The 137,853-nt window shown below is 38.0% G+C and overlaps 2 protein-coding genes, 1 non-coding gene and 1 pseudogene across 10 annotated transcripts; 3 read left to right on the top strand and 1 right to left on the bottom strand.

The window, feature by feature from the left end:
• Positions 1–560: 560 nt before the first annotated feature.
• Positions 561–1,207, top strand: LOC136131192 (large ribosomal subunit protein uL1 pseudogene; annotated as a pseudogene).
• Positions 1,208–9,181: 7,974 nt separating this feature from the next.
• On the top strand, positions 9,182–9,288 carry LOC136131691 (U6 spliceosomal RNA). The gene has a single exon (XR_010656420.1). It is a non-coding gene; the product is annotated as a U6 spliceosomal RNA (small nuclear RNA).
• Positions 9,289–18,792: 9,504 nt separating this feature from the next.
• Positions 18,793–79,744, top strand: DNM1L (dynamin 1 like). 8 transcript variants are annotated; one of them, XM_065887620.1, is made up of 21 exons: positions 18,880–19,052; positions 47,841–47,988; positions 51,773–51,811; positions 53,282–53,328; positions 53,742–53,813; positions 55,048–55,134; positions 60,895–61,057; positions 63,505–63,625; positions 64,994–65,125; positions 66,053–66,259; positions 69,766–69,886; positions 70,119–70,274; positions 70,521–70,610; positions 71,957–72,049; positions 74,725–74,781; positions 75,457–75,534; positions 75,835–75,867; positions 78,006–78,182; positions 78,341–78,450; positions 78,577–78,736; positions 79,031–79,744. In XM_065887620.1, the coding sequence occupies exons 1-21, from the start codon at positions 18,951–18,953 to the stop codon at positions 79,085–79,087; spliced, it is 2,250 nt and encodes a 749-aa protein (XP_065743692.1). In that variant the 5' UTR covers positions 18,880–18,950; the 3' UTR covers positions 79,088–79,744. The 8 variants fall into 8 exon arrangements, with proteins under 8 accessions (XP_065743691.1, XP_065743696.1, XP_065743692.1 ...); XM_065887625.1 differs by lacking the exons at positions 51,773–51,811; positions 60,895–61,057 and adding an exon at positions 58,903–58,915 and having other exon boundaries at positions 18,893–19,052; positions 79,031–79,283; XM_065887626.1 differs by lacking the exon at positions 75,835–75,867 and having other exon boundaries at positions 18,945–19,052; positions 79,031–79,087.
• Positions 79,745–82,109: 2,365 nt separating this feature from the next.
• YARS2 (tyrosyl-tRNA synthetase 2) lies at positions 82,110–90,605 on the bottom strand. Its single transcript, XM_065887979.1, has 5 exons — positions 89,824–90,605; positions 88,806–88,973; positions 83,357–83,512; positions 82,876–83,046; positions 82,110–82,269 (listed from the first exon to the last, which is right to left on the bottom strand). The coding sequence occupies exons 1-5, from the start codon at positions 90,603–90,605 to the stop codon at positions 82,110–82,112; spliced, it is 1,437 nt and encodes a 478-aa protein (XP_065744051.1).
• Between the last annotated feature and the right edge of the window lie 47,248 nt (positions 90,606–137,853).

Raw genomic sequence — 137,853 nt, 5'->3', positions numbered from 1 at the left:
TTTCAGGGTAAAAATGCATCATGTCTGCAACTTACTGTCAAATGGTTCAGAGATTAAAGAGGGAGAGAGAATAATCAAGCTAATGAAGTAAAATGTTAATAGAGAAACTAGACAAGGGTAAACTAGAGTTTTTGTAATATATTTCTAACTTTTGTTTAGGTCTACATGTACATCTGTGCTCCCAATGAAACGGGCACTGGTTCCATTCCTGGTGGGGGAACTAAGATTCCTGCATGCCGCTCAGCATGGCCGAGAAAAACAAAACAAACAAAACCCACAAAACTTGTACAGGTATTTCAAATAAAATTTTTTAATGTTTTTGTGGAGTTTAACCCAGCTATTTTCCTGAGATGTTTTGTAAGCCAATTGCAACTTTCCTTTACTTCATCTCTCTTCATACAAATAAAAATTATTTCATAAAAATATATAAAGAAAAGCAACTTAAATTGTCCCAGGAAAAAACAATAGTATAAAGAAATAGTTTGTCTTGAGTCATTCACTCATTCAACATTTAAATATTGAGTGTTGCTTTTTTTCCGGTTATCGTGGCACAAGGCACCATGAGCAGCAAAGTCTCCCACGACACCCTCTACGAGGCAGTGCTGGAAGTCCTGTACGGGAACCAGTGCAAGCGCCGGAAGGTTTTGGAGCCAGTGGCCCTTCAAATCAGCCTGAAGAACTGTGACTCTCAGTAAGAGGAACGCTTCTCAGGGACTGTCAGGCTTAAGTCCACTCCCTGCCCCAAGTTCTCTGTATGTGTTCTGCGGGACCAACAGTATTGTGATGAGGCCAAGGCTGTGGATATGCCCCGCATGGACATCGAGGCGCTGAAGAAACTCAACAAGTATAAGAAACTGGTCAAGAAGCTGGCAAAGAAGTACGATGCCTCTTTGGCTTCAGAGTCTCTGATGGAGCAGATCCCATGAATACTGGGCCCAGGCCTGAATAAGGCTGGCAAGTTCCTTTCCTTGCTGACCCACAATGAGAACATGGTGGTCAAAGTTGATGAAGTCCATGATCAAGCTCCAGATGAAGGAGGTGCTGTGTCTGGCAGTGGCTGTTGGCCACGTGAAGATGACATATGAGCTTGTGTACAGCATCCACTTAGTTGTCAACTTCCTGGTGTCATTGCTCAAGAAAAATTTGGCGGAACATCCAGGCTTTGTACATTAAGAGCACCATGGGCAAGCCCCAGTACCTTTACTAAGGAACAGCTTAATAAGCCATACTCCCACCATTAAAATAAATAAATAAATAAATATTGAGTGTTTCCTATATGCTGGTTGCTTATTGTATCAATATTTAAGGTCTACGATTACTTTGAATATACTGACAGTAGGTTTCTTTCTTTTTTTGAAAATTGTAAAGCACTACAGCATTTATTTATTTATTTTTAACATCTTTATTGGAATATAATTGCTTTACAATGTTGTGTTAGTTTCTGTTGTATAACAAAGTGAATCAGCTATACGTATACATATATCCCCATATCCCCGCCCTCATGTCTCCCTCCCACCCTCCCTATCCCACCCCTCAAGGTAGTCACAAAGCACGGAGCTGATCTCCCTGTGCTATGAGGCTGCTTCCCACTAGCTATGTCAATGCCACCATCTCACTTCATCCCAGGTTTTATTCCTGTCCTGCCCCTAGGTTCTTTAGAACCGTTTTTTTTTGTTTGTTTGTTTTTTAGATTCCATATATATGTGTTAGCATACAATATTTGTTTTTCTCTTTCTTACTTCAGTCTGTATGACAGACTCTAAGTCCATCCACCTCACTACAAATAACGCAATTTCATTTCCTTTTATGGCTGAGTAATATTCCATTGTATGTATGTGCCACATCTTCTTTATCCATTCATCTGTCGATGGACACTTAGGTTGCTTCCATGTCCTGGCTATTGTAAATAGAGCTGCACTGAACATTGTGGTATATGTCTCTTTTTGAATTATGGTTTTCACGGGGTATATGCCCAGTAGTGGGATTGCTGGGTCGTATGGTAGTTCTATTTTTAGTTTTTTAAGGAACCTCCATACTGTTCTCCATAGTGGCTATATCAATTTACATTCCCACCAATAGTGCGAGAGGGTTTCCTCTTCTCCACACCCTCTCCAGCATTTATTGTTTGTAGATTTTTTGATGACAACCATTCTGACTGGTGTGAGGTGATACCTCATTGTAGTTTTGATTTGCATTTCTCTAACAATTAGTAATGTTGAACATCCTTTCATGTGTTTGTTGGCAGTCTGTATATCTTCTTTGGAGAAATGTCTATTTAGGTCTTTTGCCCATTTTTGGATTGGGTTTTTTGTTCTTTTGACATTGAGCTGCATGAGCTTCTTGTGTATTTTGGAGATTAATCCTTTGTCAGTTGCTTCATTTATTTTCTCCCATTCTGAGGGTTGTCTTTTTGTCTTGTTTATGGTTTCCTTTGCTGTGCAAAAACTTTTAAGTTTCATAAGGTCCCATTTGTTTATTTTTGTTTTTATTTCCATTTCTCTAGGAGGTGGGTCATAAAGGATCTTGCTGTGATTTATGTCACAGAGTGTTTTGCCTATGTTTTCCTCTAAGAGTTTTATAGTGTCTGGCCTTTCATTTAGGTCTTTAATCCATTTTGATTTTATTTTTGTGTATGGTGTTAGGGAGTGTTCTAATTTCATTCTGTTACATGTAGCTGTCCAGTTTTCCCAGCACCACTTATTGAAGAGGCTGTCTTTTCTCCATTGTATATTTTTGCCTCCTTTATCAAAGATAAGGTGACCATATGTGCGTAGGTTTATCTCTGGGCTTTCTCCCCTCTTCCCTTCATCTATATTTCTGTTCCTATGCCAGTACCATACTGTCTTGATTACTGTAGCTTTGTAGTATAGTCTGAAGTCAGGGAGCCTGATTCCTCCAGCTCCATCTTTCTTTCTCAAGATTGCTTTGGCTATTCGGGGTCTTTTGTGTTTCCATACAAATTGTGAAATTTTTTGTTCTAGTTCTGTGAAAAATGCCATTGGTAATTTGATAGGGATTGCAATGAATCTGTAGATTGCTTTGCATAATATAGTCATTTCCACAATGTTGATTATTGCAATCCAAGAACGTGGTATATCTCTCCATCTGTTTGTATCATCTTTGATGTTTTCATCAGTGTCTTATAGTTTTCTGCATACAGGTCTTTTGTCTCCTTAGGTAGGTTTATTCCTAGGTATTTTATTCTTTTTGTTGCAATGGTAAATGGAAGTGTTTCCTTAATTTCTCTCTCAGATTTTTCATCATTAGTGTATAGGAATGCAAGATATTTCTGTGCATTAATTTTGTATCCTGCTACTCTACCAAATTCACTGATTAGCTCTAGTAGTTTTCTGGTAGCATCTTTAGGATTCTCTATATATAGTATCACGTCATCTGCAAACAGTGACAGTTTTACTTCTTTTCCTATTTAGATTCCTTTTATTTCTTTTTCTTCTCTGATTGCTGTGGCTAAAACTTCCAAAACTATGTTGAATAATAGTGGTGAGGGTGAACAACCTTGTTTTGTTCCTGATCTTAGTGGAAATGGTTTCAGTTTTTCACTATTGAGAATGACATTGGCTGTGGGTTTGTCATATATGGCCTTTATTATGTTGAGGTAAGTTCCCTCTATGCCTACTTTCTAGAGGGTTTTTATCATAAATGAGTGTAAAAAGCTTTTTCTGCATCTATTGAGATTATCATTTGGTTTTTATCCTTCAATCTGTTAATGTGGTGTATCACATTGATTGATTTGCATATATTGAAGAATCCTTGCATTCCTGGGATAAACCCCACATGATCCTTTTAATGTGCTGTTGGATTCTGTTTGCTAGTATTTTGTTGAGGATTTTTGCATCTGCGTTCATCAGTGATATTGGCCTGTAGTTTTCTTTTTTTGTGACATCTTTGTCTGGTTTTGGTATCAGGGTATATATGCTAGTTGATTATTGTATCAATATTTAAGGTCTAGGATTACTTTGAATATGCTGACAGTAGGTTTCCTTTTAAATTTCTTTTAAAATTTCTCTTAGCGTACAAATAATTCTATCCCCATATTTTGTCATTCTCTAATCAGAAGATATGTTCTTTGTAAACAAAATACTCTCGATATTTTTAAATATATTAGCCATACTGTCACAAAATATGTGTATGTCAACATTCACGAGGAAAATTTCTGACCCATCCCACACTTGTCATCTGTGATTCAACCTAATGTAAGATTTATAAAATGAAATAAAAACAGGAGAAGCATCCTATTTTAATCAGAGTGGAAATTTGAACAAATCAATATCTAAAACGTTTTAAAGTTACACATTGTTTCAAACTTATTAAAGGAATTATGATTGTTCCTAGTTGTTTTGATATTTGTTTTGATTGGTTTATTTAACAGATCCAAGAAATGCTAATGGAATTCGAGTAGGAAAAAATCATGTGAGAATAAAAGAGATAACAAGCTGATAAAATCTCTCACCTTTCCAACTTCCAGAGCTCCTTCATGCATTTGGTGTTCTCACAGAGAGACCAAGGGCTGCATCAGTGACCTTCACTAATGTATTTTCATTTATTTTATTATTATTATTTTTTAATTTATATATTTTTAATTTATTTTTGGCTGTTTTGGGTCTTTCTCTAGTTGCGGCAAGCAGGGTCTAGCCTTCATTGCGGTACGCGGGCTTCTCTTTGCAGTGGCTTCTCTTGTTGCAGAGCATGGGCTCTAGGTGCGCGGGGCTCCGTAGTGGTAGCTCACGGGCTCTAGCGCACAGGCTCAGTAGTTGTGGTGCACAGGCTTAGTTGATCCACAGCATGTGGGATCTTCCCGGACCAGAGCTCGATCCCATGTCCCCTTCATTGGCAGGTGGATTCTTAATCACTGCACCACCAGGGAAGACCTTCATTTATTTTAAAAGTCCTAAATTCCACAGAGGACCTGAGCTACTGTTTTCAAGCAACAATAGAAAAGGTGCAATAGAACAAGTTATACATTTCACAATTCAGAACCCAAAGCAAGAAAACCATGAAACCAGTATGAGATTAGAGCAGAAAATCAGACTTCAAGCAGCCAAAGCAAAGATCAATGTCTGAAATTTAAAAATAAAATGGAATCCTGGGTGATTTTTTTCCTAACTTTTCTTCTCTGTATTTTCCATTTTTTTCTGGAGCCTAAAAAATATATTTAGAAGTTAAGAAGAAACATGCCATTATTAAGGAGCTACTGACATTCACCACCTGCCATCATTTACTAGTCGTGGCGGCAGCTCGGCAGATTCAAACTTCCTCTTAGCTGCGGGGTATTATCTGGCAGTTAAGCTTGGCTCCACACAGAAGAGAGCATCCCCAGCTCCTGCATTTTGCATCACTATTTGTCACCTGGGCCCCAATTATACAACATAGGCGGCTTAGATCTTAGAATTCAAAAGTTTCCTTGGCCAACATAACAACCAGCTTACAACAAAGAAAAATTCTTCCAATTTCTGCCAATAATCCTGATCTTTATGAGCTCTGAAGGAGGCCAGGGATGAGGGCACAATGGGATATACAGGTTCCCAGGTACAGTAATAATTTCGTGCCTCTTAAAATTAGTGCTACTGAAATGCTTGTTTAACATTTACTTAGAGAAGGAAGAACTGAGTAATAAGACTTTTGGGGCAGCTGGCAAACTCTTCTACTGTATTCTGGGTTCTTCTATTTTGGCAAGAGAGTTGTATATATTGGGTTGGCCAGAAAGTTCGTTCAGGTTTTTCGTAACATCTTACAGAAAACCCGAACAAACTTTCTGGCCAACCCAATACTTACTATTCACAAAATAAAAAGATGGAAATCAGCTGGACCCAGTTTCACTAAAAGCAGCTTAGAGACCATGTACTGTTGTTAAAGAGTGCCCCCTGGGGGTTTCGAACTATGACAAGTGATTTTAACCACATTCTGTTCCTAAGAGGAATTCTGGTAAATACAATTTTCTCCATATCACTGTTTTCCACCACAACAGTGCTCACTGATACCTCAGTATCCCCTACAATGGCAACATGGACAGCTCCCCTGCTGGTCCACCCCTTAACCCAGCTCTGCTGGGAATAACAGTTGACAGTGCAGCTGCTCTATGGTCCTCCCAGTTGCCTTTGCCCCCTCAATTCTGTCCCCTTATTCTCCTTCCCTTAAAAACACCAGAGTAAATTCCTCAAATACGTCCACCCTGAATCCAAGGTATAGACCTTCACAGCTCACTCTTGATCCCCAAATTATAGGTATCTGTTTATAAAATAGGGACCCACTGTTTGTAGTCTGGGGTTTTATTAGTTTCATTTAACATCATGCTCTAAGCACTGGCATATATGGCTGAGTAATTTTCCATTATCTATATCATACCACACCTTCTTTACCCATTCACTTATCAGTGGGCACTTAGGTTGCTTCCATATTTTGGCTATAATAAATCATGTTGCAATGAACATAGGGGTGCCTATATCTTTTCAAATTAGTGTTTTCATCATTTTTCACTAGTTTGAATAATGCTTCAAAAAAATCTTTAACTTGTTATTGAGGGCTACACCTCAATAGGTTAAATATCACAGAAAACTTCTTTTTTTTATATATATACAACAGGCTCTTATTAGTCCTCAATTTTATACACATCAGTGTATACATGTCAATCTCAATCGCCCAATTCATCACCCCCCCACCCCCACCCCCCCCCGCTACTTTCCCCGCTTGGTGTCCATACGTTTGTTCTCTACATCTGTGTCTCTATTTCTGCCCTGCAAACTGGTTCATCTGTATCATTTTAAATAAAATTTAAAATTTAAATAAATTCAATAAAATTATTTTTTAAATACAAATTTAAAATATGGTATTTGTTTTTCTCTTTCTGACTTACTTCAATCTGTATGACAGTCTCTAGATCCATCCATGTCTCAACAAATGACCCAATTTCGTTCCTTTTTATGGCTGAGTAATATTCGATTGTATATATGTACCACATCTTCTTTATCCATTCGTCTATCACAGAAAACCTCTTAGGCAGGTAGTTCAACTGGAAGGAGAGAGTGGGAGGAAGTAACACCTGACTGTTACTCTGTGTGGAGTTGAAAACATGCATACCTATCCCACACCTTGCTGCAATTTTGATGTGCCTGATGCTACATGCCGGCAGGTGGACAAGGATGTATAATTTTCACCCAAATGATTCTAATTCTTCCCTTTCTTCCTGTACCTGCCCACCCCCCTTTTATGAACCACTGTAACCGTCAAAACTGAGGGAAGAACATTAGTCTTCAGTGTTGTGCTCAGGCCAGACACCACAAGCCCTGTCTAGAGGAGGCCTCTGTCTCTGGGCTGCTCCCATGACCTCACACCCTCCTGCTCTCCTCTCAGCTGCAGACTTCACCAAGTGTCTCTAGGGTATGTCTTCAGCCTGTCCTAGGGTGACTAGAATGAAAACAGAAACAGCTATCCAGTTGGAAGAGAGAAAGGAATTAAGGTATCCATAAAAAGCCTTTCCAAAGCAGCAAAATATTTGTAAAGGAGAAAGGAAATTGGGGGGTGGCCAGAGTGTATTCCTATTCTTTGCCTCCACACACTCCAGAACAGTGGTTCTCAACCTGGTTTTTTATCTCCTTTCTCTTCCCTCCCCAGGGACATTTGGCAAAGTCTGGAGACATTTTGTCACAACTGGGATGGAGATAGTGTTACTGGCATCAAGACTTTTTTGGATAGATTTTTAATCAAACACATAAAGAAGAGGAAATTTCCGTGTTTTTTTTTTAACATCTTTATTGGAGTATAACTGCTTTACAATGGTATGTTAGTTTTTGCTTTATAACAAAGTGAATCAGCTATACATAAACATATATCCCCATATCTCCTCCCTCTTGTGTCTCCTTCCCACCCTCCCTATCCCAACCCTCTATGTGGAAACAAAGCACCAAGATGATCTCCCTGTGCTATGTGGCTGCTTCCCAATAGCTCTCTATTTTACATTTGGTAGTGTATATATGTCAATGCCATTCTCTCACTTCGTCCCAGCTTACCCTTCCCCCTCCCCGTGTCCTCAAGTCCATTCTCTACATCTGCATCTTTATTCCTGTCCTGCCCCTAGGTTCTTCAGAACCTTTTAATTTTATTTTTTTAGATTCCATATATATGTGTTAGCATATGGTATTTGTTTTTCTCTTTCTGACTCACTTCACTCTGTATGACAGTCTCTAGGTCCATCCACCTCACTACAAATAACTCAATTTCGTTTCTTTTTATGGCTGAGTAATATTCCATTGTATATATGTGCCACATCTTCTTTGGTTGTTTGGTTTTTTGATATTGAGCTACATGAGCTGCCTGTATATTTTGGAAATTAATCCTTTTTAACCTGATTAAATTAGCAAAAGTAAAATTATTGATACTACCCAAGGGTGGGTATGAGGAAATGGGTACTCCTACATACTTAAACTAGCACACAATATCTATTTAGATTTTAAAGATGCATAGCCTTTGACTTAGCAATTTCATTTCTAGGAGTCCACTTTGCAGAAATATTAACATAATTATGAATACACAAATGTATAGGGATATTTTCTGCAACATTGTCCATAATAAAAATTTCTAAGTGATCTATCATCTACCAAGAGAAAAACTGTTAAATAAATTATAATATTCCTTATAAGAGACTACTATGCAGCCATTGGGAAGAATATTTTGATATTTTTATGCACTGGTATGGAAAACATCTGTAATACAGTAATAAGTGAAGAAAAACTATAATAAAAGGAACTTTTTCACTCTAAGTGAAAAAATAGAACTGTATGTATAGTATGATCTAATTTATATTATATGTTTGCATCTGGACAGTGAAAAGTATGAACAGAAAGAAGCTATTAACTGTGGTTCTCATCTGGAGAGTACGTTCTGCAGTGAGCTTTTTTATATTTTATATCATTCATTTAATGACATTATTATGGGCTGAACTGTGCCTCCTCTAAATTCATATATTGAAACCCTAACCCCCAGTGTGACTGTAATTGGAGATAGGGCCTATAAAGAGTTGATTAAAGTTAAATGGTCATACTTGTGGGGCCCTTATCCGATAGGACCGGTATCCTTATAAGAAGAGGAAGGGACACCAGAGAGCTCTCTCTTTCCACATGTGTACAGAGGAAAGGCTACGTGAGAACACACTGAGAAAACAGCTATTGTGCTCACTTTGGCAGTACATATACTAAAATTGGAATGATACAGAGAAGATTAGCCTGGCCCCTGCACAAGGATAACACACAAATATGTGAAACGTTGCATGTTTTTTAAAACAAGATCAACACTTAAACACACACACAAAAAGACGACGAAGAAGACAGCTATCGGGCTTCCCTGGTGGCGCAGTGGTTGAGAGTCCGCCTGCAGATGCAGGGGACACAGGTTCGTGCCCCGGTCCGGGAAGATCCCACATGCCGCAGAGCGGCTGGGCCTGTGAGCCATGGCCGCTGAGCCTGCGCGTCCGGAGCCTGTGCTCCGCAACGGGAGAGGCCACAACAGTGAGAGGCCCGCGTACTGCAAAAAAAAAAAAAAAAAAAAAAAAAAAAAGAAGACAGCTATCTGCAAGGTAGAAAGAGGGGTCTTACCAGAAACCAGCTCAAGCTGCTATAACAAGATACCACAGACTGGTTGGGTTGAGCAACAGACATTTATTTTCTCACAGTTCTGGAGGCAAGAATTCCATGTTCAGGGTACCAGCTCAGAAGAAATACACAACACCTCTGCTCATAGTTATTGCAGAACTAGTCACGTGACCCCAACCAAGTTGCAAAGGAAGCTGGGAACTATGAGAACTACATGAACATTTAAAGAATACCAAATATTTCTGTCATACTCCTTGTTATGGATTGAACGATATTCCACCAGTACCTCAGAAAATAATTTTATTTGGAAATTGAATGTTTACAGAGGTAGTCAAGTTAAAAATGCCTTCAAGTTAAAATCCTTCTTCTCTCTCCTCTTAAAATGAGGGCATTAGAGCGCGCCCTAATTCAATAAGACTGGTACTTTTTCTTTTTTAAAAATAAGTTTATTTATTTATTTATTTTTGGCTGCGTTGGGTCTTTGTTGCTGCGCGTGGGCTTTCTCTAGTTGCAGTGAGTGGGGGCTACTCTTCGTTGTGGTGCACGGGCTTTTCATTGCAGTGGCTTCTCTTGTTGCGGAGCATGGGCTCTAGGTGTGCGGGATTCAGTAGTTGTGGCATGTGGGCTCAGTAGTTGTGGCGCACAGGCTTAGTTGCTCCACGGCATGTGGGATCTTCCTGGACTAGGGCTTGAACCCGTGTCCCCTGCATTGGCAGGCGGATTCTTAACCACTGTGCCACCAGAGAAACCCAAGGCTGGTGCTTTTATAAAAGGAGGACATTTGGACACAGACAGACATGCACAGAAGGGAGATGATGTGAACACATGCAGGGAGCAGATTACCATGTGAAGATGGAGGCAGAGATTGGAGTTATGCTGCCACAAAACAAGAAATGCTTCAGGTCGCTAAAAGCTAGTGGAGAGGCATGGAACAGATTCTCCCTCACAACCCTTACAAGAGACCAATCCTGCTATCTTGATTTTGGACTCTCGCTTCCAGAACTGTGAGACAATAAATTTCTGTTGTCATAAAGCAACCAGTTTGTGGTACTTTGCCACAACAGCCCTAGGGAATGAATACACTTATCTATCAAATTGATACAGAAAGAGACTTAATACATGGAATTAGACGCTTAAGAATCTGTTAGAATGACTGGAAAAACAGGCTCTAGTCTAGACATCCAGGAATTACTCCCAGAACAATTGGGACACCTAGGGTTACTGATATATGTACCACAATCAGGAGCTGGCTCTCAGGATCTCTTCACTTCAGCCAGTATCTGAGAATCAGGAAAGCATTATCAGAACCATCAGCTCCGGAGCCATGTCATGCTTCCCAGGATCTGCACAAGCAAAATGGATGCCGTATGTAACTCCATCCTCTCACAATTTAGTTCAGAATTTAAGCCGTGAGTGAATACATCTGTTTTATGGGACTAAAATTAATCTGGAGCACTTTGTTGCAAATATATTGGGAAATGTAGCCTTTAGTTTTTAGCTTCTGAAGCAAAAGAAAAAAATTAAAGAAAAAGCCCATGAGAAAGAAGTTGAAATACATTTTGAACAAGCTATTCTCTTTTCCTTTTCCTTTTATCTTTTTGGTCACTATTTTATGATTTATTTCTTTAATATCCTTCTTCTGTCTCCTCTTAAATAATACTATTGCCCATTCTGCCCTTGGTAGTTTTTCTTCTTCTTTATGTTCTCTGGACAAGTGCATCTATTCTACATTTGTTCAGGTGTCTCCATCTCCATCATTACCACCCTAGGATATATTACGATCATCTCTGACTTGAATTACTGCAGTACTCCCTATGTGGTTTCCTGTTCTCCCTTACTTCATCCCAACTCAGTGGGATGGGGGTGATCTTTGTAAAATTCATAAGATTATGTCTCTCTTTGGTCACTCTTCTGATTTTCTTCATTACCTTCAGGATACATCTCTAGCTCCTCACTCTTAAGAGTTCACCTCGGTCTGACTGGCTATTAGCCTTGTCACTCACCATTTCCTCACAGACCTCATGCCCTATACTTAGACACACGAAACTGTTTAAAGCATCCAGAATTTCTCATGTCCTTTCCTTTCTCTTCACTTTTGCACAGGCTGCTCCCTCTGTCTGTTCTGGACGTTCTTTCCCTTCTTTTTGACAGGTCAACTCCTATTCATCCTTTAATCTAGGAAGCCCAGGCTAGGTTCATCTCCTATGTGCTGACTTCCATATTAATTCTGGTTACTTGATGATTTTCTTCTTGAGAGGAAAGAATGAGAAGGGAATAGATTTGAGGAGTTTTGAAGAATGCCAATGAATGTGTTTTGTTTACCTTTCTATCTTTAGTATTTAATATAGTAATTAATTCTTTTGTTTTCATTTTTGTTCTGTTTGCTTTTGTTTTTGCCAGTGGTGTGAACAGAGGCACACATTTAAGACTGCTGTAGGGATTTGGATGTATATAATTTTCTACCTTTGCATTAGTTTACTAGTACTGCTAGTGCTGCTTAAAAACTTACTTTTGTTTTGGTAGTAGGTCACATCCTTAGTAGTTATGTTACTATTCCTATTTCATAGATTGAAGTTGGGAGTAAGGTCACAGCTTCTTAAAGAGGATAATTAATTCAGAACTTCTTCCCTCATGTTATACTAAGTCTAAAACAACACTTCTTGGTTCCTGAGTAGCCCAGATGAAGTATATTTAATATGCAAAACATTTATTCATTCATTCATTCATACATACATTTATCCATTTAGTCAAACATTCAGTAACTGAAGAGGAATGAGAATAAATAAAAGCCATCAGAAAGAAACAAAAAGTCAACTGTTGGATAAACCTTTATACATATTATATATAATATACTTAGTACTTTATGATATGCTGCCTTATTCACTAATTTTGCTGTGTCATTGATGAGTAAGTCTTATCATCCATCACAACTGTATAGCATTTCTAGAAAACTGGTTCTTTTTTGTTGCTGTTGTTGTTTTTTGCGGTACGCGGGCCTCTCACTGTTGTGGCCTCTCCCGTTGCGGAGCACAGGCTCCAGACGCGCAGGCTCAGCGGTCACGGCTCACGGGCCTAGCCGCTCCTCGGCATGTGGGATCTTCCCAGACCAGGGCACGAACCCGTGTCCCCTGCATTAGCAGGAGGACTCTCAACAACTGCGCCACCAGGGAAGCCTCAAAACTGGTTCTTAAAACTCAAAATGACTCATGCTGCCCACTACTGGTTAGATGGACTGGTTGGGAATTAGAAAGGAGAGATGTTCAAAGTCTCTCCTAGGCCTGGCTGCTGAAGGAAGAAATCCTGAATAGGTGTCCCTTCTGTTTACCACAGTGTACCAGTGAGCCTTTGGATATGCAAAGGCAGCTAACCAAGGGCTGAAAAGCTATATTTCTCTTCGTCATAAAGTGTGGGCTCTGAGCTGGTATAGGGGAGATGAAAAGGAATCCTGAAAAACAGAGGAGAAAGGAGGTTTGAAGAGTTTCTAAGAATGCCAAACAACATTTTGGGAACCTGAAGTGCACATGTAAAAGAGGCTAATGAGAAATTCCCAGAGACAGGGTAGGTGAAGTATTTAAGAACAGGGATATGCCTAACATGTACTATTTTGTTGTTGGCATTACTGTGATGTAAAATCACTCTATTATCTCAAACAGTTAGTAAAATATGCCACATGCTTTGGGGGTGGGAGGATTAAAGGAAGGGCTAAGTTCCACTGGTGTGTGGGTGTGGAGTAAAGGGAAGAAAACAGTATAGGAAGAAGAAACAAGACTTTACTATTAATTGTGTTGTCACACTGCCCTCTAACGGGCTGTCAGTATCTTGCCAGATTCAACTGCTGGCTTCTGAACCAACGCCATCTGCCGACAGTTTCCCCGCACTTGTTGACAAAGTTTGTCTTAAGCTTGAGGCCTGGGGAATGGCGCAAATTGATTAAAGCTGCTTACCTTATTGTCTTTGCAAAATATGGACAGTTTCCAAAATATGACAAAGAGGCTTCCCCATCAGAGTTGTGTATTTTATATTAACATTAGATCTGCACATTCCACTATGATTTGAAGGCGCTAATGATGGCAGCTTTGCTATGACTGATGATCAAAATGTTGGCATAAAATGATATTGGATGCTTATGCTATTAAAAATAGTTTGAATTTTTGCAAGAACTATTAAAATAATTTCCAGTTATTAATTTAATTCAAAATAAACTCTCTCATTAGGGATTTTATAAGTTAGAGCAAAGCCAGCCTGCTCCCTAGCAAAGTAACTTGGCAGCTATTATGATGAGGAGTCCTATGCCAGGCCAGCTTCATTATGTTTTTGTTGGGTTTGACTGCAAATCCTAATTGCAATTATACCTATTCAGAGCTGGTTAAATCCTTGCTATTCCAGCTTTTCCAAGTAAAAGAAAAGGAAACTCCAAGTCCACTAGAGCGGTACAAGATGAGATGTAACAAGCATCAGACTAGGTTGTAGAGATAACTAGCTAAATAAGACACCACTACTACCTTCAGTGAGCTCAGTGTTGGCTAAGGGGGAAAGGCATGTTACTGTCATGTCCACAGTACCCCCTCCCTTTAGCAAATAGAGTGTCTGGCTAAGATCCATATGCCTAATGGTACTTGATGAATATGTGTTGAATAAATGAGGGAATGAATGAACAAACATATGTGTATAGGTTAAGAATTTGCCAAATAGCCTGTTTTGATCCCCGCTCTGCCACATACTAGCTATGCAAATGTACTACTTTACTTAAACCCCTTGAGCCTTAGTTTCTACATCATAAAATGCTTAGCACAGTGCCTCCCATACAGCAAGTACTCAATAAATAATAGTTTAATAATATCGTGTGAAAAGGGCAACAAGGAAAAGAGGGAGTGATTAACTATGGAGATTAGAATCTAAGATTATGTACTATATATGTACATTTAGAAGTACGGAACAATTGTTGGATTTGGGGAATTTTTTTATGCTGAATGAGGATTCTACTTTATTCTCTAAAACCAAGTGGTAGGAAAAATGATCTCTGGAGTCAGTGACTCACATACTTACAGTTCCATAACCAGAGAGAGAGAAAATTATCTGGCTAACTCAAGTTAAAAAATTCTGGGGCTTCCCTGGTGGTGCAGTGGTTGAGAGTCCGCCTGCCGATGCAGGGGACACGGGTTCGTGCCCCGGTCCGGGAGGATCCCACATGCCACGGAGCGGCTGGGCCCGTGAGCCATGGCCGCTGAGCCTGCGCGTCCGGAGCCTGTGCTCCGCAACGGGAGAGGCCACAACAGTGAGAGGCCCGCGTACCGCAAAAAAAAAAAAAAAAAAAAATTCTCAGAGAAGGCCCCCTTTGGGTCAGGTCAAAGGCCCTATTTGGGTCAGATCCATCCCTAGACCAATCATCTTAATGTGGTGTGGCAGGCAGAATAATGGCCCCTCAGACATGTCCATGTCCTAATCCCTGGAACCTGTGAATTTTACATGGCAAAAGATAGGATTTGTAGATAGGACTAAAGGTACAGACCTTGCTATGGGGAGACTGTCCTGGGTTATCCAGGTGGGACAATCTAATCATGAGTCCTTAAAAAGCAGAGAACCTATCTTTGCTGTGGTTAGAGAGACATTTGATGACCAGAGGAAGGGTCAGGGTCAAAGAGATGTGACATTGTTAGCTTTGAAGATGTCGGTAGGGGGTCAAGAGCTACAAGAGCTAGGAATGTGAGAGGTCTGAAATCTGGAAAGGGCAAGGGTATTGACTCTTCCATAGAGGCTCCAGAAAGGAATGCAACCCTGATGATACTATGATTTTAGCCCAGTGAGATCCATGTTGGACTTCTGACCTACAGAGATGTAAGATAATACATTTTTGTTGTTTTAAGCCACTAAGTTTGTGGTAATTTGTTAAAACAACAATAGGAAACTCCTATGCCAGGGAAATAGGGTGGAAACTTAGTTTCAGTTCCTCCCCAGATTCCCTCAACCTCATCTGCCCTGAGGAAGCTTGCTCAGTGAGATCTCCCAACAGCCTCACCCACTGCCCAACCTCCTCATTCACAAGAATACAGGGGTTTGAGATAATGAGGTAGATGATGCAGAGAGAAGCAGAGATAAGAGGTAGAGAGTTCTGATGCTAACTGAGCCCCTGGTTCCAGTTATTTTTTGAGGCCAAGGCCATGTCAGCACTATGGTTATACAAGTTAGTTAATTCCTCTTTTTGAGTTAAATTAGTTAGTTTGAGTTAAATTTCTGTGACTGGAAACCAAACTGTCTTTCCTAAATCATAAACCTAAAGTGAGGGAGGGATGGCTGAAGGAGAAGAATTTTTTTAAAAAGCCTTTGGAGGGATTTCCCTGGTGGCACAGTGGATAAGACTCTGTGCTCCCAATGCAGGGGACTCAGGTTCAATCCCTGGTCACAGAACTAGACCCCACATGCATGCCGCAACTAAGAGTTCACATGCCACAACTAAGGAGCCCGCGTGCCACAACTAAGACCCAGTGCAACCAAACAAATAAAAAGACTTTGGAGACAGACTCTGATAACAGCTTAACGCGATTTCATAGCAACCCACTCAAAAACACATTATTCTACTTTAGATGAGGAAAGACCTACTAATTGGCTAAGTGGCTTTCCCACAAGCAAGAGTGTTCTGAAATTAAAATGTGAAAATCCAAATAGGTTTGCTTTGTTTGCTTCCAATGAACACATTGCACTTAGTGTGTCCTGTCTTATGTTAAAAAAAGTCATCAAATTAGAGACACTCTTTTTCAAGGCCTCGCCGTTTCCTGTTTCTGCAGCCTCAAACACTTTTCTTTCCTCTGTGAGTGATGAACTCAATGCTCTAGAGTCTAGACAAGTACTGGACAATCCTGCTTTAACCTAAGTGATGGTGGGGGTGACAGGAGGACTTTTGAGCACTGGCCATTTGATCATTCTTCCTTCTCCTAAAAAAAGAGAATTAAAAAGCAGTCCCTATTGTTCCTAAGGCATGTTAATACAAGGCTTTGTATGTTCCATCCCAACAGATATTTTATAATTTAAATGGAAATATATAATGCCATCCAAAATTCATGACATTTCGCTTTTTGAAATATATGTATGCTTGCTCTTTAAACGTTGCCATTAGCAAATTAAAAAAAGACTATGTCCTTTGGTGCCACAAATAAAGGAAAAGCAGTTGCATCGTTGTTGCCCCAGGGCACCTTGCCCCTATGAAGCAGTTACTGGTTATGCCCATGGAGCCTCACTGTGAACCCACCCTCTCCTTTTGTCTGCCTTTTCTTCTTGGAAGGAATATAGACTGCTAGAGAAAAAGAAGAGAACGAAAGTTCCAGCAATGGAGGGCTGAGAAACAAAGTGGGTAACATCTGACTGTTATATAATATTATCTTTGGTAGAAAATAAAAGGACTTGGAATAAATCTCTTTGGTCTGCTTTCTGTTTTTGGACTTCTGAAGTTCTTGTCTCATTTTTGTCTCTCAAATTAAAACAAACGAACAAAAGAATTAGAGAGAATGAAATGTTCATAAAACTTGATGCCAAAACACCACTAGTGGACCTTCAGGTCTTAGCTTAGATGACATTTAATTCATGTGTTCAAAAGTATTTATTGAGGGACTCCCCTGGTGGCTCAGTGGTTAGGAATCCACCTGCCAATGCAGGGGACACAGGTTCAATCCCTGGTCTGGGAAGATCTCACATGCCACGGAGAAGCTAAGCCCGTGTGCCACAACTACTGAGCCCATGTGCCACAACTACTGAAGCCCGCACACCTAGAACCCGTGCTCCGCAACAAGAGAAGCCACCGCAGTGAGAAGCCCGCACACTGCAACGAAGAGTAGCCCCTGCTCACCACAACTAGAGAAAGCCCGTGCACAGCAACAAAGACCCAAAACAGTCAAAAATAAATAAATAAAATAAATAAAATTTTTAAAAAAGTATTTATTGAGTGTCTATCATGTGTTCTGTTGAACAAATCAAGCATATTCCCCAGGGCCACTGTGTATGGCTGTGCAGGTTAATGGTACCCAGTGAAGTTGTGCAGGGCACAACTTCCACTACTGGAGGTAGTCCTCACTCTCAAGGAGATTATATCTAGTGACTTCTAGGAAGTCTTGCTTGAACTTTCACTCCCCTCTCAGACTAGAAAAAGCACTCCATAATAAACCCAGTCATAGCACTTTATCCATTTGTCTATAATGGTGTCATCCTCTGTTAGATTGTAAACTCAGAGGGTACTGAGTTTGAGACTATCTTGTTTGTCCCTTTCCAGGGGCTAGGGATGCATCAGTGAATTAAACAGTCAAAAAATCCCTGGCATGTAGGAGCTGATAATCTAGAAGAGAGAGAGAGTAAACAAGTTCAGTATATAGCATGTTAGATGGAGATATACACTATGGAAAAAAAACAAGTAGGGAAGGGGTCTTTCTCCTCCCTTACTTTGGATCTTTGCTCAGATGTCACCTTTTTTTATTTTGAGAGAGGAAACCTTTGGAGGTTCACAGTAGAGGAGAGATACTATCTGTCTAAAAAGAAAAACATTTAGGAATAGAACAGTAAGCACACTTAGCAAACAGCTAGTAAGGCAGTTATCAGCTCTCCACTTTGCCAGGAATCAGGCCACAGTGAATAAAGACTTATATAGAATATAGAGAATGAGGGCCCAGCCCTTCCCCTCTAAAACTCTGACACTTTCAGATTCTTTCTAAACACATTTTAAACAAATATCCTGGAGAACCCTCGTGTTCTAACCTGAGCTGGTTTTGCATTGTTGCAAAACAGCACCTCACATCTTTTAGTATCAGCCTACAGACCTTTCGTACGTGCCTAGGGTGTCTGAGGCTATGGAGCTCTTCTTTAAGCCTTTCTAACCCACCCTACTTGAGAAAGTGTCCTTATCAGGAAATGACGTCCTGGATACCAAGAGACTCCGTTATACTTAACACATATTCCTATCCGGAATTTTCACACTGGTTTTGCCTCGAGGATAGGCATAAATGTATCTCTTCCTTCCGACTCTCTGGGCTTCGCTCCCTAATCTTTTGACAGGAGCCAAGGAAGCATCCTCGCCCCAAGAACCCCTCTCTCCTCATAGGCCACTCGCCCGCGCCGCGCAGTCTTCTGGAAGCTGTAGGTCCCAGAGGTCCTCCGCGTCAGAACTACAACTCCCGGCAGACTTTGTTTCCCCACACCTCCCTCTTGGCGCATGGCCTGTCGGGAGGGGGCAGGTAGCGGGGGGGCGGAGTCCAATGGGTGCTGGCTCCCGAGGAGAGGGCGGAGGAGAGGAGGAAGGAGGCGGGCTCTGGGCCGCGGCCCCATTCATTGCCGCGGCCGGCCGGGCGGGGGTTCGGTATTTTCCGAGTTATGGAGGCGCTAATTCCTGTAATCAACAAGCTCCAGGACGTATTCAACACGGTGGGCGCCGACATCATCCAGTTGCCTCAGATCGTGGTGGTGGGAACGCAGGTGAGAGACGAGGGTGGCTTCCGTCCAGGCCAGAGCCCGGGGCGCGGGCCTGGACGGGACTGCGGCAGCGCTTGCTTCCAGACTGGCCGTCGCGGCCTGTGGAAGGAGGGCGCTGTTGCGCCTGGGCGCCCGGGGCTGCGTTCCACTGGGGCTGGGAGTCCAGGGCCCGGCCCGGAGGCGAGGGGCGGAGCCGGCGCGGCGGTCCGGCGGGTCCCGGGGGCGGGACGGACGGGCGGGCGGGCCTAACTGGAGTCCGTCGGGACCGGGCGCGGCTTCGACCGCGGGCCGCTGCTTCCAAGGGCGCCTGGGGGACGCGCGGGGCACTTGGGGCCGCACTGGGCTCGCGGGGCGGGTAGCCCCTTCTTGATTGGTTTCAGGGCGGCGGGGTGTTTTATTCCCCTCGTTGCCTTGCTCAGGGGCTGCGGAGTCAGTTTTGGAACTGCGGAGTCGGGGCCGAGAAGGCCGCTACTTTGTGCACCTGAGTGTTTTCCTGCAGTGTAATCCAGGTTTCGAGAACGCCGAAGCAGTTAAAAAAAAACACAAAAAACCAAACCAACTTGTACTTGGAGTTTGTGGGTGTTAGGAGGGGTATCCAGTTTTTCTGCGTAGGCTGTGGTTTTTGTCGTCCATCTAAATTGGGCATCAAGGGTCTCTGATCCTTTCATGTTGGCATTTCTTATAGATAACACATTTTTATATGCGGAAATATTGAAGAAATAAATGTTATTTCTAGAAGTGACAGAGAAGTATAAGTTTCATTTTTTCTGCCTGCTGCTTTTCTTGGTTGAAGAGTAATCAACCATAGGCCTTTTTTTTATTAGAGTTCAGAGAAACGCATTTTAGAGATTACTTAGTATATTGCTTTTAGGTGCTTTCCTTTTTTAATGATGTTTTCTGTTGGAAAGGGGACGGTTTCCTCACTTTCCACGAGGTTCATCGCTACATCTTGCTACAAAATTGATGTGTAGGGTGTAACTGTTTTGAGAGGGAACTTAATGTTAAAAATATAATAGAGTATGTACAGACACTGGAAACCTTGGAAACCATAGATATCCTAAGGTGGGCGGGAGGGACTTTTCAATAGTTAAAGCAATAGAAATTATTTCAGAAACACATTTCCTTTGTTGGCCATGGGATTGGTATAGCTTCTGCCCAATCCTCCCTTAATATTTGTAATGACTAGAGACTCTGGATCATCAACATAATAAATTATGGGAAATATATTTTTTGAGTATATTTTGTTTACTGCTGTGTTCCTATTCCTAGCTCTTGGAACAGTCTGGGGTATGTAGGAGATGCTCCATAAATACTTTGAACGAGTTACTAGATAGTATTTTTAAAACCCTGGGGCTTTTATCATCAAAACCGATCTGTTTTTGTAAATAAAATTAGGGGAGATGATATAAATTAAATCTTCTTGGGTAGTAATTTGGAAGTGTTTCCTAGCTGTAGACCAGAAACTTTCCATATACTTTTAAGAGAGTCTTAATGCTTTTTAAGCATGAAGCAGTAAAAGAATCAGAGCTATAGTGTGTCAGTATAAATAGTTTAAAATCAAGAAGGTTTTTTCTTACATGAAATTGAATTTATTTCAGTGAGTACACCTGTTCGCAAAATTGGGGAGGTGACAGGGTAGAAAAGTAAAGATTTCACCATTGTGAAAGCCATTAACATATGCCAGCAAAAACCATCCTAGTAGTGATAATTATATGCCACTTTTGCATGTTGATGTTTGGAATTACTCTGAAGGGAAATATTCAGTTTTTAGACTTGATTTAATGAGGGTTATCTCCATTCGTGTCCTTATTAGCTGAAATTCAGTCCTTTATTATTCAGGTACAGAAGAAATAAATAAGAATAGAAGCAATGTCTTTTCTCCCATAGTTTCCTCAATATGTTGGGAAAAAACCTCTTCTTGATTTGAATACAAGTACACCACTACTTTGTCATCTAGGCTAGTTAATGTTGTGTAACATGTATATATACAGCACCTCACATTCATATTTAATGGAGTAGTGTACAGTGAGTGAGTTCCAGATGTAGTAAATGTTCTGTACGTAGTTCAACTGGTAAATTTCTCAGTGGCAGTGATCATGTCTCTGTCTTACACTTTACCTGTACTTTAAATGGCTACAGGTCGCATTTTTGGGAACTTTTTATAACAGTGATTCTCAAACTTGGGTGTATATAAGAATTACTTTGAAAATAAGTTTCCTGGACCCCATCCGCAAAGATTTTGATTTTATAAGTCTGGGGTGCTCCAGGCACCATAGCCGATTCTGATGCAGATGGTTCATAGATGTATATAGTATATTAGTGAGTCTTTGATTTTATAGCGCATGAAACTGGAAAAAGCAGGGGAGTCTAAGGGCATACTGCTGTTAAGTAGTAGGTTGGTTTTGGTGGCATTCTTGCTCCAAAGTATCAACTTCCAGGCAACCTTTGCTGACCCCTAAATATTTTAAACTTTGATTTCTTAAATTGCCCAAATAATACTGTTTTGGGGCCCAGAGAGTTGGAGTAGTTGAGGAGACAGATGTTTACAGCTGTCGATCATTCACAGTTTTTATGATTTAGCTGAATAAATTGCTTTCCTTTTTCTCTAGCCGAGATCCTCTGTGTGGAAAGAACAGAAAATGGGGAGAGAGAAGGTTGATACTTTTAGACCTTGGTGTACTTTGCAGGTGGAGAAGGAGATAAGATTTCAATGACATTTGTGACTCAACTTGGGAAATTTAATCACTGTTTCTTAAGTTGAGAATTGGAAGGGGGAGCCCTCCAGGTATGTAATCCAAACCACAACCTAATATAGGAATCTCAATACAGATGACATTAACCTGAGACTCTGGCTCAGTGCTGCTAGTATTGTGCTTTTTTTTTTTTAATTTGTTTATTTTATTTATTTTATTTTTGGCTGCACTGGGTCTTTGTTGCTGTGCGCGGGCTTTTCTCTATTTGAGGTAAGTGGGGGCTACTCTTCGTTGTGGTGCTTGGGCTTCTCATTGCAGTGGCTTCTCTTGTTGCAGAGCACAGGCTCTAGGCGTGCGGGCTCAGTAGTTGTGGCTTGCGGGCTCTAGAGCTCAGCCTCAGTAGTTGTGGCGCACGGGCTTAGTTGCTCCATGGCATGTGGGATCTTCCCAGACTAGGGCTTGAACCTGTGTCCCCTGCATTGGCAGGCAGATTCTTAACCACTGTGCCACCAGGGAAGCCCTGTGCTTTTCACTTTGCCTTTTATTTTGGTAATTTCAGCACTCTACTTTCAGTAATTCAGACAAATACAGAAGGAAAAGGAATCTTGGATTTTAAATGACCAATCTGCAAACCAACTGTTCAAATTTAACATTTAAAAAATTAAAATATAATTAATATAACATAAACCCTAACATTATAAAGTGTTCAATTCAGTGGTTTTTAGTATATTCACAAGGTTATGCAACCATTGCCACTATCTAATTCCAGAGCATTTTCATTACCCCAAAAAGAAACTCTGTATCCATTAGAAGTCACTCCCCATTTTATGCCCCCCCCGCCAGCGCTCCTCTCGCCTGGCAACCACTGATTTCTGTCTCTATGGATTTGCCTATTCTGGACATTTCATATAAATGGAATCATACAATATGTGGCCTTTTGTGTCTGGCTACTTTTGCTCTGTTTTTTAGGATCATCCATGTTGTAGCATGTATTAATACTTCATTACTTTTTATGGATGAATAATATTCCCTTGTATAGATATGCCACAGTTTGTTTATCCATTCATTAGTTGATGGACATTTGGGTTATTTCCACTTTTTAGCTATATTGAATGATGCTGTCATGTACATTCGTTAACAAGTTTTTGTGTGAACATATGTTTTCAATTCTCTTGGATATGTATAGTTGACACTTGAGCAACATAGGTTTGAACTGCGCAGGTCCACTTACATGCAGATTTTTTTTTACGTGCAGATACTACAGTACTACCCACTTATATGAAGATTGTTTTCAATGAATACTGCACTACTACATGATCTGGTTGGTTGAATCTGTGGATGTGGAACTGTGGCTCCAGAGGGCCAACTGTATAATTATATGCAGATTTTTGACCACCCTGGAGTCAGTGCCTCTAACCACCTGTGCTGTTCAGGGGTCATCTGTACCTAGGAGTAGAATTGCTGGTTCATTTGGTAACTCTTATTTAACTTTTTAAAGAACTGCACACTTTTCCACAGTGGCTGCACCATTTTACAAACCTTTATCTGGTATATGAGGGTTTCAGTTTCTATACACCCTCACCAACTCTTGTTATTGTCTTTTTTAGAAAGTGCTAAATCATTCTGGAATTCTTTATTTTAAAAAAAGCCCCCCCCCACCCCCTCCTCCTGCATTCTGCAGCACTGTTATCTACATTTTATTAGCTCCTTCTGAAATCTTGCTCTCTCCTGCCTGATATGCCTACATTTGTCTTGTGTTTGTAGAGGTGATGGCTTCATTAAGTTTAGTAATTTGGTGCCAAATATTGATCTTAGTTTCATTCCTTCAGTGTTTTCTTGGGAGTACTCTTAAGTAAACTTATGTTTTTCCCTTTCCTTTTCTTTTTTACTAGTTTTCTCTGTGTAGACCATGTGCTTCTTACTTAAAAAAAAATTTTTTTTAAAGCATTGAAGTGAAACTTATATAACATAAAAATTAGTCATTTTAAAGGGTACAATTCCGTGGCATTTAGTACATTCATAATGTTGTGCAACCACCACCTCTTTCTAGGTCCAAAACATTTTCATCACCCCAAAAGAAAACTCTGTATCCATTAAGCAGTCACTTTGTAATTCTCCTTTCCCCCCCCAGTCCCTGGCAACCACCAATCTTCTTTCCTTCTTTATAGATTTACCTATTCTGGATATTTTACAGAAACAGAATCATACAGTATGTGGCCATTTATGTTTGACTTCTTTCACTTAGTATAACATGGTTCATTCATATTGTAGCATGTATCAGTACTTCCTTTTAATTGCTGACTAATATTCTATTGTATATACATACCATGTTTTATCATTCATCTATTGATGGATATTTGGATTGTTTCTATATTTTGGTTGTTGTGCTGCTGTGAATATTTGTGTACAAGTATTTGAATACCTCTTTTCAGTTCTTTCGGGTATATACCTACAAGTAAAATGCTGGGTCATATGGTAATTCTATGTTTAACTTTTTGAGGAACCACCAAACTTTTTCACAGTGGCTGTACCATTTTACATTCCCCCAGCAACATACTAGGGCTCCAGTTCTTTATATCCTTGTCAAAACTTGTCATTGTGTCTTTTATTATAGCTATCCTGATGAGAGTGTGAAGTGGTATCTCATTATGATTTTGATTTGTATTTTCCTAATGACTAATGATGTGAATACCTTTTTAGGTGCTTGTTGGGGTTATTTGTCTTCTAATTGTTGAGTTGTAAGAGTTTTTTATATATTTTGGATACCAGACCATTATCAGTATATGATTTGCACATATTTTCTCCCATTCTGTAGGTTGTCTTTTTACTTTCATGATCATGTCCTTTGATGCACAAAAGTTTTAAATTTTGATAAAGTCCAATTTATCTTTTTTTCTTTTGTTGCTTGTGATTTTAGTATCATATCTAACACATTATCAAATCCAAGGTCATGAAAATTTATTATTATTTTGTGTTTTCTTCTAGTTTCAGCTCTTACATTTAGGGTTTTGATCCATTTTGAGTAAATTTTTGTCTTTGGTGTGAAGTAGGGGTTCACCTTCATTCTTTTCCATGTGCCTGTGCAGTTGATCCAGGACTATTTGTTGGAGACTATTCTTTCCCCCATTGAATGGTCTTGGCTCTATTGTTGAAAATCAGTTGACTATAGATGTATAGGTTTATTTCTGGACTCTCAGTTACTTTCCATTGGTCTATAGGTCTGTTATTATGCCAGTACCACACATAGTTTTGATTATTGTAGCTTTGTAGTATATTTTGAAACCAGAAAGTATGAGTCTCCCCACTTTGTTCTTTTTTTTCAAGATTGTTTTTGCAGTTAGGAGTCCCCTGCCATTCATTCCATAGCAGTTTTTTTTTTTTTTATTAATTAATTTATTTTTGGCTGTGTTGGGTTTTCATTGCTCTGCATGGACTTTAGTGGCGGCAAGTGGAGGCTACATTGTGGTACGCGGGCTTCTCATTGCCGTGGCTTCTCTTGTTGTGGAGCATGGGCTCTATAGGCATGTGGGCTTCAGTAGTTGTGGCTCGCGGGCTCCAGGGCACAGGCTCTGTAGTTGTGGTGCACGCGCCTAGCTGCTCGGAGGCATGTGGGATCATCCCGGACCAGGGCTGGAACCCGCGTCCCCTGCACCGGCAGGCGGACTCCCCACCACTGTGCCACCAGGGAAGGCCCCTCCATAGCAGTTTTAATTGGTATTTCCATTTCTGCAAATGAGGTTGTTGGGATTTTGGTAGGGATTGTATTGAATCTGTACATTGCTTTGGGGAGTATTGCCATCTAAATATTAAATCAGATCTAGAATTCTTGGTTGATAGGTTTTTTCCTTTCCGATCTTTAAATAAGTCATGCTATTGCCTCTGGCTTCCAAGATTTCTGGTGAGAAATCTATTGTGTTATTATTGGTCTTATTGAGGATCTGTTGTATTTGAATTGATTCTCTACTTCTCCCTTGCTGCTTTCAGTGTTTGTGTTTGTCTTTTAACAGTTTGATTATTATTTGTCTCCATGTGGATCTCTTTGTGTTTATCCTGCATTGTGGAGTTAAGTTCTTTAATATGTAGATTCATGTCACTTTCCCCATGTTTTCCTGCTTTTATGGAAAAAGTGGGAATTTTTATGGATATTACGTTTGCTTTTCAGTTATCCAGATCTCACTCTTTTAATTTATGTTCCAGATAGAACTGGGCCTGTATTTTTTTTTTTTTTTTTTTTTTTTTTGCGTTACGCGGGCCTCTCAATGCTGTGGCCTCTCCCGCCGCGGAGCACAGGCTCCGGACGCGCAGGCCCAGCGGCCATGGCTCACGGGCCCAGCCGCTCCGCGGCATGTGGGATCTTCCCGGACCGGGGCACGAACCCGCGTCCCCTGCATTGGCAGGCAGACTCTCAACCACTGCGCCACCAGGGAAGCCCGGCCTGTATTTTATAACCAAGAAAAAAATTCCTCCCTAAGGACTGTTAGGTCTCTAGCATTTTAGCAAGTTTCGATCCTAGATAATTGAAGTGGTTTAAATTTTAGATTTATATTTTGCCAATAGGTGGAGTGTTTGAGCTCTGCAGTAAAAACTTGTTAGTTTATTTATTTAAGATACCATTAAGTTAATATTTCTAAGGATACTCAGAAATATTTTATTTAAAATAAATAAGACAGGGACTTCCTGGTGGCACAGTGGTTAAGAATCTGCCTGCCAATACACACAAATTTTTAGCCCCTTAATATACAGGGGACATGGGTTCGATCCCTGGTCTGGGAAGATCCCACATGCCGCGGAGCAGCTAAGCCTGTGCACCACAACTACTGAGCCTGCGCTCTAGAGCCCGCATGCCACAACTACTGAGCCCATGTGCCTAGAGCCTGTGCTCCCCAACAAGAGAAGCCACCACAGTGAGAAGCCCACACACCACAACGAAGAGTAGCCCCTGCTCGCTGCAACTAGAGAAAACCCATGTGCAGCAGAAAAGACCCAAAGCAGCCAAAAATAAATAAATTAAATAAATTTTAAAAAAGACAAATATTAAAGAAACCGTAAATCTAAAACTACTTCAAAATTAAAAGTTAAAAAATTAGGAAATGTACATATTTATCTGTTATATTAATATCAAATAAATAATTGAGAGGTCTGCTTTATACAATGAAAAGTAAAAATTTAGAAGTGAAAAACTGAATCAGCCTTGGTTAATGTGGCATCCATGAATATTTACAATGATCCCATTTTCAATTGCATCGAAAGAATACAACTCCCTGCTCCCAGTTGATGTTAGGTATCACAAAGAGCTAAAAATATGACAAAACATTAAGGCTCCATCTCAAAATATAAATTCAAAACACTATAAATCTCAGTACAGTGCAATTTGGAAGAAACTAAAAGATGACACTGAAAGCATACACACAAATTTTTAGCCCCTAAATATACAGGATATTGAATTGATTTGGGGAGTATGTAGAGATGAAAAAAACAGAAGACATTGCAGTGCCAAGAGAGCCCTATTTTCAGAGCATGCCAGCTGTGACTTTTGCCACTTTGGAACTGCTGTAGCCACTCACCTTCCTGGAAAGAGTGCAGACATGGAATGTTTAAGTCACCAGGGAGAAACAAGCACTGATCTAAACAATTGTTGAAGAAACCTATGGCCATTTAGAATACTGAGGTGAAAATTGGGAGTGCACAGACATGTTTTGTTTGGTCTATGTGTGTTGACACATAAAATTTTTAAAAACTTGTGATATAATTGACATATTAGTTTCAGTTGTATAACGTAGCGATTTGACAAGTCTAAACATTGGGAAACAATCACCACAATAAGTCTAGAATGCCAATAAGTCTAGAGTACCAATAAGTCTAGTAGTCCATCACCACACATAGTTACAATTCTTTTATTTAATATTTTTTTTGTTGCAGCGCGTGGGCTTCTCTCTAGTTGTGGCGTGCAGGTTTTCTCTCTCTAGTTGTGGTGCACAGGCTCCAGGGCACGAGGGCTGTATAGTTGTGGTGCGTGGGTTCCACAGTGTGTGAGCTCTGTAGTTTGTGGCACACAGGCTCTCTAGTTGAGACATGTGAGCTCGGTAGTTGTGGCGTGTGGGCTTAGTTGACCTGTGGAATGTGGGATCTTAGTTCCCTGACCAGGGATCAAACCCGCATCCCCTGCGTTGGAAGGTGGATTCTTTACCACTGGACCACCAGGGAAGTCCCAAAGTTCTTTTTCTTATGATGAGAACTATTAAGATTTACTCTCTTAGTAACTTTAAAATATACACCACAGTATTATTATCTACAGTCACTATGCTATACATTACATCCCTAGGACTTACTTTATAACTGGAAGATTGTACCTTTTGGCCACTTTTACCCATTTCACCCACCCCCCACCTCTGGCAACCACCAGTCTGTTCTCTGTATTTATGAGTTTGGTTTTTTTGCTGTTTGTTTTGTTTTGTTTTTGTTTTAGATTCCACATATAAATGAGATCATGTGGTATTTGCTTTTCTCTGTCTGACTTATTTTACTTAGCAAGGTCCATTTATGTTGTTGTAAATAGCAGGATTTCCTTCTTTTTTTATGGCTGAATGATATTCCTCTGTGTGTGTGTGTGTGTGTGTGTGTGTGTGATGTACACACATTTACTTTATTCATCCACTAGTGGACTTTTAGGTTATTTCCATTTCTTGGCTTTTTGAAATAATGCTGGAACGAACATAGGGATGCATATATCTTTTCAATTTAGTGTTTTTGTATCCTTCAAATAAATACCCAGAGGTGGAATTGCTGGATTATATGGTAGCTCTACTTTTAATTTTTAGAGGAACCTCCATACTGTTTTTTATAGTGGCTGCACCAATATACATTCCCACCAAAAGTGTATGAGGGTTTCCTTTCCTTCACATCCTCAACACTCATTTCTTGTCTTTTTAGTAATAGCCATTATAACAGGTGTGAGGTGATATCTCATTGTGGCCTTGATTTGCATCTCCCGGGTGATTAGTGATGTTGAGCATCTTTTCATGCACCTGTTGGCCATTTGTATGTCTTCTTTGGAAAAATGGCTACTTGGGTCCTAAGTTCATTTTTATTTTAATTTTTATTTATTTATTTATTTAGGCTGTATAGCTTGTGGGAACTTAAATTCCCTGACCAGGGATCAAACCTGGGCCCTCGGCAGTGAAAGCCGGGAGTTCTAACCACTGGACTACCAGGGAATTCCCTTAAGTTCATTTTTAAATCAGGTTATTTGTATGTGTGTTGTTTTTTGTTTTTTGCTCTTGAGTTGTCTGAGTTCTTTGTATATTTTGTATGTTAGCCCCTTATTGGATAAGTGGTTTGAAAATATTTTTTCCCACTCCATGGGTTGCTTTTTCACTTTGTTGATGGTTTTCTTTGCAGTGCAGAAGCTTTTTAGTTTGATGTACTCCCCCTTGTTTATTTTTACTTTAGTTGGCTTTGATTTGGTGTCAAATCCAAAAAATCATCACCCAAACCAATGTCAAGGAGCTTACAACGTATGTTTTTTTCTTCTAGGAGTTTTATATTTTCGGGGCTTATATTCAAGTTTTTAACGCATTTTCAGCTGACTTTTTTTTTTTTTTTTTTTTGGTATAGTGTAAGATAGTGGTCTAGGTCATGCTTTTGCATGTGGGCTGTCCAGTTTCCCAACACCATTTATTGAAGAGACTGTCCTTTCCCCATTTTATATTCTTGACCCCTTTGTTGTAAATTAATTGTCCATATATGCGTAGGTTTATTTCTGAGCTCTCTATTCCGTTGGTTTATGTGTCTGTTTTTATGCCATTGCCATACTATTAGCTTTTTTTTCTTGGCCACGCCACGTGGCTTGTGGGATCTCAATTCCCTGACCAGGGATTGAACCTGGGCCATGGCAGTGAAAGCCCAGAATCCTAACCACTAGGCCACCAGGGAACTCCCAGATTATTATAGCTTTTTAACAGTTTGAAATCAGGAAGCATGATGCCTCTAGCTTTGTTCTTCGTTCTCACGATTGCTTTGGCTATTTATTTATATATTTATGTGGTTCCATACAAATTTTAGGATTATTTGCTCTGTTTCTTTGAAAAATGCCATTGGCATTTTGATAGGCATTGTACTGAATTTGTAGATTGCTTTGGTTAATATGGACATTTTAACAATCTTTTTTTTTTTTTTTTTTTTTGTGGTACGCGGGCCTCTCACTGTTGTGGCCTCTCCCATTGTGGAGCATAGGCTCCGGACGCGCAGGCTCATTGAGGTACCTGGGCTTCTCATTGCAGTGGCTTTTCTTGTTGACGAGCACAGTCTCTAGGCACACGGGCTTCAGTTGTTGTGGCATGTGGGCTCAGTAGTTGTGGCTCATGGGCTCTAGAGCACAGGCTCAGTAGTTGTGGTGCACAGGCTTAGTTGCTCCGCGGCATGTGGTATCTTCCCGGACAAGGGATCGAACCCGTGTCCCCTGCATTGGCAGGTGGATTCTTAACCACTGCGCCGCCAGGGAAGTCCCCTTCATTTTGTTAATGTGGTGTATGACATTCATTTGCAGATGTTGAGTTATCCTTGCATCCCTGGAATAAATCCCACTCGATCATGGTGTATTGTTGAATTCAGTTTGCTATAATTTTGTTGAGAATTTTTGCATGTATGTTCATGAGGGATATCGGCCTGTAATTTTCTTTTCTTGTAGTGTCCTTGTCTGGTTTTGGTATCAGGGTAATGCTGGCTTTGTAAAATGAGTTTGGAATTGTTCCCTCCTTTTCTTTTTTGGAAGAGTTTGGGAAGGAGTGGTGTTGATTCTTCTTTGAGTGTTTGGATTCACTGGTGAAGTTGTCTGCTCCTAGACTTTTGTTTGTTGGGTGGTTTTAATTACTGATTCAGTCTCCTTGCTAGTAATTGGTATGTTTAGATTTTCTTTTTCTTCATGAATCAGCCTTGGTAGGTTGTATGATAGGAATTTGTCTATTTTGTCCAACTTTTTGGTGTATAGTTTTTCATGCCAGTTTCTCATGATCTTTTGTATTTTTGTGGTATCCGTTGTGACCTCTCTTTCATTTCTCATTTTATTTATTTGAGTCCTCTGTTTTCCTTGGTGAGTCTAGCTAAATGTATGTCCATTTTATCATTTTAAAGAACCAGCTCTTGGGCTTCCCTTGTGGCGCAGTGGTTGAGAGTCCGCCTGCCGATGCAGGGGACATGAGTTTGTGCCCCGGTCTGGGAGGATCCCACGTGCCGCAGAGGGGCTGGGCCCGTGAGCCATGGCCGCTGAGCCTGCGCGTCTGGAGCAACGGGAGAGGCCACAACAGTGAGAGGCCCGCATACCGGAAAAAAAAAAAAGAACCAGCTCTTAGTTTCAGTGATCTTTTCTAATTGTTTTTTTTTTTAAGTCTCTATCTCATTATTATCTGATCTGATCTTTGATATATCCTTCCTTTACTACTAACTTTGGGCTTGCTTTGTTTGTTTTTTAATAGTTCCTGGAGGTGTAAAGTTAGTTTCTTTTTCTTTTTTTTTTTTTTTGTGGTATGCTGGCCTCTCACTGCTGTGGCCTCTCCCGCTGCAGAGCACAGGCTTCAGACGCGCAGGCTCAGCGGCCATGACTCATGGGCCCAGCCAGTCCGCGGCACGCGGGATCCTCCTGGACTGGGGCACGAACCTGTGTCCCCTGCATCGGCAGGCAGACTCCCAACCACTGTGCCACCAGGGAAGACCTAAAGTTAGTTTCTTTATTTGAGATCTTTCTTGTTTCTACATGTAGACATTTATTGCTGTGAACTTCCCTCTAAAAACTACTTTTGCTGCATTCCATAAGTTCTGGTATGTGGTTTTTCTATTTTTATTTGTCTCAAGATATTTTTTGGTTTCTGTTTTGACTTCTTCTTTCATCCATTGGTTGTTCAGTAGCATATTGTTTAGTACCGTGAATTTTCCAGTTTTCTTCTTATGATTGATTTCTAATTTCATACCATGATGGTTGGAAAAGGTGCTTTATACGATTTCAGTCTTCTTAAATTTATTAAGCCTTGTCCTGTGGCCTAACATGTGATGTATCCTGAAGAATGTTCCATTTGTGCTTGAGAAGAATGAGTACTCTGTTGCTTTTGGGTGGAATGTTCTGTATATGTATAGTCCATCTGGTCTAACATGTCATTTAAGGCCAATGTTGATTGATTTTCTATCTGTATGATCTATGAAGTCCCCTACTCTTATTGTATTGCTGTGTACTTCTCCTTACATGCCTATTAATATTTACTTTATATATTTTGTGCTCCTATATTGCGTGCACAAATATTTGCAAATGTTATATCCTCTTGTTGGATTGACCCCTTTATCATTATATAATTCCTTTTTTTCTCTTAATGGAGTCTTTGTTTTAAAGTCTATTTTGTCTGATGTAAGTATGGCCACCCCAGGTTTCTTTGGTTTCCATTTGAATGGGAATATTTTTTTCCATCCTTTCACTTTCAGTGTGTGTGTTTCCTTACATCTGAAGTGAGTCTCTTGTAGGCTGTGTAGAGATGGCTCTTGTATTTTTTTTTTTTAATCCTTTCAGGGTACTCTGTATCTTTTATTTGGAGAATTTAGCCCATTTACAGTTGAAGTAATTTTTGATAGGTATGTAAAAGCTTATTGCCACTTTGTTAATTGTTTTCTGGCTGTTTTGTAAATTCCTTTGTTTTTTTCTTCTCATTCTTTTTCTTTGTGATTTTCTGTAGTGGTATTTTTAGATTCCTTTTCTTTATCTTTTACATTTCTACTATAGGTTTTTGGTTGGTGGTTACCATGAGGCTTACTTAAACCAGCCTTTATTTATAAGAGTCTATTTTAAGTTGATAACATCAGTACAGTGCATTCTAAAGCTCTACATTTTACTCCCCTACCTTGCACATTTTATGTTTTTGATGTTATAACTTACATCTTTCTAATCTTTTTTTTTTACATCTTTCTAATCTTATGTATCTATTAACAAGTACTGCAGTTATAATTATTTTGACTACTTTTGTCTTTTACTCTTCATACTAGATTTATAAGTGATTAACCTACCATCTTTATGTTATATTATTCTGAATTTTACTACATATTTATCTTATTTATGTATTTATTTATTTATTTACTTTTGGCTTTGTTGGGTCTTTGTTTTTATGCGAGGGCTTTCTCTAGTTGCGGCAAGCAGGGGCCACTCTTCGTTGCGGTGCGCAGGCCTCTTACTATTGCAGCCTCTCTTTTTGAGGAGCACAGGCTCCAGATGTGCAGGCTCAGTAATTGTGGCTCACGGGCCCAGTTTCTCCACGGCATGTGGAATCTTCCCAGACCAGGGCTCAAACCCATGTCCCTTGCATTGGCAGGCAGATTCTTAACCACTGTGCCACCAGGGAAGCCCTACATATTTATCTTTACTAGTGAAATTTATAGTTTAATGTTTCCCTGTTACTAATTAGCTCTCTTTCATTTCAGCTTAAAGGAATCCCTTTAACATTTCCTGTAAGGCCAGTCTAGTGGTGATGAACTCCTTCAGCTTTTGCTTGTCTGGAAAACTCTTATGTCTCCTTCCATAGTGAAGGACAACTTTTCTGGGTAGAGATTTCTTGGTTGGCAGTTTTTTTTCTTTCAGCACTTTGAATATGTCATGCCACTCATTCCCTTCTGGACTACAATGTTTCTATCCAAAAATCTGCTGATGATTTTAGGGGGGATTTTCCTTATACATAACAAGTTGTTTTTCTGCTGTTGCTTTTAAAGTTCTCTCCTTGTCTTTAACTTTTGACATTTTAATTATAAATGGTGTGGGTCTCTTTGGGTTCATCTTTTTTGGAACTCTCTGAACTTCCTGTATCTGAATGTTATTTTCCCTGGGTTAGGGACATTTTTAGCTGTTATTTCTTCAAATAAGTTTTCTGCCCCTTTCTCTTTTTCTTCTTCTGAAACTCCTATAATGTGAATGTTGGTCCACTTGATGTTGTCCTATAAGTCCCTTGAACTGTCTTTTCACTGCTGAGTAGATGAGTTCCAGTGCCCTCTCTTCAAGTTCATTGATCCTTTGCTTCATGTAGTCTGCTGTTGAACCTCTGTTTGGTACTTTCTTGTATTTTCTTTCTGTTGAAAGTCTCTCTTTGTTCACTCATTTTTTTGAGCTTGTTTAGCATTTTTATGACTGTTAATTTGAACTTTATCAGATATATTATCTCCATTTCATTAAGGTTTTTTCCTGAAGTTTTACCTTGTTCTTTTGTTTGGAATAGATTCCTCTGTTTCTTTATTTTCCTTGACTCTCTGTGTTGGTTTGTATGCATTAGCATAAACAGCCACCTCTTCAAGTCTTGCAGGTGTTGTGAGTTCCCTCGTAATTGTGGGTCACTACATGTGGGGTGAGGTTTATGGTGAGATTGTGTCTTAGCCTCTCCAGCCTGTTTTGATATGGGTTTTTGTCATTTGCCTGATATGTAGGAGTTGCTCAGCTAATTTTTTAGTTTCTTTCAGAGGGAATTGTTCCATTTCTAGCTGTAAATTCTGTGTGTCCATGGTAGGAGGTGAGTTCAGGATCCTCCTATGTTGCCATCTTGAACTGGAACTGATACACACAATATGTTTAAAAAAAAAAAGAAAGAGTTGCCAGTGTTTAAAAATTGGTGGATTTAATGGAAAGGGCCAGGTTTCTGGTTTTTCCTTTAAAAAAATCAGAAAATCTGATAACACTACACCCACATTTACAATGGATTTGAAAAATGTCTGCTTTAGATGGGTCAGGCTGTATTTAGTTAGCCTTCCTTCCTTATCATAATGTATGTGTTGCTCTTTTTTATAGTTTGAAGACGGCAATGAAATGTTAACATGTTTTCATGTTTCTATAAAAAGGGGAAAGTTAAAGACTACCTGGGAAATATTCTTATATTTTTACTATCCCTGAGAGACAGTCTTTTATTTTGTGAGATGTGAGATCTTATATTTTTAATACGCAAACAGAATGTCAGAAGAATACAATCTGATGTCATTTTGACTGAAGTCAAAATTGATTTGATTTACCCATTTACCCATTACCCAAATCAATTGAGTTGATTTACCCATTCAGGTTATCTGCTTTGTTTGTGGGGGCAGTTGAGTTTGTAACCCATGTTCGTTAGTTTGCTAGGGCTGCCATAACAAAATACCACACAAGACTGGGTGGCACATAAACAACATGTGCACAGAAGCAACAGAAATTTATTTTCTTACAGTTCTGGAGACTAGAAGTCCAATATCAAGATGTAGGAAGGTTTGGTTTCTTTTGAGGCCTCTCTCCTTGGCTTGCAGATGGCTGCCTTCTCTCTGTGTCCTCACATGCTCTTTCATCTGTGTGTCACATCCCTAATGTCTCTCTGTTGTCCCCAAATTTTCTTTTTTTAGTAAGGACACCAGTCAGATTGGATTAGGGCCCACCCTAATCACCTTGTTTTAACTTAATCACCTATTTGAAGGTTGTCTCCAAATATGGTCACATATTGGGGTATGAGGTACACCTTCTAAGGGGGTTAGAGCTTCAACATATGAGTTTTGGGGAGATGCAGTTCAGTCCACAATAACCCGTCTTCAAAAAAATCTATATGTAGATACATAAAAATGTACAACTAACTGAAAATTAGTAGCCATAAAGGAGACTAAGGTAGATAATCACAGTAACAAAATGAGGTTAATACAGGATTTAGGAGAGAAATTTAAAAAGTATTTTTTGTTTATACCTATACTTTGTATTGTCATATTTAAGAAGAAAGAACAAAACGGCATAGTGGGTGGGAGTGATGGAGAACAACAGTCACACTAACATTGTTGAAAACCTAATTTATGAAATAGAAAAACAACTTGAGGAATTCTATTAAAAGACAAATCAAAACCATATGTTATGAAATTTATTAGAGATGAGAGACTTGATGGTGAGAGCTAAGAGAGCCAAAATCCTTTTCATAGTTGATTGAGAAAGAACACTTGGATGGACAAAGAATAATCAGACAGTGAGCCAAAGTCCCCCACATCTTCAGATTTCAATTGCTGGGCACAAATATTGAAAGGATTGACATACCCTGGGTAAATTTCTGAAATCCAAACTTTTACAAAACCCCAGAATTCTCCAAGTGTCAAAATAGAAGGAAGGAGGAAAAAAAGATTTCCTAAAAGGGAAAGAGAATCAGACTGGCATCAGACTTTCAATCTGCAACAGTAAATGTTAGATGCCATGGAGAAATATTTAAAATTTAGAGTTCTCAGAGGGATTCATTGTGATTATAGAATTCTGTATTCATCTATACTATAACCATTATTTGAATGCAGTGAAACATACTGAACAAGAGAGAACAGAAAAATTTTTTTTAAAAAATTCCTTCATTTCCCATCCAAGGTATTGTGAAATAAAATTGAAATATTACCTGAATTGCTTCCAGATCTCTGTTGTAGCTTGAATATAGTACTTGGAACTTTCTAGCAGAGTTGGACACCTAAGCTAGTATAAATCACTTGTACAGAAGGCCAGGGTGGACAAAGGGACTAGTCCGTAACCTATATCCAAGCTGTGTGTGGCTATACCAGGTGTCTGCTTAGGGTATGGGAGGGTGGTGGAAATGGAGCTTCTTTAAAATTACCTCATCAATATGAAATCCCGTACCACATTTGAGGCATTAAAAATTATTTTGAAATATTGAAAACATCGAAAAGGTACAAAGGATAATATTAGGACACCATTGTATCTACTTCCCAGTTTAAGAAAAAAAATATTAACTATCTAGATGAATTTTCCTTCTTCCCACAGAGACATAACCAATTTCCTGAATTTAGTGTTTATCACGCCTATGCATTTCATTTTACATATAGTACATATGTAGATAACGTAAGTAATATATATTGTTTTACATGTTTTACACTTACCTGAAGTAAGTGATGTCAAATAGTATATATTCCTCTTCAGTGTTATTTTTACACAATCATACATGTGAGATTTACCCATACATACACATATATATTCCTAGTTTGCTCACTTATACTGCTGTAATCGAGTATATAAATATATCAAAATTTCTCCTCTCCTTGAATATTTGAGTGTTTGCCCTTGTTTGCTATAGCAGTTGTAGTAAACAACAGTGCTGGAAACATTCCTAAGAATGCTTCATTGTACACGTTTGAGAATTTCTCTAAAGTATCAAGTAGTGGAATTACTAGACTGTAGGATATATGTATTTTCATTTTTACTTGATATTCCTACTTGCTCCTCAGAATGTTTGTAACCATTTACATTCCCATGTACAGAGTGGAGTTTGTTTATACCTATACTTTGTATTGTCACATTTTAAATTTATGGTATTTCATTGTCCTTTTTATTGCAGTTCCCTGATTACTAATAAGTTGGAGCAAGTTATTTCTTGGCTCTTTGTGGTTCTGTTGTGAGTTTCTGTTCATGTCTCTGCACATGATTTTCTATTATAGTATTCATCTTTTTCTTAATGGTTTGTAGGAGTCACTTTTACATTTTGGTTGCTAATTCTTTGTCAGTTACATGAGTCAGAAATATTTTCCCCCAATTATTGGGGCTTCCCTGGTGGTGCAGTGGTTGGGAATCCACCTGCCAATGCAGGCGACACGGGTTCGAACCCTGGTCTGGGAAGATCCCACATGCCGCAGAGCAACTAAGCCCGTGCACCACAACTACTGAGCCTGCACTCTAGAGCCCACGAGCCACAACTACTGAGCCCACGTGCCACATCTACTGAAGCCTGCACACTCTAGAGCCCGTGCTCTAGAGAAGCCACTGCAATGAGAAGCCCATGCACCACAACAAAGAGTAGCCCCTGCTCACTGCAACTAGAGAGAAAGCCCGTGCACAGCAAGGAAGACCCAACGCAGCCAAAAAATAAATAAATTAATTAAAAAAAAATATTTTCCCCCAATTATTTTGTATGAGTAAAATAAATTTCAATTTTGCAGTAGGTGAATTAACAATCTTTTCTTCTCTAGTTTGTACTTTCTATCTCAAAGTCATGAAAATATTCTTATGTTCTCTGATGTATAAAGTCATGATTTTTAACAGTTGTTTATAATTGTTCTGGAATTTGTGAAATGTATAGTTAACTGGTTTTTAGCATGTCCATAGAGTTGTGCAACCATCACCATAATCTAATTATATATTGTGTCATCCCAGAAGGAAAGCTTGTATCCATTAGCAGTCACTCCCTACTCTCCTCTGCCCCCAATGTTAGGCAGCCACTTAATCTACTTTCTTGCTTCTTCTGGACATTTCATGTAAACAGGATCAAATAATATGTGGTATTTTGTGACTGACTTCTTTCACATAGTATAATGTTTCTGTGGTTCATCCATATTATAGCATGTATCAGTACTTTATTCCTTTTTATGACTGAATAATATTTAAAAACTTACATAAAACTAAACATTAGTCTGAGTATTTCAAAGTGGGTTAAATTTCTTTGTTGGGGATTCTGGGAAGATGACAGCAGTGGTAGAATCGTTTCCTAATCCTTGTATGACTTTCCCATAAAAACAGAACAAATAAAATAGGAAAACTCAAAATCCATGAACAACATTTAGAAGAAAATTAGTTGAGCATATTTCTCTCTACAAACACTCAAACACCAGTAGTTTGGGGATAGACCACTAACAGCTCCAAGACCTGTGTATTATTGTCTATGAAGGAAGAAGGAAGCAATGGAACTTCAAATGAATGTGAGAATTGAAAAATAGCCAAAAGGCAATCACTGGAAAGCCTGGAGGGCCAGTTTACAAATGCCAGCTGAAACTGGGAGGGGTTTTGCACACACTGATAATGGGTGAGTGAAAGAGGTCTTTTGTAAACCCTTAAGGGACTGGAGGACCTTGAAACTTCTAAAACCAACCAAAGCTACCTTCCAGGACCAATCTGCACATGAGAAGGAACTGACATTACAATTAAACATCCCCTGAAGAATACAAAGAAAAGAGAAGGTCCAGATAAAAGTGGTGGAGAGGAACAGAATCAAGATATCTCAGAAAACAAAGAACTTTATTTCCAAACACTGTACAAAAACAAGAGGGAGTTTTAGAGTGAAGTTAGAATAGCTATTCTAGGCCAAAACTCCTTCTGAAACTTCAGGAAAATGAACTTCATTTAAATATCAACAATATGAAATGATTGTTGTCAAAAGTTTACAAAGTATCTGAAGAAAAATGGGACTCTAAATAGCATTCCTATAGACAATGAAAGCACACCAGAAAGACGTCCACAAAACAGATGAAAACCATTAGATATGAAGACAAAAGGCAAGTCAAAAGACATTATAATGAGAGTAAGGCATTTCAAAAAAAAAAGTTTGCATAAGAAAAACATTTTTTAAATGCTAGGTGGTAGAACTTTGTGAAATATTAGAATTGAAAGAAAATTTATTTTAGAAATGACAAATTAGAAGGAAAACACCAGGGCATATAAACATAACAGATAATACCTTTGAAAGAGAAAGATGTTGAAAAGGAGGAAGACATTTTTAAAGATGGGATAAAAAGGAGCTGTAAAAAGAATTTGATAGAAATTGACATATTGAAAACAGGCAAGGAAGATCCAACATATGTATAATAGGAATCCCCAAAGAAGAAAAAAATGATGGCAAGGGAGCAGAACAGATACGAAAACTTACAATTTAACTGAATTAAAAACAGACTTGGAACTCCATTTTGAAAGAGCTCAGCACATGCCTGAGAACATTGACACAGCAAGACCAACACTAAGACACAGTCTAGTAAAATTATTGAACTTTAAAGGAAAAATAAAAATTCTTCAGACTTCTAAGCAAAATCAGGTAAGGAAAATCAGTTTATTATATTTTTCAACAGTAAAAATTTATGAGAGAAGATCTGTTCTTATTATGAGAGAATTTATGAGAAAAGACACAATTTATTATGGAATTCCATATTTAAGATACTCAAGAAAGCATGAGCCCAATATTTTACATATAACCAAACTGTTTTTCAAGTACAAAAGTCACAAACTGTTATCAGTGTGCTAGAACTGAAGAATATTGTTCCCATTGGCTCTTCCTGAGGAATCTTCAGGAAGAGAATCAAAATGACTAGAGAGACATTAATATAAGGACTGACAGTACTATACATATACTTGTAGAACCAAGACTTAGTGGGGTTAAAAAAAGGAGGAAGTACAGTCTGTAAACAGATGAGAAGGAGAATAGAGGAATCATGTGCAAAATATTTAAAAAACTATTTTCAGTAATCATATTGGTGGTGGTAGTATTGGTATTATGATTTGGAGACTGTGTGTAATGTGAAATAAAAAGCAAATGAGTGTTTTCTTTTAATTTGGCCACAAACTGTGTCCTTGAGAACCAAGATTCTCAGTATAGAAGAAAGAAGATAGAGATGACTCATACTGAGAGATGTATGTGTGTGTGTAGGGTGGATGGGCCAAATAACCCTCTTCCCCAGAAAACAAATCCAGCAAGAAGAAATTAACAGTACTAAAAATAAATAATTACAAAATGAAATCAATAAAATACAGATTTGACCAATAAAATCAATATAATAGTCAATTGGGAAATCTGGTCAGAAAAAAGAACATAAAGATAAAATATTAGAGGACCAAGAGACTGTCATATAGATTGAAGTAAGCCAGAGAGAGAAAAACAAATATATATTAATGCATATATGTGGAATCTATAAAAATGGTGAAGATGAACCTATTTGCAAAGCCAAAATAGAGACATAGATGTAGAGAACAAACGTGTGGACACCAGGGGGAAAAGGGGAGGGTGGGTGGGATGACTTGGGAGATTGGGATTGACATATATATATGCCTAGGTATAAAATAACTAATGAGGACCTGCTGTACAGCATGGGGAACTCTACTCAGTGCTCTGTGGTGACCTAAATGGGAAGGAAATCCAAAAAGGAGGGGACATGTGTATACATATGGCTGGTTCACTTTGCTGTGCAGCAGGAGCTAGCACAACATTGTAAAGCAACTATACCCCAATTAAAAAAAAATATTTTTTTTAATGGGGGAAAAAAGATAAAATACTAGAAATAAGAAAAGTGAACAATTTCTAAGAATATTATAAGTAGTTATGCTTATAAATTTGAAAATCCATGAGAATTACTTGACTTTTCTGGATAGATTTTTAATCAAACACATAAAGAACAGGAAATTTCCGTGTTTTTTTTTTTAACATCTTTATTGGAGTATAATTGCTTTACAATGGTGTGTTAGTTTCTGCTGTATAACAGTGAACCAGCTATATGTATACATATATCCCCATATCTCTGCCCTCTTGCATCTCCCTCCCACTCTCCCTATCCTACCCCTCTAGGTGGTCACAAAGCACCTAGCTTACCCCTCCCCATCCCTGTGTCCTCAAGTCCATTCTCTACGTCTGCATCTTTATTCCTGTCTTGCCCCAGGTTCATTAGAACCCTTTTTTTTAAAGATTCCATATATGTGTGTTAGCATACAGTATTTTTCTCTTTCTGACTTACTTCACTCTGTATGACAGACTCTAGGTCCATCCACCTCACTACAAATAATGCAATTTCGTTTCTTTTTATGGCTGAGTAATATTCCATTGTATATATGGGCCACATCTTCTTTATCCCTTCATCTGTCAATGGACACTTAGGTTGCTTCCATGTCCTGGCTATTGTAAATAGTGTTGTAATGAACATTGTGGTACAGGTCTCTTTTTTATTTTTATTTTTTAACATCTTTATTGGAGTATAATTGCTTTACAATGGTGTGTTAGTTTCTGCTTTATAAGTGAATCAGCTATACATATACATATACCCCATATCTCCTCCCTCTTGCGTCTCCCTCCCACCCTCCCTATCCCACCCCTTTAGGAGGTCACAAATCACGGAGCTGATCTCCCTGTGCTATGTGGCTGCTTCCCACTAGCTACGTCAGTGCCACTCTCTCACTTCGATCCAGCTTACCCTTCCCCCTCCCTGTGCCCTCAAGTCCATTCTCTATGTCTGTGTCTTTATTCCTGCTCTGACCCTAGGTTATTCAGAACCACTTTTTTTTTCTAGACTCCATATATATATGTGTTAGCATATGGTACTTGTTTTTCTCCTTCTGACTTACTTCACTCTGAGTCCATCTACCTCACTACAAATAACTCAATTTTGGATTCCTTTTATTTCATTTTCTTCTCTGATTGCTGTGGCTAAAACTTCCAAAAGTATGTTGAATAATAGTGGTGAGAGTGGGCAACTGTGTCTTGTTCCTGATCTTATAGGAAATAGTTTCAGTTTTTCACCATTGAGGATGATGTTGGCTGTGGGTTTGTCATATATGGCCTTTATTATATTGAGGTAGGTTCCCTCTATGACTACTTTCTGGAGAGTTTTTATCATAAATGAGTGTTGAATTTTTTTGAAAGCTTTTTCTGCATCTATTGAGGTTATCATATGGTTTTTATCCTTCAATTTGTTAATATGGTGTATTGCATTGATTGATTTGCATATATTGAAGAATCCTTGCATTCCTGGGGTAAACCCCATTTGATCATGGTGTGTGATTCTTTAAATGTGCTGTTGGATTCTGTTTGCTAGTGTTTTGTTGAGGATGTTTGCTTCCATGTTCATCAGTGATATTGGCCTGTACTGTTCTTTTATTGTGACATCTTTGGTTTTGGTATCAGGGTGATGGTGGCCTCGTAGAATGAGTTTGGGAGTGTTCCTCCCTCTGCAATTTTTTGGAAGAGTTTGAGAAGGATAGATGTTAGTTCTTCTCGAAATGTTTGATAGAATTCACCTGTGAAGCCATCAGGTCCTGGGCTTTTGTTTGTTGGAAGATTTTTAATCACAGTTTCAATTTCAGTGCTTGTGATTGGTCTGTTTATATTTTCTATTTCTTCCTGGTTCAGTCTTGGAAGGTTGTGCTTTTCTAAGAATTTGTCCATTTCTTCCAGGTTGTCCATTTTATTGGCATATAGTTGCTTGTAGTAATCTCTCATGATCCTTTGTATTTCTGTAGTGTCTGTTGTTTCTTCTCCATTTTCATTTCTAATTCTGTTGATTTGAGTCTTCTCCCTTTTCTTCTTGATGAGTCTGGCTAATGGTTGATCAATTTAGTTTATCTTCTCAAAGAACCAGCTTTTAGTTTTATTGATCTTTGCTATTATTTCCTTCATCTCTTATTCATTTATATCTGATCTAATCTTTATGATTTCTTTCCTTCTGCTAACTTTGGGTTTTTTTTGTTCTTTCTCTAATTGCTTTAGGTGTAAGATTAGGTGGTTTATTTGAGATTTTTCTTGTTTCTTGAGGAAGGATTGTATTGCTATAAATTTCCCTCTTAGAACTGCTTTTGCTGCATCCCATAGGTTTTGGGTCATCATGTTTTCGTTGTCATTTGTTTCTAGGTATTTTTTGATTTCCTCTTTTATTTCTTCAGTGCTCTCTTGGTTATTAAGTAGTGTATTGTTTAGCCTCCATGTGTTTGGTTTTTTTTAAAGTTTTTTTCCTGTAATTGATATCTAGTCTCATAGCGTTGTTGGAAAAGACACTTGATACAATTTCATTTTTCTTAAATTTACCAAGGCTTGATTTGTGACCCAACATATGATCTAGTCTGGAGAATGTTCCATGAGCACTTGAGAACAAAGTGTATTCTGTTGTTTTTGGGTGGAATGTCCTATAAATATCAATTAAGTCCATCTTGTTTAATGTGTAATTTAAAGCTTGTGTTTCCTTATTTGTTTTCATTTTGGTTGATCTGTCCATTGGTGAAAGTGGGGTGTTAAAGTCCCCTACTATGATTGTGTTACTGTCTATTTCCCGTTTTGTGGCTGTTAGTGTTTGCCTTATGTATCGAGGTGCTCCTATGTTGGGTGCATAAATATTTACAATTGTTATGTCTTCTTCTTGGATTGATCCCTTGATCATTATGTAGTGTCCTTCTTTGTGTCTTGTAATAGTCTTTATTTTAAAGTGCATTTTGTCTGATATGAGAATTGCAACTCCAGCTTTCTTTTCATTTCCATTTGCATGGAATATCTTTTTCCATCCCCTCACTTTCAGTCTGTATATGTCCCTAGGTCTGAAGTGGGTCTCTTGTAGACAGCATATATACAGGTCTTGTGTTTGTATCTATTCAGCCAGTCTATGTCTTTGGGTTGGAGCATTTAATCCATTTACATTAAAGGTAAGTATCGATATGTATGTTCCTATTACCATTTTCTTAATTGTTTTGGGTTTGTAATTGTAGGTCTTTTCCTTTTCTTGTGTTTCCTGCCTAGAGAAGTTCCTTTAGCATTTGTTGTAAAGCTGGTTTGGTGGTGCTGATTTCTCTTAAATTTTGCTTGTCTGTAGGGTTTTTAATTTCTCCGTGGAATCTGAATGAGATCCTTGCTGTGTAGAGTAATCTTGGTTGTAGGTTTTTCCCTTTCATCACTTTAAATATGTCCTGCCACTCCCTTCTGGCTTGCAGAGTATCTGCTGAAAGATCAGCTGTTAACCTTATGGGAATTCCCTTGTATGTTATTTTTTGCTTTTCCCTTGCTGCTTTTAACATTTTTTCTTTGTACCTAATTTTTGATAGTTTGATTAATATGTGTCTTGGTGTGTTTCTCCTGGGATTTATCCTGTATGGGACTCTCTGTGCCTCCTAAACTGGATTGACTATTTCCTTTCCCATGTTAGGGAAGTTTTCAATTAAAATCTCTTCAAATATTTTCTCAGACCCTTTCTTTTTCTCTTCTTCTTCTGGGACCCCTATAATTCGAATGTTGGTGCATTTAATGTTGTCCCAGAGGTCGCTGAGACTGTCCTCGATTCTTTTCATTCTTTTTTCTTTATTCTGCTCTGCGGTGGTTATTTCCATTATTTTATTTTCTTGGTCACTTATCTGTTCTTCTGCCTCAGTTATTCTGCTATTGCTTCCTTCTAGAGAATTTTCAGTTCCATTTATTGTGTTGTTCATCATTGTTTGTTTGCTCTTTAGTTCTTCTAGGTCCTTGTTAAAAGTTTCTTTTATTTTTTCCATTCTATTTCCAAGATTTTGGATGTCTTTACCATTATTCTCTGAATTCTTTTTTAGATATAGTGCCTATTTCCTCTTCCTTTGTTTGGTCTGCTGGGTTTTTACCTTGCTCCTTAATCCGCTCTGTGTTTCTTTGTCTCCTCATTTTGCTTAGCTTACTGTGTTTGTGGTCTCCTTATCACAGGCTGCAGGTTCATAGTTCCCATTGTTTTTGGTGTCTGCCTTCTTTGGGTGAGGTTGGTTTAGTGGCTTGTTTAGGCTTCCTGGTGGAGGGGACTGGTGCCTGTGTTCTGGTGGGTGGGGCTGGATCTTGTCTTTCTGGTGGGCAGGGCCATGTCTGGTGGTGTGTTTTGGGGTGTCTGTGAACTTAGTATGATATTAGGCAGCCTCTGTGCCAATGGGTGGGGTTGTGTTCTTGTCTTGGTAGTTGTTTGTCATGGGGCGTCCAGCACTGGAGCTTGCTGGCCTTTGCGTGGAGCTGGGTCTTTGCGTTGAGACAGAGATCTCTGTGAGAGCTCTCACAGATTGATATTGCACAGGGCTGGGTGGTCTCTGTTGGTCCAATGTCCTGAACTCGGTCTCCCACTTCAGAGGCTCAGGCCTGACACCAGGCTGGAGCACCAAGACCCTGTCAGCCACATGGCCAGGTACGTGGAGATTTTCTTGCCTTTTGGGAAGTCTGAGGTCCTCTGCCAGTGTTCAGTAGGTGTTCTATAGGAGTTGTTCCACATGTAGATGTATTTTTTTTTTTTTTTTTAATGCAGTACGCAGGCCTCTCACTGCTGTGGCCTCTCCCATTGCGGAGCACAGGCTCTGGACGCACAGGCCCAGCGGCCACGGCTCATGGGCCCAGCCGCTCCGCGGCATGTGGGATCCTCCCAGACTGGGGCATGAACCCGTGTCCCCTGCATCGGCAGGCAGACTCTCAACCACTGCACCACCAGGGAAGCCCCTGTAGATGTGTTTTTGATGTATCTGTGGGGAGGAAGCTGATCTCCATGTATTACTCCTCTGCCATCTTGAAGGTCCCCCTTGCGTGTTGTTTAAATTATTTTAGAGTACAGAAAAGAAATGGGGGAAGCACCCATTTTACTTATGAGAGTGGCAGACCTGGACTCCAAAACCTAGCAAAACCGGATGTGCCACATAATCTTAAATTTGACACTCCTTATCCACTCAACATTACTTTTCTCCATCATAGGGGACCTTTCTGGACAATAGGAATGCCCTCTGCCTATTGGGTTTGGAAATGGGGAACCTTGGCAGGACTTAGAGAAAGGAGGAGACTAAAGTCTGGGTATTTATTCCCCTGGCTTACTTCCTATGTGTAGGTGCCTTTGGCTGGCTCTCTAAAAGTTCTCATCCATCTTTTGGAGCTTGTGAGTGATAAGAGCTGCTCTGTCATTACCAGCCCACATTATTGCACTATCCCTTGTGATCCCCCTCTTCCAAAACTTTGTAAATAGTCCACTTGTAAATAAACTTTCCTTAAATTATTCTAACTTGAATGGGCCATCTGTTTCCTGTAGACCCTTTCTGATACAGTAGATGAGTTTAGGGTGTTTGCTTTTGTAGAAGTATGAAATTAGAAGATGTACTAGTTTTGACTAAGAAAAAATACAGTAAGGAAAACATTCTGTTACAGAAAAATATGAATTACAAAGTTGAAAAAATAGAAAATGTGTAAACATTTATGTATAATATAAAAATGCATAATAGAGACAAGTTTATATATTATTTGATTATATACTGTTTATTAGTATTGTGTCTATGTTAAATTTCCTCACTGTGATCATTGTAGTGTGGTTGTATAGTAGAATGCCCTTATTCTTAGAGATATGCCACTATACTTAGGGATGAACTGTCATGACATATTAACCCGCTCTCAAAAGGGACAGCAAAAGAAAAGATGTGTGTGTGTAAGAAGAGACATAAAGCAAATGTGTCAAAATACTAATAATTAGTTAAGGTATATGGTACTTTTGTTACAGTATATGGGTATTCACTGTTAATATTCTTGCAACTCTTGTGGCTTTGAAATTTTCAAAATAAAAAGTTTGGGGAAAATATTCAAAACAACAAAAAATAAATACTTATATGGATAAAGATCTTTATAAACTAATAAGACACATAATATACCAGCATTTGAACAAGCAAATCACTGAAGGAGAAATACAAAAGGCCCTTAAACAAAGTGATACTAGGCTGAATAATAAAGAAATGCAAATTTAAATGAACTGTCAGTGTTTATCTATCAAAAAAAAGTAGCAAAGACTCAAAAAAGTGGTAATGCCCAATGCTGATGGGGATGCAGCAGATTGAACATAAAGCATAGCTTGGTGCCCCCCATCTTGTAGTGTGCAGTCTGCTAGTATCTGAATGCATAAAATCTGTATGCTCTTTAATCACAGCAATTTCATTTAATGAACTAAGTAAATCTAATGAGGTAATAGGATAAGTGAGTAAGGTTATATGTACAAAGTATGTTTATTGCAGCATTGTTAATAGTGGCAAGGACCATTTAAATGTCCATCAGTTGGGGTTTGGTTTTACATACAGAATACTATTTAACTATTAAGCACAGAAGTAAATATATTGATATGGAATGATATCCCTGATTGTTATATTAAAAATAAAAGTGGGTTAGAGAAAAATACACATAGTACTACTATCCCATTTAAAGTAAAGTATCTACATATTCTGGGCATAATTTTATGTATACCAATATTATATAGGTTTTGAAAATACCTAATATTATATGGTTGAGAGTATCAGAAAAGGTAGGAAAATTATGGGGAATTGGGGCTTTCATATTGTCTCTCTCTTTTGTTTTGAGTTATAAATTTTTATATATCCCATGAAATAATCATAGATATTGTTACCACATAACTAATTGATTTTGCACTAGGGTATATATTTTCTCTTTTTGTACTTTTTTATTTTAAAGAAATAAAGATCATATAATAGAAAATAAACTTCATTTTAAACTTTCATTTTAAAAGACTTGGCAATAATTTTTTTAAAGTAATTATATAGCATAGTCTTACTGAGTTACAAAAAAATCTGTTAAGAAACTCATTTTGCTCTTGTGTATTCCGTTTTCAGAGCAGTGGAAAGAGCTCAGTGCTAGAAAGCCTAGTGGGGAGGGACCTGCTTCCCAGAGGCACTGGTATTGTCACCCGGAGACCTCTCATTCTGCAGCTAGTCCATGTTTCACCCGAAGATAAACGAAAAACAACAGGAGAAGAAAATGGTAAATTTTAGAATTGGAATATAAATTATTTAAAAATTCTTCATTTTTGGTCCAATCTTCAAAAGATATGAGCTAATTAGAAATTAGTGGCTGTAGCAAAATCAGGAGTCTTGTGAAGAAAAGTGGTATGCATCTTTTCTCGTTAAAAAAGAGTAATTTTTGTTGTTTTTGAGGACCGTGAGTCAACTTGTTTGAAAGAGAACCTTTTTGGTAATTCAGTTTAGTAAACTGTTGTTAATGCTATTTAGTGGAGGATCTAGTGAGCTACTTGGTAAACGAGAATCAGTTATTTTTAAAAGATTTTGTGTCTTTTGGAGTGTTTTAAACTTTTTTTCCTTGTGTTTAAAACAATGTTTTTGCTTTTTCACTTTGTTTTAGAATTGAAATATTTTCTTTTTTTCCCCATGCCAGGCGGCACGTGGGATCTTAGTTTTCCGACCAGGGATCGAACCTGTGCCCCCTGTAGTGGAAGCGCAGAGTCTTAACCACTGGACCACCAGGGAAGTCCCTAGAATTTAAATATTTTAGATTCTAGTTTAAATATTTACTTTTAAATAAAATTAAAATGATTTAGCTTTTCAGCATGACAATGTTATCTCACCTTCCCTTTTCTGGTCTTGCCATGTGTCTGCTAACTTTGAATCTTTGGCCCTTCAAATCTAAGATGAATATTATTTATTTATTTATTTATTTATTTTGCAGTATGCGGGCCTCTCACTGTTGTGGCCTATCCCGTTGCGGAGCACACGCTCTGGACGCGCAGGCTCAGCGGCCATGGCTCACGGGCCTGGCCGCTCCACGGCATGTGGGATCTTCCCAAACCAGGGCACAAACCCGTGTCCCCTGCATTGGCAAGCGGACTCTAAACCACTGCGCCACCAGGGAAGCCCTAAGATGAATATTATTTTTAGAAAGAGTTTTTCTAAAAAAATTATTATTATTTTTGCCACTCCACGTAGCATGAGGTATCTTAGTTCCCCGACCGGGGATTGAACCTACACTTCCTGCAGTGGAAGCATGGTGTCTTAACCACCAGACTGCCAGGGAGGTCTCTAATTATTATTATTTTTTTTACTATCCTTCTCTTGCTAAGGCTTACCTATATAGCACATACTTTTTAGATTCCTCCCTCACCCAAATAGTAAACGTGGAGTATCATGATAAGAAAATATGCACCATCCTTTATAGCAGTTCTTCTTTGGTTAAACTGAAAATATTTTAAGACACACTATCTTTTTTTTTTTTTTTTTTGCGGTATGTGAGCCTCTCACTGTTGTGGCCTCTCCCGTTGCGGAGCACAGGCTCTGGACGCGCAGGCTCAATGGCCACGGCTCACGGGCCCAGCTGCTCCGCAGCATGTGGGATCTTCCTGGACCGGGGCACGAACCCGCGTCCCCTTCATCGGCAGGCGGGCTCTCAACCACTGTGCCACCAGGGAAGCCCTAAGACACACTATCTTTATTAGCATGTTTTAAATTGTCTATTAAATATGTATCCTCTATTAATCATACTTTTACATTAGTGAGGTTTGGAATATTTGATGAGAGTAATATGTTTAATCTTCAGTGTTTGGTTCACATTTTGTCTTATTTATAAAAGTCTATAAAATGTTCTAAGTATTAAATTGCATTTGCAGCAGAGTACCATATTTGTTTCTCATTCTGCAGAGATCTGTTTTCAGTGAAGTTTCATTCTGTTTCTTATATTCTAATCTAAGATGAGATGATAATTTGATGCAATTGGAGTTACTTTAATTTCTGTATCTGATCTTTTCCTTTACTTATTATAGGAGCATTGTTGTGATAGTTTGATTTTTTTTTTTTAAAGGGGAAAAAAAAGACCTGTCATGAGCATCTATAATGACTACAGAAAGTTAATCGCTAAAGCAAGTTAATGAAGTTGTAGATGTTAACATATAATGATATAATGATAAATATTTTTGGATAGACTGCCAGAGGATATGTAGGAGTCTTTTAATTATATTAGGTATCTTCTTGGTATATTATTCATCGCTTTGCTTTTCTGTAATATTTCTTTATTATTGAAATTCTGAACCTTGAATTTAATCATTTTGGACTAATTTATGGTCCAGCTTCAAATGTATAGAATAACTCTTTAAAAATTTCATTCTCACTAACTAACATCATCAGTTTTACCAAATACCTTAAACTAAGACTTCAAGAAACTGTATGGTGTTAAGTCTGTTGCTTTTAACTCTTCATTTTCTTCAGTCACCTTGAAAAGGGCAGATGATATCCTGTCTCTCAGAAACTATTTGCAGATGTGGGCAGTGTTTCTGGAAGGGGTGTACATTTCACCTATAGAAGTGTCAGTTCCTTGGTATCTCTTTGTTTGTATGTCCACTCTGTTTTGTTGATGTCTCTTCTTGGTGGTTGGTCAGTAAATCTGCATATCTTTACCTATATATATATATATATTTTCTTTCCCCAAGCTTAGTGCTTATTTTTTATATTAAAAAACATAAAATCTCACTTCAAATGACAACTCAGCCACCCAGAACACAAAATAGATTTTGTAAATTTTGAGTACTAAATGTCATATATCTTATTAATAACTAGAATAGTTCTTTAACTTCTCATCAGAGCCCATTTATCCTTAGGATAAACAGTTCTACCTTACCACAAATCATTCTACCCTAGAGGAAATTAGGAACAGTGAAGCAGGAGACAGCCAGAAGAGTATGAACTACCTGACAGCCTGGCAACCATACAGGAGAAAGGGGAGGAAAACATAAAGACAGGAGAACTTCAAAAAAAGAAAAAATCAGTCTCTAACCATTTTGTATAGGGATTTGTAGCCTCAAAGGGCTCTATTATATAACAAAGGCATAAGTTACCATTAATAGGTAAGTTTAAGAGCAGTGGATTCTAACACGACATGGAGCAGTATAATCCATTTTAAATATAGGTCCATCAAAACTGGCTAAACTATTTAAGTATTACTATGTATAATTCAATTATCAGGAAAATTTATATAACATGAGATCCCTCATTCTGCCAACTACATAGGATAATTGAGGTGTCAATATATAGATTTATAGTATTTCTCATCTTGCCCCCCACTTCTGCCAATGTAAAAGAATTTTCTGATAAAATCTTATTAAAAACAAAAACTGTTTTCAAGTGAGATGGTGATTTAGTTTGAACTTTGAACTCTATGATTACCTTTCATATATTCATAAGAAATAAATCAAGTTTTCCTCAGATCTCCTTGTAGACTAAATCCAAAAGTAGCATGCTGACTAAAGACCAAAACTGTTTCTGTGGTGTTCTGTTAAATTCAATATATATTTCAAAGAAAATAATCCCTTAGAAAGCTCAATTGGTAAATACTTTCATATTTACTTTAAAGGTTTTGAAAGATTGTGTTTGATATGTTTTGTAGATTTTTTTCCACTAGGTAATTTATCTTTACCCATAGTTATCAGATGTCTAAGACAAATTTTTGAATAGTAAATTAATTTTAATCCATTTTGTTAGAATTAGAAACCAGAGGTGATATAATTAGGTGTAATGGAAAATAAAAAATAAATTATGGCACACTATATACTTCATTTGTGTCATTTAAAATATTATATAATCCCTCTAATTATAACTAATTGTAATGGAAATTTTATAGTTGTAAATTTGGAATAATTGAATGCATTTGAAATGGCATTTGAAATGTGTTCAGGTTTTTTGCACACTTGATTTTTTAGAAAGGTTTGAAATATTAGGGATAAGCACTAAACTTATCATTCTGTGCTGTTTCTCTTTAACTACAGACCCTGCTACATGGAAAAACTCAAGACACCTTTCTAAAGGTTTCCTTTATCCATTTGTTTTTGGCCCTTCTTTTCCTATTGTGCCTGCATGTGTGCTTTTGTACTCTTACAGGCTGTGTGCATTTTTTTTCTTCCATTTTTATTTGCCTATCCACATTGATTGATTGCAGGTGTTAGTGGTTCTTGTTACCTTTTGGCATTGCATCAGAATGCAGGCTTTTTTTGGTGGTGAATGTAATTTATTTTATTTTTATTTTTAAAAACATGCTTGTGAAGCCAGGCCTCTTCTATATGATAAGGTAAATTAAAAACACCCCTTTGGTATATAGTACCTGCCTCTGAGTTCTATTCATCTAGATTACTCCAGTCCTCCAATGAGACTTCTTGGAAGAAGGTACTAAGCTTCAAGTAGGTGAGCATTTTACTTGCAAAAAGGATCCAGTTTCTTTACCTTTATCCCACCAAAGAAATTGATCCACCTTTTCCTCAGTAAATATTTATTTGAATATCTTACAGTCATTTTTATTTTGATCTCAGGTGGCTGGTATGTGTTACTCATAAACTTAATCATTAAGATGTTTGAAACTCTGTTTTTGGCAAAAACAGAATAGCTGTGCTTCGGGGAGGCAAAGTTAGTTTACCTTTCTACAATTAAGCATTTCTAGCTTCTCTGGGAAAATCAGAACAAAATTTGGTCTCCAAGTCTCAGACCACTCAAAACAGTACCTGCAGTGAATAATTTTTCCTTTTTTCAGCAAGTGCAAGAGGAACAGACCTATTTTTGGAAACTACTGGCGAGTAGCAACTCCATACAGGGCATATGCCAGGTTCCCCACACCCCGTGCCATTTCATTTCTTACCTACCTTCAATTCCAAGGGAGAACATAATCTTGTTCCTGGGGGGGAAAAATCACGTTGAAAACGCATATAAATTATGGAGTAGCTTCACACTACTGAGAGAGCTCTTTAAAGTAATGACAAATTGTGACTTTATGGGTTACCAACAAGAAATCAAATTAAAATAAAAACGACAAAACAGAATGAAAAGTTAGCTGTTTCATTCACATATTGCAAATTTTTATGAGATACATGTAAATCTATTATATATGCTTTTTGCACTATTATTCAGTATGACTCATAAGTTTTCTTCTTTTAGCCATTAGCTTGAGTATTTTCATCAGATAAACTGCTTTTTATGTGTAAGATATTTAAAAATAAAGTATACATATTTTATTATAATATGAGGAGAGGTAAACAGTTTTATTTGTTAAAATCTAGATTTCAAATAGTGGGAAGACCTGTGAGCAACTCTGAAATTAGTCGTTTCTGAAATACCTGGTACAATTCTTAAAATGTGAGAGTATAATTTAGCAGATCTTAAAATATAAGTTAACTTGTAGTTAATGGCAAAATAGGAAAAAATAATATTGTACTGCCTTTTTGAATTCCTAAATAGAGATAAAAAGTAATTTCCATAGTTTCCAATAAATGGAGTTTTTCTTCTTCCAGGGGTTGAAGCAGAAGAATGGGGTAAATTTCTTCACACCAAAAATAAGGTAATTGTAGAAGAATATGGTGAAGAAGTAACATGTTGAAAACATTTTTTTGGGGTACAAGTAGTTGATAATTTAGTTTCTTATGATTGGCAATGTAGCATTGTTATCTTGAAGCAGCTGTTCCTTATAAAATAAATCTTATCTTAACATTTCTAACCATAGTAGTTTATTTGGAAAACATTTAAGTTGAGCCCTGTTCTCTCTGAGACTCTTAACTGTTGTGGACTCAGGCAGCGTTGAAAAACTGATATAAACTATGACTCTTTGGCTCAGAAAAAATATATGTGTATATTAGAGTTTGTTTACTAATTCTCTGAAGCAGATCCATAGACATCCTTGAAATTTATCAATCCCTGCTTAAGAACTTTTAATCTTATTTTGAATACCGTGTTTTTTGTTTCAATAATTTTTAGCTTTACACAGATTTTGATGAAATTCGACAAGAAATTGAAAATGAAACAGAAAGGATTTCAGGAAATAATAAGGTAGGCATCTCTTTAGAGCTGGAAATTATACCCATTGGTAAATATATCATCGAGAGTATTCTGGTCTTTGAAACTAATGGAGTATTTTCCCAAATATATAAAAACTTTATTTAATACCTTTTGTTTCTTAGAGTTTTTATATGCTATCAGATATTTCATTTAGGTGTTTATTCTTGATCTTGAGATGTATATATCACTTCATTATGTAACTTTTTAATTTAATACTTCCTACAGTGTTATCTTTTTCTGCTGGATTGACTGTATTCTAATTTAAGAAGCAATATATAACTTACAAGATCCATGTATTTTGAAGAGCTCTTTTTCTTACCTGAGTAAGGCTAGATTTACTTATGAAAGCAAACAGAGGGAAATTAAGGGGTTTTTTTTCAATGAAAATGAAAAGTAATGTTAACAGCTGAATTGTCTTCTCAGATTCTGAGAATTTAAAGTAAGTTAGGTGTCTAAGATACGATTAATTTTGACACGAGGCACTATCACTGACTCCCTTAAATGCTTCTGTGTTCTCTCTCTTCTTTCTTTATTCTTATTACTTTTCTGTTCCCTTCTCTTTTGTTGTTACCTCCATTCTTGTATGGGTACATTTAATCCCACAAGTGGGCCTTAGCTAAGTACTAATATTAAAAAATACTTATTGAGTCCTTTTATCTGCCGGATGCTGTGCTGGAGAGGTTTTTCCTGACAAAAAGGCATTTTTGGAGCCATGTTAATTTCTTTATGCCTATTCAGGATATTTGTCTCTGTTTTAGTGATTGACCAAGCTTTATTTATTATTGGTCTCTGGGCAGGTTACCTTTTAGTTACTGCTGCCGCCGCCATACTTCCCTGATTTGGATAACTTGTTACCTATGTCTCACTCCCTGAACTCAAGAACTTCATAAATTTGGATAGTGATACATTATTCTTTTGTTTAGCACTAAGTCTATTAAACATATTTAAGAAACGTTATCTGCTGAGAATCCAGAGAAAAGAATGTGAAATAATATAGGGGAAATAAATTGTGTATATTAATAGTATAAGGTTGGATGGGATTATAACCTATGGCTAGCTGCCTTATTTCCTATATGTTTCATCGGGTTTTGATTGTTGAAATCATGGTTTATTTAATATTTAAAAGCATCTAATGTATAATACTTAAAATGAGGTTTACGTTAGCATTTTTATTCATTGAAATTTTAATGTGATTTTAATATGATATTTTAAAACTTATTTTTAGGGAGTAAGCCCTGAACCAATTCATCTTAAGATTTTTTCACCCAATGTTGTCAATCTGACACTTGTGGATTTGCCAGGAATGACTAAGGTAAAGAATAGTTGTTACTCATTGTGGGTATGATCATGTTTGTTTTCACTTGAACAAATGTAGTTTTTCCTTAACCTCATATAGATTAATCAGCTTTTTTTTTGCAACTACCTTGATCTATTAGCAGCATTTGACATAGTTGAGCCCTTCTTTCTCCTTGAAACACTTTCTTTACTCTGCTTCCAGGATACCACACTCTAGAGGATTATTTCTGATCTTACTGGTCATTCCTTCTCAGTCTCTTTTGCTGGTTTCTTGTCTTCTCAATGTCTAAACAGTGAGTGCCCCAAAGCTAAGTTTTTGGACCTCTTGTCAAAGGGGTACACCTAACCTCTTGAGGATTTCATCCAGTCTTATGACTTTAAATATGAGTGTCTGTATGCTGACAACACTCAAATATCTCCAGACTTGTATATTCATCTTGTATATCCACTGTCTACTTGACATACACACTTCAGATGTCTAATAGGCATTTCAAACTTGATGTGTCTAATACCAAATGCCTGATCTGTCCCTCAACCTGACTTGATCTTTCTACAGTCTCCTCCATCTTAGTAAATGGCAACTCTGTTCTGCCAGTTGCTTAGCCAAAAAGTTTGTAGTCATCCTTGATACTTCTTATCCTACACCCTACTTTCTCTGTCAACAAATCCTCTAGCTCTCCTTACCTTTAAAATACAGGCATACCTTGGAGATATTGCAGGTTTGGTTCCAGACCACAACAATAAAGTGAATATTGCAATAAAGTGAATATCGCAATAAAGCAAATCACACAAATTTTTTGTTTATCCAGTGCATATAAAAGTTATGTTTACACCATACAGTCAACCCTTGAACAAGGGTTTGAACTGCATGGGTCCACTTATATGTGGATTTTTTTCGATAAATATATTGGAAAAATCTTCTGGAGATTTGTGACAATTTGAAAAAACTTGCAGACAACTGCATAGCCTAGAAATACTGAAAAAATTAATAAAAATTAACATACAAATCTATTATAAAAAGTTAAAATTTATCAAAACCTATGCACACACAGACTGTACATGGTGCCGTTTGAAGCAGAAAGAAATGTAAACAAATGTAAAGATGCAGTGTTTAATCATAACTGCGTAAGATGAACTGTAGTACATACTGTACTACTGTAATAATTTCATAGCCACCTTCTGTTGCTGTTGTGCTGAGCTCAAGTATTGTGAATAGCCTGTTAAAATGCCGTGTGATGCTAATCATCTCTGCTTGAGCAGTTCATCTCTCCAGTAAATCATGGTAAAAGGTGATCTCTGTGGTTCTTGCATATTTTTCATCATGTTTAGTGTAATACCGTAAACCTTGAATTAACACCATGAGACCCATATGAAGTGCCACTAGTGATGCTGGAAGTGCTCCCAAGAAGCAGTGAAAAGTCATGATGTTACAAGAAAAAGTTGAATTGCTTGATATGCCCTGTAGATTGAGGTCTGCAGTTGCCCACCATTTCAAGATAAATGAATCCAGCTTAAGAACCATTGTAAAAAAAAAAAGAAAAGGAAATTCATGAAGGCAGTGCTGCAGCTATGCCAGAAGGCATGAAAACCTTGCACTTTATGTGCAATGCCTTTATATCTTGTATTGAAATTTCAACTTTTATGTGTGTGCTGGATTGCTGTAGGAAAGGCATACCTATAGACTATAACATTATTTGAGAAAAAGCAAAGTCAACATATGACAACTTAAAGCAAAAGGAAGGTGAAGGATCTAAAGCTGTATAATTTATTGCCAACAAAGGATAGTTTGATAATTTCAGAAAGAGGTTTGGCTTAAAAAATGTCAAGGTAACAGGAGGCAGCAGACAAGTTCTCAGATGCTATTAATAAAATCATTAAGGAGAAAGGATATCTGCCTGAACAGGTTTTTAATGCAGATGAAAGTGCCCTATTCTGGAAAAAGAATGCCACAAAGGATATTTATTAGTAAGGAAGAGAAGCAGGCTCCAGGATGTAAGGAAGGAAGGGATAGGCCAGCTCTACTGTTTTGTGCAAATGCAGTTGGGTTCATGATCAGGACTTCCCTTATCTATTAAGCTGCTAACCCCCAAGCCTTGAAGGCAAAAGAGAAACACCAGCTGTCAGTCTTTTGGTTGCCCCAAAAGAAGGCCTGGACAAAGAGAACCCTTTTCCTGGACTGGTTCCATCAATGCTTTGTCCCTGAAGCAGGAAGTACCTTTCCAGTAAGGGACTGCCTTTTAAAGTTCTTTTGGTATTAGACAGTGCCCCTGGCCACAGGTGTTGAAGTGGTCTACTTGTCTCCAAACCCAATGTCCCTTATTCACCCTCTAAATCAGGGAGTCATATGGACCTTTAAGGCTCATTACACATGGAACTCTATGGAAAGGATTGTCAATACTATGGAGGAGAACCCTGTTAGAGAGAACATCATGAAAGTCTGGGAGGATTACACTATTGAAGATGTTGTTATTGAAAAAGCCATGAAAGGCATTAAGTCTGAAATAATAAATTCCTGCTGGAGAAAGCTGTGTCCAGATGTTGTGTAAGACTTCAGGATTTACGACAGAGCCAATCAAGGAAATCATGAAAGAGACTGTGGACATGTCCAAAAAAAAAGTGGGTGGGTGGTAAAGGGTTTCAAGATATGAATCTTGTAGAAATTCAAGAGCTAAAGTAGACAGTGCATGGGAGGAATTAACAGAAGATGACTTGATGGAAATGAGTACTTTTGAAACAGTGCCAGATGATGAGGAAGAAGATGTAAAAGAAGCAGTGCCTGAAAACAAATTGACATTACACGATCTGTCAAAGAGTTCCAATTATTCAAGACTGATTTTGACTTGGTGGAAGAAGGATTGGCACCATATAGAAACATTTTTAGAGTGAAAAAACAAGAGTCAGACAGAAATTATGATGTATTTCTGTCAAGCTACACTGAGTGTGCCTGCCTCTCCTGCCTTCTCTTCTGCCTCCTCCGTTTTTTCTGCCTCTACCACTCCTGACACAGCAAGACCAGATCCACCTCTTCTTCCATCTACTTCACATGAACAACAATGAGGATGATCCACTTCCACTTATTAATAGCAAATAATCATCATGCCATAGAGTTCTGTTGTATATGTGTGTGTCTGCTTGTGAAATCTAGTAACTGTATGGCAAGAACTGTATGAGAGGTCTTCCCTGGTGGTGCAGTAGTTAAGAATCCACCTGCCAATGCAGGGGACATGGGTTCGAGCCCTGGTCCGGGAAAATCCCACATGCCGTGGAGCAACTAAGCCCATGCGCCACAACTACTGAGACTGCACTCTAGAGCCTGCAAGCCACAACTACTGAGCCCGCATGCCACAACTACTGAAGCCTGTGTGCCTAGAGCCCATGCTCCGCAACAAGAGAAGCAACCGCAATGAGAAGCCTGCGCACGGCAACGCAGAGTACTCCCTGCTCGCCACAACTAGAGAAAGCCCGCATGCAGCAACAAAGACCCAATGCAGCCAAAAATAAATAAATTAAAAAAAAAAATTAGTTCCTTTAAAAAAAATAAAAAAAGAACTGTGTGAGATGTTTTTGTGTCTTTTGTCATCATTGCCTAAGTACTCATTATGTAGAACATCATGTACAAGACTTGTATTGAAATGGATAGCCTGTCTTTATATAGGTATAAGGTGAATGATATTTAATGTAAAATTAATAATGTGTTTTCTTACTGTTTTATAACTTTGCTTTCAAAGAATTATATTACCATGCAGTATGCCTTTCTTTTGTAATTGGAGAAACTGTGTATCAGCCTGTCATCACAGGTAAGTGGTTTCCATACTGTATTATGAATATGACTTTAACACTGTATGCTATAAAAATTTTATAACGATTCACTCATTAGTGTATAGGCTAGGCTACTGTGAAGCAATCATATCGATTACACTAGGCTACCATAAAGCAATCGTATTGCTGCTTCTTTGTTATCAATGCATGAATTGTTATATATGTAAATAAATACGAATTTCTTTTTTACGTTATCTTTTCATTTTTGATATCTAGTGTCAGTAATAACATATAACATCTACAGTGTTTTGTTATAAGACTATTGATGTTGGTACTGACAGAAGATTTATCTTGTAAACGGATGACGTAAAATATCGATAAATAGAGTACAGTATTGTAAATGTATTTTCTCTTCCTTACGATTTTCTTATTAACATTTTCTTTAGCTTACTTATTGTAAGAATACAGTATATAATACATATAACATAAAATATGTGTTAATTGCCTGTTGTTGGTAAGGCTTCCACTCAACAGGAGGCTATTCGTAGTTAAATTTTGGGGAAGTCAAAAGCATATTTTCGACTACCTGAGGGGGTCAGTGCCCCAACACTGTTTTTCAAGGGTCAACTGTACTTTGGTCTGTTAGGTGTGTAATAGCACTATGTAAAAAAGCGATGTACATACCTTAATTAAAAATACTTTATTGCTGAAAAATGCTAACCATCATCTGAATGTTCAGTGAGTCTATGTCATCTTTCTGCTGGTGGAGGGTTTGAAATATTTCAAGAATTATTAAAATGTGATATAGAGACACAGAGCGAGCAAATGCTCTTGGAAAAATTAGTGCCAATAGACCTCCTTCTCACAGGGTTGGCACGAACCTCCAATTTGTAAAAAATGCAATATCTGCAAAGTGCAATAAAACAAGGTGTGCCTGTATATCTGGAACTCTGTCACGTCTTACAAACGCATAGCTACCATCCTGAGCTAGCCACTATCATCTCAGCTGGATTACCACCATAGTCTCCTAAGAGGTCTTCCTCATAATTTATTAAATAAGCAGCCAGAGTGATATTATTAAAGTGAAAATTAGATTGGCTTCCCACTTCACTCAGAGTAAAAGCTTAAGTTCTTAAAGAGATCTAAAGTATCTACTTGATCTGTCTCTATTACTCTTCTAGCTCCTTCTGCTCCAGCCTTCTGCTATTTTGTTCACTTTACTGGAATGTTCTTCCCCCAGGTATCTTCTTGTACCTCTCCCTTATCTCTTTCAGTTTGTGGTCATTCTCTCAAATGTCATTATCTGGGTGAGGTCTCCCCTGATTACTCAATTTAAAAGCATAATCCCGTTTAAAATAATGATTTAAAAGTATAAGCTTGTTTTTCTTTATTTATTTGGCTGCATCGGGTCTTAGTTGTGGCATGCAGGATCTTCTAGTTGCGGCCTTTGGGATCTAGTTCCCTGACCAGGGATCAAATCTGGGTCTCCTGCATTGGGAGCGCAGAGTCTTAGCCACTGGACCACCAGGGAAGTCCCTAAAAGTATAAGCTATAACTAAGTATTCCTTAACTTCCTGTTTGCCTTTATTTTTTCCATAGCCCTACCACCACCTAGATACTATGTATATATGCGTTTATTATCTGCTTCTCATCACTAAAGCTCAGTGAAGGCAGGAATTTTGGTCTTTCTCTTATTCACTACTGTGATATAATCTGGTATGTAGAACAGTGCCTGAAATAAAGGTTGCCAATAAATACTTGCTAATTGAGTGAATGAATGAATTTGTCTCTAGGCAATTAATATTGACCAATCGTTAACATGGTAGACTTTTGATATTTGCAAGATTACATTTTGAGACTTTTACATATTACCAAATTCATATATACTGTAGTATATAATTTCATTTTAATTATCTGTAAGTAGAGTAATACCTATATTCTTTGGATTAAATGGAGGGGAAAAAAAAGCTGAGTTGATTTTTATTACTAGTTCCTTGATCATCTCTTTTTGGTCCAGGTGCCTGTAGGTGATCAACCTAAGGATATTGAGCTTCAAATCAGAGAGCTCATTCTTCGGTTCATCAGTAATCCAAATTCCATTATCCTCGCTGTCACTGCTGCTAATACAGATATGGCAACATCAGAGGCACTTAAAATTTCAAGAGAGGTAGATCCAGATGGTAAGGACAGATGTTAATTTTTAATGAGATACTTGGTTAACATGGTAAATCTACCCTCGAGAGGAGTTTTTATTTTTAAAAAGAATATCTCTAGCTGTTAATACACATTTTTAAAATAATGCTTTTCTATTTTACTTATATTATCAACTAGAAATTTTGGTGGAAATGGATAAATTGCTGTACAGGCTAGGCAAAAATACTTCACATGATGTCCATATTTGTAATGATTACCTAATGATTTTAAAATAAGAAGATGGCTTCGCAAAAAGTTTGTTTTGTATAAATAAATGATTTAGGTTTTTGAATGGCTGATTTCTAAGAATAACTGTCATGGTAGATAATCATTGTAGACTATTATAGTATAGTAGGTAATTATGGTATCTACATTCTGCAGAGATTCAAGGCAGAGGGGATTCTTCGAAATATAGTTCATGCTGTGAGTCAGTATATGATACCTGACTAATGCTGCAGTGTGCATCTTATATAAGATGCCAGACTGTAAGTTATTATTGCTGCTAATAAATGTATGCTTTGCTGTATACAGGAGCCATTTTTTTTTCATCTGAGTATTGAGGGTCTGTGGGCAGTGTCATGTTTCTTATTTCCTACTTTGAATAAAAATTTAAAATAAAAATTTGGTAGGAAATGTTAATGCTAAGACTGCTAATTGAAATTCCTGTAAACGGCGTCATTTCTCAAAATTTTTTATTTCAAGTTTTTAAGAAACTTTTATTATATGAGTAATTAATGTTCATTTTAGATTAAAAGATAAACTATATCAAAATGTTTATCTAAATTTTATTATTATATAAAGTAAACTGTTAGGCATTTCATATACATTAATTCTATTTTAAACTGACCCTTGAGCCATAAATATAATCGTACTTTTGATCTAGTGATCTTAATCTAGTAATATAGTATAAGGAAATAATCCAATCCAGTATTATTTATAAAAAATTAGAATCAATATATGGCCCACAGTAGGAATGATAAGATAATAATAGAATATGGAATCATTAAAAAGGATGATTTTATAGATTTAGACCAAAATACAAAAATGCTTTTAATTGAAAAATGCCATATGTAAAATTGGAAATTATGCAGAGCAGCTGGAACTCTCATACATTGCTGGTGGGAATGGTATAGCCACTTTGGGAAAAAGTTTCTCAGTTTCTTAAACAGTTAAATCTGTAATTCCACTCCTAGGTTATTTACCGATGTTAAATGAAAACCTATGTTCATATAAAGAACCTGTATGCAAATATCTATAGTAGCTTTATTCTTAATCTCCTAAAACTGAGAACAACACAGATGTTTCTCAAATGGGGAATGACTAACTAGACTATAGTGTGTCCATACTGTGGAATACTACTCAGCAATAACAAGGAATGAACTATTGATACGTTCAACAAAATAGATGACTCTCACAAGCATTATGCCAAGTGAAAGAAGCCAAACTCAAAAGGCTATATATATGATTCCATTTATATAGCATTCTGGAAAAGACAAGACTAGGAATGGGATAGTACAAGGAAATTTTGGTGGGGGTTGGGGGGCAATGGAACTGTTTTGTTTTGAGGTAGTGGTGACATTGCATTTGTCAAAACTCATAGAACTGAAAAAAAGCCATTAACTAAGAGATGTTTAAACTCTCATCCCTGGATCCTGTCCACGCTGGCATGGTGAATAAATTCTGGCATTTTGGTGGCAATGAGAGGAGCCAGCGATTCATTGAGCGCTGTATCCGGGCCTTCCCCACCTTCTGCCTGCTGGGGCCAGAGGGTTCCCCTGTGTCCTGGTCCCTGATGGACTAGACAGGGGAAGTGCAGTTGGGGGTCACCCTGCCTGAGTACCGGGGCCAGGGTCTCGTTTCCCATATGTTGTTTGTCCACACCCAGGCTCTGGACAAACTCGGCTTCCCCGTATATAACCATACAGAGCCAACAAAGTCATACAGAAAATTAGTCACAGTCTGCATCATATCCCATGCCCTGTGATTGGAACCAGTGGAACTGTGTACCTCTGTGAAGCAGCCCTGAACCCAAGACAGTGTTGGGTGGGCTGGTTATGTGGCAAGAGATGCCAAGGGGTGGGCAGAAAGAAAGAATAAATTGTAATGAGCAAAAAAAAAAAAAAAAAAATTTGTGAATTTATGCTCTGCAAAAATTCACTCACTAGGCATGAGTGAATTTTAAACAAATTTTTAAAATGCTAATAAAAAAGTTAGCCCGAAGAGCTAATAAAAAATTATATGTGAAAAATTTTTTTAATTAAACATGATGATTAAAAGTAGTTTTTAAAGAGTATTTGTAAGCAAAGGTTAGAAAAACATTACCAAAATGATGGCAATGGTAATGTTAGGTGGGATTATAGATTAGGATTTTCCTTTATTAATACTTAATAGCTTAATTTAACGGGTCATTTCTTTTCTTTTTTGCATTTACCAGGTCGCAGAACCCTAGCTGTAATCACTAAACTTGATCTCATGGATGCGGGTACTGATGCCATGGATGTATTGATGGGAAGGGTTATACCAGTCAAACTGGGAATAATTGGAATAGTTAACAGGTTAGCAATCAAGAATGGGATAAGAATTGCAGCATTCTCATTTCAAAGCAAATCTGAATTTTTTGAATCAGTCTGAAATGTGATAGTGTCCCTACTTTTTCCCCTTTTACTATAATCTTGGTATTGCTAAAGAATTCATTGCTGTAAAGGAAGAGATTCACTAAAGCCTCCTGTAGATATTTTTAAATAGAAAGTGTTTCTAAAGTAAGCAGTGCCACAAAATGGAAGAAAATTTAATGGCTAGGCTTAAAAAGTCCCTGTCTATTACATTATGTATGAGGAGGGCACTGGATAAAAAAACGTATTATTTAGTTTACACCAGTCAAGTGTTCTTAAGGTGGTAGTATTTTAATAGATCGATTTAACCCCTAGCATTAGTGATTCTATGTAATTGCCAGGAAGTGACTTGGAGAAATTTTATTAAACGTATCCTAATTATAAATAGGTGAAATTAAAAATTGTGGAAAGGAAACTAACTACAGTTGAGTGTCTACTTAAGTTTTAGACACTCTACTGTGAGAAATTTTTAAGGGTATCTCTTTGAACCCTTACAACATCCCTGTGAGATACGTATTTTGGTCTGTTTTATAATCAGAAAACTTGTTATACATTTACCAAAGTCACATGGCTGGTGAAAGCAGAGCCAGATTCAAATGGAGATCTTAGTCCAAAGCCTTTATAATACAGGAAGCACTGAAATTGTCATGAGATCTGGGTTCTACTCCTAGTTCATCTACAAACTAGATATAATGTGGGTTTAAATGGCTCCTAACATCTTTGGTCTCAGACCTTTTAAAATGAAAATGTTACTAAGTGATGTCTTTACAGTTGTCTGCTTCTAATCACATGTCCTTCTCCCTCACCCTTACTCTTTTTAAAAAAAATTCCTGTTATCTCTTTTCATGCAAGCAGGTGGTATAAAACTGTTTGTTGTATTTGTAGATGGCTACTCTTCAATTTAGTTGCCTGTCCATGGATAAAATATACAGTTGATTAAGACACACGTATATTTTCACCTGTTTATCCCTGTTACTTAAGAGTACTGCTTTTGACTGTAGTTAATGGTAATAATGAGGCCTAAATTATTCAGGCATTGGTTACTTAAAAGTCACACAGTTTGAATCTTGGCTGAACTACTTAATATGTGACTTTGGGTAAGTTAGTTAATCTCCCTGGGCCTTAGTTACTTTGCTATAAAATGGGATAATACCTATTGCATAGACTGATTGTGAGAATTAACAATTCATGTCAGGCATTATAGTGCCTGGTGCCATCATCATCATCATCATTATCATCATCCTCATTATCCAGAGTACTTAGTACCACAGTTGACTTTAGTTGAACAGTTTTGTTATTTTTCAACCTTAGGAGCCAGCTAGATATTAATAATAAGAAGAGTGTAACTGATTCAATCCGTGATGAATATGCTTTCCTTCAAAAGAAATACCCATCTCTGGCCAATAGAAATGGAACAAAGTATCTTGCCAGGACTTTAAACAGGTAACATTTTTTACCTTTTGGAAAATGAGATGTTTCTGGGTTGCCAATAGGTGTCTGAGACCTTTGATTATCCGTTCCTTACATTTTTATAGTGTCCTTGTCTGTAAAATTTCACTTTTTGTTTCTTGCATAGTAGGTTCTTATAATGTAGATATTTATTTTTATTGAGGTGGTTGGCATTAAATCATCATGTAGTCTAGGAATGCTCAAGTGAATTTTAAAATAACTTAATCATGAAATTCTTGACAGTCATTTTACTTTTGATGATAGAACTAGATGGCAGATGACTTCATTTCCATTTTGTATTTCAGGAACTGAATTAAGATTTATAATTTTCACATAACCTATTCTTAATTTAGGATGTCTTCTATTCCTCTTCATAAAAAGAATGTAAACTATACAACTTGAATTCTGAGTATGCACTGATGGTAGAGGGATTAGAAGGCCTTTCTAAATAATTTATAAATGACTGAAGTAAAAGCTATTTTCTTTTACTTTTGGCTTATTCCCTAAATAAATTAAAGGTTGATGGATATGTATCTTAACAAGATTGATTTTCACTATGCTGAGTATCCATTGTAAAAGATAAGTCGGAAACCAAAATAATGTAGGTAGAATTGGATTGAGTAGCTTACATTCTTTGAGGTAACTGCAATAATATAAAAATTTTTTTTTAATTTATATTTGATTCTCTAGCAGTTGCTACAATTTGATGGGTTGAAGGCACATTTAAAAAGCATTTACTAAGACGGTTTCCTTCATGTCATTTTTTTCAGGCTACATATTTACCTTCTAGTCTAAGATTGCATTATTTCCTACCAGGGCAAATTGACAGGTTTCCCTATTATTTGCATTTTAAAATTTGACCTGCCTGGGTCTTCAAAATACACAATTACTTTAAAATTCTTCCTTTCTCACCTTTGTTAGGCTACTGATGCATCACATCAGAGATTGCTTGCCAGAGTTAAAAACAAGAATAAATGTTTTAGCTGCTCAATATCAGTCTCTTCTAAATAGCTATGGTGAACCTGTGGATGATAAAAGTGCTACTTTACTCCAGCTTATTACCAAATTTGCCACAGAATATTGTAATACTATTGAAGGAACTGCGAAATATATTGAAACTTCAGAGCTGTAAGTAAGAAATTTCTCTATGGATTTGGTTACCTGGATTGATAGGTTAGATAAAGATAAAAGATAAAGATCTTTTGTTACAGTAACTTAACTCTGAGATTATCTGATTGTAATTTATTATCTGTAAAACAGGAATATCATTTTGTAGAAATGATAATGTCTCATATGTATGTAAAATGCTTTATAAATTATGTAAAGCATGGTAAAAGTTTCAGGGCTTTCTTTAAAACAAGACTTTAATTGATAAGCATTTATAAAATTTTCATAATTAAAAAAATGTTTGTTGTTTCTTTAATACACACAATTGTTCATGAAAAAATACAAAAATGCATAAGTAAAAAGAGTAAAACATAAGGACAAAATTGCTTTTAATTCCATCATTAAGAAATAATCCCTGTTACTTTGGCATTAATCTAGACATTTTTCTATGCTTCTATAAAACATATAACTGCCTGTAATACACATCTTTAGAAATCAGATGCTATGGAATCATTTCTTTAAATCAACATGTCACAAACAACTAGTAGTAATTGTATATTTGTACTCTCAGTCTTAAGATTTACATAGTATTTTACTTTTTAGACATACACTCTTATTTGTTCAACCAGTCCCCTACTATTGATAGTTTGCTTTCAGTTATACACAAATATAAACAATGTTGTGATGGACTATCTTTGGGCCATGTATCCAAGTAAACCCTTAGGTTAAATTTCTAGAAGTGGAATTACTAGATGAAAGGGTATATAACATCCTCAAAGTCTCTTATTATTGCTATACTATTAGTAGATTGTATTTTTTAAAATAAATTTATTGATTTTATTTGTTTATTTTTGGCTATGTTGGGTCTTCATTGCTGCGTGCAGGCTTTCTCTAGTTATGGCGAGCAGGGGCTTCTCTTCATTGCGGTGTGTGGGCTTCTCATTGCTGTGGCTTCTCTTGTTGCAGAGTACAGGCTCTAGGTGCGTGGGCTTCAGTAGTTGTGCTCACGAGCTCTAAAGTGCAGGCTCAGTAGTTGTGGTGCATGGGCTTAGTTGCTCCGCAGCATGTGGGATCTTCCTGGACTGGGGCTCGAACCCGTGTCCCCTGCATTGGCAGGCGGATTCTTAACGACTGCACTACCGGGGAAGCCCGATTGTATTTTTTTTGTTGTTTTTTGTTGTTTTGTTTTGTTTTTGTGTTTTTTTGCGGTACGCGGGCCTCTCTCTGTTGTGGCCTCTCCCGTTGCGGAGCACAGGCTCCAGACGCGCAGGCCCAGCGGCCATGGCTCATGGGCCTAGCCGCTCCGCGGCATGTGGGATCTTCCCAGACTGGAGCATGAACCCGTGTCCCCTGCATCGGCAGGCGGACTCTCAACCACTGCACCACCAGGGAAGCCCCGATTGTATTGTTTTACTACTAGCAATATAAAAGAATATCCATTTCTCTAAACTCTCACCTTTAAAAAAATCTTTTAATTTTGAAAAATAATTATAGACTTATAGGAAGTTGCAACTAAATGTACAGGGAGGTCCCATTCACCTTTCACCCCATCTCCCCCAGCATTGACATCTTGCATATCTGTAGTACAATAAAAAGCAAGAAAATGGACATTGGTGCAATCCACACAGCTTATTCAGATTTCTCCAATTATACACATACTTCATGTCTGTGTGTTTGTATGTATGTATATAAAGTTCTATGTACTTTCATGTGACCCAGGTAGCCTTCTATGTGAGTTAATGCTGTAGAATATTTAACAAACTAATTACTGAATGGTTTTAAATGTATGCATATTAAGGGAAATAAAGATTACTAAGATAAACATTTAAAGAGTTCAGTGGGTAAGGTAGGTCAGGGTAACACAAGGGTTGATTAGGTGGCAAAAGGAGTATAATTTTTAATTAAATACTTCTTATTAAATATAATAAATAACCAGAAAAGTGCATATAACATATATGGACAGTTTTATAAGTAGTTAATTAAGCAATATCTTTGTAATTACCTAATCAAGCCTTATTAGAACATTGAAGAGAGACCACTTTCATTTCTTTCAAATATTGGGAGAGCTCCATAGTTAGGAATGCATTTGGGTTGGGTTCTGAATAGAATATGGGAAGGCAGTAAGCAGAAGGGTATTTTAGGCTTTGGAACAGCAAAGATTAACGCAGGGCAAATTTGGAGAATGGCATATACAATGACGGGATGTAACAGGAGGTAAGGCAGGAAAGGTGTCTAAGAACAAGACTGTGGAAAGTCTAGTATCTTCAGAATTTGAAGAACTTCCTACTATAAAAAAATAAAACACTTTTGGTCACAGGAGTAACCCATTTTAGAAAGATATTCTGGTCATTATGTAAACTATTTGGAGAAGGGAAAAGTTGGAGGCAGAGAGACCAGTTATTGGTAATTTTAACTATTTTAAAGTATAATACGTAGCACTAAGTATATTCACAGTATTGTATAACCATCAAATAGTATCTATTTACAAAATTTTTTATTATCCCAACAGAAACTTTGTATCCAAATAAACAATATCTCTGTGTTCCCCTCTTCCCCCAGCCCATGGTAACCTCTGACTTACTTTCTGTCTATGAATTTCCTTGTTCTAGATATTTCATATAAGGAGAATCATACAATATTTGTCCGTTTGTGTCTGGCTTATTTCACTTAGCATAATGTTAGGCTGGTATCTTCTGCCTAGACCACTGTAAGAAAGTAGTGAATAGTGATGGTGAAAACAGAGAAGTTGGGATGATTTGGGGAGATATAAATGTATTTGTAAATTTTCAACTAGACTTGAATGAAAAAAATAAAAGATAATAACCAGGGTTTCTAGTCATTAAGATAGGAAACACAAGGTGTCCAGTATGTAGGCCCAGAGATTTAATTTGTTTAAAGCAGGGATAGGCAAACTATATATAGCCCATTGACTAAGAATGACTTTTGCACTTTTAAATGGTTGAAAAAAATTCAAAGAAGAATATTTTGTAATGCGAAAATTATATAAAATTCAAATTTTAGTGGGCATAAGTTTTATTGGAACATAGCTGTGCTTATTTGTTTACATACTGTCTGTAGTTGCTTTTGTGCTCAATGGCAGAATTGGCGAGTTGTGACAGAGTTGTGAAAAGTCTAAAGTATTTATTATCTGGACTTTTACAGAAAAAGTTTGCTGATCTCCAGATTGTGAATAAATAGAAATAAGACATTGTTTCTTATCTTTAAGAAGCTCATAGTCTAGTTGAAGAAAACTAGGGCAGAGAAAAATGTTTAGTAGTTCTTAGATAACTGATGTTTTCTGAAAGAACAGTTACTCAGTGTGCATGTGCATATGTCTTTTGTGAAATGACTCCTTTCCCCATTAAAAAAATTAGAGAAACTGGTTCATAATGGAGTTGAGAACACATGGAAATGGTCTAAATGTGATTGTTCATCTGAGACAGTCTTACAGCTTACAGAGAGACTTCTAACTTGTAGCTTCCTCCCTTTTAGTAATACTAGAAGTCATATACTTCATTGCCTTTCAGATGCGGTGGTGCTAGAATATGTTATATTTTCCATGAGACTTTTGGGCGAACCTTAGAATCTGTTGACCCACTAGGTGGCCTTAATACTATTGACATTTTGACAGCCATTAGAAATGCAACTGTGAGTATGCTTAACTTTTAGAATTTTTTGAAATGAGGTTAAAGATTATTTTTTAATCCGTATAACTCTTATCTTTTTTTAATGAATTGTACACTTTGTTATTTTGCTCTCATTCTTGAAATTACGAAGTGCTTTTTTATGAAAAATACCAAAAACGTGATTTATTTTAAACTTAGGGAAGAACCAAAATTATATGTGGCTATAATAAGAGCTCATAGTTTTATTTTTTTAGGGTCCTCGTCCTGCTTTGTTTGTGCCTGAAGTTTCATTTGAGTTACTGGTCAAACGGCAAATCAAACGTCTGGAAGAGCCCAGCCTCCGTTGTGTGGAACTGGTTCATGAAGAAATGCAAAGGATCATTCAGCACTGTAGCAATTACAGTACACAGGTAATTGAGAAATGTAACAGGTTTCAGATTAAGTAGTAAAAGACATGAGGTGGTGGTTTCAAGGGGAAGGAGGAAATATAGAGATGGGCTAAAAGTTAAAATGTAGTTCCCTTATCTAAAAGTGATTTGAAATAGTATAGTTAAAGGTAGCTTCCAAATCTGATTCAGTCCAAATCTGATTCAGTACTTCAGAGATTATTTAATTTTCCTTTAAACAAAACAGACTGTTTCTTCCACCACATATAGGAGTTGTTGCGGTTCCCTAAACTTCATGATGCCATAGTTGAAGTAGTGACTTGTCTTCTTCGTAAACGGTTGCCTGTTACAAATGAAATGGTGAGCTATTATTTCATAAATCATTGTAATCACTGTTAATAAGTTATTTTGTACAGCTTTATGAATTTAGGCATAATGATTCCCAGTGTATTGAAAAGAAAAAGAAGCAAGTTTGTCTTATTTCAAAGGAAACTTCAGTAATTCTGGTATAAAATGCATTTTTCTTCATATTTTAATCATTGTTAGCCTGAGTAGTTTTGCTTTATTATATAGCAGCACTGATTTAATGGAAAGTTAGTTTTATCTTTAGCCTCAGTAAACTGAGCCTTCATATAGCAAGCTCTTTTTTTTTTTTTTAACTCTGATGTACATCAGGGTAATTTGGCCATTTGTACAGTTTCCTTGTTTGATGACCTAATACCATAATATCATGGTTGCTATCCTTAAAAATAAAAATCCTGAAATTGGCAGAAATATGGAATAAGCATTTGAAATTGTCCGTATGCCTCTAATTGTTGGCTGGTTTCTTTTTTTCCTTTCTGGTCTCTAAAAGTGCATTTGGGTCTTTGGCTCCGGATGGTGAGCCCCAATGGACATTTACTTAAAGAGTACAAAACCATCCTTGGAAGTATAGAATGTAAGTGCTGCTGCTTAGTTGTTTCCCTAGCAAGCATAACCACCAGATTGAAATGAGTAAGAACATGGTTAGTCTGATCTCAGACTCTACCTACTGATATCAGAATCATTGGAATTTCATTTAAATAAATAATTTTCACTGGTTCTTGATCTTTTAGTGCTGTTCTGATACCTAAGATTTGTAAGGACAGTGCAAATGAAGGAGTTAGTTTAATCTCTCTACAACGCTAGAGAAATTAATTTCAACTTTCCTTTTTGATTATTGTCCCAATTGTCCCAATTGAACCACATATATTTAAACTAGGTGCTTCATAATTAAGGCTAATCAGTCATTATCTCAGGTCGTTAAATGTATCCTTTACCCAAATAAAGTTAAAATCTTTAACTTACATCTGATTATGAAATGTTTTCTTATTGTTGAACCTGAACTTTTGGCATGGAATAGTGGATGATCTAAGGTTTTAATAACAAAGTTGCTTGGAAGTTAGATATGCATCAGGTAGATAACTTTTTTTCCCCTAACAAATACTTCTAACTACTTCAGTGTCAGAAATGCAATCTTAAATGCTAAAATATAGATAATTCAGAAGATAGAGCAAGTTGTTATTTGGTATAAACTCTGTCAGTTGGAGTATAATTATCAAGTATTTATTTAGGCATCAGTTTCCTGTACTGTCTTTTAGAATTATCTGTTTAATAAGTTTATATGTTTCCTTAAGTAAAATTAGGTTGGCATATTTTGTATATAGCCTAATTTTATTTTTTTCTAGGTCCATAACTTAGTGGCAATTGAATTGGCTTATATCAACACAAAACATCCAGACTTTGCTGATGCTTGTGGGTTAATGAACAATAATATAGAGGTAAATACAATTCGAATTTGTCTTTTTTTTGAGAGAAAATCTGTTTTAGCTCAGTTATATCAAGTTTACTGGGCAAGGAATAACTATAAGACATATTATTGTCTGTTATATGCTAAGAAGTATGCTGAGGGCATTACATTGTTTTCTTAAATTTAATTCTCAAAACCACCTGGTGGCATTGTTCTCATTTTCTGCTTGTGAAACTGTAACTCGGAAATGATCTGGGACTCATTGTTTTAGTGTTGAAGGACTGCCTGGCTCCATTTCAGTAACTATTGTTGCAGTTTATTAGACTGAAGTATGTAAAACAAAGTGGATGTTTTTTTTTGTTGTTGCTGTTGTTTTTCTGCGGTACGTGGGCCTCTCACCGCTGTGGCCTCTCCCGCTGCGGAGCACAGGCTCCGGACGCGCAGGCTCAGCGGCCATGGCTCACGGGCCCAGCCGCTCCGCGGCATGTGGGATCTTCCCGGGCCGGGGCATGAACCTGTGTCCCCTGCATCGGCAGGCGGACTCTCAACCGCTGCGCCACCAGGGAAGCCCAAAGTGGATGTTTAAAATTGTTTTCATTTGACTCTGAAAGCTGTGAAGGAAACATTCCAAGAATTACCTAAATTATAGTAAATTTGGAAAGACAGTACTGTTTCACCATTACTGTGGTTCCTGCATTTCGTGGATCCTTTTTTTTTTTTTTTTTCCATTTGAGGCTAACGTTGTAGGTTGCATAATAGCTCAGCTGGAGCAAAGGCTGGGGGATAGAGTGATTTATCTGGATGCAGTTTTTTCTCTGCCACTTTGATCCAAATCGTAAAATTTTCTGCAATTCCATAGTCCAGTAAGACCTGAGTCCCTTCTGTATCAAATTTCCTCTTATGCATATGGGTGGGGAGAATATTGTAAACGTGGAATTTGGGAACTGGAAGGGACCCTTTGGTTAAACAGATGAGGAACCTGAGATCCACAGATGATAACAGCTGTTACTTTAGTGCTTATTTTGCTGGGCATCTTCTCTGTAACAGGTAGAGGGAACTGTTTTTTAGCTACATAGTTGAGGTGACTCCTATTGTCAGAAAAAACTCCAGGGAATTGCCATGGCCCAGGTTCAGTCTCTGGCTGGGGAACTAAGATCTTGCAAGCTGTGTGGCACGGCCAGAAAAAAGAAGAAAGAAAAAATTCCAAAATGCATATAAGTAAGGCACTTTAAAACACTCAGAAAGTGGACTAGGTAATAGTTACTATGTTAAAAATTAGCATGCAGACACTATCTTAAGATAGGAGTTAGTTCTTGTAACATTGAAGCCTTCATGGAAAATTTGTGTCTGGAACAGTTTTTCTAATACTGACAAGGTCATTTATGATATGATTTCAGATCAGTATTTTTCTTACAAATGAATGTCTCTGGTTTTAAGACTATGTGTCAAAGAACTTTATGCGGATATTCTCATTTAATCTTTATAGCAACCCTATGAGGGTAATGTTAATAGACTAGGAAACCGGGGGTTAAGAGTTGGTAACCCATACAGTTAACAAAGCAAGTAAGCCAGGTCTCCAGGGCCAGCTAAGGTCATAAATGGTTGGTAACAGACTAGGGTGAGAATTTCTAGTCTCTAGATTCCTCTGCCTTTTGCTTTGTGTCCTTCTTCAAAATGTATATTTAAATGCTAACTTTTTATTCTGAAGATTGTTAAAATCCATATATTTTTATTATCTGCTATATTTTTTAATCACTGGATAAATGAAAAGTGGGTAAAATTTCTGTTAAAAATTTTTCTTACCCAGAAACATCATTGTGAAGCTTTGTTAATTTTACACCTTTTTGCAAGTTTGAGTGTTCATGAAATGCTTTCTGCTCAGGAGCATTTTGACTTCATTTAATGTAAATACTTTCCTACTGTATTTGATGCTGCCTGAAGAGCCACTATTGGCTCTTGAGAGAGCCACTATTAATACCTACATCTTTCTATATTTTCATAGTCTTGCACCTATCATGGTGCTTGACATACAGTAGGTGTTCAGTACCTATTAATTTGAATTTACAGTTGCTTTAGCTCAGTATCAGAATTACATTGCTAATATTAGCAGATTAGAAGAGTAGGCAGGTGATCAGTCTGTAAAATTAGCCAGGTTACAGAAAGGACTGTCAGTTTTCAACATTACATTTATTTCCTGGAGATAGTTAAGGATAAAGAAAACAGAACACTCTTATAGATATTTCTTATGGTTTTGTGTGTGAATTTAACACAAATGTGTGCAGGTTAGAATGATTTTTAAAGGTTTTGCTTACTTAATTTTTCTGTGATCTGTGTACTTCAAATTCTATATGGTATGCTGAAGGCTTATGTACACTTTGATGTGGGAACAGTTTAAATCAGTGATTCTTAACTTGGTGGGAAAGGCAGAGATGATGTTGGTCCGCTTGAGAACCCCTGGTACAGGAAGCCAATGTTACTGACGTTGTATTATATCCCTCAGGTGTGTTGGGGCAGAAAAAAAGATTGAGAAGCATTGGGTTAAATGATTTGTTTGTTTTAAAATATAATTATGGCATGAGTCCCAACAGTGAGAGGATATACTTTAAGTTATTCACACTTTTCAATTAAGCTGAACATTTTTTTAAAGTAGGCTTACATCTCTGTGTTCTGATAATCATGAATCTTCTGCTTGGTTGTGTTTTATAGGAACAAAGGAGAAACAGGCTAGCAAGAGAATTACCTTCAGCTGTATCACGAGACAAGGTAAAAAATGTTTTTAAAGCATATTCCCAATATGCAAAGATGGACTGGTAAGCCTCAGAATATTACTCAGTTCTAGGAGTAATTTTTTCTTCTCACTTTAATATTCCATTGGCACTATTTCATTGTTTGAGTAAAGGTATGCAAGTTTAAAAATAGGCTTTGAGTAATTTAAAGATAAAATATTTTGAATACATAGGAATAAATGCTTAAAGGTGGATTTTAAGTATCAAGGCTTTAACAGAAATTCAATGACTTTATCAACTTTGTAAAATTAGTTGAAATGACTAATGACTTTATTATAACAAGAAGGTTTTTTTGGAGAGGGAAGATGACATTATGTACATACCAGGTTTTAGTTACCTGTAATAGTTGCAGATATTAAAATTTTTGTGTAAAAATCTGTTACCTTGAATTCTTTACCAGAAAAGATCTTATCAACTTCCAAAAATCAAAATGAAGTTTTTGGATTTGGATTTTTCTTAGGAATTCATCTGAAGAAAGCCTTAAACAAAGGTGACAATAGTATAGGAAATAAGGCAAAATAAACATTAATTTTATGTCCCATTACTTTTGTTTTTCATGTTATTATACAGAGGGGAAAATTCATATTTATAGAATGTTTCTGAATGCATTTTTGGCATCCTTGATTTTTTTCCCTGCATTTTTTGCCTTTAGTCTTCTAAAGTTCCAAGTGCTTTGGCACCTGCCTCCCAGGAGCCCTCCCCTGCTGCTTCTGCTGAGGCTGATGGCAAGGTCTGTTCTGATTCTTAATCTAAGCCTGCATGCCTAGTTTGGTGCAACATAATCATCTGGAAACAGTACACGGAACAGCAGAATATTAATATGGGATATTGTGCTAAGGTCAAATTTTAGTCTAATAGAAATTTAAAATCATTTAACAATGTATACTTCATAAAATAAATTATTGTTGACATGCTTTTGCTTGCAATATAGACGATGCACACAGAAAAAGAATTTAAAGAGGAAATTTTCAAGCCATGAGTATTTAAATTTTGCTTGTTAAACTGCATGTTTTAACGTATCTTTTAACAGTTAATTCAGGACAGCAGAAGAGAAACTAAAAATGTGAGTCTTGCTTCAGAATGAAAACGTTGGTACCTTTGGTTCTCACCAAAACACTGTCTTCAAAACCACTGAAGAACTTGTTTGTAACAATGGCATCTATCTCTTGTTGTCTGTGTTGTTTTTAATGTTTCTTTTATCTAACTAACTTCTAAGATGGTATTAATTCTAGTTTCAACATTGTGTTAAATAGTAACAACAGCCTTTCCCACTGTTTTCTTTTACCTTCAAGAATAGTGTTGAATTTAATATTTTGGTACGGAATTAAAATTCTGGAGATGGAAACTGTACTTTTGGACTTTTCCTCTTTAAAGGTTCTGAGATCTGTGCAGTGCTAATGGAGAATCCTCTAGGGCTTCTTTCTTATGCTTTCATTCAGTTTGCTCTTTTCACCCTAAATATATTTAGTAGTTTAACATGTGCCTCAACAGCTTAAGCAAATTCAGAACAAACAGGGGGACTGTGAGAGTTTGAGACTGTTGCCAATTCTTGATAACCTTTAAAAAAATTAATCTGTAAGTTATTCAGATCCGTTCTTATTTTTAGCTTTTTTTTTTTTTTTGCCATTTAGCTCCTTTCCTTACTTATTGTCCAGGTTTAAGATTCTGAACCTCAAATAAAACCTTATAAATGTCTTATCTTCTCTCAGCCCACTGTGCTAAGGTGTTAAGAGAACCATCTAAATCATTGCTTTTTATTTAACTCCTGGTATCACTCTGAATTTGCTCACTTTCCTTAAGATTTCATATGATCTATCATTCACGTATAGTTAACACGCATTTAAAAATACACTCATTTTAAAAGTAATGTATAAATATACTACTTGTATATTGATATACATTATCTTAACTACATTTTAGAGACAAATTTTGTCCAGTGTTTTGATTCAGAATGATACCCAAAACATTTTTTAACAATTGCTGTAACACTCCTCTGTTAAATTTATATAAGCCATTTTTATTTCTATCTATAACTCTGGATGCCATTTTATCTCCATTTTAGATTGTAAAATCTTAAAGAACATCTAAAAACATCTCTTAAATGTTCATGAATTACTGTTTTCCCCATTATCCTAAACAGTTATTTTTCTTTTAGAAATCAAGACTAACAGATATCCTAAAAAAGAAGGTGCAAGAGCACTTGTGATTAATGGTAGCACTAGATTTTTTTCAGTAGATCCTTTCTCAAGTAAAGGATTTCTACTTTTATCCTATGGTATTGACTATTAGGAACATAAACTGATTTGAGAAATATATAAAGTCTTAAGTTTTGGAGAATGAGTTCATTGACCTTTCAGAGAGATCATAGTTCAACAGTGTTTAAAGTTACTTTGAAGAAATAATGTGAATAGCAGTTCTGGTTTTTCTTGTGCTTTTAATGAACAGTCCTATTTTAAAGGGCAGCTTCTACATTTTACACAATCTCTAGTGTTAGAGGAGTTGGAGAAGAGGAAAAATTTTGAGAAGTTAGCAAATAATAAAAAAGGAATTTAAAATATACTGGCTGAGGCCTTGCAAACAGTTTACAACAGAACCTCTTATTTATTTATTTATAAACCACAGTGTTACTTCTGCCATTCTTTATTTTCTTTACAAATATACTTTTTTGGGGCTGTGTTGTGTCTTCATTGCTGCGTGTGGGCTTTCTCTAGTTGCAGCGAGTGGGGGCTACTCTTCGTTGCAGTGCACGGCCTTCTCACGGCGGTGGCTTCTCTTTGTTGTGGAGCACAGGCTCTAGGCATCGTGGGCTTCAGTAGTTGTGGCACGAGGTCTCAGTAGTTGTGGCTTGCGGGCTCTAGAGCTCAGGCTCAGTAGTTGTGGCGCACAGGCTTAGTTGCTTCGCGGCATGTGGGATCTTCCTGGACCAGGGCTCGAACCCGTGTCCCCTGCATTGGCAGGTGGATTCTTAACCATTGCACCACCAGGGAAGTCCGAACCTCTTATTTAGACAGCTCAGGGTTCCAGTTATACGTGCTACCCATCATCTCTTTCTGACCCTGCCATCTCTCTGAATAGATTAAACTCCAGGTGGTTACTGGATGTGTATTCTCCTTGACTGCTGTCAAAGGAAATTAAATTAACTTTGTTTAGTTAGTAGCAGTTTGATATGGTTGGTATAGGTTTTGGAATATGTTTTTTCAGGTTGCATCTGGAGGTGGTGGGGTTGGAGATAGTGTTCAAGAACCAACAACAGGCAACTGGAGAGGAATGCTGAAAACTTCAAAAGCTGAGGAGTTACTAGCTGAGGAAAAATCAAAACCAATTCCAATTATGCCAGCCAGTCCACAAAAAGGCCATGCTGTGAATTTGCTGGATGTGGTAAGCTGCAGAATTTGCTTGAGGACAAATAACCAAATTACCAGGAAAACACTTTAAAGGACGAAAGGAACTGAAGTCTCAAAAACTTATTGAATGTTAAATGTTGTCATTTCAAAATGGCACAAAAGTAACTTTTTTCTCCCCCTCACCCCACTTAGCCAGTACCTGTTGCACGAAAACTATCTGCCCGTGAACAGCGAGACTGTGAAGTTATTGAACGACTCATCAAATCTTATTTTCTTATTGTCAGAAAGAATATTCAAGACAGGTTAGTACTGTTATATAAATCAGACTAGAATACTGCGAGATGATTTCATCATCTGTTTTGAAAATACAAATATTTTTAAAAATTTACGTTATTCTAAATCAAATGGATTATCTGATTGTTTTGCAGTGTGCCAAAGGCAGTAATGCATTTTTTGGTTAATCATGTAAAAGATACTCTTCAGAGTGAGTTAGTAGGACAGCTGTATAAATCATCCTTATTGGATGATCTTCTGACTGAATCCGAGGACATGGCACAGCGCAGGAAAGAAGCAGCTGATATGCTGAAGGTAATTACTGTGAATTTTTTTGAATTTTCTTAACTTGGGTTGTAGGTATAAACATTTATTGTTTAAAATGCATCCTGATCCTTGGAGATACATATATATAGTCTTTGTATGATGGCTAATCTTTTTTTCTGTTGGTACTTGATTAGATTCAAATTTCAGAGAAGACACTGGTTAGTATAAATCAACCACATATAAAGTGGAGAGGTTATCCCACATTAATTCAGATTCTTTCTTTGATATTCCTTGTTATTATAACTTAAGCATTTATAATTTTTACAATTTTCTTTAATGCAGGCATTACAAGGAGCCAGTCAAATTATTGCTGAAATCCGAGAGACTCATCTTTGGTGAAGAGAACTATGTAATACTGAGACTTCACTGACTTGCTAGTTACTGCCTACTTGAGTAGAATTTTATTTATGAACTCCTGTGTATTGCAATGGTGTGAATCTGCTCATGTGAAGACTGGCTATAAACTGAAAATTATACTCTGTATTGCAGAACGAATCACACATTTAATCCAAATAATAAATGGCTGTTTCTAAAATTTCCTAGTATATATAAAATACATCGTCTATCTTGTGACAGTTTCATCTGAACTTAAAAAGAACTGTTAATAGTTCTAGTTGTACAAGCAGTTTGTCTGTGGATAAGATGACCTGTGTAATCTGCTAGTAGTCTTAAAGCTGCTGCCATAGCCCTTCAAGAAGAATGCACCAAGACACCATGTCATACGACTATAATGCATGCACTATTATTTAAACCAAACTGGCTTTGAAAGAGGTGGGTTGACAAGTTACTCAGTAGTCAGTCACTATTCCACCTGTTCTTTGATTTAGTTTTATTGAGCTTCTCTGAAACCTTTGATGTGTTTGTAAGAAAGCTGAACACACGAGAGGATCTGTAACATTGACAATGATGTAATGTGCATAATGTGTAGCTACAGTCCTTCCACTTCTGGATCCACATTCCCCTGGTGCGTTAAAAATTACACTATCTTTGATCTTACTTAAACCTGGAAGCATGAGTTATGTTTTCCTGCATTAAGAACATCTAGCCTTGATTATCTAGTAAGACTTGGTAAAGACCATCTTTCCTTTTAGTTTTCAGAAGTTCTAATAAATTCCCCTTGGTTTTCAAATATAATAGTAATAATTCAGATACATTTTTAAATTGGAGCCCTCAGACCATGCTTCAAGATTCACTTGGAGGTGGGACTTAAAACCAAATACTGTGGTGATTTTAAGTGTATCTTCTTCCTATTAGTTGTTTGTTAATAGTTACTTTTGCTTCACACCAACAAAGTACATTAGAATAGGAAGTAATGGTGGGGCTTTATTATTTAAGGAAAAACATCCTGACACACACACATACTCCTAAAGGCTTTCAGGGGTTGGGAGTAAGGTTTAGAACATATACACATTTTACCAAAATTCCCCAGGTGATTCTTGATATGAATTACATTATAAGTTTTAAAATGATAAATTACATATTACAGATATTAAAGTCTATTTTTAAGTTACGACATTTATGAAGGACTATTGGCAGGAACATATGAATATGTCTGTTACTCTTGGCTAATGGCACCCATTTACTGTACTAAGAGACAAGAGACTCAGCAACTGATCTCAAACATAAAAAAACAGATTCAGTCTGATATGATATGGTACTACTTATACTTAGCAGTACCATCTTCATAGAATACATGCTTCCAGAATGTTTCTTAGCATACTTTAAAATCACTCTGCCATTATTAAACCTCAGTTTTGAAATTATAGCCATCCATGATTTACTTATTTCAGATAGATCAGATGACTTCCATTCTAGTCTAGCTTTTTTAATTTGTAAGGGGGGAAGAAAACTTACAATGCACCTTTCTCCAGCAAATTTCAAATTGAAAACATTACCTGCTATGATAATGCACTTGCTAGTACTATACACCGTGTACAGAGAAAAACAGAGACAAGAGGTATGCAAAGAGAAAACCTTTTGTTGACACTTAAACTGAGTAAAGTTCTGAAATGCAGAGATGATCTCTGACATTTATAATGGATACCTGTATGTTCTTACTATGTAAATAAACTTGCTGGTATGAAGTGACATTAAAGTTTGTCAATAAATGAATTCTTCCTAACTTTACTCCCAGAAGAAGGTTTAGATAAACTATAGCTTTTTTAACATATAAATCTACTTTGGAACATAGAATACAGCTTATACTGTATGAAAGTTTTATGACTTTCTTTTTAGATTTTCATAATTGACTGAGGTATTATTACATCTCCATTTTTTGCATATGAAGACAATGACTTGCTCCAAGTAATCCAGGTAGTAAATAGCTAGAATTTGAACTCTAAAGCCATGCTTTGCTGCCTGTAAGATTTTTCTAGAACACATCTGATTGCAAACCATTTTGTGTTTATGTTTGTGCTTCACTTGATGCTCAGGGGAAATAGGGGTGCTATTACCTTCGATATTTCAGACGTTGGAAATAGTTCTGGAGAATCAACTTGCCTAAAGAATGTAGAGCTTAATTTAACTAAGTCTTGATTCCAAATCCTTTAAATTTGACCTGAAAACTTCCCTTACTGGAATGTCTTTTGATATTCTCAAATGATTAGATATTTAGTGTATATATTTTGCCTCTATTTTATCTTGTTGGTTACTTAACTTTTCAGTTCATCTCAAGCTGCAATCTGCTTGGGGACATAAGTTGAAACTTAAAACTAATTTAAAAGTTGATAAATTTATAAGACATTGCTACCTTTTTTTTACTGAATTTTAGAAAACAAGGCTATGAGTAAATTTAATTTGGAAACACAGTCAAGGGACTGGAAAACTGAATTAGAAACTTTCTGAAGAGTCAAGTACTGACTTTTCTTTTTCTTGAAAAGAAACTATTTCTACTGTAATTTCTAATGCCAGCTATGGCTTCCTCTAACTTTTCTCCCTTTTTACGGAGAGCTGTATTTGCTTCCTAAACAACAAAAAACCTCTAATGAGATACACACCTGATATAAAAGTATCCACAATTACTTATACTACCTCTTTTTCATTGTTCCTCCTCATCTCCAAAACAGCAAGGACAGGATAGGAAAGACAGCATTTAGTTTTTCATAAAGCATAATTATTAAAATAGAGATTAACCCTAGAAATCATGCTTTTCTGTGGTAGTCCTTAATGTTTAAGGATCAGGAAATAAAATATCCCACTATTACACAAACTTAACCAACCTATATAAATAATGAAATTACTCACACTGTGAGGCCTAGAGTACACTCCATTCTTTGTCTTTGAGTTGCATAAGTGAAGGTGCAAATTCGTACATCTTGAGAATGAATGATGGATAAGTTTGAACCACTGGAAGGAGTTTTCATCATAGCTGAAGCCATTTTATAATGTAGAAGTTCCTTTTTCCTATTTTAAGTAACGAAAGCCCATTCTTAAGAATATGTTGTCCAACAACTAAAACACTCTCAGGATTTGTTACTTGTCTGTGATTTATACTGACTCCACCTTCTGTTATCATCCGATACCTGAAAAATAAAAATGTTCAGTAACTAGATAAATCTAATCACTGTTGACCGCTCCCAATAATACATATACATCATTATTTCATTTAAATTTCAAAGGCTCTCCTATTGAAACCATTTAACACTGAATTGTTATCTTCATGTTTATTAGATTCTGCCTCCCCTTTAACGTTCTAAAGGAGAAATTCAACTAATATTTTAAATAGGTTGGGCAACCCCACTACTCCCCAGAATAAAGAGGATACAGACTGAATGTGAGAGGGGTGTGTGAATCTGTTTACTTAGGGCCTCTGTTCCTGTGATCTTCTCAAACTGTGACCATCCCTAAGCTGACTGATCCCAGTGTATTTATACAATAGTGGTCACTTAAACGTAAGCCTTTTCCAATGCTGGAGAAAAAACTGACCAGGTTAGACTAATTAGAGAGAGTATAGTAATACTAGATTTTAAAGAAAATTTAACGTATTTTCAGCAGTAAGTACTCAGTTTTCACTTGATTCTCAGACTTAACTTCTACAAGGAATGAGATGCCATTATCAGGAAAAACACCACCTCTAGAAACACAGGTTGTGAATTATAACTGTGAACCTAAAAGTTAAACAATCTTACCCTCGGGGACCACCTGGAATGGCATTTGCTTTGCGGCACGTATCTAGGACACTTGTTCCAGGGTCAAGAACTAATTCAGAAAATGAAGCTTCTTTAAACAGTTCTTTTAACTCTTGATCAGACATGACCTCCAGTGCCTCTATGCTGCTATGATAAAGGGCTTGTGTACACCTGAAAAACACATTTTGAGAGCCACATCATGTTGAGTGCTTACTTAGACATGTGTTCTAACACCCAAAAACCAGTTATGAAGTACCCATTATGTTCCAGATGGAAAGTTTTTCAAACAGCAACATTGATCTTGTATAATTTATAAGCTTAATTCAGGATAATCTTTCTTTCTAGTAAATGTAGGCTAGTACTTTAAAGCAGTTAACGCTGACAGTCCTTGTTAGTGGTAAAAGATGACTAAAACATTGGCTCCAAATGTCCTCCAGTCTCTTAACTAATTAATCAAGTGTTCATTATTCTAAGAGGCCACCTTTTAGCAGAGTCCAGCCCTTCTTGTCCATGAACAAGCTTTGTTACTTCTGTAGCAAGTCGTTTCTGAGGACCCCGCTTTTCTGGCTCTTTGACATGCAGCTGCATTATGTGGTCAATCTCTGGAAGGGGCAGAAAAGTGAAGAGCTTCAGGTACCTTTGGGACAAAAAAAAAAACCCCGTTAGATTTATATAACATACCTAATTTTTATCTCCAGCTCCCTTACCCTTTAAAGAACATTCTGCTTACTTTAGAACTTATTTTTAATTATGAAATATAACATACAGAAATGTACTGAAAATGACAATAATACACACACCACCCTGACTGAAGATGTTACTATTTTGCCATCTTTGTTTCAAATCCTTCCTTTTTAAAAAAGTCATAAAATAGTATAGATATAGATGAGGGCCCCATCCACCTCAGATATATTCTCCTTCTTGCCCCAGAGACAACCACTAATCTAAATTTGTAGGCATCCTTCCCAAGCATGTTTTTATATTTTTGTTTTCTGTGTATGTACTCATAAATAAAAACTGTAATTTAAAAACTGACAAATATTTTATATGTATCATCTTTTAAAATCTTATCTTTGGTGAAAAGCACAGAGAAATACACAAACAGACACAGTTTAATGAATCATAAAGCAAAAAGCTGTGTAACTATCACCCGTCTAGGTATACAACACTGCTCCTACCCAAATCCCCTCACCCCTCCAAGGTAACCACTCTTTGGACTTTTCATGGTAATTACTTCCTTGTTTTTATATTTTTACCATCTCAATATGCCTCCCTAAACAGCATCACTTAGTTTTGCCTCTTTTTAGACTTTATATAAACAGAATCATACCGAATATATATCTTTTGGTTACTCTGGCACATCATTATGTTGGTGATTCACCCATGTTGCTGTGTGTACAGCTGCTGAGTACACATTCCATGTTATGAATGCTTTGTAATGTATTTATTCTAGTGTGGATATTTGTGTTGTTCCTACTCTTGGACAGTGGTTGATGGTGTGCACATGTGCACTCATCCGTTAGGGATGTGCCCAGGGGGAGGGACTGCTGATCACAAGTCATAAGTATTTGACCTGAGTAGGCAGAGCCACATATTTTTCCAAGTGGTTCTATACCTGTAATGTAAGTGCTTGACATTAAGCTTTTGATTGCTTAATGCCAAGGTATCCATTTCAAAGACATCGATCTCGAATAAGCATACTGCCAAATGTATGACACAGCTAGTACCAAACCAACCAGATAAGGAACCAGGCTGCCGCCACTCATGAAAGTCCCCTTTCAGAAAGCCCTGGGTAGCCGAGATAACTGACTGCTTGAGTGACCCCTCTTCACCTTTCCCACTCCCTAATTCTCACTCTACGTTTTAAATTAGCCAGTGAAGAGTGAACCTGCGAAATCCTAGGCACCCCAATAAGGACAGAGCTCCGGGCCCATGCTCCCTCCTTCCCCATCCTTGGCTCACTGTGTGGCCCCTATAGTGCCATGTGCCCTTCAGAAACTGTAAGTAACAAATCTTTTTTTAAAGTTCCCTGATGATTATTGCTGAGCTGTCTCTTACAATCATAAGGACCACAGCACTGGTCCAGCCACAAGGTTGGCTCTGGCCCAGGAAATGTCTGTGAGGGCTCCTACATAGTACGGACCGAGGTGAGCACCCCCAGGCATTTCTAGCTCATGGTATCACTACCAACAGGCTGAGGCCCACACAACAACTGGCAATGGCATAGTTGGCAGGACTGCATGATTGCCCTTTAGCTTTGACTAGTTTACTAACTGGCTAACCCAGGTGGGCAACACCATTTGGGAGGACAGCAATGCATGCTGGAGGTCTATCATATTGCCTCTGCTGTGCTGCCAGCGGTATCCATCCCCAAAGGTCACTGCTGCCATAATTCAATGATCTCCGTAGAGCAGTGTGATCAGTGATCAAGGCCATATGGTCTAATGAGATGATCAGACCACAAATTATACGGACGTTGATTGAGTACTAATGTACTTGAAGGTCCTCCACATCTCAAGGCCAAGGAAAGCTAATGAGGGTGGAATGGACCCCAAGGCTATTATCACTGCTCAAGCTGAGGCTCTGAGCTAAAGGCAAGAGGAAAGAATAATTCTCACAGGTAAGAAGGAGGGAGACCTCCCCCTGGGACTGGTGGGTCATAATGGGATTACACTTCCTAACCTGGATGAATGGAACAGCCTTGTAACAGGAAACTATTGGCAGAGCAAAAGGGGAAATACAGTCGAGGCTTGCTGTCACTCTCTGTCCCCCAAATTCGATGGGATATCGTGGGTCCAGTACCTGGTATGATGTTGCTAAACAATGGACAAATATAAATGTCCTGAACATCTTGTGCCAATGCCTCGTAAGACCCCTGAGGAGGTACACCAGCTCCTTGATAACACAGAACTCCTATGGATGCTTCCTGGATGTTGCTTAGTGTCGCTGAGTACCAACATTCCAAGGCTCACAATGAATGGAAAACATGAGATTAGGCCTGTCTCCTGCTGTGCAAAACTGGCATGGTCCAGTGGGTTTATCACTTCTATGACCAGACTCACTCAAGTGACCCCCCTCTTCATTCTAACCCTGAAGAAGTCCCATTTGACCCTGAGTCCAGAGAATTCTTTTTACAAAGTGCTCCCTCTAATCACGGGGTAGTGCTCCTACATCTTACTGGGACTGTCAAAACCATTCAAAAGGCACTGGAGAGCACTGACAGTGTTCCTATACATGGAGGAAATTACTCATTAAACCACCACTGTACTCAGATATAACAGGTACCAGGCCTTTTCATGTTCTGGAGGCAACGCCCTCACTGTTCACTAATTCTTTGCCACAATCACAATCACATGCAAGTCTGCCACCTTCCACTGGGGCGAGGCACAACAATGTGTTTTGGAAGCTGCCCAGCAGGCAGTCCAACAAGCCCTACCTTTAGTCCCACCTGGCTCCACATTCCAAGTCAGTGCTTGACCATATCTGACTATGCCCCCTTGGAGTCTCTGGACCAAACATAAGTCTACCTGATTTCCTATGGGGTTTTGCATTAAGTGCCTAACCCCAAAGGATTCTACAGGGTTCTTTTAGAAACTGAGGCCCTAACTGGCCCCCAATCAATACTACTCCCTAACGCCCTGGGTTAGAGATGCCTCTGGCAGAAGCTTAACACCACAACTGATGCCTCTTTGGTAAAATGAAAATGGTACCTTCAGGAGAGGGCTAACCTTGATGTCAAAGCCTTTAAAAATCACAGGAGGGGGCTTCCCTGGTGGCGCAGTGGTTAAGAATCCACCTGCCAATGCAGGGGACACGGGTTTGAGCCCTGGTCCGGGAAGATCCCACATGCCAGGGAGCAGCTAAGCCTGTGCACCACAACTACTGAGACTGCGCTCTAGAGCCCGGGAGCCACAACTACTGAGCCCACGTGCCACAACTACTGAAGCCCATGCGCCTAGAGCCCATGCTCCACAACAAGAGAAGCCACCACAATGAGAAGCCCATGCACCGCAACGAAGAGTATCCCCCGCTCGCCACAACTACAGAAAGCCCATGCACAGCAACAAAGACCCAACACAGCCAAAAATAAATAAATAAATAAAAAGTAGGGAAAACTATATTATATTATGATTCAGTTATAATTATATATCTGAAAAATCAAAAAAAAAATTATAAGAGGGTGTAGCTTCCCTCATGATCAGCTCCTTCCTCTTCCTCTGGCTGCTTGGGGAGCCCGTTGGGACCAACTGTCTGAGACAGACAGGGAATCCATATTCTTCACCAATGGCAGCGCCACCATGTATGCACTGCAGCTTGCTGGAGGGCTGTAGCATTCCCCCGGTCTCAGGCACCTCTCTAATTGAAGAAGGCAGTCCCGGCTCAGCCCCATTGGCAGAACTTGTAGCTGTTCACTACTATTTTCACAGACCCCTGGGTTATTGCTAATGGCCTCGCGGTTTCGTCTGGCCAATGGCTAAGGGGCAATTTTCTCATATAAGACAAGCCCATTTGGCCCAGACATGGAAGGAGTCCCCAATTCCTATCATTGTTAAGTCTTATGTTTCTGCTCAGACTACCTGCTCTATGCTGGAAGCCATTTTCAACAGTACTGCAGATTCCCTCACTAAGCCACCACACTGCCCAGCACAGACCCTTCCTACCAGCTTGAAAAATGGGCCTACACAACCTTGGGTCACCAAGGAATTAATGCCTTAACAGTTTGGGCTTAATTGAGGGGACTTCCCATCTCCTCAGCAGCAGCCAAAGTTGTGATAGACGACTATTCTCTGCTCCCAAACCAAACAATGGAGGATATCCAGATGGGGACATATTCCCTGGGGAGACCAACCATGCTCCCACTGGCAGGCTGATTTCACTGGCCACTGCCCCCTTCTCCTGGGGCCTCCAGATACGCCTTCACAGTCATTAATACTTACACAGGACTCCTTTGGGCAACTCCCAAATCTCTTTCCTCACTGAATTTATTCTCGTTCCCTTTAGATCGCCGGACATTACTGACTCTGACCCACTTTACCTCTCCAGAGATTAAACAAAGGGCTCTCCAACATAATATTCTTTGGAATTTCTATCTAGGCTATAGCCCCAGGCAGCTGGCCTCACTGAGCATCACTAGCCTCCTTAAAGAGACACTCCTGAAATTAGTTTCAGGCAAGTGGTCCCCCAAATGGACTGAACTCTCGCTCCAGGCCCTCATCTTGTTTAATTCTTGCCTCCTGGGCCTTCTTACCCTATATACCAACTGTTATGCACATATCCAAATCTCACTTTTGGTCACCTCTGGCAATCCTCAAGCGTTTACCCTCCAAGAGAACTCTCCATTCATGTAGCGTTCTTTATTTTTGCTCAATAGTGGTTTTCAATGTTCTGCAGGCAAGTATTATACATTTAAAAATTTTTAAGAATTATTCCTAAGTTATTTTGATGATAGTTATGTCAAATGATATTTTTTTGAAAAATTCACTCCTTTGTTGTGGTGTATTTCTCATTAATTTATATTCTTCTAAGAGTTTAAGATATTGTGAATTAATAAGAAAATCACTTTTAAAAAGGACCTTCAAAAGGATCTTCTTTTATGTTAAAGAAAAGGAACTTTAGAGACAAAGGTGAAATAAAAGTCAAATTTAAGATGAAAGGAGTAAAAAACTAGAATATGCAAGCAATAATGTCCTAAGAACCTGCTAGATGTAGATCACAAACTTGGCTCTAAGTTTTCTAGCACCCACAGTGGTTTTCTGCTTTAACCAACAAAAAGTGTTTAACTACAATGTTCTGTGATGTACTAGCCTTAAACAGAATCTACGTTAAAACAAAACAAAAAAACTATGAAGGGTACAGAGAGATTCAATGGCTAAAATTTATCATGAGCTTTAATGAACTTAATTTTTCTCAGCACACAATTAAGAACTCACCTTTCTACCAAATCATCTTGCTGCCTGACAAAAAATTGGTACAATTCAAAAGGAGATGTCTTATCTCTGTTTAGCCACACAGCATTGCCAGCAGACTTTCCCAGTTTCGCTCCAGTTGTACTTGTAATTAGAGGAACAGAGATTCCAAATACATCTTCTCCAGTCAACCTATGCATAAAGAAGAACTTTATTATGTGCTTTAAGCTCAAGTGGTGGTAGGTTCTGCTAATCATTCTCAGATTTCAATCTGGTTTCTTGCTCTAAGAAAACCTCCTTGACCTCCTAAACCTGGATTCCTGTCCATCTAACTGCTTTCACAGCACTCTATTGTGACATTTGTCATTCTGAGCTGCAACTGAACCAGTGACTCTGGGCAAGCCAAGGGGAAGTGCTGCATAACTGGGGCCTAGACATTTTTAAAGGTTGGGTAGGAAGGGGAGAGAAAACTGGGTAAAGAGGAGTCAGGTAGAGACACTAAAAGAGGTGTCTTAAAGGGGTTTTAAAAATCAGTAGCACATGAGCTAGTCCTGTAGTTCATCTCCCTCAAGAAAGTGCCACTGAAATCTACATTATTCGCCAAATATTTGGTGCTGAAAAAAATTTTTTTGAGATGCCAACCAATGACTAACACTTAGCTTCACGGAAGGTGCAGAGCAAAGCAGAGACTACTCAAAGAGGCCCAGTCACGTTCAGGTTATAAATGAAGACAAGCAGTCTTTCAAATCAGAAACAGAAAAAGCTTCTTAAAAGCAGCAAACGCATACAATCCGAATCCTGACTAGGAGGGTCTATTTCCTGCAGAGCTCTATAATATGTCCCATACCTAATACCATTACTTCAGCCCTTTAGTTCTCATTAGCCAGTGATATTAAATTAATCCCATTACGGACCCTTAATGGAGATAGAACCAACAAGGGCAGGAACGAAGGGCGTCATTCCACAATGCTAACAATGCAACACAGGCTATTCGTGTGTAAATTATTTGGTCTAGGATTTCTCCAGGTCTAAAGGCGCTTACTTATGGATGAACTCGTATCCGGACATGATATTGCCCAGCTGATCAGATCCACCCAGCTGGACCCGGCATCTATAATGCTGGAACAGGTAGTAGAAATCATAGGCCTGGAGCACCTGGTACAGAAACTCGGCCAAACTCATGCCTTCGGAGCTCTTGAGCCGAGTCTGCACGCTCAGCCGGCTTAGCAGCGTGCCCATGCGGAAATGGCCGCCCACTGCCGCTAGGAAGTCCACGAGGTCCTGCTTCTGGTACCACGCCGAGTTGTCCAGCACGGTGAAGCTGCCCCAGGTCCGCCCATTAGCGAAGAGCTGCTGGTGATTAGCCGCCAAGGTGTTGAGCCCTTGGCGCAGGGCGCGCGCGTTGCTTTGCACGCGCTCTGCTTCCAGCGCCTCGCGCTCCTTGGTACGGCCGCTTGGGTCTCCCAGGCGCGCCGTGGCGCCGCCCACCAGGGCGATCACGTTGTGGCCCGCTCGCTGGAAGTGAAACAGGCCCAACAGCGCCAGCAGATGCCCCACGTGAAGCGAGTCGGCCGTGGGGTCGAAGCCGCAGTAGATGGTCTGGGGAAAACTGCCCGCCGTGCCACGGTCGAAGAGCTCTGGGAGCTCTGTCTTCGTACCCCTCTCAGGGAAGAACTCCTTGAACAGACCCCGAGCCTTCTGCATCGCCAGCAACCCCTGAGCGCCCGAGTGGGCCTCACGCAGCCCCAGGGGTAAGACTCCTGACAGGCCTGGGGTACCAAGCCCCTGGCCACGAGAAACGCACCGCAAGATGGGCGCCGCCATGTTAGCGGCGGCGCGAAGGGAATGCTGGGATCTTAGAGGCCCACCACACCCCTCAGTGCCCGCCGCCTACAATTCCTACAGAATTTACTTGTGCTTTTTTTCTGCGCATGCCCACGTAGGGCGGGGCGGTTAGGTACGGAGCTCCGCAGCCTTGGAGTTCTGACTACCTGGGTGTAGTTACCGCTTAAAGTCTGGTCACCGTAAGTACACTAAAACTTAATTTCCTCATCCGTAACTTGGCTATGTTCATGATAATAGTTCCTATCTCAGATGGCTGTTGTGAGAATTAGAAGGCACCTGGCACATATTGAGCATTCTAAAATATTAGCTTTTGTTTAAACTTTCACGTAAAAATAAGTTGTCTTGCGCAAGTTGTTTGAAATCTCGGTCCTATGCAAAAAATTGTTCACGGAAGTTGTGAGGGGTCAGGAATTGGTTTAACCTCATGGAGAGATACGGGGTTGGCGTCGAGACGCAATTTCGTAATACTGATTTCCAAATGGATGAGAACACCTCAGCCCCCAGTATTCATTAGCCTCTCCAGGAGGTGGCAGTCTTGTCCAAGCTATAACGAGATAAAATTCAATAAATGCAGAAAGCCCCGTTTTATTAATTTATTTCAATTACAGGTAACCAAGTGGGACACAGCTTTGGCATAAGTGGATTCAAATTAGTAGTCACATTGGCACAGCAATAGCCAGGTGCTAACAGTTCTCCAAGCACTAGGGATGGGGATCTGTCTGGCAGCTGGCTGGCAGGGATCCAACTCCAAAACTCCGTTTTAAAGTCTCATTTCTGGAATCACTTGCAATGCCAACTGTCTTAGATAGAGTTTCCTGGGAAAGAGACTCGAGTGGGAGATTTGTGTGCAGAATTATTGGGATGTGTCCTTGGAAACGACATCTGTACTGAAGTGATGGAAGCAGGGTTGGGCAGAGGGAGGGGTTGCTCTATGAACACTTTTGCAATAGAGGCTTCAGGCAACCCCATAGGGGGCTCTGGAGCTGGGATTTCCTTTCAGAGTCATCCTGATTAGAGGCAAGGGGGCATGCCTTTGTACCCTGTTATTGACCTGTCCTTAAATGTGGAATGCCCCGCTGTGAGTCATCGGCAACCAGTACTCTCAGCAGCTGGGAGATTAAGTGCATTGGTCCTGAAGCAGGCATCTGGGCCATGCTCCAAACTGTTCCCTAAAGGATCTTTTCCATTTCTTAACATTATAAAGTGACTTAACAGAATGAAATATTATTTTTAAAAATTAGTTTCTTTGTATATGTGATTATCAGTGAAGTGAGTTTCTCATTGCCAAACAGTAACTTCAGTAGGAATTTTAGATACTTATTCATCAGGCTATGTATTTGTATCCCAAATCCCATAATTTTTTTTCCCCAAAGCACATAAACTGAATGATTTAATTTAATATCAGCAAGAGCCAAACTGAATCCTGATAATGAAAATGAAGACACAGCAATATTTTCCTCCAGAAAATGAACATTTGAAGGAAGAAACATTTCTTTAAAAAAAGTTTATTTGTAAAAGACAGCCTCTTGCAACAAGGTTTTGTATTTATATTTTCATTCTGTCAATTAAAGTGATATTTTAAACTGCATTGAATGTAATTCATTGAATGTCTATCATTATCTTCCTGCCTCAGTTTAAAAGATGCTAGATTAAAAACTATTTACATTTCCTTCTGGTCCTGAAGGAACTAAGCAGGGCATGTTCTAACTCTCATGTTGCTATTCAAAATATCTTAAAATTTGCCATCATAACCAGTTTAGCTGCAGTCTTGTTTCACACCACTTTGATCAGGGACATATAGCAGGAAATTCTCCTGAGCACACAGCAGATGGTGCTTCCTATTTAGTACCTAACACACAGGAAGATTTGAACATTTTCAAAGGAGTATCTTTCATTCTTGAGGTTTCTGGTTGATATGACAAGTAACTATCTGTGACTTTACAGGTATGTTAGTAATTTTATACCAGAAACTATGACTTCATATTGTGGTTTAGTTACTTAGTCACTTCAGGAGATCATACTTCTTATAGACCTGTTTCACCATTCCTTGATTGCCTGTGCTTAATGGAGAAGAACTTTTGTGTACAATGAAAAATAGAAAAATTTTATCTGACATTAGAATTTATTATAAGGTCTTTATAGATTTGAGTTCTGCTTGGTGCCTTCTTAAATTTAGTTGTATTTCATGAACCGGTAGTGAACTCTGGTACAGCAGGTAGTATCAGAACAGGTGCTATGTGAGACTTGACAGTGGCTCAATAACAGCAAGTTATTTCCTTTTAATAATTTGTCGTGGTGTAATAGGAAAAGTGCAGCTTTGTCTAAAAAATGGAAGCAGCTGAAGAAGATTGGACTTTAAAATCTTTGGAATTATATACATGGCTGAAATTTTATGACGCTGGAACTTGATTTGAGCCTGGGGTAAGTAAAGGGGCACAAGTTGCTTCTTGCTGGGTTTTTTGGCTTCAAAAGTGAATGAACAATGTTAAAAAGTATTTTAGAAAATATGGTTTATCTCAACTGTGATAACTTGAGGTTAGCTAACCTTGAATTAGGGGGACATGTATTTCATAATTACTCTTTCCTGAAACAAAATGCCATATAAATATTCATTTTGAAGGGATCTATATTTTATATGGTTTGATTTTCAAAATGTAAACAATTATAAATATAATAGCATTTAAAAAGTATAAAAAGAGTAAAGATTAATAGTGTTTTAACTGGCCTCTCACAAGTTATGCCCTACAGTTTAAAGTTAGGCACTCCTACTTAATTCTGAAGTGTTTATCTGTAACATGGTACATATTCAGACTATAGCAGAGATCTGCCTGGGGCTGAAATATGAGCTTATCTAAAGGTCACAGCAAAATGACAGCAGAAAGGAGGATGAGGAATTCTGATCATTATAATTACTATAAAATATTGTTCTTACTTGTGTTTCCTTTTTTCTCCTGGAGACTGCAAGTATACGTTTGTTCTGGAACATAAGTGGTGACATAGGATGCAGAAAGAAGTGGTTAGGAATAAGGAATAGAAATTGTATTTAGTGATGGCCTTCCTTCCAGATAAAGTATTTCCATGATATTTCTATTTCCTACTACTTGAGAAAAGAAAAAAATAATTTCTAAAGGCTGGTTTTGAGCCTTTGTATAATAATTAATATCAGTCTGCCTCATAATTTCATCTTCTCTCATGGCTTCACTGTTGCAAATATTCTTGAAACACCATAAATCCTAAAGAATCCTCCCACCCTGTCCACCCTTACCTGTAAGCCAACCCTTCCCATTTCATTCCAAACAAATTCCTTCTAGGAAGTTTCCTTTGCATTAGATGGGATGTTTTCACTATCCAAGTTTTCATGTCCCTAAAATATATTAAAATGTGAAATCAATAATGCTTACCCTTCTCACAAGAAAGTCCATTAAATTTGATTAAAAGTATAAATTTATGCAGATCAAGTGCCTTGAAACCTAGTCTACATCCTTTTATTGAAGTGGCTCTGATGCTTTTTGAGTTGGTGGTCATCTTAACATCCAAACATTTTTCAGAAGAGATTAGTTCTTTGAAGCTGTTGGTTGCAGGAGCATATTAGACCAAAAAACAAACCCCTAAAAAACCTGTTACTAAATGTGAATTTTCTTTCTGTATTGGAGTTTAAAGGACACAAACAGGTGTTCATTCTTTGTTATGCTACTTTTGTAGTCTGTGGAATAACCTATAGGGTTCACAGTTGCTTTAAGTATATGTACCTGATCCCATACCGATGTGGCTGGATAATATTTTGAGATATTTATGTTTTTTTTTTTTAATCCTTCATTTTCCCCTTTCTATTCTATCCATTTAAGCTGACAGAGAGTTCGGTGTGTCAGTGCCTGGGGGAAGTCAGGGAGGAGTGCAGAATAAGTCTGGAATTTCTGTGGCTTTTATTTCCAAAAGTCAAAAACCTAGAGACAGGCTAAAGTTTGAGGAAATAAGCTTGGAGAAAGTGACAGGATTCTCCTTGTTAAGGAGGGCCCTCATCCTGGGCAGGAGAGCCTGGGTTGTTGGCCCTGTTTGCAAGAGGAGCTATGCAGTGCTGCCTGGCCTCAAGGAGATGGTCCTGATGTACCTCAGGCCTGGGGTTCCTGGCCTCACCAAAGATGCCTCTGCTCCATTTGGGACAGGGTAGTGCCTCAGCACTAACTGGAGGCCTCAGAGAACTGCCGTGGGCTTGACCAACAAAGATGGCTAGAGTGATCAGAATAGGTTGGAGATTATTATTTCCTGGGACTCATGAAGGATGATCAAATTTTGATGAAAACCTGGAAGGGGAGAGAAAGAAGCCCAATGATGATGGAGAAGCAATTTTCCACCATTCTAGTTGTTAAGGACTCAGAAGTTTGTTCATTCACTTAACAAATTTTTATTAAAAGTATTCAGTGAATCAGGCACTGTCCTAATGTCTCAGACACATTCAACCAAAGAAAGATCCCAGCCCTAGTGGAGATGAAATTGCTTATGAAGTTATGTTTCGCTGAGTGGTCCTATTCTTCACCAACTTCCTTTTTTTGACCCAGGGTCCTTTTCCACCCCTAGGCCTTGGAGCAGAGAGAGGGAATGACTCCAAGGTTATTGTTCCAGGAACATGCAAGTTAGGATGGGGCTATGGGAGAGAAGCATTGTGGAGAATATGACAAGAGAAGGACACCCCTTGTGGAAGAGTGATGTAGAGTTAAAGGGATCCTGGGCCAAAGAATTCAAACTGTTCTTCCCCTTTCGATCTGCAGTTATGTCTTCCTTCAGTATTGCAGCATTGAATTTTTTTCCCTAAAATAACTCTTTCCCCAACACCTTCTTTTCTGCTCTGAGTTTGGTGATAGCTGGTGCAGTCCACACCAACATTTTGTTTCACAGGATCATGCTTCAGGGGTTATTGGCAAGCCACGGGAGCTACTTATTTGTTTGACAATGTGATGGAATCTTGGAGACACCAGTTTTGATTGTATTTTGAAAAGATTAGTGCAAAAAAAAATGTCTTCAGGCAAGATAATTTTTGAATTTTCCTATTTCTCAATTTACCTTAGTAATTTTCTGGTCTCTTTGACATAGTGTACAAATGAGACAATCAACTCATCATTGTCTTTCCATCATGGCCAACTGAATTTATGTCTCCATGAGAGAAGAAGTAATACAATAAGCAATCAGTCTATGTTTTGTAGAGCATTTCCATTTTGATTCAATCTATTTTTGTATTTTTCTTTTTAGTGTCTTCCGTATAGGCTTTATGTGCTTCTGTGTAAGCACTATGGCCAATTATCGAATAAGAAGCAAGTCAGGAAACATCTTCTAACTATTCTATAATGAGAACAAATACCTTACATTTACTTGTCTCAAACAGAAAAGTCAAACATCACTTCCTTTATCCTCAGAACAACAAGAAAACGTGGTTCTGATTTGTGGTACAAAGGACTAAGAGTCATAGAACTGGGTAGTTGTCTCAGCTCAGCCTCCACTAGTTGTACTCCTTAGATAAGCCACTTAACACTATAGGCCTTAGTGTCCTCATTTTACAGATAAAAGGGCTAGAATAGGTTATCTCTAAAATCCCATCCAGCTCTAAAATTCTGAGATGCCTGTTTGCTATTAGATTAGTCAAAGTTCTAGTTTATTGTTTCTTAACTTTATCTTCATTATTTAAGCTGCCACACAAGAGAGGACGTCAAAAGTGTGTTCATCTATCTCCTCCCCTATTGATTTACTGAAGTAGTAGAAGCAAGTTTACGTCAATGTCTACATGGCTGTAATTAGAGTCAAATTGTTTTATGATAACATTTGAAAAATGAAGATTTAGAAAGTGACAATTAACCAATGAAACATGGATCATATTTGCAGAAATGTTTAGTTTTAGTCCACAGTGATCTCATTCAGAGCTGTCCATGGATGAGAAATCAAACTGGAAGGGTCTCACTAACAGAGAAGGCAAATGAGAATGACTCCTCTATATGCTCAGAGCTATTTTTTCTGAAACCAGAGGAAATCTTAGGTACCCATGCCCCTCTTCATTATGCATTTTATGAAACTTTTCTCCAAGCATGGAGTTTAAGGAAGATTTAAGGTAGCGGGAATCAGGGACACTTTTGTTGGTGTCAGATTGTGACCAAATACATACACTAATTGAGACACCTTCCCTATGAACTCCTAATTATTACTTTATACTACACACTTGAGAATGCATCCTGTAAGTAGGTGACCATAAGCCCTGGTTTAGAGGCCTCTTGTCTCAGCCTAATTCTTTCTCTTTCCCTCTCTTTCTTATTGAAGTACAATTGACCTACAACACTGTGTTAGTTCCTGGTGCACAACATAGTGATTTGATATGTCTATACATTTCAAAATTATCACCACAATAAGTCTAGTTACCATCTGTTACCATACAAAGTTATTACAACATTATTGACTATATTCCTCACACTGTACATTTCATCCCTGTGACTCATTTATTTTGTAAATGGAATTTTGCACCTTTTAATTTCCCTCACCTATTTCACTCATCCCCCACTCCCCTCTCCTCTGCCAACTACTTGTTTGTTTTCTATGTGAGTCTGTTTCTGTTTGTTATAATTGTTCCCTTGTTTTTTTAGATTCCACATAAAAGTGAAATCATATGGTATTTGTCTTTGTCTGATTTATTTCACTTAGCATAATACCTTCTAGGTCCATCCATGTTGTTGCAAATGGCAAGATTTTATTCTTTTTTAAGATTCCATCACACACACAAACACACACACATTCCACAGTTTCTTTATCCATTCATCTATCAATGTGTGCTTAGGTTGCTTCCAAATGTTGGCTATTGTAAATAGTGCTGCAATGAACATAGGGGTGGGTATATCTTTTTGAATTACTGTTTTCCTTTTATTCGGAAAAAAACCCAGGAGTGGAATTCTTGGATAATGTGATAGTACAATTTTTTCAGAAATTTCCATGCTGTTTTCCATAGTGGTTGCACCAACTTACATTCCCACCAACAGTGTACAAGTGTTCCTTTTTCTCCACATCCTCACCAACACTTGTTATTTCTTGTCTTTTGGATAATAGCCATTCTGACAGATGTGAGGTGATACCTCACTGTGGTTTTGTTTTGCATTTCCCTGATGATTAGTGATGTTGAGCATCTTTTCATGTGTTTACTGGCCATCTATATGTTTTCTTTGAAAAAATGTCTATTCATGTCCTTTTCCCATTTTTTAATCAAGTTTTTTTTTAATGTTGAGTTGTATAATTTTGGATATTAACCTCTTATCAGATATATGGTTTGCAAATATCTTCTCCCATTTAGTAGGCAGCCTTTTAATTTTGTTGGTAGTTTCCTTTACTGTGCAAAAGCTTTTTAGTTTGATTTAGTCCCATTTGTTTATTTGTGCTTTTGTTTCCCTTGCCTGAGGAGACATTTCCAAAAAATCATCACCAAGATCAATGTCAGGGAGCTTACAGCCTATGTTTTTTTCCAGGAGTTTTATGGTTTCAGGTTTTACATTAAGTCTTTAATCCACTTTAAGTGTGTTTTTCTGCATGGTGGGAGAGAGTAGTCAATTTGATTCTTTTGCATGTAGATGTCCAGTATTCCCAACCCCATTTATTGAAGAAGCTGTCTTTTCTGCATTGTATTTTCTTGCCTCCTTTGATGTAGGTTAATTGCCAGTCTAAGTGTGGGTTCATTTCTGGGCTATTCTTTTCCATTGATCTGTGTGTCTGTTTTTTTGCCAGGATCATACTGTTTTGATTACTGTAGCTTTGTAGAATAGTTTGAAGTCAAGAAGCATGATACCTCCAGCTTTGTTCTTCTTTCTCTATATTGTTTTGACTATTGGGGGTCTTTTGTGTTTCCACACAAATTTCAGGATTATTTGTTCTAGTTCTGTGAAAAATGCCATTTGTATTTTGATAGGGATGTCATTGAATCTGTAGATTGCCTTGAGTAGTAGGGTCATTTTAACTGTATTAATTATTCCAAATCCATGAGCACAGTCTCTCTTTCCATTTCTTTGTGTCATCTTCAATTTCTTTTCTCAATGTCTTATATGATTTATTCCTAAGTATTTTATTCTTTTCAATGCAATTATAACTGGGATTGTTTTGCAAATGAGTCTTTCTGTACTTCCTAGACCTGGATGTCTGTTTCCTTTCCCAGGTTAAGTAAGTTTTCAGCTAATATTTCTTAAAGTAAGTTATCTGCCCCTTTTTCTCTTCTCCTTCTGACCCTTACAATGTGAATATTAGTATGCTTGATGTTGTCCCAGAGGTCTCTTAAACTGTCCTTATTTTTTTGTGTGTGTGTGTTACACGGGCCTCTCACTGCTGTGGCCTCTCCCGTTGCGGAGCACAGGCTCCAGACGCACAGGCTTAGTGGCCATGGCTCACGGGCCCAGCTGCTCCATGGCATGTGGGATCTTCCCAGACCAGGGCACAAACCCGTGTCCCCTGCATCGGCAGGCAGACTCCCAACCACTGCACCACCAGGGAAGCCCCATGTCCTTATTTTTTAAAAAATCTTTTTTAGTTTTTCTCATCAGCTTGGATGAGTTCCACAACTCTGTCTCCCAGTTTGCTGATCTGTTCCTTTGTATCATCTAATCAACTATCATCTAATCTTTTTTCAAATTGTTCCCTCTGTGCTGGGTCTTGAGTGTGTGAGAATTTCATGTGAGGTTTTGCATGTCCCTTTAAGAGTGGAGTCTCTGATAGCACAGAGAACTCTACTCAATACTCTGTAATGGCCTATGTGGGAAAAGAATCTTAAAAAAAAGGAAAAAGAGAGAGAGTGGATATATGTGTATGTGCAACTGGTTCACTTTACTGTACACCTGAAACACAACATTGTAAATCAACTATACTCCAATAAAAATTAAAAAAAAAATGGAGTCTCTCTTTTCTATAGCCCTCCAGCTCTCCTGTATGTAGCGCCCCCCACCCCACCTTCCAGCCTTCAAAGCCAGCTTTCCCGAGGGCTCATCCTCCTGGTGCAAAACCCCCAGGTTGGGGAGCCTGATATGGAGTCTGAACCCCTCGCACCTTAGGGAGAACGTATGCACTTGTGATTATCCTCTCGTTTGTAAGTCACTTACCCTGGGGGTGTGGGTCTTAACTATACCATGTGTCTGCGCTTCCTACCTGTCTTGTTGTGGTTCCTTCTTTATGTGTTTAGGTGTGGAAATTTTGTTCCTGCTAGTCTTTAGGTTGTTCTCATTGATACTTGCTCTGTAAATAGTTGTAATTTTGGGGTGCCCATGGGAGGAGGTCTTTCTACTCTGCCATCTTGGCCACCTCAGACTAATTCTTAATATGTCCCTTTTACTCTCAAAAGTGTGCTGTTTTGACAATAAATTATATGGTATTTCTATCTAAAGTTTCAACCCTGGAAAACAGTTAATCCAAATTTTTTTTATTAGTTAGGAGTTTTTAATATATTTTTTGGAGGATTCTAGGATATGAATTTATTCTCCATATTAATATGAGTTTTTAATAGTCAAAATAGTACGGTGGGGCTTCCCTGGTGGGGCAGTGGTTGAGAATCCGCCTGCCAATGCAGGGGACACAGGTTCGTGCCCGGGTCCGGGAAGATCCCACATGCCACGGAGCTGCTGGGCCCGTGAACCATGGCCATTGAGCCTGCGCGTCCGGAGCCTGTGCTCTGTGATGGGAGAGGCCACAACAGTGAGAGGCCCGCATACCACAAAAAAAAAAAAAATGGTAGAGTGAATGGGCATACAGAGTTGGTTAGTAGGTTAGTCCTACAATACTGAAATGGCAACATGTATAAAGAATAATGAGGGACTTCCCTGGCAGTCCAGTGACTAAGACTCTGCGCTCCCAACAGGGGGCCAGGGTTCAATCCCTGGTCAGGGAACTATATCCCACAGGCTGCAGTTAAGAGTTTGCATGCCACAACTAAAAAAAGGTCCCACATGCTGCAAAGAAGATCCCGCACATGGCCATGAAGATCCTGTGTGCCACAACTAAGATCCGGCACGGCCAAATAAATAAATTAAATAAATAAATAAATATTAAAGAATAATGGAATGTTTATATATTTTGGTCTTGATCATATGGAATACAGGAGGATGGGCACAAGGATTGAATCAGGTTATTATTTTAATAGTGAACTGTTGGGAGAAAATGAAATATCTAAAGATAGAGGACTGATTAATTATATTAATTATATTACAGCATAAACCCTACTGGTATGTTTTGTAGCCACTAAAATTATGGTTATAAAATATTAAGTAAAATCAGAAATAAAAGTATACCTATTTTGGGACTTCCCTGGAGGTCCAGTGGTTAAGACTCTGCGCTTCCTCTGCAGGGGGCATGGGTTTGATCCTTTGTCGGGGAAATAAGATCCTGCATGCCATGCGTGGTACGAACAAAAAAAAAGTATACATATTTCATATTAAGGTGGGAAAGAATTCTCTAAGGTTAAAAATAATGGTGGGAACATACATGAAGAGATTAAGAATTTATGTTTGTTAAAAAATACAATGATAAAAATAAAATGCATACAAGAAACATCTAACTTATTAAACATATCTCAGATATGTAAAGAGTGCTTAGTAATTAATGAGAAGAAGGCTGATACTCTAATAGGTAAATGAATAAGGAAATCACAACACACATACACACAAAGCCCAGTGGCCAATAAAATAATTTTAGACAATGCTCAGGCTCACCAATTATTAAAGAACTGTAGTTTAAAGCCATATTTTCCTCATATAAAATGTTTTAGTGTTTGAAGTGACTGACTGACTTATAAGGCAGCAGGAGCTGATCTTATAAAACTAAAGATATAGAAGATTTAAAGCATATCTCTATATAAATAAGTCTACAGTACTACTCAGATGAGAGATTGGGCAGTCCTGCAAGCACAGAGTAAAAGATCCACAAGGAGAGCCTTGGTAATGCTCACTCAGCCACTGTCCAGGGAAGACAGGGAGATATAGCCTTCTGACTTGGAATATATCCATGGTGATGACTGGCAAGTTGATCCATAATGTAGAATTAGATAAAAGGGGCAGGAATAATAATAATGATATACCAATAATAACAACAAACATTGAATGCTATGTACTAGGCCTTGTGGTAAGTGCTATACATGCATTTTTTAATTCTCACCAAAAACTCTTGAGAGAAATTTCATTATTTGTATTTAGTTCACAGATGAAGAGACATCAGTACTTGAATCCAGATCTTTCTGACAACAAAGAACATATAAGATTTTTAAGTAGTTTTTCACTCCAGAGATATGTATTAGACCTGTATTAGGTTCATGAGAACTTAACAGAGGGGAAGACAGATGACTCTTGTCCTTATAGAGCTTTAATTCATAAAAAAGTCTTTAATCCATTTTAAGTTGATTTTTGTGTATGGTATAAGATAGTGGTCCAGTTTAGTTTTTGTGCATATGGCTGTCCAGTTTTCCCAATACCATTTATTAAAGAGATTATCCTTTCCGCATTGTCTAGTCTTTGAAGCCATCTTTCTGATGCTGTTTCTGCTGGCAAACAAGCCATGGAAATGTGTCAAGAGGTGAAAAGGGTGACTGTAGGGGCCAGACTCAGTGTTCTGGTGTCTAGTGCTGAGAGGCAGTTATGGAAGTAGTAGAAGCAGCTATGGTTTGCTGGTTCCAGCTTTCTGATCCCCCTATTACTGAACCACAGAAGCTCCAGTGGCAGCCCCTTTACTCCTACCACTTTGTTCCTTCCAACAGTCATGATTCCTTATTAAATCCCTTGTCTTAAATACCTGGAGTTGTTTGTTTCCTGCACTGAATATTGACTGACATCTCAATTCTCATTTGACTCACTTCACTCTCCTGGTTCTAGTTTCATGCTCCCTAAGCAGCCATCCTATCATGATTTGATAAGCAGTCTGTGTAATGGCTAAGTATAATCTCTGGAATCAGATTTGGGATCAGATCTTCTACAAAGATCATAGGCAAGTCACTTAACCTTTAGGAGTCTCAGTTTCCTTACTGTAAAATATTAATAGTGGTGCTAATGTACCTCACAGGGTTGTCACGGAGATTAAATGCCACCTTGTATAAGTGCTTTGTACATAATAAAAGTTGATAAATGACAGTTGTGTTATTCCTATTGTTATTGTTATTGATATTACTAATATGTGTCTGACTTTCACACACTTTCTTTGGACTCTCAAAGCAGAGGACAGGCCCTCATGACCTAATCAAAGCCCTGTTCTTAGACATCACTGTTACTATATATCTGTAAGATGATATATTTTGTAGTCGTTAAAATAATTTTTAGAACAATTTTCCACAACATACATAATGGGTGACATTCACATGCATGAAAACCACATAACCTTTGCTTTTACCTCTCATTCCAGAAAGCATGTTAGAATTCACATGAGCAAAAATGACATTGTTATTGCAATACATCTATGTATATATGTATTTGTAATTTCTGCTATAATTTGTTAAATAAAAGCAAAATGATTCACAAACTTTTATACATTTCCATTTTCTCACTGCTCAACTGATGATGATATTTTCTCAACTTTCCTGAATAATTTTCTCTCTTTACCTGGTGACAACTGCTGTTCTCTGGTTGGACACCCCTCACTATGCTGTGGACTGGAAAATGTATCCAGGCAGAAAGCTGAGGTGATTGTAGGGCTCGCTTCATTTTATTCTCTTCTCTCAGTGATCAAAGTCCTGGAGTGTCTGTTGTCTCAGGTCTAAAGCCAGTTGTTTCACATATTTTTGTTTAGTTTTCTAGTTGTTTACAGTGGAAAGACAAGTCTGCTACCAGTTACTTCATCTTGGTGGAAGTAGAAGTGCTTCTATAAATATTTTTGATTGAATCATAAAATGTGAGAGGAATTATTAGAACATAATCTCTGTTCTTCTACCAAATTTCTTTTGTGGCTCCTCAGGCACTGAAGATGGCTCTTCCTTTGAGTCTAAAATGTCAAGATTATAATTTTTGTCCCTTTGATCTTTTCCCTGCAGGTCTTGGATCCCAAATCACCACCAGGATGACACTAAGTTTCTTAGGATAAAAAACAATTTTAAATTTACCACACATAGTAGTTTTTAATGGCATTTTAGTTTCTTAAGGCATACATGTAATCCTTCTTACTTCAAGCCTTAACTAACTTAATCCTTGATTTTTCTCATTCTTTTTTGACTTCTTTTCTTTTGCTCACTCTTCTTATTAGCAGTCTACTTTTTTTTTTAAACATCTTTATTGGAGTATAATTGCTTTACAATGGTGTGTTAGTGTCTGCTTTATAACAAAGTGAATCAGCTATACATATACAAATAACCCCATATCTCCTCCTTCTTGCATTTCCCTCCCACCCTCCCTATCCCACCCCTCTAGGTGGTCACAAAGCACCGAGCTGATCTCCCTGTGCTATGTGGCTGCTTCCCACTAGCTATCTATTTTACATTTGGTAGTATATATAAGTCCATGCCACTCTTTCACTTCGTCCCAGTTTACCCTTCCCCCTCCCCGTGTCCTCAAGTCCATTCTTTATGCCTGCATCTTTATTCCTGTCCTGCTCCTAGGTTCTTCATAACCTTTTTTATTTATATATATTTTTAGATTCCATATATATGTATTAGCATACGTTATTTGTTCTTCTCTTTTTGACTTACTTCACTCTGTATGACTGACTCTAGGTCCATCCACCTCACTACAAATAACGCAATTTCATTTCCTTTTATGGCTGAGTAATATTCCATTGTATATATGTGCCACATCTTTATCCATTCCTCTGTCGATGGACACTTAGGTTGCTTCCATGTCCTGGCTATTGTGAATAGAACTGCAGTGAACATTGTGGTACATGACTCTTTTTGAATTATGGTTTTTTCAGGGTATATGCCCAGTAGTGGGATTGCTGGGTCGTATGGTAGTTCTATTTTTAGTTTTTTAAGGAACTTCCATACTGTTCTCCATAGTGGCTGTATCAATTTACATTCCCACCAACAGTGCAAGAGGGTTCGCTTTTCTCCACACCCTCTCCAGCATTTATTGTTTGTAGATTTTTTTGACGATGGCCATTCTGACTGGTGTGAGGTGATACCTCATTGTAGTTTTGTTTTTCATTTCTCTAATGATTAGTGACGTTGAGCATCCTTTCATGTGTTTGTTGGCCATCTGTATGTCTTCTTATTTGCAGTCTTATTTTCTCTCAGGCAGTCTATTTTCCATCACATTTTAACATTTAAAGACATGTATTTACATTGATTTTTTTTTTGGCCACGCCCCATCGCTTGCAGAATCTTAGTTCCCTGACCAGGGATTGAACCCGGGCCCTTGGCAGTGAAAGCATGGAGCCCTAACCACTGGACAACCAAGGAATTCCTGCACTTACATTGGTTTTACAAAATATTGTTCCCAGAAAAATTGACAGGATGCACATGCAAGCAAGAAGGGAATGATTTCTTTTAGACACCACCGGGATTCAGCACAAGATGGAAAGGACCTGGAAGCCATTCAAAGACTGGATAAATTGCCAATTGGCTGGAACATTGGAAAGTAAATTGGGATTTCCCACATGTAAAAAATATTAAAGAGGCATGAATAGAAATAAGACATCTATTACTTTTCACTAGAAACATAACTATTATTTTTAATTTTTTCACTAGGAGAGAATTTTATTTTGAAAGTGTCATTTTAAACTTCATCCTCCTTCCCAAGCAGTGCAGACACTTGTGGATGGTTAACAAATGTCATTACGCCCAAGTTTGGGATTTTGCCGATCAATTTTGGCCTCTTCTGAAAAAATGGTTGGTACAGTGTGTTATATTACTGTTCTACTTTCAAAATCTCCTCACTAGCTTGTTCGTTAAGTCTGTGTGTTTCATTTTGTACTTCATCAATACGTTCAACTGCTTCTTGCAGTTCTTTTGCTTCCTTCAGCAAGTTCAGAGAAGCAGACGTTTCCTCTGGCCTGGAGGCAGGAGTCAGTCTCGGTTTCTTTGCTTGGGGTGGAAGTGAAGACTGGTGTTTGGGGACCATGCTGAGAGAAAAGCCAAGAATCCACCCAAGGGAAGAGGCACGTACCAGGAACTCTGAGAACGAGAAAGGTAACTCTTTAATACATAATGAGACCTATGACCTCAGCCATTTGGCTGTCATATCCTAGGATCAACATCAAAAGCCTATGGATTGGGGCTTCCCTGGTGGCGCAGTGGTTGAGAGTCCGCCTGCCGATGCAGGGGACATGGGTTCGTGCCCCGGTCCAGGAAGATCCCACATGCCGTGGAGCGGCTGGGCCCGTGAGCCATGGCCGCTGAGCCTGCGCGTCCAGAGCCTGTGCTCCGCAACGGGAGAGGCCACAACAGTGAGAGGCCCGCATACCGCAAAAAAAAAAAAAAAAGCCTATGGATCAAATTTGAGGCATTTAGATAGGTCCAGTTTTCTTCCAGAAGACAACCATTGCTATAAGTTTCTTTTGTATCTTTTCAAATACATCATATATAACACTAATAATGACATGCTATATAGACTGTTCTGCATCTTTCTTTCTTATTCAACATTATATCTTGGCAAAGTTACTAGTCAGTACAGGAAGAGCACCCTCATTCTTTTTTATAATCTCATGAAAAGCTGTAACTTTATTTATTTTCTGTTTTAGTTGAAATATAAGTGACATATAACTTTATATTAGTTTCAGGTGTACACATAATGTTTTGATATTTGTATATTGTGAAATGATTACCACAATAAGTTTAGTTAGCATCCATCACCATAGTTTTTTTCTTGTGATGAGAACTAAAGATCTACTTACTTAGCATATTTCAAATATGCAATACAGTATTGTTTTTTATTTAAAAAATTGTTTGTGATAGTTTTTCTTTTTTCTTTTTTAAATGTTATTTATTTATTTTCTTTTTTTTTGTCTGCACCAGGTCTTAGTTGAGGCACGTGGGATCTTCGTTGAGGCATGCGGGATCTATTTTGTTTCCGTGCGTGGGCTTCTCTCTAGTTGTGGTGCATGGGCTCCAGGGCACATGGGCTCTGCAGTTAGTGGCACGTGAGCTTTCTTGTTGAGGTGCACGAGCTTAGTAGTTGTGGTGCTCAGGCTTAGTTTCCCTGCGGCATGTGGGATCTAGTTCCCTGACCAGGGATTGAACCTGCATCCCCTGCATTGGAAGGCGGATTCTTTACCACTGGACCACCAGGGAAGTCCCCACAATACAGTATTATTAACTATAGTCACTTGCTGAACATTACATTCCCTTGACTTATTTATTTTATTTTATTATTATTATTTTATTTGGCCACACCGTGTGGCATGTGGGATCTTAGTTACCTGACCAGGGATCGAACCTGTGCTCCCTGCAGTGGAAGCATGGAGTTTTCACCACTGGACCACCAGGGAAGTCCCTCATTCTTTTTCTTATGGCTGAATAATATCCTATTGTGTATATATACCACATTTTCTTTATCCATTCATCTATTGATGGACACTTAGGTTGCTTCCATGTCTTGTCTTTTGTTTAATTTGTTTAACCAATACTTACTGATGATCAATAGCACTAATCTTTAGCTAGTACAAATCCTGCTGCATGAATCATCTTATACATGCTATTTGATATATGTACTAATGCATCTGTAGTATGTATTCCTAGGAATTCAATTGCTGATCAAAAGATATGTAATTTTAAGTTTTATAGGTATTGGCAATTTTTGCCAGGAATATGAGAGTGAATAATGTGTCCTTAATAATACTGGGTATTGTGCTTTATAGTTAGGAGGAACTCACATATTCACTTGTTGATTTAATTAACCTCCAATTAACCCTTGTAAAATCACATAATGCAGTATATGTGGTGGAAATGTGAAATATATAATTTTTAAGACTAAAGCATTATGATTTTTCTCAATAATAAATTCAAAATCAGCTCCTATTAGACAAATAAGTTTATGGGTTTATTGCTTCCTTGTCCTGGCCTGGGCACAGTGAGATGACAGAAGTGAGCCTTCCATCTAAACTTCACCCTAAGCCTATAAACTTGCATCATACTAACTGCAATGGCTTTGGCTTCAAAATACATTCACTTTAAGATAGAAGAGTAATGTTAGGTTTTATAAACCAAAAAGCAAGAATAAGTCATTTTCATAGGACTTGTTTGTTCAGATGAAGAGCAAAGCTTCCAGGTGTGCTTCTTTGGATAAAAAGATATTCCTGTTAATGCCTCAAATGAAGTCAACCTACTGAGCAAAGATATAGTTCAGTGTTCTCTCCAGTTGAAAACATTTAGGGTGTAAATGAAGTCCTATTGGCAGGGAAGATGGCAACAGTATGTCCAGAGCTTTGAACTGAAAATATACAAAGGCTAAAGAGTGGACGGTGGTTGCAACTATTGGGCAAGAGGATCCCTCAGGCAGCCACCCCTGTGGGCACAGGGCCAGGAGTTGCTCCTGCCCTGCATTCCCTCCCTCTGCCTTTCACTTCCCAGCTGCCAAGATTGTGGAAGCTTTGAAGCTCAGCAAAGAAGGTAAATCCACTGAGAACAGTCTGTAAACATCCTAGAAAAGCATCCAACACTTTGTTCTCAACAAATACTGACTGAATGAATGAAGGAGTGATATCAAGCAATATCCAGATATTACCTGCACTCTGCCTGTCCCCTGCCTGAACCTGGGATTCTTGCACTGAGTGAGTGGTCCTGGGTCCCACATTGGCATTGCTCATTTGGTGGATGAAGACATATTGACAAAGTAGTTGTTGCTGTGTGGCTGACAGGGTCTTGGTGCTCCGGCCTGGTGTCAAGCCTGAGCCTCTGAGGTAGGACAGCCAAGTTCAGGACAGTGGACCACCAAAGACCTCCCAGCCCCACATAATATCAAATGATGAGAGTTCTCCCAGATATCTCCGCCTCAATGCTAACACCCAGCTCCAACCTGTGGTCAGCAAGCTCCAGTGCTGGACACCCTATGCCAAACGACTAGCAAGACAGGAACACAACCCCCCTCCATTAGCAGAGAGGCTGCATAAAATCATACTAAGTTCACAGATACTCCAAAACACACCACTGGACACGGCCCTGCCCACCAGAAAGACAAGATCCAGCCCCACCCACCAGAACACAGGCACAGTCCCCTCCACTAGGAAACATACACAAGCCACTGAAACAACCTCACCCACTGGGGACAGACACCAAAAACAATGGGAGCTACAAACCTACAGCCTGCGAAAAGGAGACCACAAACACAGTAAGTTAAACAAAAAGAGAAGACAGAGAAATATGCAGTAGTTGAAGGAACAAGGTAAAAACGCACCAGACCAAACAAATGAAGAGGAAATAGGCAGTCTACCTGAGAAAGAATTCAGAGTAATGATAATAAAGATGATCCAAAATCTTGGAAATAGAATGGAGAAAATACAAGAAATGTTTAACAAGGACCTTGAAGAACTAAAGAGCAAACAATGATGAACAACAAAATAAATGAAACTGAAAATTCTTTAGAAGGAATCAATAGCAGAATAACTGAGGCAAGAATGAATAAGTGACCTGGAAGATAAAATAGTGGAAATAACTACCTCAGAGCAGAATAAAGTAAAAAGAATAAAAAGAATTGAGGACAGTCTCAGAGACCTCTGGGACAACATTAAACACACCAACATTCAAATTATAGGGGTCCCAGAAGAAGAAGAGAAAAAGAAAGGGACTGAGAAAATATTTGAAGAGAGTATAGTTGAAAACATCCCTAACATAGGAAAGGAAATAGTCAAGTCCAGGAAGCACAGAGTCCCATACAAGATAAAGCCAAGGAGAAACACACCTGGACACATATTAATCAAACTATCAAAAATTAAAAATGAAGAAAAAATATTAAAAGCAGCAAGGGAAAAGCAAAAAATAACATACAAGGGAATCCCCATTAGGTTAACAGCAGATCTTTCAGCAGAAACTCTGCAACCCAGAAGGGAGTGGCAGGACATATTTAAAGTGATGAAAGGGAAAATCCTACAACCAAGATTACTCCACCCAGCAAGGATCTCATTCAGATTTGAAGGAGAAAATAAAACTTTTACAGACAAGCAAAAGTTAAGAGAATTCAGCACCACCAAACCAGCTTTAAAACAAATGCTAAAGGAACTTCTCTAGGCAGGAAACAAAGAGAAGGAAAAGGCCTACAATAACAAACCCAAAACAATTAAGAAAATGGTAATAGGAACATACATATCGATAATTTCCTTAAATATAAATGGATTAAATGCTCCAACCCAAAGACATAGACTGGCTGAATGGATACAAAAACAAGACCCGTATATATGCTATCTTCAAGAGACCCACTTCACACCTAAGGACTCATACAGACTGAAAGTGAGGGGATGGAAAAAGATATTCCATGCAAATGGAAATCAAAAGAAAGCTGGAGTAGCAATTCTTATATCAGACAAAATAGACTTTAAAATAAAGACTATTACAAGAGACAAAGAAGGACACTACATAATGATCAATCCAATAAAAAGATATGACAATTGTAAATATTTATGCACCCAACATAAGAGCACCTCAATACATAAGGCAAATGCTAACAGCCATAAAAGGGGAAATCAACAGTAACACAATAACACTAGGGAACTTTAACACACCCCTTTCACCAATGCACAGATCATCCAAAATGAAAATAAATAAGGAAACACAAGCTTTAAATGACACATTAGACAAGATGAACTTAATTGATATTTATAGAATATTCCATCAAAAAACAACAGAATACACTTTCTTATCACGTGCTCATGGAACATTCTCCAAGATAGATCATATCTTGGGTCACAAATCAACTGTTGGTTAATTTAAGAAAATTGAAACCATTATCAAATATCTTTTCTGACCACAATTCTATGAGACTAGATATCAATTACAGGAAAAAACTGTAAAAAATAGAAACACATGTAGGCTAAGCAATACACTACTAAATAACCAAGAGATCACTGAAGAATTCAAAGAGGAAATCAAAAAATACCTAGAGACAAATGACAATGAAAACACGACGATTCAAAACCTATGGGATGCAGTAAAAGGAGTTCTAAGAGGGAAGTTTATAGGAATACAAGCCTACCTCAAGAAACAAGAAGAATCTCAAATAAACAACCTAACCTTACACCTAAAGCAATTAGAGAAAAAACAACAAAAACCCCCCCAAAGTTAGCAGAAGGAAAGAAATCATAAAGATCAGATCAGAAATAAATGAAAAAGAAATGAAGGAAACAATAGCAAAGATCAATAAAACTGAAAGCTGGTTCTTTGAGAAGATAAACAAAATTGATAAACCATTAGCCAGACTCATCAAGAAAAAATGGGAAAAGACTCAAAGCAACAGAATTAGAAATGAAAAAGAAGTAACAACTGACACTGCAGAAATACAAAGGATCATGAGAGATTACTACAAGCAACTATATGCCAATAAAATAGACAACCTGGAAGAAATGGATAAATTCTTAGAAAAGCACAACCTTCTGAGACTGAACCAGGAAGAAATAGAAAATATAAACAGACCAATCACAAGCAATGAAATTGAAACTGTGATTAAAAATCACATTCCAACAAACAATAGTCCAGGACCAGATGGCTTCACAGACGAATTGTATCAAACATTTAGAGAAGAGCTAACACCTATCCTTCTCAAGCTCTTCCAAAATATAGCAGAGGGAGGAACACTCCCAAACTCATTCTACAAGGCCACCATCACCCTGATACCAAAACCAGACAAAGGTGTCACAAGAAAAGAAAACTACAGGCCAATAACACTGAAGAACATAGATGCAGAAATCCTCAACAAAATACTAGCAAACAGAATCCAATAGCACATTAAAAGTATCATACACCATGATCAAGTTGGGTTTATTCCAGGGATGCAAAGATTCGTCAGTATATGCAAATTAGTTAACGTGATACATCATATTAACAACTTGAAGGACAAAAACCGTATGATAATCTCAATAGATGAGAAAAAGCTTTTGACAAAATTCAACACCCATTTATGATAAAAACTCTCCAGAAAGTAGGCATAGAAGGAACATACATCAACATATTAAAAGCCATATATGAGAAACCCACAGCCAATGTCATTCTCAATGGTGAAAAATTTAAACTATTTCCTCTAAGATCAGGAACAAGACAGGGTTGCCCACTCTCACCACTATTATTCAACATAGTTTTGGAAGTTTTAGCCACAGCAATCAGGCAAGTAAAAGAAATAAAAGGAGAACAAATCAGAAAAGAAGAAGTAAAACTGCCATTGTTTGCAGAAGACTTGATACCATACATAGAGAATCCTAAAGATGCTACCAGAAAACTACTAGAGCTAATCAATGAATTTGGTAAAATAGCAGCATACAAAATTAATGCACAGAAATCTCTTGCATTCCTATACACTAATGATGAAAATTCTGAAAGAGAAATTAAGGAAACACTCCCATTTACCACTGAAACTAAAAGAATAAAATACTTAGGAATAATCCTACATAAGGAGACAAAAGACCTGTATGCAGAAAACTGTAACACACTGATGAAAGAAATTAAAGATGACACAAATATATGGAGGGATATACCATGTTCTTGGATTGGAAGAATCAACATTGTGAAAATGACTATACTACCCAAAGCAATCTGTATGTTCAATGCAATCCCTATCAAACTACTAATGGCATTTTCCACAGAACTATAACGAAAATTCACAATTTCTATGGAAACACAAAAGACACCGAATAGCCAAAGCAATCTTGAGAAAGAAAAACAGAGCTGCAGGAATCAGGCTCCCAGACTTCAGACTATACTACAAAGCTACAGTAATCAAGACACTATGGTACTGGCACAAAAACAGAAATATAGATCAATGGAACAGGATAGAAAGCCCAGAGATAAACCCACGCACATATGGTCACCTTATCTTTGACAAAGGGAGCAAGAGTATACAATTGAGAAAAGACAGCCTCTTCAATAAGTGGGGCTGCGAAAACTGGACAGCTACATGTGAAAGAATGAAATTAGAACACTCCCTAACACTGTGTACAAAAATAAAGCCAAAATGGGTAAAAGATCTAAATGTGGGCATCCCTGGTGGCGCAGTGGTTGAGAGTCCGCCTGCCAATGCGGGGGACGCGGTTTTGTGCCCCAGTCTGGGGAGATCCCACATGCCGTGAAGTGGCTGGCCGTGAGCCGTAGCTGCTGAGCCTGCGTGTCTGGAGCCTGTGCTCCGCAGCAGGAGAGGCCACAGCAGTGAGAAGCCCGCGTACCACAAAAAAAAAAAAAAAAAAAAAAAAGTAAATGTAAGCCCAAACACTATAAAACTCTTAGAGGAAAACATAGGCAGAACGCTTTATGACATAAATCACAGCAAGATCCCTTTTGAGACACCTCCTAGAGAAATGGAATTAAAAACAAAAATAAACAAATGGGACCTAATGAAACTTAAAAACTTTTGCACAGCAAAGGAAACCATAAACAAGACAAAAAGACAACTCTCAGAATGGGAGAAAATATTTGCAAACAAAGCAACTGACAAAGGATTAATCTCCAAAATATACAAGCAGCTCATGCAGCTCAATATCAAAAAAACACACACCCCAATCCAAAAACGGGCAGAAGACCTAAATAGACATTTCTCTAAGAAGATATACAGATTGTCAACAAACACGTGAAAGGATGCTCAACCTCACTAATCATTAGAGAAATGAAAATCAAAAGTACAATGAGGTGTCACCTCACACTGGTCAGAATGGCCATCATCAAAAATTCTACAACAATAAATGCTGGAGAGGGTGTGGCAAAAAGGGAAGCCCCTTGCACTGTTGGTGGGAATGTAAATTGATACAGCCACTATGGAGAACAGTATAGAGGTTCCTTAAAAAACTAAAAATAGAACTACCATATGACCCAGCAATCCCACTACTGGGCATATACCCTGAGAAAACCATAATTCAAAAAGAGACATGTACCACAATATTCATTGCAGCACTATTTACAATAGTCAGGACATGGAAGCAACCTAAGTGTCCACTGACAGATGAATGGGGAAAGAAGATGTGGCACATATATAAAATGGAATATTACTCAGCCATAAAAAGGAACGAAACTGAGTTATTTTTAGTGAGGTGGATGGACGTAGAGACTGTCATACAGAGTGAAGTAAGTCCGAAAGAGAAAAACAAATACCATATGCTAACACATATATATGGAATCTAAAAAAAGGAAAAAGAAAAAACAGTGGTCAGAAGAACCTAGGGGCAAGACGGGAATAAAGATGCAGACCTACTAGAGAATGGACTTGAGGGTACGAGGAGGGGGAAGAGTAAGCTGGCACAAAGTGAGATAGTGGCCTGGACATATATACACTACCAAATGTAAAATAGATAGCTAGTGGGAAGCAGCCGCATAACACAGGGAGATCAGCTCAGTGCTTTGTGACACCTAGAGGGGTGGGATAGGGAGTGTGGGAGGGAGGGAGATGCAAGAAGGAAGAGATATGGGGACATATGTATATGTATAATTGATTCACTTTGTTATACAGCAGAAAATAACACACCATTGTAAAGCAATTATACTCCAATAAAGATGTTAAAAATAAAAAAGAAACGAAATTGAGTTACTTGTACTGAGGTGGATGGACCTAGAGTCTGTCATACAGAGTGAAGTAAGTCATAAAGAGAAAAACAAGTACCATATGCTAACACATATATATGGAATCCAGAAAAAAAAAAAAGTTCTGACAAACCTAAGGCATGATGGGAATAAAGGTGCAGACGTAGGGAATGGACTTAAGGACACGGGGAAGGGGAAGTGTAAGCTGGGACGAAGTGAGAGAGTAGCATTGAAATATATACACTACCAAATGTAAAAAAGATAGCTCTTGGGAAGAAGCTGCATAGCACAGGGAGAACAGCTCAGGCTTTGTGACCACCTAAAGGGGTGGGATAGGGAGGGTGGGAGGGAGACGCAATAGGGAGGGGATAAGGGGATATACGTATATGTATAGCTGATTCACTTTGTTCTACAACAGAAACTAACACAAGATTGTAAACAAATAAAAATGTTAAAATAAAAACTATTGGGTAAGAAAACTGGTGCTCTCGCATTTGGGTTTGCATATATATATGTTAATTTGCAATATTTGTACCTTTACTCCAAATGGTGCAGATTATTATAAATGTCATCTCTTTTATGTTTACATCAGCTCCATTAGAACTAAGAAGGCTCTGCAGAAGACCAAATCTTCTTCTCTAAAGGGAATACACAGAACCTAGAAGACCAAATCTTCTTCTCTAAAGGGAATACACAGAACCTAGAAGACCAAATCTTCTTCTCTAAAGGGAATACACAGAACCTTGCCTTGATTTGATAGCTAAACACACTGACTTGGCTGTATTCACCCACATATAGCAACTTAAAGTGAGAGCATAGGACAGAAAGGCCCTGTTCTTGGGGTAGTGAGTCAGTCCTGACCAATGTTACTCTTCTGTGGATACCCCCTATTTTTAAAGAGTCTGTGATGCTGATCCAAACAGATCTAAACTCAATTCTATTCCTGTTTTTTCAGAGTTGGCTTAAGCCTTATGTCAGCCTGGACATTTCATTCCACAATACTTAACTTAGGCTGCTGCATGCTGATTTCTTATCCATGATCCTAGTCCTAGGGGCTTTAATTCTTCACTCTGGCCTGCTTACACAGGGTTTGAATTTTGCAGGGGCCTCAGGCCAGGGGAAGCTCAATACTTACTTTTTAATCTCTGCTTTGCTGTTGGAAGTCAAGGTAACCTTGTGCTTCCTTTCCATGAGAGCTGGTGCATGCTGACCCTGTAGCCTGTGTCCTGCTCTAGCAGCTTTCCTGGCGGAGTGTTCTGATTAGAGTCCCTGTGAATCAGGGGAGCCATATAGTGTGGTTAAGAAGACAATCATGTTCTTAAATCTCAGCTTAAATTCTTTCTGGCTGTGACTTTAAGTTACTTAGCCATTTTGAGTTTCAGCTTTCTCACCCGTAATAAAGTGGGAGTAGGTTCTACTTCCTGAGGTTTTATTGACAGGACCGGAAGCAATAATGTGCATTACACTTTTGGTGAAAGACTGGCACATTTTATGGACTCTATTATTTTATGCACTTTATTATCTTATGCAGCCACATTTGACCAGAGACTGCTTTTCCCCTCCAATCTATGAGGACTGTGGGCAGTCTTGATGACATGTATGCCTGTAAAGAGACATACAAGTCATCAATGGAAGCATTCCTTTTTCTTCTCTTCCAATATGCCAGCTGTGTGGACTCTTTCTCTTCATGATCCTGAGTAAAAAGACCAAAGTTTTCTCAAGCCCCCTGTTGGGGTGTGGCCCAGTCAAGAGAGAAGGTCTTCTATGGGAGGTCTCAGCCTGAGTTTTCTTTTTAGTGCTAGAAATAGCCTTTAACAAAGTTCTTCCTGGCTGTCAAAATGCAGGCTTTCAGCATGGAGCTCACACACCAACATTCCTTATCATTATCTTTTGTATTCCATAATACAGTAGTATAAGGGGGAAGCAGATTATAAATCACTTTTTCTTCATGAATATCCTTACATTGAGAAGGCCAATAAGCATCAGTTAATATACAGACCAAGAAAACTACAGATAAGAACATCAGACTATTTTGTGCAAAGGGTCATAAGGAAAAGTAGCAGGTGTATTTGCTAACACTGAGCATTCAAAAACATTTCTTGTTCTGTACCCAAGAGAGATTCAAAATTGTTACTGTTTTGGCAAAAACATTTCAAGTCTGAAGACCATTATTAAGGCTACTTTTTGCTATTTCTTACAAAGCTAAATGATTGTAATTTTTTCCAGTTTTATTGAGAAATAATTGACATACATCACTGTATAAGTTTTAGGCATAGAGCATGATAGTTTGATTTACATATATTGTAATATGATTACTACAATAGGTTTAGTGAATATCCATCTTCTCATAAAGATACAATAAAAGAAAAGAAAGAAAGAGAAAGGGGAATATTTTCTTTTTGTAATGAGAACTCAGGATATACTCTTAACAACTTTCCTATACATCACACAGCAGTGTTAACTATAGGCATCATGTTGTACATTACATCCTAGTACCTATTTGTCTTATAACTGGAAGTTTATACCTTTCTACCACCTTCCTACAGTTTCTCTCCCTTGAACCTCTGCCTATGGTAACCACAAGTCTGATTCCTTTTTTCTATGAGTTTGTTCTTTTTTATATATAAAATATATATATAATGAATATATAAAATATAAAAAGGTTCCACATACAAGTGAGATCATACACTATTTGTCTTTCTCTGTCTGACTTATTTCACTCAGTATAGTGCCTTCACCATCTGTCCATGTTGTAAATGGTAGGACTTCTTCATTTTCATGGCTGAATAATATTTCATACTATATATCTATATAGTATCTATCTATCTATCTATCTATCTATCTATCTATCTATCTATCTATCTAGTATATATCTATATATCATGACTTCTTTATCCATTGATCCATTGGTAGACATTAGATTGTTTACCTGTCTTGGCTATTGTACATAATGCTGCTATGAACATGGGGTTCAGATATATTTTTGAGCTAATGTTTTCATTTTCTTTGGATATATTCCCAGAAGTAGAATTGCTGGATCATACAGTAGTTCTGTTTTTAATTTTTTGAGGAGCCTCCATACTGTTTTCCATACGAGCTATACCAATTTACATTCCCACCAACAGTGCACAAATGTTCCCTTTTCTCCACATTCACACAAGAAATTCTTATCCCTTGTCTTTTGATGATGGTCATTCTAACAGCCATGAGGTGACATCTCATACTGATTTCTTTTTCTTTTTTAAAACCAGCTCCCCTCAAGATAGTTCTTTTTTTTTTTTTTTGGCTGCCTTGGGTCTTCGTTGCTGTGCATGGGCTTTCTCTAGCTGTGGCGAGTGGGGGCTTCTCTTCATTGTGGAGCACAGGTTTCTCATTGCAGTGGCTTCTCTTGTTGTGGAGCATGGCCTCTAGGTGCGTGGGCTTTAGTAGTTGCACCACATGGGCTAAGTAGTTGTGGCACGTTAGCCTTAGAGTGCATGGACATTACAGTGGTTGTGGCACATGGGCTCTGTAGTTGAGGTGTGCAGGCTCTAGGGTGCAAGGGTTTCAGTAGTTATAGCACGCAGGCTCAGTAGTTGTGGCTCTTGGGCTTTAGAGTGCAGGTTCAGTAGTTGTGGCACACGGGGTTACTCTGCGGCATGTGGGATCTTCCTGGACCGGGGCTCGAACCTGTGTTCCCTACACTGGCAGGAAGATTCTTAACAACTGTGCCACCAGGGAAGTCCCCTGATTTCTTTTTCTTCCAGTTTTATTGAAGTATAATTGACATACAGCACTGTATAAGTTTAAGGTATACAGAATAATAATTTGATTTACATATATCATGAAGTGATTATCATAATAAGTTTAATGAACATCCATCATCTCATATAGGTAGAAAATTAAAGAAATAGAAAAAAAATTTTTTATTCTTGTGATGAGAACTGAGGATTTACTCTCTTAACAACTTTTTAATTTTACATACAGAAATGTTAATTACATTTATCATGTTATAAATGATATCCCTAGTACTTATTTGCCTTGTATCTGGAAGTTTGTACCTTTTGACCACCTTCCTCCAATTCCCCCTCCTCCCACCCCCCCCGCCTCTGGTAACTACAAATCTGATCTCTTTTTCTATGTTTGTCTGTTTGTTTTTGAAGCATAATTGACCTACAACATTATGTTAGTTCCTGATACACAACATAGTGATTTGGTATTTCTATACATTTCAAAGTGATCACCAGAATAAGTCTGGTTACAATGTCACCAAAGATATTATATAATTATTGCCAATATTCCCCACACTGTACATTTCATACCCATGACTCATTTCCTGTGGAGCTGGAAGTTTGTACCTCTTAATCTCACTCACTCATTTCTTTCATTCTCCCTACCCGCATTCCCTCTGGCAAACACCCGTGTTTTCTCTGTTATCTATGACTCTATTTCTTTTTTGTTATGTTTGTTCATTGTCTTATCTTTTATTGAGGTATAGTTGACTTATAATATAAATTCCAAGGGTACAACATAGTGATTCACAATTTTGAAAGAGTATACTCTATTTATGGTTATCATAAAATATTGACTATAAACCCTGTGCTGTACAATATATCCTTGTAGTTTATTTATTTTATACATAGTAGTTTGTACCTCTTAATCCCCTACCCCCATTTTGCCCTTCCCCCCCACCCTTCCCCACTGATCACCACAAAATTGTTGTCTATATCTGTACATCTGTTTCTTTGTTGTTATATTCACTAGTTAGTTTTATTTTTTAGATTCCAAATATAAATGATAACATACAATATTTGGCTTTCTCTGTCTGACTTATTTCAGTGAAATAATACCCTCCAAGTTCAACCATGTTGCTGCAAATTTCATTCTTTTTAGTGGCTGAGTAGTATTCCATTCTATGTATATTTCACATCTTCTTTATCCATTCATCTGTTGATGAACACTTAGTTTGCTTCCATATCTTGGGAACTGTAAATAATGCTGCTATGAACATTGGGGTGCAAGTACCCTTTGGAATTAGTGTTTTCTTTTTTTTTCAGACATATACTCAGTATATATGGTAGTTCTAGTTTTAGTTTATTTAGCAATTGCCATACTGTTTTCCACAGTGGCTGAACCAAGTTACATTCCCACCAAGCGTACGCTGTTCCCTTTTCTCCACATCCTTGACAACATTTGTTATTTGTGTTCTTTTTGATGATAGCCATTCTAACAGGTGTGAATAATATCTTGTTGTGGTTTTAATTTGCATTGCTCTGATGATTACCAATGTTAAGCATCTTTTCATGTGTTTATTGGCCATCTGTATGTTTTCTTTGGACAAATGTCTATTCATGTCCTTTTCCCATTTTTAATCAGGTTGTTTGTTTTTTTGATGTTGAGTACTAATTATCCTGATTCTAATAACTAACACAAGTTTCTACAAAAGTGATAAATACCCATCATATGTAAAAAATACTGTTTCATGTGCTTTTATTACAAGCCTAATCCCAATGATAATATTTCTTCACACAGGCCAAGAAATAATCATTTCAAACTGACATTGGATCACCATCCAAACCCTTAAATTAATGCTCAGCTTCAAAATAGATTACTTCTCAATAATATATATACTAGTAGCATTGTTTATTACATGATCTATCATTGAATTCTCAATATGATACATACATTTAGATCCTTACATTAATCAATTCTTCAAGTACCTACTCCTCTTCCTCATTACCATACTAATCTTTGTTACTGCCAACAATCTCTTCCAGCTTTTCACTGGGTGAGAGGGAGTCGGAATCATATCTTTCCTACTCATCGGGTGATGATATGGACGAGCAGATGCAAACGCAGCTGCCCTCCAAGCAATCTTATATAACTGCATCAGGGTTATTGGGTTATCGGGTTATCGGGTTATCAATAGCATGATTTCTATCTAACTCAAACGCATGAGACCTACAGCAAAGTTTTATACTCGACCTACTCTTTAAACCTCCCCCTTACAGGACTTGTATTAGCCGCAGCCGGAAAATCAGCTCAATTTGGACTTCACCCCTGAGTCCCCTCAGCAATAGAAGGTCCCATGACCGTATCAGCCTACTCCACTGAAGCACAATGGTCGTAGCAGCGGTCTTCCTACTTATCCGATTTTACCCCCTAACAGAAAATAATAAACTTATTCAAACAATAACGTTATGCTTAGGAGCCCTTACCACTCTATTCACAGCTATATGCACTCTCACCCAAAATGATATTAAAAAAATTATTGCCTTCTCTGCCTCAAGCCAATTAGGCCTAATGATGGTAACAATCAGCATCAACCAGCCCTATCTAACCTTCTTGCATATTTGCACACATGCTTTCTTCAAAGCCACACTATTCATGTGCTCTGGATCTATTATCCACAGCTTAAACAACAAACAAGATATTCGAAAAATAGGAGGTCTATTCAAGACCTTACCTTTTACTGCAACAGCCCTTATCATTGGATGCCTAGCACTGACAGGAATGCTTTTCCTCACCGGTTTTTATTCTAAAGACCTGATCGTTGAAACCGCCAACACGTCTTATACCAAGGCCTGAGCCCTATTAATAACTCTAACTGCCACCTCCCTCACAGCCATCTTATAGCACTCACATTATCTTCTTCACACTACTGGGACAACCCCGCTTTTCCCCCTCAGCTCCTATCAATGAAAACAACCCCCTCCTAATTAACTCTATCAAACGCCTACTAATCGGAGGTATCTTTGCTGGATTCATCATCTCCAACAACATTCCCCCAACAGCCATCCTCCTAATAACCATACCTCTGCACTTAAAACTAACTGCCTTTATAGTAACAACTCTGGGCTTCGTGCTAGCATGCGAAATTAACCTCAACACACAAAACTTAAAATATACCTACCCCTCAAACTCCTTTAAATTCTCGACTCTCCTAGGATATTCCCCCACCATTATACACCACCTACCCCCTTATCTAAACTTATTAATGAGCCAAAAATTAGCATCCTCTCTTCTATATTTAATCGGATTAGAAACTATCTTACTAAAAACCACATCCCTCATTCAACTAAAATCCTCCACGCTAATCTCAAACCACAAAGACCTTATTAAACTATACTTCCCATCATTTCTCATCACCCTCACCCTTAGCATACCCTTATTTAATTACCCCAAGTAATCTCCATAATAACCACAACACCAATAAACAATGACCAACCACAGTAACAATCACTAAGTACCATAACAATATAAGGCTGCAATCCCTATAGCCTTCTCACTTAGAAAACCAGAATCACCAGTATCATAAATAACTCAGTCCCCCAACCCATTGAACTTAAACACAATTCCCACCTCCTCATCCTTCAAAATATAAAATACCGTCAAAAACTCTACTATTAACCCTAAAAGAAATGCCCCCAAGACCACCTTATTAGAAACTCAAACCTCAGGATACTGCTCAGTGGCTATAGCTGTTGTATAAGCAAACACGACTAACATTCCCCCTATATAAATCAAAAACACTATCAGACCTAAAAGTGAGCCACCAAAACTCAACACAATCCCACACCCAACACCACCACTCACAATCAACCCTAAACCCCCATAAATAGGCAAAGGTTTTGAAGAAACCCCCACAGAACTAATCACAAAAATAATACTTAAAATAAATACAATGTATGTCATTATTATTCTCACATGGACTCCAACCATGACCAATGACATGAAAAATAATCATGGTCATTCAACTATAAGAACACCAATGACCAACATTCGAAAAAACCACCTGCTGATGAAGATCGTCAACAGCACATTCATTGACCTCCCAACCCTGTCAAACATCTCGTCATGATGAAACTTTGGCTCTTTACTAGGCATCTGCCTGATCCTACAAATCCTAACAGGCCTATTCCTAGCGTTACACTACACACCAGACACAACTGCCTTCTCATCAGTAACACACATCTGCCGAGACGTCAACTATGGTTGAAATATTCGATATATACATGCAAACGGAGCTTCCATATTCTCTACCTGCCTCTACACTCACGTAGGACGTGGCCTATACTATGGGTCCTACACCTTTCAAGAAACATGAAACATTAGAATCATCCTACTACTTAGAGTCATATCTACCGCATTCATAAGTTACATACTACCTTGAGGACAAATATTCTGAGACGCAACAGTTATCACAAACCTACTCTCAGCAATCCCATATATTGGCACCACCCTTGTCAAATGAATTTGAGGTGGCTTTTCTGTAGATAAAGCAATGCTCACATGGTTCTTTGCCTTCCACTTCATTCACCCTTTCATCATCACAGTGCTAGCAGCCGTCCACCTACTATTTCTTCATGAAACAGGATCCAACAACCCCACAGGAATCCCATTCAACACAGACAAAACCCCATTCCACCTCTATTACACAAGCAGATATCCTAGGTGCCCTACTACTAATTCTAGCCTCACTAATACTAGCCCTATTCTCACCTGACTTGTTAGGAGACCCCAACAACTACACCCCAGGAAACCCACTCAATACACCACCTCATATCAAGCCAGAATGGTACTTTCTATTCACGTATACAATCCTATGATCAATCCTCAACAAACTAGTTGGAGTCTTAGCCCTATTACTCTCAGTCCTAACCCTGTCATTTATTCCAATACTCCACACATACAAACAGTGAAGCATGATATTCCGACCTTTCAGCCAACTCTTATTTTGAATGTTAGTAGCAGACTTACTAACACTAACATGAGTCGGAGGACAACCGGTAGAACATCCATACATTATCGGACAACTTGCATCTATTTTATACTTTTTTTTAATCCTAGTGTTAATACCAGTAACTACTATCATTGAAAACAAATTTCTAAAATGAAGAGTTGTAGTATAACACAATATCCTGGTCTTGTAAACCAGAAAAGGAGAATGACACACCTCCCTAAGACTCAAGGAAGAAGCCCTAAACTTCACCACCAGCACCCAAAGCTGAAATTCTATATAAACTATTCCCTGAAATATATTATAAGACATTCATAAAACTACAGTACAATGTCAGTACTAAAACAACGCATTTTATCACATACATGTCATATATTTTGTGCATGTCTGCACTGTCACATCAATAAATACATGCGTTCCATACGTACATATATAAGTTGTATGTATAACCGTGCATTACATTATTCACCACATGCCTAATAAGCATGTACATTAAATCATTGATATTGCGTCGTACATATAATTTATTGGTCATACATAATACATTAGGTTAAATCAGTCTCGACCAATGTACCTATAATCCTGTCCATTGGACCACAAGCTTGATCACCAGGCTGCATGAAACCATCAACCCTGCCGAGTGGGTTGATGTCCCTCTTCTCGCTCCAGACCCATAACTTGTGGGGGTTTCTATTGGTGAACTTTATCAAACATCTGGTTCTTACTTCAGGGCCATCTCACCTAAAATCTCCCACTCTTTCCCCTTAAATAAGACATCTCAATGGACTAATGACTAATCAGCCCATGCTCACACATAACTATGGCTTCAGGCATTTGGTATTTTTTAATTTGGGAGGGGGGATGCTTGGGCTCAGCTATGACCTTAAAAGTTCTTAACACAGTCAAGCAAACGGTAGCTGGACTTAATTAAAATTATTTACTAGCATGAACAACCTTCATTGTGCAATTCAATGGTCGCAGGACATAGCACTCCATTCTCCCCCTGATTTAAAATATTTACCTATCAGAACAAATTAACCTTTAAACTCCCCCGTCATACCAATGAGCTACTTAGATATTCACCACCCATATAGACAGACAAATAGATTCGCCAGCCATTTTATCAAAAATTTAATACTAAATCTGACATAAACCACACAACACAACCATACAAATACCACCTATATATAACAAGTTAATGTAGCTTAAACACTTCTTAAAGCAAGACACTGAAAATGTCTAGATGGGCTCACTGTCCCCATGAAAATAAAGGTTTCGTCCCAACCTTTCTATTAGTTTTTTTTTTTTTTGCGGTACGTGGGCCTCTCACTGCTGTGGCCTCTCCCGCTGCAGAGCACAGGATCCGGACGCGCAGGCTCAGCGGCCATGGCTCACGGGTCCAGCCGCTCCGTGGCATGTGGGATCTTCCCGGACCGGGGCACGAACCCGCGTCCCCTGCATCGGCAGGTGGACTCTCAACCACTGTGCCACCAGGGAAGCCCTCTATTAGTTTTTAATAGAATTACACATGCAAGTATACGCACTCCCGTGAGAATGCCCTCTAAATCACTGAGATTAAAAGGAGCAGGTAACAAGCATGCCGCACCAGCAGCTCACAGCATCTTGCTCAATCACACCCCCACAGGAGACAACAGTGACAAGAATTAAGCCATAAATGAAAGTTTGACTAAGTCATATTAATTAGGGTTGGTAAATTTCATGCCAGCCACTGCGGCCATACGAGTGACCCGAATTAATAGAATTATGGCATAAAGCATGTTAAAGAATTATACAAGATAAAGTTAAACCTTAATTAAGCTGTAAAAAGCCATAATTAAAGTAAAAATAAACTACGAAAGTGACTTTAACATATCCTGATCACATGATAGCTAAGACCCAAAATGGGATTAGATACCCCACTATGCTTAGCCCTAAACCCAAATAATCATAAGAACTAGACTATTCGCCAGAGTACTACTAGCAACAGCTTAAAACTCAAAGGACTTGGCGGTGCTTCACACCCCTCTAGAGGAGCCTGTTCTATAATCGATAAACCCCGATAAACCTCACCAACCCTTGCTAATCCAGTCTATATACCGCCATCTTCAGCAAATCCTAAAAAGAAGCAAAAGTAAGCACAATTATAACGCATAAAAATGTTAGGTCAAGGTGTAACCTATGCGGTGGGAAGAAATGGGCTACATTTTCTACACCAAGAATACCCTTTATATGAAAGTTTTTATGAAACCTAAAAACTAAAGGAGGATTTAGTAGTAAATTAAGAATAGAGCGCTTAATTGAATAAGGCCATGAAGCATGCACACACTTCCTGTCACCCTCCTCAAGTGCTATGACAAAGCCACAGTTCATTAACATAAGCTAAACAATTATATGAGAGGAGATAAGTCGTAACAAGGTAAGCATACAGGAAAGTGTGCTTGGATAAACCAAGGCATAGCTTAAATAAAGCACCTGGTTTACACCTAGAAGATTTCATAACCTATGTATGTCTTGAACTAAGCCTAGCCCACACTCTTCCCATCATACGAACACAAGCTAGTCAAATAAAACATTCATTGGACATCTAAAGTATAGAAGATAGAAATTTAGACATTGATGGTGCTATAGAGAAAGTACCATAAGGGAATGATGAAAGAAACATTAAAAGTATTAAAAGGCAAAGCTTATCCCTTGTACCTTTTGCATAATGACTTAACTAGCAACAACTTAACAAAGAGAACTTAAGCTAAACTACCCAAAACCAGATGAGCTACTTATGAACAGTTACTAGAACAAACTCATCTATGTGGCAAAATAGTGAGAAGATTTATAAGTAGAGGTGACAAGCCTAACGACCCTGGTGATAGTTGGTTGACCAGGAAAAGAATTCAGTTCAACGTTAAATAATACTAAAACCCATAATAAGCTTCAACTTATATTTAAATGTTAGTCTAAAAAGGTGCAGCTCTTTAGAAATGGATACAACCTTAACTAGAGAGTAAAAACAACACCATAGTTGGACTAAAAGCAGCCACCAGTTAAGAAAGTGTTCCAGCCCAACAACAAAACACATCTCAACTCCAATATTAAGTAAATCAACTCCTAGTTATACTACTGGACTAATCTATAAAATTATAGAAGCAATACTGCTAATATGAGTAACAAGAAATATTTCTTCTTGCACAAGTTTACATCAGCAACTAATAATATACTGATAATTAACAAGTAAATACAATCCAACACTAAACTATTAATTAAATACATTGTTAATCCAACACAGGTGTGCGCCCAAGGAAAGATAAAAAAAGTAAAAGGAACTCGGCAAATATAAACCCCGCCTGTTTACCAAAAACATCACCTCTAGCATCACCAGTATTAAAGGCACCGCCTGCCCAGTGACAACCGTTAAACGGCCATGGTATCCTGACCTTGCAAAGGTAGCATAATCATTTGTTCTCTAAATAAGGACTTGTATGAATGGCTACACGTGGGTTTTACTGTCTCTTACTTTTTTTTTTTTTTTTTTTGCTGTACGTGGGCATCTCACTGTTGTGGCCTCTCCCGTTGCGGAGCACAGGCTCCGGATGCGCAGGCCCAGCGGCCATGGCTCACGGGCCCAGCTGCTTCGCGGCATGTGGGATCTTCCTGGACCGGGGCACTGCGCCACCAGGGAAGCTCTGTCTCTTACTTTTAATCAGTGAAATTGACCTCCCCATGAAGATGCGGGGATGACAAAATTAGACGAGACGACCCTATGGAGCTTCAATTAATTAACCCCCCAAAATCATAATCTTAAACCACCAAGGAATAACAAAATTTCACATGAGTTGACAATTTCAGTTGGGGTGACCTCAGAGCACAAAAAAACCCTCCGAGTGATTAAAGCCTAGACCCACTAGCCAAAGCATAATATCACTTATTGATCCAAAAAATTGATCAACGGAACAGTAACCCTAGGGATAACAGCACAACCCTACTCTAGAGTCCATATCGACAATAGGGTTTACGACCTCCATGTTGGATCAGGACATCCCAATCGTGTAACTGCTATTAAGAGTTCGTTTGTTCAATGATTAAAGTCCTACGTGATCTGAGCTCAGACCTGAGTAATCCAGGTTGGTTTCTATCTATTATGCATTTCTCCCAGTACGAAAGAACAAGAGAAATAAGGCCCACTTTAAACAAGCACCTTCAAAACAATTAATGATCTAACCTCAACTTAATAAACAAGCACAAAACAATCACCCGAGACCAGGGTTTAGTTAGGGTGACAGAGCTTGGAATTTTGTAAAACTTGAACCTTTATGCCCAGAAGTTCAAATCCTCTTTCTAACAAATGTTTATAATTAACATTCTAATGCTCATCATTCCTATTCTCCTAGCCATGGCATTCTTAACATTAATAGAATGAAAAATCCTAGTCTACATACAACTCCAAAAAGGGCCAAACATTGTAGGACCACACGGCCTACTCCAAACTATTGCTGACGCAATCAAACTATTCACTAAAGAACCCCTACGACCAGCTACATCCTCCACCTCCATATTTATCATTACACCCATCTTAGCCCTAACCCTAGCCCTAACAATATGAATCCCCCTACCCATGACATACCCACTCATCAACATAAACCTAGGAGTGTTATTCATACTAGCAATAACAAGTCTAGCCGTATACTCTATCCTATGATCTAGATGGGCCTCCAACTCAAAATACGCACTAATTCGGGCCCTATGAGCAGTAGCACAAACAATCTCATACGAAGTAATGCTAGCAATCATCCTCTTATCAGAGTTCTTAATAAACGGGTCCTTCACCCTATCAACACTAACCACAACACAAGAACAACTATGACTGATCTTCCCATCGTGACCACTAGTCATAATATGATTTATTTCCACCCTAGCAGAAAACAATCGAGTCCCTTTTGATTTAACAGAAGGAGAATCTGAACTCATGTCTGGCTTCAATGTAGAATACACAGCAGGCCCCTTCGCCATGTTCTTCCTAGCAGAATACGTCAACATCATTATAATAAATATGTTCACAACAATCTTATTTCTAGGAGCATTCCACAACCCCTATACAGCAGACCTATACACAATCAACTTCACCATTAAAACATTATTACTAACAATATCTTTCCTATGGATTCGAGCATGCTACCCTCGATTCTGATATGAGCAATTAATACACCTACTCTGAAAAAGCTTCCTGCCTCTAACACTAACCCTATGCATATGACACATATCACTACTCATCATAATGGCAAGCATCCCCTCACAAACATAAGAAATATGTTTGACAAAATAATTATTTTGATAGAGTAAATAATAGAGGTTCAAGCCCTCTTGTTTCTAGAATTATAGGAATTGAATGTACCCTTAAGAATTCAATATTCTCCATGCTACCATAGTACACTAAATTCTGCAGTAGGGTCAGCTAAACAGGCTATTGGGCCCATAGCCCGAAAATGTTGGTTTACATCCTTCCTGTACTAATAAACCCCATCATCTCCGTCATTATCCTAACAACTGTCATTTTAGGAACTATAATCGTAATAACCAGATCTCACTGACTACTAGCCTGAATTGGATTTGAAATAAATATAATAGCCACCATCCCTATTATAATAAAAAACTTTAACCCACGAGCCATAAAAGCCTCCACTAAATATTTTCTAACACAAGCTACCACAATAATACTACTTATAATAGCAGTCATCATTACCTATTACACTCTGACCAGTGGACTATCACAAAACTATTCAACCCAACAGCATCAACCATAATAATGATAGCCCTAGCCATAAAACTAGGACTATCCCCTTTTCACTTTTGAGTGCCCGAAGTAACACAGGGCACCATTAACAGCAGGTCTGTTTTTGGTTCAAGATGGCAGAGTAGAAGGGCATGCTCTCACTCCCTCGTGTGAGACCACTAGAATCACAACTAAGTGCTGAACAATCATCAACAGGAAGACATGAACTCAACAAAAAAGATATCCCCCATCCAAAGACAAAGGAGAAGCCACAATGCGACAGTAGGAGGGGCACAATCACAGTAAAATCAAATCCCATAACTGCTGGGTGGGTGACTCACAAACTAGAGAACACTTATACAAGAGAAGTCCACCCACTGGAGTGAAGGTTCTGAACCCCATGTCAGGCTCCCAACCTGGGGGTCTGGCAACGGGAAGAGGAATTCCTAGAGAATCAGACTTTGAAGGCTAGCAGGATTTGATTTCAGGACTTCAACAGGACTGAGGAAATAGAGACTCCACTCTTGGAGGGCACACACAGAGTAGTGTGTGCATCAGGACACAGGGGAAAGAACAGTGACCCCATTGGAGACTGAACCAGACCTACCTGCTAGTGTTGTAGGGTCTCCTGCAGAGGTAGGAGTGGTGGTGGCTGTGTCTCACCATGAGGACAAGGACACTGGCAGCAGAAGTTCTGGGAAGTACTCCTTGGCGTAAGCCCTCCCAGAGTCTGCTATTAGCCCTACCAAAGAGCCCAGGTCGGCTCCAGTGTTGGGTTGCCTCAGGCCAAACAACCAACAGGGAGGGAACCCATCCCCCCCCATCAGCAGACAAGTGGATCAAAGTTTTACTGAGCTCTGCCCACCAAAGCAACAGCCAGCTCTACCCACCACCAGTCAAGCCTCTTAGATAGTCTCATCCACCAGAGGGCAGACAGCAGAAGCAAGAACTACAATCCTGAAGCCTGTGGAACAAAAAACATATTCACAGGAAGATAGACAAGATGAAAAGGCAAAGGGCTATGTACCAGATGAAGGAACAAGATAAAACCCCAGAAAAACAATGAAATGAAGTGGAGATAGGCAACCTTCCAGAAGAAGTATTCAGAATAATGATAGTGAAGATGATCCAGGACCTCGGAAAAAGAATGGAGGCAAAGATCAAGAAGATGCAAGAAATGTTTAACAAAGACCTAGAAAAATTAAACAACAAACAAACAAAGATTAACAGTACAATAACTGAAATGAAACCTACACTAGAAGGAATCAATAGTAGAATAACTGAAATAGAAGAACAGACAAGTGACCTGGAAGACAGAATGGTGGAATTCAATGTTGCAGAACAGAATAAAGAAAAAGGAATGAAAAGAAATGAAGACAGCCTAAGAGACCTCTGGGACAACCTTAAACGCAACAACATTCACATTATAAGGATCCCAGAAGGAGAAGAGAGAGAAAAAGGACCTGAAAAAACATTTGAAGAGATTATAGTCAAAAACTTCCCTAACATGGGAAAAGAAATAGCCACCCAAGTCCAGGAAGCACAGAGAGTCCCATACAGCATAAACCCAAGGAGAAACATGCCAAGACACACAGTAATCAAATTGGCAAAAATGAAAGACAAACAAAAATTATTGAAAGCAACAAGGGAAAAACGACAAATAACATATGAGGGAACTCCCATAAGGTTAACAGCTGATTTCTCAGCAGAAGCTCCACAGCCACAAGGGAGTGGCATGACATATTTAAAGGGATGAAAGGGAAGAATCTACAACCAGAATTACTCTACCCGGCAGGGATCTCATTCAGATTTGATGGAGAAATCAAAAGATTACAGACAAGCAAAAGCTAAGAGAATTCAGTGCCACCAAACCAGCTCTACAACAAATGCTAAAGGAACTTCCTTAAGTGGGAAACACAAGAGAAGAAAAGGACCTACAAAAACAAACCAAAACAATTAAGAAAATGGTAACAGGAACATACATATAGATAATACCTTAAACATGAATGGATGAAATGCTCCAAGCAAAAGACACAGGCTTGCTGAATGGATACAAAAACAAGACCCATATATATGCTGTCTACAAGAGACCCACTTCAGACCTAGGAACACATACAGACTGAAAGCGAGGGGATAGAAAAAGATATTCGATACAAATGGAAATCAAAAGAAAGCTGGAGTAGCAATACTCACATCAGATAAAATAGACTTTAAAATACATAATGTTACAAGAGACAAGGAAGGACACTACATAATAATAATAATCAAGGGATCAATCGAAGAAGAAGATATAACAATTATAAATATATGTGCACCAAACATAGAAGCACCTCAATACATAAGGCAACTGCTAACAGCTATAAAGAGGAAATCGACAGCAACACAATAATAGTGGGGGACTTTAACACCTCACTTACACCGATTGACAGATCATCCAAACAGAAAGTTAATAAGGAAACACAAGCTTTAAATGACACAATAGAGTAGATAGTTTTAATTGATTTTTGTAGGACATTCCATGCAAAAACAGCAGATTACACTTTCTTCTCAAGTGCGCACAGAACTTTCTCCAGGATAGATCACATCTTGGGTCACAAATCAAGCCTCAGTAAATTTAAGAAAATTGAAATCATATCAAGTATCTTTTCTGACCAAAACACTATGAGATTAGAAATGAATTATGGGGAAAGAAACGTAAAAAACACAAACACATGGAGGGTAAACAATACGTTACTAAATAACCAAGAGATCACGGAAGAAATCAAAGAGGAAATCAAAAAATACCTAGAGACAAATGACAACAAAACATGATGATCCATAACCTATGGGATGCAGCAAAAGTAGTTCTAAGAGGGAAGTTTATGGCTATACAAACCTACCTCAAGAAACAAGAAAAATCTCAAATAAACAATCTAAGCTTATACCTAAAGGAACTAGCGAAAGAAGAACAAACAAAACCCAAAGTTAGCAGAAGGAAAGAAATCATAAAGATCAGAGCAGATATAAATGAAATAGAAACAAAGAAAACAATAGTAAAGATCAATAAAACTAAAAGCAGGTTCTTTGAGAAGATAAACAAAATTGATAAAAAATTAGCCAGACTCATCAAGAAAAAGAGGGAGAGGACTTAAATCAATAAAATTAGAAATGAAAAAGGAGAGTTACAACAGACACTGCAGAAATACAAATCACCCTAAGAGACTACTACAATCAACTCTATGCCAATAAAATGGACAACCTGGAAGAAATGGACAAATTCTTAGAAAGGTATAAGCTTCCAAGACTGAACCAGGAAGAAATAGAAAATATGAACAGACCAATCATAAGTAATGAAATTGAAACTGTGATTTAAAATCTTCAAACAGGGGCTTCCCTGTTGGTGCAGTGGTTGAGAGTCCGCCGGCCGATGCAGAGGACACGGGTTCGTGCCCCGGTCCGGGAATATCCCACATGTCACAGAGCAGCTGGGCCCGTGAGCCATGGCCGCTGAGCCTGCGCGTCCAGAGCCTGTGCTCCACAGCAGGAGGGGCCACAATGGTGAGAGGCCCACGTACCACAAAAAAAGAAAAAAAAAACTTCAAACAAACAAAAGTCCAGGACCAGATGGCATCACAGGTGAATTCTAGCAAACATTTAGAGAAGAGCTAACACTCATCCTTCTCAAACTCTTCCAAAAAATTGCAGAGGAAGGAATACTCCCAAACTCATTCTACAAGGCCATCATCACCCTTATACCAAAACCAGACAAAGATACTACAAAAACAGAAAATTACAGACCAGTATCACTGATGAATATAGATGCAAAAATCCTCAATAAAATATTAGCAAACAGAATCCAACAACACATTAATAGGATCATACCCCATGATCAAGTGGGATTTACCCCAGGGATGCAAGAATTCTTCAATATACACAAATCAATCAATGTGATACACCATATTAACAAATTGAAGAAGAAAAACCAAAATTCAACATCCAGTTATGGTAAAAGCTCTCCAGAAAGTGGGCATAGAGGGAATTTACCTCAACATCATAAAGGCCATATATGACAAACCCACAGCAAACATCATTCTCAATGGTGAAAAGCTGAAAGTATTTCCTCTAAGATCAGAAACAAGACAAGGATGTTCAGTCTCACCACTATTATTCAACATAGTTTTGCAAGTCCTAACCATGGCAATGAGAGAAGAAAAAGAAATAAAAGGAATACAAATCAGAAAAGAAGATGTAAAACTGTCACTGTTTGCAGATGACATGATACTATACATAGAGAATCCTAAATATGCCACCAGAAAACTACTAGAGCTAATCAATGAATTTGGTAAAGTTGCAGGATACAAAATTAATGCACAGAAATCCCTTGCATTCCTATACACTAATGATGAAAAATCTGAAAGGGAAATTAAGGAAACAATCACATTTACCAATGCAACAAAAAGAATAAAATACCTCGGAATAAACCTACCTAGGAAGACAAAAGAGCTGTATGCAGAAAACTATAAGACATTGATGAAAGAAATTAAAGATGATACCAACAGATGGAGAGATAAGCCATGTTCTTGGATTGGGAGAATCAATATTGTGAAAATGACTATATTACCGAAATCAATCTACAGATTCAATGCAATCCCTATCAAGTTATCAATGGCATTTTTTACTGAACTAGAACAAAAAATCTTAAAATGTGTATGGAGACACAAAAGACCCCGAAGAGCCAAAGCAGTCTTGAGGGGAAAAAAATGCAGCTGATGGAATCAGACTCCCTGACTTCAGACTATACTACAAAGCTACAGTAATCAGGACAATATGGTACTGGCACAAAAACAGAAATGTAGATCAATGGAAAAGGATAGACAGCCCAGAGATAAACCCACGCACCTATGGTCAACTAATCTATGACAAAGGAGGTAAGGATATACAATGGAGAAAAGACAGTCTCTTAAATAAGTGGTGCTGGGAAAACTGGACAGCTACATATAAAAGAATGAAATTAGAACACTCCCTAACACCATACATAAAAATAAATTCAAAATGGATTAGAGACCCAAATTTAAGACCAGACACTATAAAACTCTTAGAGGAAAACATAAGCAGAACACTCTATGACATAAATCACAGCAAGATCAGTTTTGACCCACCTCCTAGAGAGATGGAATTAAAAACAAAAATAAACAAATGGGACCTAGTGAAACTTAAAAGCTTTTGCACAACAAAAGAAACCATAAACAAGACGACAGGACAACTCTCAGAATGGGAGAAAATATTTTCAAACAAAGCAACTGACAAAGGATTAATCTCCAAAATAACAAGCAACTCATGCAGCTCAATATTAAAAAAACAAACAACCCAATCCAAAAATGGGCAGAAGATCTAAATAGACATTTCTCCAAAGAAGATATACAGATGGCCCAGAAGCACGTGAAAAGTTGCTCAACATCACTAATTATTAGAGAAATGCAAATCAAAACTACAATGAGGTATCACCTCACACCAGTTAGAATGGGCATCATCAGAAAATCTACAAACAACAAATGCTGGAGAGGGTGTGGAGAAAAGGGAACCCTCATGCACCATTGGTGGGAATGTAAATTGATACAGCCACTATGGAGAACAGTATGGAGGTTCCTTAAAAAACTAAAAATAGAACTACCATATGCCCCAGCAATCTACTACCGGGCATATACCCAGAGAAAACCATAATTCAAAAGGACACATGCACCCGAATGTTCATTGCAGCACTATTTACAATAGCCAGGTCATGGAAGCAACCTAAATGCCCATCGACAGACGAATGGATAAAGAAGATGTGCACATATATACAGTGCAATATTACTCAGCCATAAAATAGGAATGAAATTGGGCCATTTTTAGAAATGTGGATGGATCTAGAGTCTGTCATATAGAGTGAAATAAGTCAGAAAGAGAAAAATAAATATCATAAATTAATGCATATATGTGGAACCTAGAAAAATGGTACAGATGAACCAGTTTGCAGGGCAGAAATTGAGACACAGATGTAGAGAACAACGTAGGGACACCAAGGGGGTAAAGTGGTAGGGGGTTATGGTGGTGTGATGATTTGGGAGATTGCGATTGATATATATATATATATATATATATATATATACACACTAATATGTATGAAATGGATAACTAATTAAAAAAAACAGCAGGTCTAATCCTATTAACATGACGAAAACTTGACACCCCTATCAATCCTCTATCAAATCTCACCATCAATTAATTTAAGTCTAATACTATCTCTATCCATACTTTCTATTCTAGTCAGTGGTTGAGGAGGATTAACTCAAACACAACTCCAAAAAATCATGGTCTACTCACCAATCGCCCTCATAGGATGAATGACAACCATCTTACTGTATAATCCAACTATAACCATCTTCAACCTAGTAATTTATATCATAATAACCTCACTATATTCATACTATTTATTCACAGCTCAGCCACCACCACACTATCACTATGACACACATGGAACAAAACACATGTCATCACAACCCTCACCATAATCACCCTACTCTTAATAGGAGGACTCCTGCCACTATCAGGATTCATGCCTAAATGAATGATTATTCAAGAAATAACAAAAAACAATGCTACTATCTTACCTACGTTATAGCCACCACAGCACTACTTAACCTGTACTTCTACATATGACTCACATACTCCACAGCATTAAATATATTCCCCTCCACAAACAACATGAAGATAAAATGTTGAGTCTATGTATATTTTGGATATAACTCTTTACTGGATATATTGTTTGCAAATATCTTCTTCCATTCAGCATGTGGCCTTTTCATTTTGTTGGTAGTTTCCTTCACTGTACAAAGACATTTTAGTTTGATGTAGTCTCATTTGTATATTTTTAATTTTTTTTCCCTTGCCTGAGGAGACATACCCCCAAAATATTGCTGAGGGTCAAGGTCAAAGAATATACTGCCTATGTTTTCTTCTAGGAGTATTGTATTATGGTTTCAGGTCTTACATTAAGTCTTTAATCCATTTTGAGTTTATTTTTCTGCATGGTGTTAGAGAGTAGTCAATATGACTCTTTTTCATGTAGCTGTTCAGTTTTCCCAACCCCATTTATTGAAGAAACTGTCTTTTCTCCATTGTATTTCCTTGCCTCCTTTGATGTAGGTTAATTGCCCATCTAATTGTGGGTTCTTTCTGGGCTCTCTATTTTGTTCCATTGATCAATGTGTCTGTTTTTGTGCCAATATCATACTATTTTGATTACAGTAGCTTTGCAGTATAGTCTGAAGCCAGGGAGCATGATACCTCCAGCTTCGTTCTTCATTCTCAAGATCGTTTTGACTGTTGGGGGTCTTTTGTGTTTTCATACAAATTTCAGAATTATTTGTTCTAGTTCTGTGGAAAATGCCATTGGTATTTTGATGCGAATGGAATTGAGTCTGTAGATTGCCTTGGGTAATATGGTCATTTTAACAATATTAATTATTCCAATCCATGAGCACAGTATATATTTCCATTTCTTGTGTCATTTTCAATTTCTTTCTTCAGCATCTTATAGTTTTCTGAGTACAGGACTTTTACTGCCTTAGATTTATTCCTAGGTGTTTTATTCTTTTTTATCAGCTTATAAATGGGATTGATTTCTCAGTTTCTCTTTCTGATAGTTTGTTGTTAGTGTATAGAAATGCAACAGATTACTATATTAATTTTGTATCCTGCAATTTTACCAAATTCATTGATGAACTGTAGTGGTTTTTTAGTGCATCTTTAGGATTTTCTATATAGTGTCATGTCATCTAAAATAGTGACAGTTTTACTTCTTCCCTTCCAATTTGGATGTCTTTTATTTCTTTCCCTTGTCTGATTGCTCTGGTTAGAACTTCCAACATTATGTTGAATGAAAGTAGTGAGTGAGGGTATCCTTGTCTTGTTCCTGCTCTTAGATGAATGCTTTAAGATTTTCATCATTATGACATTAGCTGTGGGCTTACCATATATGGTCTTTATTATATTGAGTTATGTTCCCTCTATATTCACTTTGTTGAGAGCTTTTTCTCATAAATGGTGTTGAATTTTGTCAAAAGCTTTTTCTGTATCTATTGTGATGAGTGTATGATTTTTATTCTTCAATCTGTGACTGTGGTGTATCACACTGAATGATTTGCTGATACTGAACCATTCTTGCATCACTGTGATAAATCCCACTTGATCATTATGTATAATACTTTCAATGAATTGTTGAATTTGGTTTTCTAATGTTTTATTGAGGATCTTTGCATCTGTGTTCCTCAGTGACACTGGCTTGTAATTTTTTTTCTTGGTATCTTTGCCTGGTTTTGGTGTCAGTGTGATGCTGGCCTTTTAGAATGAGTTTGGACATGTTCCTTCCTCTGAAATTTTTTGGGATAGTTTGAAATGGATAGGTGTTAACTCTTGTTTAACTGTTTGGTAGAAATGACCTGTGAAACCATCTGGTCTTGGACTTCTGTATGTTGGGAATTTTTTAAGTTGTGATTCAATTATATTACTGGTAGTTTGTCCGTTCATATGTTCTATTTCTTCTTGACTCACTCTTGGAAGAGTGTACATTTCTAGGAATTTGTTCATTTCTTCTAGGATGTCACTTTTATAGGCATATAATTGTTTGTAGTAAACTCTCATGAGCCTTTTTATTTCTGTGGTGTCAGTTGTAACTTCTTTTTCATTCCTGATTTTATTTATTTGGACTCTTTTTTTCTCAGTGAGTCTGGTTAAAGGTTTATCATTTTTATTTTATCAACTTTTCAAAAATCCAGCTTTAGTTTTATTGATCTTTCCTACTGTTTTTTAAATTTCCATTTCATTAATTTCTGCTTTAGTATTTATGATTTCTTTCCTTCTACTATTTTTGGGTTTGTTTGTTATTCTTCTATTTCCTTTAGGTATAAGGTAAGTTTTTTGTTTGTTCGTTTGTTTTGTTTTTAGCATTTTCTCCTTTTCCTGAGGTAGAAAATTCCTATAAACTGGTTTTGCTGCATTCCATAGATTTTATGGGGTGTTAAAGTCCCCTACTATTATTGTATTGTTGTCAATTTCTCCCTATATGTATGTTAATATTTGCTTTATGTATTTAGGTGTCTTTATGTTGGGTGCATATATA

Source organism: Phocoena phocoena, chromosome 11, assembly GCF_963924675.1.
Source record: "Phocoena phocoena chromosome 11, mPhoPho1.1, whole genome shotgun sequence".
Taxonomy (NCBI): domain Eukaryota; kingdom Metazoa; phylum Chordata; class Mammalia; order Artiodactyla; family Phocoenidae; genus Phocoena; species Phocoena phocoena.
Note: the sequence above shows the minus strand (reverse complement) of the source record. Positions and strands in the feature narration are given on the sequence as shown.

Coding starts and splice junctions, on each gene's coding strand:
- DNM1L (XM_065887620.1), top strand. CDS start 18,951: ATGGAGGCGCTAATTCCTGTAATCAACAAGCTCCAGGACGTATTCAAC. Junction 65,126..66,052: donor CTTGCCAGGACTTTAAACAG/GTAACATTTTTT, acceptor CACCTTTGTTAG/GCTACTGATGCATCACATCA. Junction 70,275..70,520: donor GTAGCAATTACAGTACACAG/GTAATTGAGAAA, acceptor CACCACATATAG/GAGTTGTTGCGGTTCCCTAA.
- YARS2 (XM_065887979.1), bottom strand. CDS start 90,605: ATGGCGGCGCCCATCTTGCGGTGCGTTTCTCGTGGCCAGGGGCTTGGT. Junction 88,974..89,823: donor GGATACGAGTTCATCCATAA/GTAAGCGCCTTT, acceptor CTTTATGCATAG/GTTGACTGGAGAAGATGTAT. Junction 83,047..83,356: donor GGGCTGGACTCTGCTAAAAG/GTGGCCTCTTAG, acceptor TGTGTTTTTCAG/GTGTACACAAGCCCTTTATC.